This window comes from Thunnus albacares, chromosome 14 (genome assembly GCF_914725855.1).
Source record: "Thunnus albacares chromosome 14, fThuAlb1.1, whole genome shotgun sequence".
In the NCBI taxonomy this organism is placed as follows: Eukaryota; Metazoa; Chordata; class Actinopteri; order Scombriformes; family Scombridae; genus Thunnus; species Thunnus albacares.
Genome location: NC_058119.1, coordinates 1,166,236 through 1,280,396, shown reverse-complemented (window position 1 = coordinate 1,280,396; position 114,161 = coordinate 1,166,236). Strand labels below are relative to the sequence as shown.

General features: G+C 40.1%; 2 protein-coding genes and 1 long non-coding RNA gene across 3 annotated transcripts; 2 read left to right on the top strand and 1 right to left on the bottom strand.

Moving 5' to 3' along the window:
• Window positions 1–8,749: 8,749 nt before the first annotated feature.
• LOC122997129 lies at window positions 8,750–33,268 on the bottom strand. The gene is made up of 4 exons (XR_006407149.1): window positions 33,257–33,268; window positions 26,634–26,636; window positions 20,328–20,335; window positions 8,750–8,877 (listed from the first exon to the last, which is right to left on the bottom strand). It is a non-coding gene; the product is annotated as an uncharacterized LOC122997129 (long non-coding RNA).
• Window positions 19,500–27,000, top strand: fgf8a (fibroblast growth factor 8a). Its single transcript, XM_044373129.1, has 5 exons — window positions 19,500–20,176; window positions 20,282–20,318; window positions 21,209–21,389; window positions 23,602–23,708; window positions 25,905–27,000. Exons 1-5 carry the CDS (start codon window positions 20,145–20,147, stop codon window positions 26,187–26,189), a joined length of 642 nt encoding a protein of 213 aa, XP_044229064.1. The 5' UTR covers window positions 19,500–20,144; the 3' UTR covers window positions 26,190–27,000.
• Window positions 33,269–40,553: 7,285 nt separating the features above from the next.
• fbxw4 (F-box and WD repeat domain containing 4) lies at window positions 40,554–111,003 on the top strand. Its single transcript, XM_044373386.1, has 9 exons — window positions 40,554–40,928; window positions 46,886–46,981; window positions 47,362–47,547; window positions 55,352–55,484; window positions 55,649–55,734; window positions 89,705–89,770; window positions 105,157–105,297; window positions 110,455–110,596; window positions 110,764–111,003. Exons 1-9 carry the CDS (start codon window positions 40,744–40,746, stop codon window positions 110,896–110,898), a joined length of 1,170 nt encoding a protein of 389 aa, XP_044229321.1. The 5' UTR covers window positions 40,554–40,743; the 3' UTR covers window positions 110,899–111,003.
• Window positions 111,004–114,161: the final 3,158 nt, after the last annotated feature.

Sequence of the window (114,161 nt, the reverse complement as noted above, 5' to 3'; positions counted from 1 at the left end):
ATTGACCCAGTCCATGCCAATCAGCTCATCCATGGGTGTTTACTTCCATATAGCGTTGTACACCAACCTTTGATTTTCTAAGAAATCTGAGTTGACTTGGGTTCTGTCTAATCACAAACAAGAACGGTTGTGAAATGTCATGTTTTTAGTTTTGTAAATGGGTTTTCAGACATGTTGTGTTTTATGTAATGTTATGTTTTGTGAGACGGTGTTGTGTTTTCCATTTTGTTAATGTGTTGATGTGTTTGGCACCTCAGGGCCACTGTACATATCACAAAACTCCACTAATAAGCAGACTGAGACTCACCTTTTCAGGCAGTCTTTGTCCACTTGTTTGGTCCACAACAGAGTTCAGTTGACATCTTTCACATCTGCCCAAACACACCACACCAAACAGGCAAATGTACCAGAGTTCGTTTGAACAAACACCCAGATCATTTATGCTTATGTAGTGCCTCATAAGTAAGGAGGCACTGTTGCTTCTAGCTGTTAAGCATTATGAATTTTGGTTTTATGGTTTCCATGATTTCATTCCTCCTTTTATAATGATTAAGAATTTATATCTTTTACCCCTCTGGGCATGTGCAATATTTTATATATCTTTTCTATTTTGTTGTATGTAAATTATGTTATGACATGCTACTAGAGTATTTGTTGGTTATATATTGTACTTAGGTTGATTGCAGCTGTATGCAACACTATTGCCCGAGCCAAATTTCACCTCAGGGACAATAAAGTATATCTTATCTTATCTTAACAGGTAAGTTGTACCCTGTATCCCTTACTGGGCTACTCATCATTTTCACTCACCTTCCAAATCTCTTCTTTGGATCACTATTTAATTATGATGATTTCATCTTTGTGTTTCCTGTATACAAATAGGACAATGGTGCGTTTAGTACAAAGACTGGAAGAAGAGGGAAGCTGCTAACTGTCTGATGCTGTCAAAACTGAAAAAATACTAATTGCAAAGTTGTCAAGTTTACCCACTGCATCATTTAAGTTGGAGATCTTGGACCTTAGTTTCCAGAGTCTACTAGATAAATCTAAAAATAATGTGTGTTTCAAAGGGATAGAGACAAAGATGCGCTCCAACACCAACAGTCCCTAAAATGACAATGTCTTGTTTTAAAATTTCTATTTATACACATGGTAAAGACACAAAATGTAACATGTAAATCAGACCAATTTGTAGTTGTTGGAGTTCTTTCCACTTCTCTCTATTCTGGACACATAGATGAAGCTCATATCCATCTTTTCATCTGACTCTGAAAAAGACACCAAAAAAGAATATCCATCTGTGAAATGATAGCATCCTTTCCATCCAGTTAGGCTGTGTTCAGACCAACATTAGCACTGCATCAACATACGTAGCCTCCCTCATTCATTTCACAGAGACCATTGTGTTGGCACAGGCTCCAGCTACAAGCAAAATCCTTGAATGTGGCTCAACCTGTGCCAAAACGCAATCTGATGTCATCACACAATACCTTCAAACAGTTCAGTGCCAATTCAGGAAGGAGTGCGTCCTTTATGTGGTGAGGGGATAAATAAATGTGTGGAGGTCAGACATAGGCATGTAGCACATTCAACTTCCATGTAGGAGAATGGAATTCATGTCCAGTTAACATTTGCTGATTTTTAGTTCTCTAAACACAATCGCTCCCAAACCTAAACCATATGATATTTGTCATGCTCAGATATTGTACAAAGAAATAAGTTTGTTTTTTTTTTGGTAATTAATTGGTATTAAAAATGTCATTGAGCAGAATGAGTGTTTTGTATAAATGTCCAATAAAAATGTTTTTGTCTAGCGATAGGGCTGAAATACATGTACACCACCCTAATGCAACTCTGGTAAAAACACCTTGGAGTTTTGGATCAGCATGAAAGTGGTCACATCTTTAAAATATCAAATACCTGCACAAAATATAAATCCTTATCAACTGTCTAACACCAATAGTTTGAACCATAAGTCAGACTTCCATTCAGTCTGAGTGTTCCTGCATCCAAAATAAGAGAAAGATGAGAAGGTGTGTGTGGAGGAGTGAATGTGCTGTCAGTCCTTCTAGCTGGACAGCGAGAGTCTCTGCTCTGTGGGTCTTCAGGGTTATCAACCTTTCTCAGATATGAGCAACCACCTCTGTCGCCACCCAGGGGTGATAGGCTCACCGACAGGGTGGAGCAGAGATAATGCATCCGATTGACAGCCTTGTCTTCCCCCTCTAAACTGTAGCCCCCCCACCCTGAAAAAGCTCCCACACCCTCCAGGAATCTCTGTCCTGCTACAGAGCATTCCTCTGTGGCTCTAGTGTCTGCTAAATATGGGCTGGTGACCCAACAGAGGATTAGAAGGCAACAGTGGTAGAAAATATGTAAGTGATAAGTGATTGAAAATATGACTCATTTGTATGAAGGATGCGAGAGAGGTCATTCTAATGGAATTAGCACCGAAATTACACCTCAGCAGCATGTGGACCACACCACCATGCAGGGGTCGAAGGTCAAGGTTGTTCATGCCAGGTGTCATGGATATATAATACCAGTGACATATCATGATGTTTCTTTTATTATATATAATTTTATTTAGTTAGTTCATGTCAAAACAAAGCATTTAACAAATAATGTAATAAACTTTTCAGATCAAATTCAAAGCAAAAGCAAACAATGTTTGCAGAAAAATAGATTAAAAAATTCAAGGCAAGAAACACCATAGTACCACAGTAAATCAAATGACGATTAATTATTAAGGTTAACTGAAACATCTGAATTACATTTAAGACCAACTGCAAAAAAAAATTATACTAATAAATCAGCGTTTCAGTTTTGATGTTTGTTTTGACTTGTGCATAGTTTCGGTCAAAATTATGATTACCAAAAAGAATATATTAAAATTTTGGTAACGCTTCATTTTACAGGTCCTTTAATTTATTATTATTTTCCTGGTAATTAGTATAAAAATTTTAATTTGCAGGTTTTTTAGGAAATCTTACCATGAGACCATGGTGCAATTTGGTACAAATTTTAAGAAACTTTCTGTTAAGTTGGTTTAGTTGGTAATTTTTCTTTAACTCTGTCTTCAGTGTGTAATTTTGTGTGTCAAACTACATATCAGCATATTATCTTGTTTCTTAAAAACTCTGTAACGAGCACATTTCCTATACCAAATTGTATAACCCTTTCAAAGAACTGTCCCTAGAATTATCAGTTACTCAGCAGCTACTTTAAAAAAAATGATTGAAAAAACTTAAAATGCTAATGTTAGCACACAAAACTACAAACTAAAACTAAGTATTTTCTGACAGTTAAAGAATTGTCAAGAACCTTATTTATCAAGAAATTTTGAAAATAAATCTAAATCTACATATGAACCCAAATAGCTTATAATGCGTGAGTACTTAACACTTTTTTCAATTAATTCTTATAATTTGTACCAAATGTCCCAACAAATTATCCATTAAATACCTGCAAATTACTCAAAAAAATCCAAGAAATCACTATAAAATTAGGGAACCTGTAAAATGAAGCGTTACCAAAATTGCAGCGACAATGCTCCTTACGTGATTTTTTGTCACAGACTGACAATGTAGGTACTATAATTTTAATTGGTCTAGTACCTGTGTAGGTACAAAAAAGTAGTTCATTATATCAGTTTATTTCCAACAGCCACAGTCAGTCTTGAATATATATTGCACAGGTTTGAACTACTTGGGGCTCTGACATTGTTATCTATTGCATTGCCACATGTAACATACCGAGTGCTGAGGTTACAGTACTACCTGTTGCTGTGAGCTCTGGACCCATGACAGAAAGATGGCTGATGTTGGCTGGCCTCCTCTGGTCTGTAATGCAGGATCAACACTGCAGCTGATGACTCAGCAGACATTCAAATAACATGAACAAAAAGTAAAGTCTAGCGGGAATCAGTGCTAACGTTAGCAAGCTACACTAACTAGCTTCCACTTTCTGTGTGGAATACAACCTCAACAGCACGATGGTCTTCCAAATATTTAATCTTGTAAAGGGGCAGATGGCTTAAATCGCAAATGATTGATAGCTAACACTGTGCAAATTTGTTGGTACTGTACAATATTCTCCAGTCAGCACAACACCATGGATGTTTGCAGCGCACCTGCATGTACAGCTGCTGTGGGAGACAATCAGTCAGAGGCTTAAAGCTGAGACAGTTTCCACAAATATGTCCAAAAATGATTTTCTCCTCTTTTGAAAAATGAAAACATCTGCCCAATAGCTGCAGCATCATTATAGTCAATATTTCCTTGCAGAAAGAGGAGAATTCATATTTGAGTTTGACTTCATAGAAAGAGTATAAATGAATTTGAAATTATTTCAAAGACAATGCAGATTTGGCTGCCTGTGCATATATTACATCATATGATGGATGTCATAAGAAAGATAACCTCCAATATTACAAAAATGATTCAAAGGAAATACATAATTAAAGTTATTTAGTACAGTGTGCAAACTGTGCTGAGGAGGGTTTATGCTTCATTAAACCTCTGCTTGCATCCAGTCCCTCCAGGGACAGTTAACCCTGTCTGAGCTGTAGATGTCAAGTCTTCACAAAGTCATATGGCTGCAGTCTGTCTGTCACTGAATCACTGACTGACTGACTAAGTGATGAAGTTACACCATTGGTTGGCTGAAGGTGGCCGAAGCTTGGGACAGCCAAGTATCGCAGAATGCATTTCGCACCAAATGGCCGTGATGGTGTAGATTTTGAGTCAGCCAGAAGCTGTTGTAAATTTTGCTGTAGGACTGTTAATACATCACTTTATTAAGTTTTATTAAGTTTTAGTACTTTTTCAGGCATTAAGATTCCAAATATGTTGTCAGTTTATCCAAATAATGCCTATTTGGAAATTTGCTCCAACGTTTTCAGAGATGTGAGGAGCCGCTGCCCAGGTGCCAGCTGCTCATCTCAGCTGCTAGCAGCCAGCAGCCTGACCAGCCAGTCAACATCCATCATCATCCCGGGGCAGTTGGACTGGCCATTGGGAGCACGAGAGAACTTTCAGTGGGCCGGTCACTATGTGAGCCACCCATTATACAAAAACAAGAGCCTCTTATGTCTTTTCCTCCCCTGATGTCACTAAACATAAAACTTCTTGTGTAGACCTGCACCTTTAACTTTATTTGGAACATAAGCCACACAAGGTAAAAATGGTTATGTGGTTAAGGTAAAGGTTATGTATATGTCTCTAACAGAGAGAGGGCTTAATGTTTTGGACTTTTCCTCATTCAACCATATTGTCAAATTTAACTGGATCAAAAGATTTCTAAAAGATCCAGATAGCATGTGGAATATTATCCCAAATTTTCTGTTTCAAAAAGTAGGTGGTCTTAATTTTTTATTAATGTGTCCTCATGCTGTCAGTAAATTAACTTTCATAGGCAAGCTCTTATGTGTTGGTCCTTTCATATAAGCACAACTATTCTCCTCACATATGCTTTTTATGGAATGATGTCAATGTCACGTACAGAAACAAGTCATTATTTTTTGAAAATTGGTTTGACAACATTTTGCTTGTAAAACAGCCATTTAACTGTGAAGGGCTTCTGTATTCATATGAAGATTTTATAGAGAAATACAGTGTTCCTGTCTCCCAAAGTGAGCATAGTAGTGTAATTAATGCACTGTCAACTGGCATTATGTGCTTATCATGTTGCTTATCACATATATTCCTCATACAGAAAATGAATGCTCTTTTTGTAATTATTGTATATGGTGGAAACTCTAGAACATGTTTATTCAGTGTGTACATGTGACAATGTTTTGGGCTCCCTGTAAGGAAATTTCACTTAAAGAACATGACATTGTTATTAATATTCAACAATCCTAATTTTGCCAGCCATGAACAATATATCATTAATTTTCTCATTATTTTAGCCAAATTTTGCATTCGTAGAATTAAGTTCTTGAAGATCTTATGTTACATTTAAACAATTCTAAGCATATGTCTTCAAACATTTCATACACGGTCCAGCCATATATTGGGTTTTGACCTAGTCTTGTTTAAACACACACTCAGTCCAGTGGAGCTGCAGTCCTCAGTCTCTCTGTCATCAGCAAGCAGTCTGTCAGCATACTGTACGTTTGCAGGTTCACCTGGAGTGCCACAGTGAAGCTGCCTACTGAGCCCTGTCCAGGCCGTCATGAGCCCCGCTCCCTGTAGCTCCAGTCCTGCAGGTACTGTGCAGTGCCGTGCTCCAGCTCTAACCCCCAGAGCAGCATATGGTAAAGCCATCAGGGCTAGCGTCCCTTTGAAGAGGGGGACCGAGAGAAACACAACAGCTCTGAACACGATGCCGCGTCTCCCTTTTCAACCAGCCGTTTTTTTTTTTCTTTTCCTCTTCGAAAAAATTCCTGCAAGACCCCGTACTACTCTCTGCTTTTTCAATTTATTTCCCCTCTCGCTCGCTGCCTGATCTCTCAGACTCTCACTCATTCCACTTAACCCTAAACACTCTCTTGATTTTGCCCTCACTTTCTTTCTACATTCACTCTGAAACTCAAAGTATCCCAACTCTGATTTTCCCCTCAAAGGACACAGATTATCTGCTTTCTGAACAGCAATCCCTGCATGGAGTCACACTTTTTCACTTCCCATTTGGGCCACAAGGATATGTTCTACAAAATCACATAGCATCACTGTGGAACAGTTTACATTTGAACAGTTTCTCTTGTTCGTACAAATTTGCTGGAATGGAGACTGGAACTGGACTGTTTACTGCCACATTTCAGCTACTCTCATTCCCAAGTACAAACAAATTTCAAGAGATTGTCACCTCAGAAGCATTTAGACAAATAGTTGCCAACATTTACCACTTGTGACAGGTTTGGAAATGAGTTGTGAGTAGTTCAACCAAAGATTGTATTTTCTCCTTCTCAGATTGTTTCATTTCAAGGATTTTTTGCGTCCAAAAGAAGTAAAAATAGAGTATTTCACAAGAAAAAAGCAAATATTAGAGAAACAATAAAACATAATTCTGTGTAACAGAAATTCTTTCATTCGTGGTCCCAGTATCCCCAAATTGGTCCCAAGACCAGTCCAAACCCCAATGTTTGCAACCACAGATTAGACCGTCACAGAACACTAAAACTCCAATTATTTTTTGAGCCAAACCAAATGAGAGAAAGAAGTAAGAGGTTAGTGTATGTGCATGTGCATCGTATATTTGTGTGTGTGTGCGTGTGTGTGTGTGTGTATATGTGTGTGCACGTCTGTCAGAGATGTCACACATGCTGCTCCACTCAGCATCAGACCCATTTGGTGGTCGTACTCTCAGGAATGTGAAGACTGCAGTCACCTGATGTCCTGTGTATTCACTCTAATGTCACTGTCATGGCGCGCTGCCGTATTAGGTTACACATATATATGTCAATAAATGGGAAATAATGAGAGGTCAGCATCACTGCTGAAGATCAAGCTGATTCCTTCTCTGGTTCCTTCTCAAGACAAATAAAAAAGACATGTGGCATGGCTATGTTGTAAAAAAGAATTTGAATTATGCTGTCAAATTTACAATCCAAGCCATTATAGCTTTCATGGGAGCAAGATAGGAAAGTGATTAAAAATGTGTAGTTATAATGTTTCTAAAGCAAAAAATCTGTTTGTTTTCCATATGTATATGTTTAATCTACTTGTCAGGATTTTGTCATTGATATGCACTAAATTTGACCTATTGACTAATTACAACACCTGTAAGGCCTCAGTATGCTTCAAACAAACTATGTCATTAGTTAATTGTACAAATGGGGATAACTGAGTGCACTTTCAGACAGATGGTTTCAGTAAAGAAGTTGTTTGAAGAGTAAAAGAAAGAAAACTTGAATGAAAAGTTCAAACTTCACCCACTTTTACACCTCCACACACCTGACCAATCACTGCATGAAGTGGACATGATTGTTGGATTGTCTGTTTCAGAAAGGCACTGGCCAACACAGTCTGTTCAAATTCAGATATTGAAAAAAGGGTTTCTGATGCTTCAGATGCTGTTAAGACAATCAAACAAGCCCTTTGTTGGAAGCATACTGAAGCCTTTAATCAATCAGTGCGTGCATACTTTTAAATAACTGGGTTAAGGCCCAATTTCCACTCCCACAGTTAGCCAAAAATGGATGTAGACTCCTAATCATCCATTTGCATACCAGTGCATCTGCCTGCCTGAGTATTTTTTTTAGCAGTTTTGCTTTTATTTAATAGTTGAAAGTGCTGAGAGACAGTGAAATTGTCAAACAACCTAAACAAAACATATTTTACTACAAGATTATTTCTCTCACCTTACTCTCTTCTTTTATACATACCAGTTTATGTGTGAACTGGTATATGCAGGATTTTTGTGCATTACAGACGGACACAGCGAGGTATGATGTCACCTGTTGGTTTGCACTGGAGCCGGTTTGAAGCCCAGAGTTGCAGCTTCTGGTTGGCGCCATCTTCTAAATAGTGTGGAGTGTTGCCTTTCACACTCTGGAAACACGCTGCGCTACCTTGGATCCAAGCTAACACTAGCTTACTGGGAACAGCGAGTGCTGTGCACTTGGGCTAATGTTAGCTACTTTAACTAAATTGTATTAACAGGGCAGGTATCATAATCAAGTAACATTAAAGTTACTGAAGTATTGCAACAACAGTCCAAGTCAGTGCAAGTCACGGAACCGAGGAGAGCAGCAGGTCAATCAACACCCACACAGCAAAAATCAAAGCAACTGTGTCTTCAAATCTTATTAACGGAGCAATAATTTCCAAAATGATCACCAGCACACTTACTAGAGGGCCTGATTTTAGCAATTGACACCATAATGACTTGCTAAAAAAAATAACTGGCTTAGTTTTTCCAGAGAGAAGTTGACTGGGATTTTTTGGAGACAGCATCTAACTGTCATCAGTGGAATTGCACTTTAAGGTTATTCCACATTGGCTTCAGCCTCAAGCCGTGGTAGTTGCTGCTTGATCTGGCACCTTCTTTTGTGCATGTAAACATGTTGAAAGTCCTCTTTCATGGACTTATGGACAAACTAAATATGTTTTTTTTTAATTAAATGCAACGTATTTCAGGATATTAAAGTATTTTAACTTTGAATTTTTAAACTTTAAACTCTAACTTGTTAATTTAACATATATCTTAATAATTGTTAATCTACGGATTTATATTCACTTTACTTACCTGAACGACTATCAATGACAAAGGTGTTGCTCAACTGCATTGTAGTACACAGTAGACATGCAGTTATCAGGGGGAGTTTGTCCTTATTTATTGATTGTGTTGATTGATTAATTGACCTGAGCTGCACTGTTGCTGTGGTAGATGGTCAAGCAGGTAATCCATTCATCATACAGTTGAGGGTTCAATCCTCAGCCCCTCCTGTCCACATGCTGAAGCAACATACTAAACACTAAAATTCAGTGGTCTGTTTAAATGAATTCAAATGTATATACCGGTATACACTGTGGTCTTCATTTGAACACAGGTGTCTAGGAACCCACCATGTGTCAAGCTCATAATACTGTACATCAGTCAGTGTCCAACACACACAGGTGTTATGATGACTGATAACCTCAGATGAACCCTGGTCTCCAGGACACACTCTTCACTTCAGAGATCAGGTAGTGAAGTTTTGAGCTGCAGTTGACAAAAGTCATTTGACACTCAATTATCAATGTCCTGCTATATGTCCAAAGACTCACAGAGCTGTGTGTTGATCCAAAACAACTAATCTCCATCTTTTCCTCTCTCGACACACATGTGTGGAGCTATGCCAGGGAAATTAAGGACCAGTTGGTATTCAAATCAATTGGGGAGACGCCATCTCTCTCTCTCTCTCTCTCTCTCTCTCTCTCTCTCTCTCTCTCACACACACACACACACACACACACACACTCACACTCCTCACACCTTGTCCACCAATGTGAACAGAGCAGCTTCCGCCTTTAACCCACGCTGCTCTACTCGCCAACTGTGGGAACAGTTTCCCACGCTGGTTTACACTCGTCTACCTCACCGCCTCGCCCACAGCTGCACGTGTGTGTAGGTGTGCTTAGTACTATGTGTGTGTACATGTATGTTTTGTAGTTCTATATTTAATGTTTAATGTCTGTGTGTTTTAACTGAATGTCTGTGCACATATACATGTGTTAGATGACTGTGGTGTTTGTCTGTACATGTATGCCTGTGTGTGTGTGTGTGTTTTTGTATATTTGCTATCATGTGCCTTTTAGTCTGTGTGCGTCTGACTGTGGATGTATGTGTGTACTTGTACATGTGATGTTCATGTATGTAAGTGTGTGAGTGTGAATGTGCCACAGTCTGGTTGCTGCAGCGCTCTCAGACATTCACTCAGTTCAGCTAATTCTCAGCAGCGGCAGGTTGCCAGGCATTTTTACTGCTTCACCTCTGTGTGTGTGTGTGTGTGTGTGTGTGTGTGTCATGGATGGTGTTAGCAGAGCATGGATGTGAAAAGCAGGACTGTAGTGAAGGCAGAAAACATGGCAATGCCTGGAGCTGATCCAGAGGCAGCACTCCCACCACTGTCTGCATTGGCTGGGAAACACTCATACCCACAATTTAAAATGAAAACAAAAATTAAAAAGTAAAGGTCAACCAGCATCACAGGTAAAAAAAAAAGTCCACTAACATGTTGGATAAAGTTTACTTTTACACCACAGTTTGATACTTTGTGAAAGCTTGCTAATAAATAATTCAACATTTTGGCAAATACATTTGTGCAGTTTTTTTTTCTGAGAGTGAAATGAGACGATTGATTTCATTCCCATATCTGTGTCAATAGTTTATCCATCTACCCAGTGCCTCCGTGCAACATCTCCAGCTACAGCATGGGTTGCCAGATACAGAATACATCCACATTAAGAGACAGAGGCTACCACTGCCTTCTACCAAATATTACAACAACAAAAAAAAAGAAATATGGTGAGAAATATGAGTGTTCTTTCTAACTAATCTGTCATTCTGCAGAATAATTATTTGCGGAGGGTGTTTCTAGTCCACTATGAAATGTTTTGGTTTTGTGGTTCTTTATGTTGCACTCATAAAAAACATACATGGTGACCTTGCTTTGACTGTTTCACCCAGTGTAAGTATCAGATAGCTTCCATGAAGTTTGGGAATAGGCAGATACACAATATACTGTATATATTACAGTATATTGTCATGAAGTGTGTGTGCTCTTTTTCCTAAAACTGAAAAAAATATGTTTAAAGGGATATATTGAAAGCTTTGAAATGAATGATTATCGTGTGTGTGTGTGTGAAATCAATCTGTTTATTTGTCAGCATGTTCTTGTCTATGTCAGGGAAGCAGAAACGTGGACTGCAGATGCTGAGGTCATCTCCAAGTAAAAGCTCAAGTCATGAAACACATGTGAGACTCTGTGTAAAGACTGTTAGCTGACCTCTGCATCAACATGACCCTGTGCCACCAGGTCAGAAAGCCCAGTCCAACTCTAGCTCTGCTAAAACTCTGTGTGTGTGTGTGTGTGTGTGTGTGTGTGTGTGTGTGTGTGTGTGTGTGTGTGTGTGTGTGTGTGTGTGTGTGTGTGTGTGTGTTTGTGTGCGCATTTGAGGCCAGTGTGCAGGTCTGGGTGTGTAATTAGATGACTGTGTGTGTCAGAGTCACTGTGGTGGTCCTGTCATCTAGCCCACAGACTGGAACAGCATCAACCCTGTTCCATTATTAACATTAACTGACAAGTCAGTTATTAACTTATTTAGTTTGTTTTTAGCAGCACAGAGGGAAAATTAAGCAGCAGCTTAACTGAGAGCAGCTGAACCTCTTCAGGTAAAGTTGTGTGCCAAGCATACTGTAAGTCAATGACAGTTGATGCTTTCAGCTGCAAATGTTTGGATGAATGGTTACATGTCACCAACATCTTAAGGTTCATTTAATCCTATCATGCTATCATGCAGTAGACATAAACATATACATAGACTGGTCTCCGAAACGTTACAAACATTTCTCAGAGACACAGGAAATAGAATAATGTTGTTGAGTGAGAGATAAAGGTTTGTCAGCTAGCATTTTTATGCTAGAAATTATGGTTGTTTGGTTCTGCCTATACAGTCTTAATTTAGCCAATGAGACTGACATAAAGTGACCAATTGGATCTTATTTTCAACAAGTGATCAGTCACCGTGCACTTAATGTGGAAATAACTGAAGATGCAACCTGAGCTCATACAAGTGCCAAAATGAACAGCTCAAGTCATTATCTTGAACTTATTACACTTAATATATATATGTTTGTACATACTTAATGTAATATTGTCTCTTCCTTCATGATATAATTCTACTACTGCAACCTATTGCATTTGGAGTTTTCTCTCATCAGCATGAAGGTTTTAAGGACAGAGGGCATAGTGCTGATTGTAAAGCTGTATAAATAACACTGACTTCATGTGACTTAAAAGGAAAATAAGCTCATTGTCAGCATGACAACCAGCCTGATTGTGGCAAACAAACAGCACAGATTATGGGGAGGGAGCATGATCTATATTTGATTTAGACATCCAGAGAGGATTTACTGCATGAAGAGTTGCAGAAATGGCCTTTTTCTGGTGTTTGTTCAAATGTAATGGTAGCCAGTGGAACAATGTCACTAAGAAGGCTTGTTTCATCTTAACATGTTAACCACAGATCAGCACTTCACAGGAACAGCTCCAGGCAGCTGAGCACTCAGCATGATGGAGATGCTCTGCAGTTTACTCTCCTGCAAACATGGCTCCATTGTCAGACTGCAGTTTAACAGATCCAAGCGTCAGAGCTGGGCTTACCTTTGTAGAGGAAGCAAACCAGGCCAGTGGCTGCTGCTGAAGCTGAAGCTGAAGCTGCTGCACTGGGTTTAAGTGGTCATATGGAATGGGTATTACTAGCATGTGTTCCTTGAAGGAGGGTATATTTGGTCAAACCCAGCGGGGCAATCAAAGACGCCCTGGATTTGAGACTGGAAATGTCTGTAAGTTCATAGATGCCAGTCTCTCTCTCTCTCTCTCTCTCTCTCTCTCTCTCTCTCCCTCTCTCTCTCTCTCTCTCTCCCCCAATCCAGATGGATAAATAGTTTAAGGCACACACACACCTAATGACTGGGGTCTAAGAAAGTGAGTGGAGGAGCACATTGTAACTTGAGACTTCTGGCTTGTCTTATTTTGCTGGTTTGTTTTTGAGACAGAGCAGTCAGCCATGACTTCTGTTGAGCAGAACACCAGAATCTTCATGAACACAGTTCACTGTGTAAGGTGAAAAGTACACAGAGATACTTTGTTGCTGGTTAGACTCAGGATCTGAGATACTGCAGGAGTAACTTTGCATCGGATGGTTGTTTAACTTTGTACATGCGTCACCAATCTGCCCTCACTCTCAAATGACACTGATACTGGAGTATTAACTGTGCACAACAACAATGTCAAACTCTATGAGAATGTGACCATAAGAGAGTCAAATGAAAATAGAGGGGATGTGGGTGAAGATAGAGCGAAGCAGCACAGACCGCACCAACTGCAGAGAGACAAGACAGGTGAAGTGATATAAATATTCTTCAACTGAGATGAACATTGGATGACAGGTAAACCCACAGAATGATGATGGTCTTCCTGCTTCAACTTGCCCTAAGCGTCATTAGTGCATCCATCCATTTCTGCTGTGTAACATAGTCTAGGTTAGAGTGGCGGAGGACACACAAAGCAAAGTGGCCAGACTTCCATCTCCCAGAGCCGTCTCCCTCTGGAGGACACTGTAGCCTACAGTATGTTGTTCCCACGGCATGTTCTGGACATTCCCCCAGGTCACCTCACTGCTGGACATTCCTTCAATACAGAGACATCCAGGAGATCCTAAGTTTATCATACTTGACACACAAACACTAGTCTTGTTTCTGTTTCTTCTTCTTTGTGAGATGGTGGAGAAAGACAGTTATATTACAGACAATAGCCTCATGCAAGAAGCACTCGTAAAAACAGATTCGTTCTCAAGATGCATGTACAAGTGATTTAAGAAAATTAGTCTCTGCCTTTCTTCACATGGGAGAAACTTGACCTACAATTATAATGCCCTAATCTGAATTAGTTTGGAGTTTAAATGCAACCGAAATGAACAAAAGCTAAATATGTAACAAAACCAACTTAATGCTAAATTTATATTCTGTTTATTGTCATCATTATGCCAATTTACTGAAAGGTTAAGATTTTATGATTTTTGTTGGCATATTTTGGTGCAGCAACTTCTACGTTTCAGTAGTTGTTGGAAACTTACACACACACACTCACACAGCTGCCTGTGTGTCTCTGCAGCTCTCTGTCCAGCATCATGTTGTGTTGCAGCTGACGATGTAACATCACCTACTGCAGACTGTAACGGTCTCTGTGACTGTCACATGACTTCCTCTCATCATAGAGAACTTTGCTTTGGAAAGAGTTTTTTAGCATCTAACTTCATGTCAAATCACCCCCCCCTTTATTTCTGTCACAGTGCAGAGCTGCTCTGATGACATTGATCTAGTTGTTTCGGGTTTCCCACTGTCACTCCTAAATTTGTTATGTGTTTGTCTTCTGATTTCTGAAAGCAGGACTCGAAGCCATGTTTTGTGAATGAAACTCGCTCATAAACGGAGCAGAACATGGAGCCTTATATGGCAATTTTAGGGGCGTGGATTATGCTAATGATCACATCTCTCTCAGGCTGAAATGCAGTTAAGAGAGTTTGTTGAATCCCATGTAGGACTTTCTTATTTTCCTCTTATTCATTTGTGCAAAAACATATATAAGAGAAAAATAAGAATAAGAAAACCTTTTGCAGCGATAAAAAAATATCTGCAGGTTTTTGCAGATATTAACTGAGAACTACAGCTTTGTAGCAACATTTCATACTCTCTTATTTAGAAATTTATTATATACAGAACTGGAAAAAATGACATATATTGAATGCTTCCCCAGAAATACATCACAGTGGTAAAGCTTCTCACACAATTCTACACAACATTTCACACATGTGGAATCTGCTCTAGATGTTGCCTTCAGGTTGTCCAGTTGAACCAGTTCAGATGGTCAGTGTATACTCACTCCATCATCACATCAAATAACAGATTTGTTGACATTTGATTTGTAATGAAATGAAAGATTGTTACAAACTGAACATATCAGTCCAACCAGCAGCTGGAAATAGTGTGCTTCTCACTGGATTATTTCTGGCCCTGCAGTTCCTGTAAAGATAATGTCCACCTCAGCTTAAAGACCGGCAGCTGTGAAACAGGCTGCAATGTAATCCTTGGGAACAATTGCGCCTTGTCACTGTACGTTCACTAAAAGTGCTTGTTTTTTGCCACTGACATGCTCAGATTGTTATTTTAAGTGTTTGACAATGAAAAGTAAACACAGGAACTAGCCGCCTGTAGCAACATTATGGCTAACTTTCCTTACAGTCCATCCACAGTGAAAGTCAGCCTCATACATGTAAACAAACTGGTATGTGCAGATGAATATGTGGGGAACCTACAGACTGTAATTCCTCACAGTTATGTCTTGAAATCACATTTTTCGCACCGTGCTGAGCTGGCCTCGCTCTTTTCATCCAGTTTATTCTATGGAGGTGAAACAATGTCCATTACTCTCATCCATGGACACCTCTATAGTCTGGAGGCAACAGGTCCCTCTGCAGAACAGGTTTTCCTCTTCACTCATCAGGAGAAGAGAACAGTGACTGCAGGAACACCAACAGTTACTGTACGTTGTCTTTCCTGACGGTCCTTTTGCCCTTCTGCCTCCATTCTTCATTTTTCCTCTTTCGTTTGTTTTATCTCCTCTCTGTGTTCTCTGGCTCAAATGCAAATGTTTGGCCATTCAAAGTGAAATGACCCACGATCGTCCTCATAATATTCCATGATCCATCATTACAGTTAGCTTTTTTAGTGTCCTTACAGTCTAACCATGGTGAAAGTCAGCCTCATACGTGTAAACAAACCACACAGATGAATATCTGCATGGTTCAGTTAGCTGGCAAGCTGCCCCAGATATACATCCCAACGCAGTTAGCCATAATGCTGCTACAGGCGGCTAGTTCCTGTGTTTACTTTAATTTTTACTTATTTTACTTATTTTGTTTTACTTATAATAATAATCAGTCAGTCAGTGGCTAAACAAGCACTTTTAGTGGACATACTTTGACGGGTGCAATTGCCCCCAAGGATTACATTGCAGCCTGCTTCATGACTGCCAGCTGAAGCACTCCCGCTCAATACTGGACTCATTTCAAATACTTTTGTCCCCATTAGTCACTTAGACCCAAAACGGTGGGAAAATAGGGTCCAGGTTGAAAAATACCTAAGTTCCCTTTAAAGAGATGGAGGGAGAACAGAGAGAGGGAGAGAGAGAGGAGGAAGAGAAGAGGGAGGAGGGGAAGTGGCAGATGGCTGAATATTGGTGTGGAGGGAGAGAGAGGTGTAACCAAGGTAGTGAATTAAAGAGAGGGAAGGAAAAACCCTTTCAGACATGCAACTCCTTACTTTAAATATGATGGCAATATAATCAACAAGTCCTCCAAATTCAACAAGAAAATACATCATTTGTAATTGCCCTTTAGTACGACACATAGAGGATGACATCCCTATCAGCAGGACCACATCATTTGTCAGTGATTTGTGACTGTTTTAGAAAGCACAGACAAATGATGTCATCCAGTCAATAGGGCCTTCAGATCAAAAAGCATTTGTATGTGATGGACTGGAGTGCATGTTTTGTTTAATTTGGAGGACTTCTTAGTTTCATTTCATTTCCCTACAGTGTAAAATCAGTTTTCAGAGATCTAAATGTTTTATTATAACTTGGGTCTTGTCTTTGGTCTTACAACAAAGAAACCGGAGCAGTCAGACAGGTTGGAAACACAGTAAGTACAGTATGAGCAGGAAGTGGGTCTGTAAACTATGATGGATGTTTACAACAGACAGTTTGGGCTTTAATTTTATTGTTCACCTTCATTTTCTCTCTTAGATAAGTTTGACTAACCTAGATGTTTGTTTATAACCTGTCTGATTGCCTTACTACTCCTCTTTCTTAACCTATCTGACTTCTTTTAGTGATGGCTCTTGGTGAGCGCTCATAAGACCCATGCTGTAATAAACCAGAATGATCCCGTTCTGTAAATTCATCACAGACATCATGTCTGCTTTTGTTGTTGTCAGTTACATTACTGTTGCAGAGTAATGCAGTGCAAACTATTAAAATCAGTCACTAATGCATTACCACACAACAACATATAACTTCAAAGCAGTAAAAGCAGTGATGCATTACATAACTAAAGTATCTGTAAATATACAGTATGTTCATACCATACTGAAATGGATAGAAACCGATTGCTGGCAGTGATCTAAAACTAAAAGTAAAAAAATATTTGCTAATGTACAAATGGTTGTTGATAGTTGTGGGGGAAACAAATATATTCAGCTTCTCTTAAAATGTGCTGTTTCAGTGTCCCATGATGGTCCAAATACTGATTTTAGAAAAATACTTCATATATAGCCTACGCTCTTTTTTGATGAAGATTGTCAATTATTAATTAATTATGTATTTATTTACAGTTTAAAATATGTTTTTCATAACTCCACACTGAAGACCTGATCATGAGTGGATAAAAGAGAGAGGAGAGGGAGAGTAGGAGCAGAGGGGGAAGGGTGTTTGCCCCCTGCAGGGCTGCTGATGGATGCAGGGCTCCTGGGGTTAAGGGGAGGGCAGCCAGGCCTTGAGCCAGGGTACAGAGTGGCAGCTACCTGCCGCTCATCACACACACACACACACAAGCACACACACACACACACACACACACACACACACACACACAGCCCAGTAGCTTTCATTACAGTTTTTAGTCTAGCACCACCACTTTTACTCACATCATCTAACACACCCTGACCCACTTTATGTCTCACATTGGGGTGACAAGTTTAACTTGTACCCCTCACACTCTGTCTATCTCTCTCTCTCTCACACACACACACACACACACACACACATACAGTCACACACACACACAGTAGAAGATGCTAATGGGAGGGAGGGAAGGAAACAGAAAAACAAACCATCCGACAACATGAAGCCTGTCAGTAAAGAAGATAACAGATGAAGAGACTGCAGCATGTCACACATACAGAGAAGAGCTCCACTCACTAGCCTGCACTGTCCTTCATACTGTCTGTCCTATTACACCATCAAGGACACTGGGGGCCAACTGACTCAGCCCACACCTAACCATCTCCTCTGGAGCGCCCACTGGTGGCATAATCCTATATGACAGGCTTACAATGAAATCATGCTTTTCTCCTAGTTGTGGGATGCTTGAGACTTCAGTTGGGATGTAATGTTGGGATGTATAACACAGCCTTTTAGGTCACCCTCATGAACTCTTCTAGTAAAATGCTTAACGGACCAGCCTTTATGCGCGTTTTGGCTCCTGATCTGCTGCCTTGCACCGTCGTCCAGATGCTTGAGAAAGTGAACTCTGCAGAGCGACCTTGCTTTACACTACAAACAGAGCAGAGTGATGTTCTCAATGGGCCACTTGAGGCCTTTTCCAGCTAATTGAATGACTCCTTAAATGGTGTTTATTTATCAGACTGTGAGTTTCTGTGCTCTTGTTGTGGCCGATACTGGGAAAAGCACGTTATCTAATTAATTGTCAAATCAATCAATAAAGTCTAAGTGATAGTTGTCGCGTTCAATGGCTGTTCGTTAATAAAAAGGGCGCGGTTTGCAGATAATTAATGTGGTTTGTGTCAAAAACAAAATGGGCCTGTTTAATGTCATTGACCAAGCTGCGAGGTGTGAACGTGTCATCCTTTGGCCAGTCCTAGTTCTGCTGTCTGCTGTCGTCTTAATGAATTGATTTTTCACTCTGTCATCTTCAAGCAGTTCAGCTTTCTAGAGTTTCATTTATTGCTTCGGATTAAGTCATGAATAAGTCTGTTTGTTTTCTGCAGTTCAGTTAAACCTTTAAGGCGAGAAGAGGCAGCTTTCTTTATCAAATGAAGGGAGAGGGTGTTTTAAAAACGCTAATCGCCTGTAATCCTTTTAATATGTCTCACACTTTGCTCTGTCAATACACAAAGCTGAGCAGCTCCAGCTTCACTGAGCACATCCCAAGACTGGAAACGCACGAGTCTAGCTGGACGGAGAGAAGAGAGGAGAGGGTCCGCGAGGTCATCAGGTTACAGCTGATGATTTATCACAACACAGTTGATGCACTCACATACTGTTTATGATCATGATGGGAGGCGGTAATATTGTATTTTAGTGTGTTGGCCATGGCAGCCAGGCTCCTCCTCGCCTCTTTTCTCCCCCTGCCAAGTGTGGACCGCTCCTCAGGTAAAGAGATGTTTTGAATCAAAGGGGGAGGGAAGGGAGAGTGGGGGGGTGTCTGCTTTTGTTCTGCAGAAAAAGGGGGCTTGTTCTTAACAGATCAGCCTGCCATTTTAACCGGGGGTGTGTGAGCGCCGAGCGAGAGGCTTGACAGCGGTGTGGGATGGGAGCAGAGAGTGGAGAGAAGGAGCGTCCTGCCTGCAGTCCTGCCACAGCCGAGCATCGAGCCACTCCGAGAGCACACTGAGGAGCCACAGCCAGCCCGAGTCTCCTCTGCAGCGGATCACACACACCTGAAGGCCGAGGATTACAAACCAGACGGAATAAGTCTGACAGTCCGGATGATTTTTCTCTTTGCATCAGGGTTTTATCTTCTTAGTAAAAAAAAAATAAAGAATTCAATCCTGCAGCGCTTTTCCCAAAACTTCAGCGTACAGCTCCGCTTCTGCAAGTGCACTTAAACTTTGTGTAGCCATCTGGCAGTAGCCAGACGCTCTTTATTTTAATTACCGGTGATCATTCATCACTGTTATTCAGCCTTTTCAGCGGAGCAGGAGCTTGCCTGTGATGGACGTTGATTTGATAAAGAATGAGTCCGCTGTGCGTTCATGAGCCTCTCTGCCAGCACCTCTGACCTTTTTGTGGATTTCAGTGAAATCTTTTGGACTTGATCGTTTTTATTTCCAACGAGATCAGCGGGACTTCGCAGCTCTGAAAGGATCCTGGTCAGAATTTTAGCTACTGGAAGAGCTTTTCACCTCCATCCATCATGCGACCCATCCCATCCAGACTCAGCTATCTGTGAGTGCTTTTCTTCCTTCACTTCCACTCTTTACGCACTGTTAATGCTCCTAAACGCAGCTATGAATTAAGTGACTTAATACATTTTATTCTTCTTCTTTGCAGGTTTCTACACTTATTCGCATTTTGCTACTATGCTCAGGTACGTCACTGCTTTTACTCCTTTTTTATATAAATATACAGATATAAATGTTTTAGAATCATCTTTTTTTTTATTTTGCATGCTAAAATATGATTAGTTTCACAAATTTCTAAAAACCAACGGTAACCAAAGCTGGTCATGCACAGCGCAGTAAGAGCGAGTGGAGGAAAGGTGAGGGATCATCATAACATTATGTGATACAACAATATCGGATGGCTCCCACGGCGCGGCGGGCAGCGGGGCGCGCGGCCTGCTGGCAGGTTGCTGATGAACAGACCGGCACCTGGCACAGGGACGCGCGAGCACAGACGTGGGCATCAGGGCACGGGGAAATGCTTGCGAGTCTTGTGAAAAATGTCGTGGGGTTTTAAAGTAAACGAGGGCCAATGTTTCCGTCAGCAGCAGTCATTCCATCACAGCGGAGCGCGGCGGAGAGAGAGAGAGAAATAAAGATTTAGGGTTAGTGTGAGGTTAACGTCAGTGACCTGTTAGTTCACATACTAAAGAATGAGAAGTTTATAAAGTGTTTTTTTTTTTGCTGTGCGCTGTGGAGCGCATTCTCCTGTACGCACAACCTGTAATCACACCGTGCGTCTGTTTTGGAAGCTGTTAATTTCATTTGGCAGCAGCTCTCCTGGAACTTGTTACACTTGTCACTCGGGAAAAAAACAACAACAAGCTGTTATTGCGTTAGGATATGTTTTCCCTCTGTGATTAAGATTTCCTACAGTAACCCGAAGGCAAGCGACTGGCTTCAATCTCAGTATTTTAGTCCTGATTTGATTTTTTTTCTTTCTCTCTTCTGCGCAAATTAATGTCAGTTAAAAAAAATAAGAATAAAAGAGATAAATGTACACATACTGATTGTGATGACATCTAATTTCTGACAGGTAACCAATCAGTCCCCGCCTAATTTCACGCAGCATGTAAGCGAGCAGAGCAAAGTGACGGACCGCGTGAGCCGCAGGTTGATCCGGATCTACCAGCTGTACAGCAGGACCAGCGGCAAGCATGTGCAGGTCCTGCCCAACAAGAAGATCAACGCCATGGCCGACGATGGAGATGTGCACGGTAAGGCCCAGCAATTCAGTAAAGACACATCATATCTTTTAATATTAAGACAAAGTTTCAAATTGATATATTTTTTGTATCGGTTTTTTTTTAAGATTCAAACATTTTTGTTGGATTTTGGCTCCAATAAACGAATAATCTCGATTTATTTAGTTTTATGTACATTTTCGATTTACGCTCAGTGAGCGGAAGGAAATCTTTCACTGCGCACTTCAAGGTCTCTTCAGAGCATGTACATTTCAGATTTTCGAATTTAATTTCTTTCATTTTTCTGTGCAGTTCTTTTAAAATGTGCCTGCATTTACAACATTTCAATATTTCAATTTTTGTTTTTTAGCGTATTATTTTTTCACTCTTAGTTTCTAGAATTAATTTCTACTCCTCCTTTCTACTGTGAACGAACATTTTCACTGCACTTTTTTTTTTTTTAACGTGGTTCAAGGCCAATATTATAATGTCATTCACATAGTGAAATAAGAGCTGTATATTCATGACCTGAAGCGTTTTAAGAGTAGAAATATGACATAAGTATGCAAATCTGTCACAGCAAAACCACCTACCTTCGAAAAAACACATATATTTAGTTTTTATGTTTATTTCTTATTTTTTATGAAGAGATGAAAATATGTAAGTAAAACAATAGAGGATAGATCATTTCTAATGCAGAATCTCTTTAATAATCTTTAGTCATTCAGAGATCTGATCTAATTCTGCCTTGTTTCAAGATGCTGAAATTCCCCAAATAAGGAAAGACTTGGTGACTCATAGAGAAGGTCATTCTTTGCACCATTTGTGATCCCAGTTACTACTGGTGGATGGGAAGAGGCTTGCAGCTCAGAGAAACTGCCCACTGGATTGTAGATGGTGCTGGAGATGATCCTCCAGAGATCCTGCAGGTCTGGAAGAGCCATTAGAAGTCATCTTACTTCTACCTCCTGAACATTTCCTGCATAGCTGCTTCCCCCCCCCCCCCCCCCCCCCCCCCCCCCCCCCCCCCCCACCCCCACTCCATCCAGCTTTAGAACGTAAACTGGCCTCGTCAAGCTTTGCAGTCGCTCTGGCCTACAGTTTCTGTTGTATTTAGAGTAGATTCAATTTCATAAGGAGCATGAACTCATGAAATAAAATGTGTATTGATTATAGTTTGATGCTGCTGTCTGTACAGGCAGGGAGCTCAAATGTAGCTGTTACAGGATGTAATCTTGTGCACGTGTGTGGCCACAAGCTGAAGTCATTTTGTATGAAATGAGAGAGCGAAAGTGTGAGAGTGGGGATGTGTGTGTGTGTGTGTGTGTGTGTGTGTGTGTGTGTGTGTGTGTGTCCCACGTCTTTCTTTCACTCAGACTCTGCCCGTTATTCAGCTCAGCTATAACCGCTGGTTGCGACCACAACTATAACTCTCAGACATGTAGTGGTTAGTCAGTGGGTGGGTGGAAAAGGCCCTGACCATTCCCAGTGACCCCAGTAACCCTGTGGCCGACGCCATGGAACCATTTTTATGAGACAATGTGGATTAAAATGGAATTTATATACGCTCATCTGCTATTTGCTTTCAATGTTCTGGATCAATATCTGTGAGACTGTTCAATTTCTGCAATGCTGATTCAAACACATTGTGTGTATCAGACTGGAAATAACCTGTACACACACACATTATCTGTCATTCTGCAAATTCACTCACATTTATAAATCCAGACTAGTTTTTTTATCTTGTTGAAAAGCAACACAAAAATGCAACTGTCCATATTTCCTGTGTCTTTCAGTACTTCTCGGGATATAGAGATAAATGTGGAGCTTTATGTGTGAGGGCAATGCAGATTTATTTGAAAAGGAATTCTTGATGGGCCTGCCAGGGTCGCCTCTTTAGCTTTCAAAGAATCGAGAGACACGTGGTTTTATCATTTTGCAAGAATTTCAGCTTGCATAAATCCCCAGGAATGGTCCCACAGGTTTTAGTATGTGTGTGTGTGTGTGTCTGAGGATAGAGACTATGCATGCTTGGAAACACACTCAAGCATTTCTGCGTGTGTTGTCGATGCTTTTATGTCCATGCACACATGCGTGCACACTGTTAAGTCATTCATTCAGGTTTTAATGTTTTAAAAATATTTAAACAAAAAAAAGCCACTTTGTGCTAAAACCTTTTTACCACCCTCACATTCCCTCTATCAGCTGTAGTTGTTGATGAAACTTTTTTGTTTCGTTTCTTTAGCTAAACTCATCGTGGAAACAGACACATTTGGGAGCCGCGTGCGCATCAAGGGAGCTGAGACCGGCTTCTACATCTGCATGAACAAGAGGGGGAAGCTCATCGGCAAGGTGAGGGGAAACATTGATCTCAACCAGCAGAAGTAGAAGCAAAAGGTTGGCTAGCTTATTGAAGCTGAGGTCAAAATGTCAACAGTTGTAGCAGCACAGTTAGAAGAGGATTTAAGGTTTGTCTCGTGGTTTTGTGTGGTGTAATGGAAAACCCTGTGGCAAATTGTTGAGAGCAGAAGTTTAATTGTTGAGACCAAAATGATCTATTTGTCCATTTTCTTTGGTGCTCCATGCCAATTCTCACACTACATTTTGTGAAAATTTAAAAAATAAGTAGTTGTTGATGCTCTAAAGCTAAATCATCAGTGGTCTTAAATAATAACCCTAGCAAGTTTTGTTGAAGACCGTTAAGATTTACAGTAAATATATTAAATTACCATATTATTTTGAACTAGCTGGGACTACTTTCCCTTGTGTCCATAGGACTAAAATGTGTTGGACAATAAAAGACTGTGTGCAGCCTGATATCACTGCACAGCGAATGAATGACCCAAACAACTGCTCACCTAAAATAGTTCCAAATATAACACAAGATACATACATTGTTTATGATGATTTTTACACAATAAGGCACATTCATTATTTTTCTTATTGTCAATAAATCCCAGTAAAAGACTAAAACCAACCAACAAATTGATCTTACTGACAAGTGTTATCTGTATATATGAAGCCTATTATATCTCTTTCCGCTGCAGAAAATAGACCCTAAGAAATGCACTATTTCTTCCTGTTTGAGTAATATTTGAAAAAAACGACAGTGACCAGCTATTTTGGGAAATTATATTTTTTTTGTCTTTTCATGGGATTTGTTGACAATAGGAGACACTTAGAATCATTTCAGCCTCTAGGCCATATCTTTAAAACCTTGCTTTAGGTGACAGTAGTAGCCTAGTATTCTAAATGTTTAGCGTGTTGCACTGGTTTAACCTTTCGTGTGTGATTTTGGTGTTGTCATGACTTCAGGACGATGACCAGCTACATCATTTCAGGAGAGTTGTTTGATGCTTCTATGATCAGAGTGTTTAGAGGGTAATAGAGGCTGATGATGGATAAATGATAGCTAGCCTTGCATGATGTTTGTATTATAGCCTTTAAATTGGACTTCTACAATATAAATCTGCAGGTCAGGGCTCAGCTGTACAGTGTATATGTTGCTGTTATTAGAGTATGTAGGTGTGTGTTTCAGGCTGAGGTTATCTCAGTGCCCCTCTCTTACTGTGATGGCTAATAAACAGAGCTGCCAGCCTCCCTGCACCCCCCCGCACACACTCCCCCCGCCCACCCAGCACCCTGCCTCGTACACCATCTGCCCTGAGCTACCGGCCCAGTCACAGCCTGCCCCAACCACAGTGTGTGTGTGTGTGTGTGTGTATGTGTGTGCGAAGAGAGAAGGAATGAACAGAGTGTGTCTTTTGGATATGTGTGTGCACATGGTTGCATCATGACTATTTTTAACACACTATTTTGTCCAAAAAGGTGGGAGCTTGTTACAGTAGACTAGCACTGTGTGTCCATGTCCAGTAGATGCTGTTTCAGTTGACCTCACTGTACATTTTATTACTAATGAATTACTGATCAGTTGTGTAATGTTAATGTTACTTGATGATATCACCAACTGGAGGTAACAGTTTACTCATCTTTTTATTTATCACCTCCTCCCTGTCCTGCATTGTTGTTTGAAGTCAACAAGCTGATCTAAAGGGGCCTTAATTGAACACAGCAGAGAGCTGCTGAGATGTATTTAAGGATTTATCGATTGATACTCAATTTGAGAAGCCCCGTTCAGTTAAATTTAACCACAAATGCAACAGGAGATCAAACCAGGAGTGAAAGTGACACTCGGGGGCTGATTAAGGCTTTATGGCTGGAAGCTCCGTCCTGCAGCTACTGACCCACGAGGGCTGCTGGATGTTTGTTGAAGGGGGAGAAGAGTCATCGCTTACTGTCATCCCCCTCTCTCTGATCTGTAATGACTGTAGCATATGCTGCATGTACAGTATTAGGGGAGGGCTCTGTGTGTTTGTGTGTGTGTGTGTGTGTGTGTGTGTGTGTGCACGTGTGTGAGTGTGTACATGTAAGGGACAGGCTGCACAGGGAAGCCTTTATACATCTGATATTTCCCATCTGTAAATCTTCAATGAGCTGTCCTCTGTGAACATTCCGACTGACTGTTTTTCTGTGTGTGTGTTTCTGCAGAAAAATGGACAAGGCCGAGACTGTATCTTCACTGAGATTGTGCTGGAGAACAACTACACAGCACTGAGGAACGCCCGCTACGAGGGCTGGTACATGGCCTTCACTCGCCGTGGGCGGCCAAGGAAAGGCTCGCAGACACGCCAGCACCAACGCGAGGTCCATTTCATGAAGAGGCTGCCAAAGGGCCAGCAGCCCGCCCACCCAAGCCACCACCGGCCTTTCGACTTCATCCACTACCCCTTCAGTCAAAGGACTAAACGTACACGATACTCGTCAGAGCACTGAGGAGTGGGGGCAAGATAGAAAAGGCAGAGAGAGAAAGAGGAGAAACTGACAGACTGAACTACCAGGAGCCGACACAATCCTCTGCTCTCCAAAAAAACCTCTAGAGACATTTTTATACCGTGCATTACTATATCTTAATGTGTAGTTTGTTTTCTATTTTTCTCAAAGTTAAAAAAAAGCTGTAAATAGACAAAAACATGTGAAATCTATTTTTGTACTCCAGACTTTTAGTACTGACCTGTGTAAAAAAGCAAAAGAAAGTTTGTTTTTAGATGCACATAACTCATTGACTTATCGGGGACATCTTAGTAGAGTGCGTTGTATTGTTTTTTTTTATGTCATTTTGACCAGTGGAGTCGTTTTTTGGACTCTTGCCTGCTGCTCAAGGAGACTTGAAGGGCCCTGATTGACCGCACTGCCAGGGAACGCTGCGTTCAGAGACACAAACTGTCACACACTGTGTTGGAGAGCGCCAGGGTTCAGTAAACGTTGCATAACCACGTGGTGGTAACACTGCAGGGTTTAGCCTCTTGCTAGATGCTGCATCATGACCCAGATCATTCTGTATCACACAGTTAAAGCAAACAGAGCTTTAGGAGCATCTGATAGAACAACGGGGCAGCTACATTTGATAATCACAGGTTTCCTGTTCTGACTGTAAAGTTGATGTGTAGAAAATGCATTGAAGTGTAAGGAACCCCTTGACACACCCACTAACCCTCACCCTCTTGTGTTCTTGTTGCCCCTTGTATGTCTTTTTTATACATATAAAAATATATTTTTATTTGAGGATGTGTAAAATAATTTTAAGGATGGAATATTTATTTAAAATGTTTAATAAATGTACATTAGAATACTGATATTAAACTCTTGTTTGGTACATGCTTGCTTTGGACCGCTTTGTGAAACATGATAAACACATAACTTTACTGACCACCATTATCATCAACACTTTCATACTTAGTTGTATCTAACTAAGCCTAGTGTTAGTATGAAACCATCTGTGCACCTGCTGCTCTAGTTGTTTTGTGACTTCCAGGTGGAATATGACGCTCACTGGTAATGTTTTGAATAGTCGGCCATTTGTTCATTATAGATATTACAATCCAATGTTTCAAATTAACAGGTCAACATTCTGGGAAATACACTTACTATAAAAATAATATCCATCTCATGTCTGTGTATTAAGTAAGGAGTCAGGATGTGGTTAGCCTAGCATAGCATAAAGACTGGAAGCAGATGGAAACAGCTAGCCTGGCTCTGTTCAAAAATATACATACAAACCCCACTAAAGCTCGCTGATTAACATGTTGGATCTCATTTTGTGGTTTTAGAGGGAGATATTTGCCAAAAGTTTTGGCATCCTCCCAGGACATTTCAGCAAGTGCCCCAAAACAACATGTAATTACGTTCAAGTGACAGCGCCCTCTAGCGGCTGCAGTGACAGGAGCAAAGGAGGAAATCAGGTGACGTTATTATAGAGCAGCAGCTTCAAATACAAATCTTGGAGGTTCATTTAATGAATTTCAACAGCATCAAAGTTCCAGTAAGGCTGCATAACCTGATGTTAGTACAAAAACTCCAGAACTCTGTGCATGAACAGCATTTCTGTATTAATGGGAGATGAGAAACCTTTGATACATAACCGAGTCATTAAACTTGAGCATAAAAAGGAGTGATGACCAGGCAGAGACACTAATGTGTTCATTAGTGAGTTCTTCGCTGTATTCAATGTTTAAAATGTTTGATTTTACAATTATTCTGCTGGAGTCTTGATATCGTGACTCCAGCTGGTTCAATTTCATGATTTATTTATTTTGTTTCTGGTCCAGATTAAATTGTTATTAGGTCTGGATCAGGACTGAAGTCCGCCTATTGAGTATGTATATCAACAGTTCGGGCAGTAACTCATTACAGTAATATGATTACTTTTTTCAGTAACAAGTAGTGCAAAGGGTTACAATATGAAGTAATTATATTACAGTTAGTAATCCCAGTAACACTCTGTTACTTTTACACTTGGGGGTCCACGTGCTCACTGTTTTACCAGGATTAATGGAGGGTTGATATCAGTGTGGTCTCTGCAATTAGCTGACAGAAATATGACTTACTGTAATTCCAAAGTCATCTTATTTACAGGTTGTGTGTTGTGGCTTGCTAATGTTAGTCACAGGCACGCCTACATTCAGGAGTCACCTGACACTGATGCTGGTTGAGTTGGAGGGTTTGTGAATCGTGCAGTTGAGGTTGAGACTTCTGGGGTGCTGTGTGTAGTCACTGAGGCTACGCTAACGCTAGCTGCTGGTTGGTCTGTAAATCCTTCCAAACTGTATCCTGCCTGCTTGTTAAACCACAAATGTCTCATTTTCTATTCCTACATGTGTTAAATACAAAAGATGCAACATGTGGCTGTGGAAGATTCTGAGTTGTTTGAAGGAAACTTTGACTGGGCCAGCGGCTGAGTAATGAAAGTAAAGTTAAGAGTAATGTAACATGTTATTTTTGCTGCTAAGTAATGAGTAAAGTCATGTAATTACTTTTACAATGAGTAATATGTAGCCCGTTATTGATTACAAATTTCAAGTAACCCTACACTGTAGAGCAACAAAGTCTGTGTGGGATTAACAACACATCAGACCTTAACATGGGAGAATACTGTTCATTTCCCCTTTCTAACTGCAAACTAACACAAGATTATTTTAAAGCATCACCACAATTGTCCCCTAACCTTAACAATGTGGTTGCAACCATGATGACAAAGGTCCCCTACCGAAGTAACAAAGTAGTACTTTAAACCCAAACCAAGATGTTTCCTAAACCTAACCAAACGTTGTTAACGTTTGGTTAGGTTTAGGAAATGGGATGGTTTTGAAGGCAGAGGCAGTTGACGTGGTTCTGCTGATTGGTCTGTCAGAGCAGAAAACACTTCTGTGTGTCGTTCTGGAGTACATGCTAACAAGTTTTTGGTTTCTATACTGGTACAGTGGTACCAAATCTGGAAACCTCACTGTGATGAGAAGACTTCAGGAAGTTATGCTCAATCATTTCACCCGACTGTTGTTTGCCAAAATAGTTCCAGCAAGTAACTACCTCCAAAACGTCAAGTTGTTAGTTTTACATGTCTGTTTGTGTTCAGATTAAACAAACAAGATACAACATGTTAATCAGTGAGCTTTAGAGGTGTTGGTGGGTGTATTTTTGAACTTTGCACAGTGCCAGGCTAGCGGTTTCCCCCTGCCTCCAGTCTTTTTGCTAAGTTAGGCTAACCACATCATGACCCCTTCTGTGCACCATATATTTTAAAACTTGGATACTGCGACCTATTAGTCAATTTTTAGAGCATACTATACATTTGTTTCAATATGTACTATCTTAAAGCAACATTTTTGCCTACTATATGTGAGAACCAGTGGCAGCTGAGCTATCTGTAATGCTATATACTAATGCTAGAACATACACATGCTATGAAGGCAGAGAGCTGCCACACAGTCAACAGTGCTCCAGTGGACTTATTTGTTGGGTTTGACATTTCGTCACATATACTTTACAGATCATTAATTTGGCGTTTACATAGTGTCAGCTTGTTAGTCAGTTAGCTGTATGTGGCCAGCTATCCATCACTGTCTTCCATGTTGTTTCCATAGAACAGTTGCTACAGTAGAAGACTACAGTATATGTTTGGAATTGGAGTCTTCACAGGTCTGAAATTTGTACCTGTGACTATTGCAACTAAATTAAAAGAAAAAATGCAAATCCCAAATTGCCAACAGACCCAAAGTGATCCAAGACCAGAAATTTTGGTTAACACTCAAAGTTTGATCTTCAAATTAGATTCAAGCCCAAGTTGAGCATTTGCTCATCTGCTTCTTCACTTGGAAAATCTTCTGGAATCTTCTGAAATGGGTTTAAACATATTTTCTCACTTTACTCGTGGCATCCATCCATGCAGATAGTTTTAGTTTCATTTGTCCAGGTTCTGAGATAGGCTGAATTCCATTCGCCAATACAGTGGAGGTGAATGGAATTTAGTTTGTGATGCTAACAGCACTGAAAACTTACATTTAAAAATGATAATAGCAAAGGTGTCCCAGTTTCTCTAGATCATCGTACAAAATACAAAATACATTGAGTCTTTGACTCTAATTAACATACTGAACTCTCTGAAAACCTCAAAATAAAAAAATGTGAGTCTAAAAACTGGAGCATTTATCCCCATGGCTGTTAACCTGGTGCCTCTATTTTGCCTACTACAGGCCTACTGTCTATCCCAGCAGAGAGTAGGCCTGTTATTAATGGTATATTCCACATATCTAATCCCACTTCACATCAGTTGAACAGCTGAAATAATGTCACTGTATTGCAACAGTTGTATATGTATTGACTTATATCTGTGGCACAAGAGCACACAATTGTGCTATAGTGAATTTGTCCAGGGCTGGGTGATTCAGGGTAAAGCTCAGCAGTCAGCATAGATTTTGAAATTTTCCACACTAAATTGTAGATTTTGAGGTTTTCTACACCAAATCAATCTGTAGCTGTTTAAGTCTGAACCTGAACCACCTTATTTAAGGCAAAATCCAATGTATGCATCTGTCTATCTACCTTTACTTAGAAGATTTTTGATTGGATCTTTTTGAGTATCATTTTATTTTTCCAGGAGGGTTGTTGAGAAACATGTACTCTTAAGCACTGGTATTAACTGTCTTGCACCAGCACCTCTTAACTGAGCAGAAAGGAAACACTGTGGCCTTTGGTTTCTCCCCACATGAAACCTGACCAGGGAAAGCTAACAGGGAGGGTATTCTTAGTCTGATCTCAACAGGGATAACAAGGTCATTTGAAGTCATGAAGATCACCCCCCTCCTTCCTTTTTAGCAGATAGCAGCATGTCACTGTCAGGGTGCTTTGCTGTTGTGGAGATGATACCACTGTGTTTGTTCTTAGGCTTTAGCTTCCTCCAGGTTCTGTAACTCTCAGTATCTCTACTGTTATTCTTTAATCTTCCACCTTTTAACACCCCAGGGTTTAATCTGATTGGACAATCCCAACATGCACTAGAGTGTATGTCTATGCAGGTATGTTTGTGTGAAAGAGAGTTAGATTGCTATCTTGATTTGTTTGTGTGATTCTGATATTGGCTTCTTATTGGTCGTCTTATTGTCATCCACCTATGATATGATGATATGATGCACTTTGGTTGACTAAAACGTTTGTGTGATTGATCTACACACTACTACACTTTAACCTGAACTGATTAACAGTCAGTCCAAGAAAGTAGTTGTGTTCTGGAAAACCTCTGCTGAGTTCCTGTGTGTTGATGTCTGACTTGTGTATGGGTGCGTCAGTGTCTCATGTATGTGTTTGTTTACCAGCAGGAGAGCAAATAGTTCCAGAACTGCTGATTGAAAGTTGGCCATAAATTTCCCCCATGAGGACATTTGTTGTTGACCATTCATTCTTCTTTCAAACAATGTCACACTAGAGTTCTAAGAAGCCAGGGTCTGGCTGGAGTTTGGTCATTCAGAAATTGTGTAATGTGATCCCAGCATTAGATGAAACTAACAATACAATGAGCTTTTTTAAATATTTTTGAGGCATGGACACACACAGTGAGACATACAGTACATGAAACAGGCATCCAGTTTGCTTTTGTAGTGCAAGCACAGTCAGTTGCAAATTCTGGGCTTGGACCCCTATGCAGATGTCCATCTACATGGACAGAAGATTTTACATCACATAGACCTTCACAACCACGCAGACCATGAGTTGACCTTTAGTCATACAGTTCAGGGTAAGCACCAACATTTGTGCAAGTGCCATCACCTCAATTCATGCTACCTGGAGTCTTTGTATGCTCTCACATCAGCTCTAATTTTCACCTTACTTTCAGTCTGATCACACCTGCCTTAGCAGCCTTGAGCCGTATTTCCTGAGGGTGGTACCAGTGAAATCCATGAAATCATTAAAATCAAAGAAATGACCATCTTCTTGGGCACATGAATGTACTGTCCAATAACTCAGACAGATGGAACATCATATAGCGCAGACTAAATGTTTTAAACAGTTCAAGAATTATTGGAGTTAGAATGTTTCTGATGTTTAGCTGACCTTAGAATGGACAGCTGATAATCCATATGGATTTCTTCCATCCTTCATGCTGTGCTCTTGCATTGTAGCGGTAGCACATTTATTATCTAAAAAGAAAGAAAGAAAGAAAGAAAATTTCCTGGAAAATCTTTCTTCCACACATAATATGGTAATATTTTTTAAGTAATATAACAGTTAATGGAAAGGGCTAGGGTTAGACTAACCAAGTGTGTCAACCATTTAAAAAAAGATGACATGTATTTCCACTGCAGCCTCACAAAAGACAATAGCTGTGGCGAACTCTGCAAGCTCCGTTAGCGGTGCTATTCTTCACACAAGTCTAAACAACCAGATATGGAGATATTTAGCACTGGTCAGTGGATCAGTTTTAAATATTGCAGGGAGAAATAGTGCAAGCAGAAACAGCCACAGTGAGATGTTAGATGTAGATGACAGGCTCTTATAGAAAACCAGCACAGCTTGCGGCTGTTCACAGTATGGCTCGGCATGACTACCCCACCACAATGAAAAAATTTTATAAGATTGAAATTAGAAGTTTAGCCTGATTGGCTCATCGGTGTAGAAATACTGTAATCTTTCCCCAACATGTACACTGCATGCCCATCTTCATAGCTCATCTGTTGTCATGGGAATCCCACATCATCCCATCTCCATAAAGTCCACAATGACCTAGTTGCCACGATGAAAACATTTTGTGCACTTCTTTATGCTGAGAAGATACAGGTGAAAAATGGAAGTAAATGGTGAGGTTCCTTCACTAGTTAAGCCTGACCTATGAAAACCTGTCTAACTGAAATCACTGAATTAAATGGTCTTGACAATACTTGACATTAATCTGCTTAAGACCTTCCACATTGGATTAACAGAGGGATTTGTCCCTGAGGATTTCCCATAGAAACTCCTAGACACCAGATCAATCAATTATAGCCAGTGCCTCATGATAACTCAATGATGTAAACTGAGAATGTATTTTTGTTGGTGAATTATGCATTTATGTTGCTGCTTCTCAAATCCAGGATTTATGAACCCTCTGGAGGGCCAGTAGACTATAGCAGTTTTCACATATGAAAGTTGCCCTTTCACATATGTAGCATACAGAAGGAGACTGTCAGACGCATTCTCACCTACTGGAAATACTTTTGGTTTAGGCTAGCAGTGGCACCTGGGTAGAGCATGCAGGAGGCAGGACATTACTTTGTAATTTGGTGTTTTTAAACTTTGCACCAGAAATAAAACTGCTGTTATTTTCTGAGAAATCACAGGAAGTCCTCTAATGCTAGCTTCACAGTGGAGCGTTCAGGCCCAGTCAAAACAATGCATCTTCATGATAGAAACGTCATCAACACGCCCACTCACTCGACGTGAATTCTCCCGAAAATGAGCTGCTGCATTCACACATGGGCTCAATTGGACATCACTCAGACTTTGTACTAGGGAGCTGGCAGGGTAAAGTCTATTTAATGTCCGGTCCAACTGATTCGGACATTTGCGTTCACACATACAGCTCCTCCAATGTCTGGATAATTTCAGGGTTGCAGTGCATGTGTGAAAGGGACTTATGTGTAAATTGACTGACTAAGGGCCCTAGTCTGGCCTCTCCATTACAGCCCCCAACCACCACTTCCAGTCACAGTGAACCTCGGGGAAGAGCCGGCTTGTGGGAAAAATCACACCTTCTGTGTCGCCAGTGCTGCCATGCAAATGTGGAGCAATTCCGGTGCAGAAAAACGGGGGTAAGATCGCTTTCATCCATTTTATTGAGCCGCAACCATCATCCTTAACCCCGGATAAACAAACAGAGCTACCTTCTTCATTTGCTTAGGGAGCAATTTAACCCCTGCCTCGACCCCCCCTGTGGAGGCCGTAGAATAGCAGGGGTGACCAGGGAACGTGACCCTGCCTCCCTAAGCAGCCTCGAATGCCACAAGACGACACAGAAGCTGCTCCCATCAAAAAGCACTTACAACCTCCAACCACTTGTATACGCTCTGAAAGTGAGATGAGGATTTTCCCAGGGAGCAAACAACCCTTGTTGACCCTCTGGGCTGACTTTCATGTGCTGCAGATTGGGAGTCAAAGAAAAGCATTGAGGTGTCTGAGGAATATCTGCACATGGTGAATATATATTACAAAGTCCTATAGTATCAGGAACGTTGTCAAGAATATTATTCGTCAGTTTATGAAGTATGGAGGTACCTCGAAATTTGCAATATTTTAGCACATACATTGGTGGTGAAGGTTTCCCCCTCCGCAGGCCTTTATTATCTAGATATTATTTTCTTTAGGTAAACATGTCTATCAAATCAGCTGCTTTGAAGTCACTCAGTCAAAGTAATTTCGACTCAAACTGCAAGAAAAAACAAAACAATACTCAACAAGCCATGATGAGGGCTATGGAAACAAAAGAAAAGGCCATATTAATTTGAATTTTACAAGCAACTGAACACCTATTGTAAAATGTAAACAGTACTGAATATTAAGTGTTGAAATTTAAATATTAATATTCAAAAACAACTTAGTTTCAAGCACTGACATATTCTACTTCATGTGACTGTGAAGGAAAATTTTTGTGTGTGAATTTGACCTCTTCACTTTGAGCAACTAGATTTTTTAAATGTTTTTTTTTTTTAATTTGACTGGATTTTTCTTATGTCCTTATTATTGATTTCATTTGATCCCTATTATTTCTCCCTTTTTGTTTCATTGTTTGATTGGTATTTATGTTTGTGATCCACTTGTATTCTGATGTTGACTATTGTGCTACTATTATTGTATGAGTCCTTCTGGTTATACACTGACACAGTGGGTGTAAAATGTAAAAACTTAATATACCTGTATATACATGCATTTTTAGGAATGCTGACTTTGCTAATAAATTCTGTCAGTGGTTAGTTATGTAGTCTTTTCATCACTAGGTCAACCCTTTGCAATACTGTGTATGAAAAGTTTGGATGTGGTACCAATACAATTTCAGTACATATTAATTTTTTGGCAATATCAACATTTTGAACCACTCTTTTATTTAACAAAATACACCTTTGCTCTATACAAAAATGTTAAATAAGGAACATTGCCTGAATGTAACAGAGCTAAGAATCTGGCTAGACATTTGATGCCAATTCTTGATGTTTCCATTACCATTCAGGACACTGAAGTCATATCCTTGGTATTGCTGCTTGAAATTTGGTGCTTTTAAAAACCTAAGGAAGAGCTTACATTGTACAACAGACACTTTTCAGTCTGCATTCACTAAGTAGTGAGGTGTTTTCAAGTGAACTTTGTGGGGAATCAACATTCTTCATAAAGGTTAGACTCATGGTGCTTTTAGGTTTATGTCAGTGACCCACAGCACACATTAAAATGAGAAAATTTAAAAATCAATCCAATGTACAAATAATTTCATGTCATGTGTTTTCAAAATGTCTCTCTGTAACTTGTCAGAGAGACACCTGGGGTAAAATACCCTGTATGTGACATCAGTGATTTCATGCTGTACTGTACTGAGCTGCTAACCAACAATTCTCCGGAGATGTTAGTAAGGTGGATGGATTCTCTATCAAAAATGACAGGCAGCCCATTAAATCCAAGCTCCCATTCAGCAGTGTTAACAAAAGCCACCAGTCCGACCAGGCTGGATAATTGAAATGCAAACAACTGATCAAAGTGAAGCTCCAGCTCAACAGTTTCATTGTTTATGTACGGGCCTTATGCGAGACCTGTTGACTTTTCCAATTGGAGCTGTAAACTTTTGTTTGTCCATGCATTTCCAAGACTGATTGTCAGTCTGATCTGAACAATTACTGGCTAAATGTGTTTGCCAGCTCAGGGAGAGCCCCCCTCCCTCTTTGCTGCCCTAAAAAGATCAAAAGGGAAGACACCACCACCCCATAGCCCCCTTAAAACACCCCCACCCCAAGCCCCCAAACATCCCCCTCCACTCTCTGTATCCCCCCTCCCAACCTCTTCATTTCCTTTTAGCCATGACAGTTCAGCTGGAAAGCCAACCATAAATGATTTTTTTCGACGGCCCGGTGTTTGGGACATGGCCTTTTAGAATGCACAGCTTTCAACAAGGGGACATGTCTTTAAGAAAAAGAAAGAAAGAAAAACGATCTGCATATTTCAATTATGTGCGGTTGTGCTCAGCTGATCAAAGAGCTGCAGGGATGCCACTGGTAACTGAAGGCTTGAGGACCCTCATGATGTGAATGAGCGCAAATTGATGCTACTGATGCTAAACGGTTAAGTGCCTCACAAAATGTCATAAGGTCAATCAACTTTTGGTAGTCATTTGACCGTGACACAACCTTGGCAGTTTTAGTGGCTCAACAGGCCTCAGGGCTGTGCTGGGCTGGTTTCCACTTTCATTCAGCTTCACAATGTCTGTAAAAATTACAATATGAGGTGAGGAGGTGAAGTTGGTGCATATGTGTGGCAGTAAAGACATTTTGATCACACAGTATCTAGTGTTTCTCAGAAACTTAATGTAGCTAGAGTGGCTTTGTTCATTTCAATGTCTACCTACTATCTTTTTTTGGAGCTTTCAACTGTATCTCATGGTCCTCTTCAGAGAATGAAGTTTACTGTTGATAAGTCTTATTGTTGATCAGTTACTATTATGGAGCAAGACAAAGACTGTGACTGCTTAAAAGCTCTGGAAAAAGCTAGTAGGTGGACCTCGAGTTAAGATTCTTCTGTTTTTTTACACTCAGGAAAAAATAATTTGGGTGAACTGACCCTTTAAACCTTCTAGAGAAATATGATGAGTTGAATGAATGTCCTGCTGAGTGCTCACTGAACTCATCAAATTATTTGTATGTAGGTTAAAACTCTCCTGGAAGCCTTCTCTTTTCTAGTTTGAAGAAAAGTAACATGATGGGAACTTGCATGTCTTTATACACATGATTGATCAAGTCCCCCTTGTCTGTGTATTAGCTCTGGTACAAAGACAGCCACAGCTATGAGGAAGTAAAGAACTGGCTTAAAGCCTTACGCCAGATTATGCTGTGCTCTTCATTCAGTTTATCGAGGCAAGGATGGTAATTTAGAAATAATATCATTGTTTATGTTTATGTTTTCAACATACACAATTTCCCTAGGCTGTTACAGGTTAAACACCAACAGCTCCACAGAATGAAGTGAATCCATGGAAGAGTCAAGTGGTCGTAACTCCAGACATGGACGTAACAGCAGCACAACAGAGGACTGAACCATGTAGATGTTTTCAGTAAGCACAGATTACAGCTAAAAGTTGGATATTATGAATATGCAAGAAACCAAGTAATAATGAGAAAAGTGTACGTGCGCTGCTGCTCTGGTGAGATTTCTTTATCTTTCTTTTTTTTTTATTATTGCAATCAGACATAACATTACTGTACAGAACATAAGATACATTTGACACAACAGAACCTATAAAAATTAAAAATTACAGTAAACCAGAGTGGACAACAGAGCAGTGTATGACAATGTCTGGATATGTAGTTACATGTATATGGTTGAGTGTGAGCATGTATGGACATATAGGGGATGCAGCAAAAATAAAAATACATAAACTGAAACAAAAATGATATATTAGACTTTGATACACACACATACCTGTTAGTAGTTCAGTATTGGTTTGAGTCAGGATATAATTATATAATTATACATACATATATATATATATATATATATATATAGATAGATAGATAGATAGATAGATAGATAGATAGATATATAGATATATAGATAGATAGATAGATAGATAGATAGATAGATAGATAGATAGACAGATAGATAGCTAAATAGATAGATATAGGAGGTATAGATATAGGTATAGATATAGATATAGATATAGATATGGAGAGAGAGAGATACACACAAACATACACACGTATATATACATATATATATATATATATATATGTATATATACAGAGAGAGAGAGAGAGAGAGAGAGAGAGAGAGAGAGATAGCTGACCCTAAAGCTGCAAAAAGGACTGTGTTGGCTCTTTAGACTGCTTGTATTTGGTTCCAACCAGGTCCATGGGAGGCTCTGCTCTCACATTCGGCTCTCTTTTCTCTCAGCGTAGTGGTCACTGTGTTGGATGGGGCTCACACTTTACATAAACAAAAACCTGCATATAGGATATGGACATGAGTCAAGTCATTGCACAAGAAAAAACAAGAAAAACACACATCAACAAACACGGCAGAGAGTTCAGGTCAATCAGTGCAAAGAGAAAGGACTCATTAAGAGTCAGTGAGAATATCTGCTTGGATTATTGCACTGTGAGGAACCCTGCAATGTCAGCATCACAGTCACAAACAACTGTTAACATTATCTTTGCACTTTGTTAGCTAATTCCCCAGGCAAAGCTTACAAAAAATACCTAACAAAACAATAAATGAACAAATACAGTATACACAGTATATTGGTCACATGATTTATAGCCATATTACTCTGTCTTGCTGAACCACAGCTGGTTTAATTGAGACCTTGCCATCTATCAGTAGACAGTATTGAAATCCAAGCCAGTGGGGTTAAAGGTGCAGTGTTAACAAATGTGTTCCTGGAATCTATTGATGTTGTAAAATATGAAAGATTTGACAATGTACAATGTTTACAGCATTTTACTATGGAAACAAGAAGAAAGTTTCAATCTCCACCCCACAACCACCTCTTATCACATGTGTAAAGTTGTATTCTTATACCACATCATCACACCTGAGCCATCTCCATCCACTGAAGACAAACGTGATATGCAGTTAACCTTAAAGGTTAACATGTACCTTAAAGACATGTTTTAAGATGCTCTGCTTTGAATAATAATTTGTGTCAATTGTTTTTTTCCACAAAAAAAATCAGTTACATCATTTAAATCCTCCACATGAATGAAAAATCCAGAATCTATGAATATGCAAATATTTTGAATTTCAGAACTTTTCCTGCTGGACACAAGATGTCTCCTACTTCACTGTAAAGTCCATTCTAAGTGTTTGTGCACTGGAGGCTTCAAGTTTCCACATCTCACTTATGTTAGTTGCATACTGGACCATGACTGGCTCAGAACTAATTGCAATATCACAAAATCATGTTCGCAGGTACATTTCTTCAACTGAGATTTAAAGTGAGCTCAGAGAAACTTTTCCTTTTCAGCAGATGAATGTGGAAACATCACATGAAATCAATCATTCATTCATACATCATTCTACACACTGAAGCTCAAACATCACAATAAAGTCACAATAAGCAACACATTTTGGAGTTTAGCTATGAGTGTGCAGTAGTACAACCTTCTCAATACTTTGTAACATGGTTTAGAAAAAGTGCCCATGAATAAATAAAGTTATCATTATCATATTGTTATCATAGTTGTTACTATGTGACAGATGCAGGGACACTCTGACAAAGCATTACTTGTGAAAGCAACTCAATGTATTGCTGTGTATGTTGTAATGCATTGATTTTTATAATGATATTTAAGTAGGAGTAAGACAACTTCTATCTTATGTTTTTGGAAACTGTATTGCAACACTAATCTCAGTTAGAAATGTCATCACACCCATGTCCTGGAATTAGTCGACCTACCATTTAATCAAATAGTTTTTAATTCAATCAAAATTAATTATTTTTTTAGTCTAGGCCTTTTATTCCCTTTATACCTTATTTCTCATTTCCTAACATTTCCTTTTTTGACATTAAAGGTACAATGGTAATAGCATTGTAACAAAGCAATATGAAAATAACGTAAGGTGCATAAATAATGAGAAAATATGAATCAAATAAATACATTCACATTCAGAAGACACCCTGAGGAAGGTAAGTGTGCCGATATGCGTTGGTGTATTTTTAATGTAGTAGCCCATATTCATTAAAGGCCTTTTATTTTTTAACCATCCACTTTGAATGCCTGGAATTGGATTTTTTTTTTTTTGCCACACCGCACCCATGGATGAAGGAATATTTTTCCTCTTTAAAATGTATAAATTCACATATTTTAAATGATAAACTCATATTCATATAACAACACAACACGCACGTTGTTCAGGGGTATTTGGACAGCAAGTAATTTGACGTAGCCTACAAACAAAAATGTCAGCCCAGAGACACGGTCAACTTCGTTTTAAAAACACTTATCACGTCTTTCTTTCTTTTGTTTCCTTTGATAGCTACTCAAAATGAATTACTGAGCGTCATTTCAAAGCGCGCTCACTGAACACCCCTCACAGCAAAACCCAACATACACGTCATCACGTCCGATTACGTACGTTGTCGTCATCAGGTGTCAGTTCATTGCTGGAATGGCTTCCTGTTTCCTCTGTCGTGCTGCTCTCTAAAACATGGAATATTGTTTACTTTGCTTATCGCCCATTTTTACACCCATCAGGTGCGGGGCCACACACCGCCCAGAGCCGAACACAGAGTGTGTGAGGCGGGAAGAGCAGTGCTGTCACAGCGCTCAGCATGCTGTTACCTCAGCTGCCAGAGGATGTCCTCTATCACATCTTGTCTTATTTGGACTACAAATCTCTCAGTCGCCTCTCTCAAGTTTGTAAAAGCATTTATCACTTTGTAAGCCGGGACGCTGTGTGGAGGAGGATTGCTAAAGAGTTTCTGAACACTGGAATTACTCGGAATGGGACGGATATGTAAGATAACAGTCGCACACTGATGCAAACCTGCTGTGTACATTGTTTTTAGCTTAGCTTTAGCCTAAACCATGTTATTGTGCAGTGACAGTCTTTACTGACCGTTGCTGAAACATTGTTTCTCCACGACCACATATATGTAGGCTATTAGAGGCTTGTCATTTTACATTCCTGTGTACAGTCTGAGGGTAATGGAAGAGGCACACACCTACAGCAGCACTGGCTCAACACCTGTAGCTTGGACTAAATAACTCCCTGAATATATTGAGATGGTGGCAGGGAAAGTAAGAAGCTTCCATGGCACACCAGTCTATGTCAGTGGTACCTCATTTTACAAAAAAACAGTAAATATTACTCATTTTACATTGATCAGTAATTACTTCCTAAACCAGATTTCAACAGCATGAGAACAGTGACCATGGCAAGCAAGAGTAGGTAGTCTGTTAATATAGAAGAGTGCGGTATGGGCATCCAATTCATTTGGTACTGTTAATGATATAACAGTTTAAGAATTTATTAACGTTCTGGCTGAAAAGTATAGTGTCCTTGATGCACCATCAAATTTTAGGCCACATCCATGGCTGGACAAGCTGCTTGGGGGCTCTGGGGTAAATAATTTGCCCCATTCTCCCCTCTCAGTTTAACATGTACAGATTTTCCATGTTGCCACACCAACTGGCAACAGCTTTGTGTTCAATTGATTTAACACATTCGTGTAGGAATATGCAAAACATGAGCACAAAACGGAGATAATGAAGATCTTATACCAAGATTTGGACTTTAAGGCCAGGGTATGCTTGAAATAAACAATTACTAGCTGCCCTGAATGTATCATTGGAAGGCGTGGGAGAAATCCCTGCTGTCATAGAGAAGGGCAAGACACAATTATCATACAAATGGGGATAATGGCACATACATTCATTTTTAACTTTGTATGGCTCAAGTTTTCCTCAACTTTGGCATCTGTATGCCTTTGCTGAAGCGTACTATGGCCCCTATCATTTCCTTTCGTATTGTGCTTTATTGGTGCATATTCACAAAGAAATAATAAATTAAATTAGCATAAATCAGTTGACTCACAGTAAGCCTGGAGCTTTTAGGGTCCCTGGAGTTTCCGGGCCCTGGGGCGGTCAAAGATTAGTTTTGGCTATAAATTCTATTGGTGATAACATTGTTCTCACCAAGTCTACTACTGAGATCTGAGAACGCAGCAATATTGCTGAAAAAAAAGGGCCAGAAAGACGAGTAGTGAGACGATCAGACAGATTGAAAACAAGTGATGTCTCTTCGCTGTGTTCCTAGATGTGAGCAATTACTTTTCCGAGTACAGTTTTATTATAACTGATTATTATTATCGTGTCCCTCACTCTCTATGACAGCCCGCTTTTAACTCCACCTTCAAGCTATAGAAACTTTTGTTTTCCAACGTGGTCGGAAAACTCATTGTATAAAGTAGTTCTTTTTGATCATAACCAGGCTCTTATTTTGCCAGGTACTCACCAGTTTGTCAGGGGCAAAGCAATCATCCTTCCAATGTGATGTGGATCTGACTCACACTGATTGGCCAAGAGCCACACTGGTATACCAGTATCCTCCCTCAGGCCTTTACCTCTAGAGGCTGAATCAGTAGCTCTATCACTCTAGTAGCCTCACTGCTGCAGGTGAAGGCCAGTAAGTAAGGCCAGCAGTTGTGGACCCTGCTGAGAGCGTGAGCGTGACACTTCCTGTAGATCCTCACAGTGAGACAGCATCAAGCTGCTTCCTCCTGCTCTCTGCCCTCCCCCTCTGGCATGGGCTCGCTCAACACATGTGAATGCATATGCTACTGTTCTGGATGAGTGTGGGCCACTCCTACACACAGGCCTGACACCTCAGACATGCACTAGAGTGATGACTGGCTATGTAGGTTCTTATAGAACTGGAATTACATCCAACCTTGTCTCACTTCAGAGCATACAATTTGTCTGCAGCTTACTGTAGAGAATTATGCATCTATGATTGTATTGCAAGGCACAGAAAAATAGTGTTTTTAACATATTATGTGGCTTTTTTGAAGACATGTTCAACAGTTTTCTATTACTGACTTATTTTACACCACACACCATCATCTAATATCAAGTAAATCTCCAGGCTATTCTATAATGATACAAGAACAGCCCACCAGATGTGAAAAAATACTGACTGTTAGAATATTCTATGTCTGGTATTTTCCCTAGTTGTCTTTTATTTGCTGTTTCATGGTCTAGACCCCGCCATAAACCATACTAAGAATGTGTGTGTATCAATTTAATAGAGGACCCGACCATAGTTAAAGGACCACACCATTGATTTTGCATGTTTGAGCCAAATAACTACTATCTTCTAACACCTTCTGTTAGTGCCAGTCATTTCCTAAAACATGTGGCCATATTTTAGCCTTTGTATGATTCACAGAATTCTCTAAAATTTCAAATTGACATGTTCAGATGCTACACCCACCTTAAAATTCAGTGCTGCACCCACTAGAAAACACCCGCGTTCAGACCTCACAGTATTATAATTTCACTTGTAAAAATCTTTTATCTGGGGACTAATTTTAAATGGCAGAGATATACTGTCATTTCTTACTTCCCCCAAGAGTGTCCTTTCAAGGTTTACAGGAGAATGGACTTGTCTCTGAGGCCTCTGGATACTGGACAAGGATCAAATCCCACTCGAGTCACAAGCCCAACCCTAGACATGAGGGAACCTAAAATTCTGCAGTGTCCTGTGGAAGATATCCTCTCAGTCTCAACTACCAGAGAAGGCCTAATAGTTTTGACTTATGTGTCAGTTATACTCCCTATGATCCCTTTTTAACCCCTATTAGAGATTTTTTAGAGACTCATTTTTATAGACTCATGCAATTATACAAAATGCTTCTATGATCCTATGATGAAATGATCCTATATAGTTTAAAGCATTCACAGATATCGCACAACTCTACAACTGACTACAGTGGGTAGACAGTTCTAATGAAATGGCAATTCTACGCAATTTTAGAGACACACATACAGATTATGTGTTTAGGTGCTTACTGTGCAATCTAAAGAAGAAGCTGCTCTTGACAAAAAGTCAAACTATACTAAATAAACAAGCACATATATGAGGAAAGAGATGAGGGAAACAAGGAAAGGTTTAGATTACCCTGAATTATTGCTTTTGTAGTTTTTAACATTGATCAGCAGAGGTTACAACAAAATGCAAGTCTCTACAAAACTCAAGTATAGTGGTTAGTCAAAATGATTTGCTTGAAATGTATGTAGATATATCTACTAGTATAGAGTGGGTCTAATAAAAATACCACTTTTTAAACTGCCAATCATATAAAATATAATAATAATAACAACAACAACAATAAGAAGAAAAAGAATATAAAATATAAAAGTATCTTTGATGTAGCAAACTACTTTTTCCATGTTGCTGTATAGCTTCAATGTAGTGGAGCTTCATTTTATGTAGAGTAACTGGTAGCTTAGCTCACCACACTTTCCAAGTAGCTTGCCCAACACTGTTGTTAACTAACCTGAAAAATGGTCTCTTACTTGTCACTGGCCTTAACACCAAAAAGAAGAATGATACATCTGCCTTTTCTGAAAACCAGTTCATTGGCCTCTCTTGTGTTCATAAAGATAAAAAGCTAAGCAGTTAAGCAATTAAGCAAAAATTATCCCATACTACCATATTGACGACCATCAGCCCTTCAGTGTACTGCACAGTTCCTATCTGCTGGTTGAGGGGTTGGGATTTCTGAGTCACAGATTGCAAAATAAGTATTTGTTGCTCCTGGGTTACTTCTGCTATGGAGGGCACACAAGGAACTGTTCTGAGCACAGATTTGGCACCTGAGCTTGCCTTTTGTTGTAACAAAGGAGGAGAAGCCTGTTGTTGAGTCCATGAGCAAGCATCGCACAGCTTCTTTGGTGCTATGTTCCTCTTGGGAATATTGGAACTTGGCTTCTCTGCCATCTTTCCTCTTCTCCCTCAAATTTTTGAAGGAGAACAAACAAACAAAGAGAAATGTCCTCCCCTCGTCCTAAATCAATCCTAGTACTTCCTTGTTTTATGAATGAAGCAGTACATAAAATGAAGCAGCTGTGGTGTGTGTGTTTGACCAATCAGTGATGGTCATCTCTGCAAACCCCACCCTCAAAGTTCCTGTACTTTTGGAAAGTACCGAGTTTCCTGTCACTTTCATTAGCAGTACAAAGTTATTTCGAAATTTTCATTAATGACAACCACCAAAAAATATTTGTTCCTTCTCCTGCTACATGAGCCGAGGGATCCCACAATATCCATGCTAAAAAAGACCTTTCCTATCCTGGAGCTCTTTTTCTACTTGGAGTGAATCTGTTTTTTTAAAGCCTCCTACCCTAACGCAATCAGAACAGGTTTTTCTGACTCTACTCATGATTTCATTTGCCTTGCCTAAGTGACCATTGCTCGCTGTCAGCCAGACACATAGGGGTCTCAGCCCCACATACCCCAATCACTCATGGAGTAGCTGAATCACCCGTTCCTATTGACATGGGGAAATCCTGGTCCCCTCCAGGCTCTTTCATTCTTTGGGGAACATGGTCATTTTGCCTCAGATCTAGATTGAGCTAGAAGGTCAGCCTCTTCATTTCCTCCTTCTTCATAGGAGGTCCCACCTCAACCTTTTCCACCCTATTTTTGTTCCCATCTGGAGTTCTTTGATAAGTCTCCAGAGGTCTCTGTACTAATGCCTTCCCTTTGGCGTTCTCATACCCCTCAAGGTAATCAGCTTGGTGTTCTTCTGGTTGCTGGGTCCTCTCCTAGAGGAAGCATCAATTACCAGGGCAGATGTCCTGCTTATGAATAGTTCTGATTGGACAAACTCTGTTCTGTGAAACAAACCACATTTCTCTCCAAAACGTTGTCCAACTCCTCAAAGGAGCCAAGTGTCCTGGTTGATCCAATGATGTGTCCCCTCTCCTTGTCCTTTCCCTGTCTTGCTCTGCTCGCCTCAGCACCATTTCTTCCTTGGTGTACTCTGGGTCAAACTGATACAGAACACTTGTTCCATAGGAAGTCGTCTTCTTACCAGAGTTCCTCATCATCATATATGCTGCCTGACATTTTCTTGTGAAAGCGTTACTACTTTGCAGTAGTTTGAGTTACTTCTTTACTAATTAGCCTACTTTTTCTTTACCAACTGGTAAGTGGGCTTTCCAGCCCTGATCATCCAAGGAGAGCACACATCTGAGTTTGTAAGGGATGATGTGTTTATGTGCTATCGCGTAGTGAAAACAATCTTCTACTCTGAGGATATCAAAATAACTTATTATGAATGCGATGCTGTGTGGCAGCTAAATGGATAAGCTCTATCGTCAGACCTTCACTTCAGCATGTGAATGCACCACCAGAAAGGATTCACACTATTACAATTCTAAAGTTAAGCAATTTTAACAAAATCCAGTATAGACCTGTGTTTCATTACAATGCATGAGCTATGATGAACAATTTTTAAGTCCTCTGAAAGTTGATTTTGATAGCGTACTAAAATGAACTGAAATCAATAGGACCCTGGAAGGTAGGTAGTCAGTTATGTGAGTTGTAGGCACATGGGTGGAGTGATTGTTTAAAACCACTGGGGTGGTCCTTTAAGATCAAATCTGTGTGTACAAACATTTCATGAACAGGGCCCAGTGTCCTCAGGATAATCCGCAGACCTCACTGTCAACAGTTTTCATTGAGACTATTTCCTTGATAAAAAGTAGTTCTGGAGATTATGTTCCTGATGTTACTGTCGAATTTTTAAATGTCACTTGTCCTCTAGCATGAACAGATGGAAACTAAAGGTTCAAATTTTTTTGTATGAGCATCTTCAACATAACCAGTGATAAAACATTCAGCCTTCAAAATCCATTGCGACCAAACCAAAGTCATGTTCAACTGCCACTCCACTATCATTGCAGATATCCTCACATCCCACTGAAGGAGAGAGTAAAGATAGCTCAAAACTGGTATGATGGTGTCTGTAAAAGGGCGATTCCTCTCAAATGGAAAACAAAGTAAGTGCTTACACTGTTTAAAGGCTAAAACTTTGACCTGTTTTTAAACTCCATATCACATAGAAAATATGCAGTGTAACACGAGAAATGGAATATGCGTAAAATGAGAATTCAGAGCTTATGTATTGTACATGATATGCAAAATGTGTGTTGTGTTTTACAGTAGGACAAGTCCTGTGGGGCTATTCCACTTGCTTCCAATCTTAATGCTAAGCTAGGCTAACTGAGCCATGACTCTCATTCCATATTTAACACACAGACATGATATTGATATCTTATCTTTTCATCTAACTCTCAGAAAGAAAGTGTATATCACAAATTGTTGAACTATTCTGCATTCATTCTTAAATCACTTACAATTCTTTACATCTCGTCTTCAGATTGTTGCCATGGTTGCAGCTGGATGGAGATGTACTCTTTCTGTCTCAGGCTGCGGACATTGGAGTGTACCATCTGCGCCAAGACTACGGGAGGCTCCAGCGCAACCCACTGAAAATCTATTCAGGCCACAATGGGGATGTCTGTAGATTTGTTCTGACGGACTCTCACCTGATCAGTGGTGGAAGGTAGCTCATACTCTACTTGTTTTTGTTTTGACTGTATTGAGTATAGATGAGGAACTAAAGTATATCATCAGGGGTACTAAAATAATAATTTGTATCTTTATATTAAGAAATGTTTTGCGACTCTGTCTTAGGATTTTATAGAGAAAAATAGTATGAGCAGAATATTCTTGTGAACATGTCTGAAAATGAAAATGCTTATAGTTTTTCAAAATGTGTGTCACGGATGGACCCTCTGGGAGCAATGAGCAGATACTGTAGGACACACCTCATGACAGCTCTCACTGATTTTGATTTAAAACTTCATTTATAACAAAGTAAGGACAATTTTTTGTAGTTTATATAAAAGTTTAACATCCAATGTGATTGAGAAAGCAAGTGAGTGATCTAACCAAAGAAAGCCCATATGTAGGCCTTACCTGGCAGAGAGGCCGTTGAGGCGAGCATGTGCGACCTGAATGTCGTGTGAGCTGCAATAGCATCCCTACGCTCCAAGTTGAAAAAAAAACTGATATTTGTGACAAGATAGATGAAAGGATCGTGGATGATGCGGTCACTTTGAGGGCTGAAATTAATGCTTTTAAAACAGAAACCGATGCAAGCATCATGACACTGAAAGCCCAAGCCGAGTCACAAAGTAAGACACTGAATGGACTGCAGCAGTCATCACGTATAACAGGCATTGTCGTGGATTTGGAGGTGCAGGTGAAACGTCTGACTAGACAAGTTGACTGACTTAACGACAAATGCCTGGACCGAGAAGGACATTCAAAGTGACAGAATCTGAGGATTACAGGTTTGACAGAGGAGACAAAGGATGGACTGACCCTCAGAGAATTTTTGGCAGGCTTATTAAAAGAAATTCTGGAGTTGGAGGAAAAACCAATTATCAATCATGCCCATAGATTGCTTCGCAGCTGTCTGGGAGATGATGAACCCCCATGGCACCTGATCCTAAAGATTCACCATGGTCACGTCTTTGATGACATCTTCCGCAAGATTACCAGCAAGAGCGACCTAAGTTTCCAAGGGCAGTGGGTCCAGATTTTCAGAGACCTCCCCCATGAAGTTGCCAAAGTCCAAGCGGCTTTCACCCAGGCCAGGAGACTGCTTCAGGACAAGCCCAGAGTCAGGTTCGGGATCACCTATCCAGCCAAGCTGCAGGTGACACACAGTGTCACGGAGCTACTGTTTACCAACCTGAAGGAGGCCCTTGCTTATACTGAACACCATTTCAGACTTGGGTAGACTAAATGGGTCAGTAATGTAGTACTACTTTATGCCTGGCTTATAGCCTAGATTTAGGCTACAGATATCACAACTTCAGTTGGACTGCTGTACTTCTCAGTGTTGTTACTGATTTGTTTATTTTATGCAATAACCATATAAGCCATTCAAGTGGGCTACTTCCAATACCATTGTCAACATTATTATTTCTAGTCAGGGATTAGATAAGGAGGTTACTTTAGTTATGCAGTCTTTGCTGCATTTTGATTTATTATAGTTTTTCTATAAATTCCTCCTGCAGTAGGTTCACATTGTGCTCTAGGAGTGACAGCTAGAAGATGTGGTTTTATTATTTTATTATTTTATTATTTTTGCTTTTAGGGTTGGGAGGATAGGAGGTGGGAGGGAGGAGTGCAACAGATAGTGGCATATGAATGTGGGCTATGGGAGATGGATAATTCAGTTGAAGCCAAGGAGAGGAAGGGTGAAATATTTTTTTTTTCCTCTTGGAATGTCAAAGGAATCAATGAACCAGTTAAAAGGGGTAAGGTGCTGGCACATTTAAAATCTCTTAAGTTGGAGGTTATATTCTTGCAGGAAACAAAGAAGGATTCACACCTCAATCTCAGATGTAGATTGATAATCCAAGTTTACCACTCTTCCTGCCCATTTAAGAGCAGAGGGGTAGCCGTTATGATTCACAAAGGAGTTCCTTTTAAGCATCAATCAACCATTGCTGATAAGGAGGGGAGGTATGTTTTAGTGGTGGGAGAATTGCATTCCAGGCCTTTGATATTGTTAAATATTTATGGGCCAAATCAGGATGATTCTGAATTTTTCAGGAAGGTTGATACCAGATATTTCTAACACTAACTTGATTATTGGGGGCGATTTTAATTGTTTGTTAGATCAATATCTTGATAGATCAAGACCTCTCCAATACAAGTAAGCTTCTCAATACATGCATCAAGAATATGAATTTTTTTGATCAATGGAGGATCTCAAATGCAACAGGCAGGGAGTACTCTTTTCATTCCTATGTCCATAATGTCTACACTATAATAGACTATTTTCTGGTTGATGGGAAACTATTGCCATACTCTGGTAATGCTAAGTACCACAATGTTATTATCTCTGATCACTGCCCAGTCTCATTTTCTTTGAGACTATGTGCCACACATTGGCAACAGAGAAGTTGGAAGTTTAAACCACAGCTCCTCACTGACTCTGTGTTTTGTGAATACATTAAAACGCATATTACCATATTTCTTGACACAAACGATAAGCCTTAAACCGCACCCACGTTACTGTTGGAGACACTATATAATAGGCCTATTCAAGAGGATGCATTATTTCATTTCAAGCCCCCAAGTGGAAACATAACAAAGTGGAACAGTTAAAATTGGACGATCAAATACACAAGCTTGATGCAGAAAATGCACAGTGCCTTTCTATAGAGAAATTTAATCAGATTGTAACATTTAAATACAAACTTAATTAAATACTCTCAGCATGAATTAGTAAAGGCTTTATGTTCACAAAGCAGAAGTATTTTGAGTTTGGCGATAAACCGCATAAGCTCCTCGCAAGACAACTGCGCAAAATGGACATAAATGAAAGATTCCAGCATCTTTATGAGAGGTTATATACATCCTAAATGAGGGCAACACCAGGGGATATGCAAGCATTCCTGGATGAGTGCAAACTCCCAACTTTAAACTGAAATTGACTGTGACTACTTGGGAGCTGAGATTACATGTGGGGAAGTTACAATGAATTTTATACTTTCATTCATTCAGCTATTTACTGGTTCCCTACTTAAATAAAATGTTTGGGCAGAGCTTCCACACACACTGAATGAGGCAATTATTTCTCTGATTCTGAAAAAAGGGAAAGATCTGGAAGAGTTGGGATCCTATAGACCCATATCTTTGCTAAACACAGATCTAAAAGTCCTTACAAAGACTTCAGCCAAAAGGCTTTGCATTTTGATAGGATAACTGGTACACCTGGACCAGACTGGTCCAAAACCAAAAGACATTTGTTCTTTAATTTGCGGCACCTGTTCAATGGTATGCATTCCCCACAGCAGCCAAAAGAGGATTTTATGGTACTGTCTTTGGATGCTGAAAATGCATTCAACCAGGTGAAGTGGCCCTGTGTTTTTGCAGTCCTTAAAAAAAAATGAAACTGGTGATAGGTTTATTTCTTGGATACAATTATTATATAACAACCCCTATGCCAAAATACAGACTAACCAGACACACTTCATGGATATAACACAATGTATAACTGGTACTAAGCAGTGGTGTGCACAACTCCAAATCTTGAGATTGTATCAGGTGCACAGTTGTGATAAAGACTAAACAAACAAAACAAAACAACGGTACTCACTAATCCATCTTCTTGTGTTTTTTATTGTGGACAGATAACAAACGCGTTTCAGCGTAAAGCCATCATCAGCGTCAAACACAATGTATACCATTAATAAAATATACCTTTACGCAGATGATATCCTTCTTTTCATATCTCAACCTCAAACATCGAATCCGTTCTGATTGACCTGTTTGGAACCTTTGCCACAGGTCAGTTGGCCAGAGCTCTTATCCCACTTGCCAGAGTCAACTGGGATAAGAGTGAGCTTATGCCAATTTGTATTATGGATCATGGATGACTTCATCAGCTCCCCTTTATGATAACAAAAGAGAGGTTTACATATTTAGGAACAGTTATTACCAAAAAATGTGATTCATTATTTAAGGCTAACTTTGATCTCCTGATAGATAAACTCCAGATTAACATTAGTTTTGGAGGATGCTCCCCATCTCATTATTAAGTAGAACAAATGCTATTAGGATGATATTTCTCCCCTAGCTGTTATATCTCCTCCAGAACATACCTGTGTTTATTACTAAAGCATTCTTCAAACATTTAAATTCTGTTATTCCTCCATTTGTGTGGGATTATAATTTGCATAGAATAGGGAAAGCTCATCTTTGTAAATCTCAGATGAATGAAGGGCTGCCTCTGACAGATTTAACACATTATTACTGGGCCGCCAACATCCACTGCATCGCATACTGGCTGGATGATATGGCAGTGCTACCTGATGGGTAGGAGATGGAGCAAGAGGACTGTTTACATGTCACCACTGGCGCAGTCATTTTTTCACCTGTGCCGCAAACAAAGTAAACTGTAATAACAACCCAGTCATCTATAACACCATACGCATTTGGAAGCAAATTACAAAACATTTTAAGATCAGTTTAATGTCTTTCTTACTACCCGTAGTAGCAAATCTCTCAATCACTCCTTTAAATTCAGATAATGCTTTTCTTATATGAAAGGAAATGGGAACATTTAGTGTTGGCGACCTATACCTGGAAAGGGCATTTGCATCCTTCCAACAGCTCCAAGAAAAGTATGTTCTCCTACAACAGGACTTCTTTAAATTTCTTCAGGTTAGGAGTTATGTGAGAACATATCTTCCTGACTTTGAGAGTACAGGGCCGGACAAATTGGATGGCTGTGTAAAACATTCTGCGGGGTCTGAAAATATAATTTCTTGTCTGTATGATACATTGCAGAGTATAGCCCCACATGACTAACTTCATTAAGACAGAATGGGAAGCAGAATTGGGTGAACAGTTATCAGAGGATATCTGGGACAAGAGCCTGAATTATATACTTACATGTTCAATTAATTAATGCACAACACTGTTAAATACAATTTAAGGTATTGTATAGATTGCGTTATTCAAACACAAAATTACACAGAACAAATCTCACCCCAGTGTGATAAATGTGACTCAACAGAAGCAACCTCATCACACAGTTATGCCTCATGTCCCAATTTGCAGAACTACTGGATTTGGATATTTATGTTATTTTTGAAGATACTGGGAGTGGAGATGAAACCTGATCCAGTATTAATCAACCTAGGAGTATCAGAAGGGCTGAGGAGACTGCAGGTAGCTCAGCAATGCCTCTTATCTTATGGACTTCTCACTGCTAAGAAGCTCATTCTTCTATTTTGGAAGAGGAAAGAAGTGCCCACTGTTAAACTCTGGCTAACTGAGTTGACAGAAACTCTGCATTTATAGAGAATTAAATATATTCTTAAAAACAAACTCGGGCAATTTGAGTAGATTTGGCACCCCTTAATCTCCTACCTGAAAGCGTAAAAATAATTCAATATATATAACCTATACTAAATGCAACATTATATAGCACTCCTGAGGAAGGTTGAGGGCTGGGGGATGTATGTTTATTTACTTTAAAAAAGAAAAAGGAAGCATGTTATCTGGATGCCATGTACAGTGATGATACAGTTCTTCACAATAAAAATATTTGAAGCAACATGTGTGTCGCTGTGCATGCAGTTGTTCACACAAATGTGACAGAAATAGTTGTGTGAAGGATAAAAAGGGGCCATTAGAGGGAGGTCAAAACACTGCCCACTTTCACATCTGCACACACCCGAACAATCGCTGCGTAAAGTGGGCAGAATTGTCTGTTTTGGAAAGTTACAGAAATTGTCAGACTTAGTACCCACAACTGTGACAACAAGTGTGTGTGGAGCGGATTTCAGATGCTTCGACTGTTCAATGGTTCACAAAGCACTTTACGCTGGATGTCAGGGGGAGTCCTGCTGCAGATATGGCCTGGGTTTTGATTTGTAGTTTAGCGTCAGACTTGTTTATGACACGTCCACCACACTAAACAGATGTAATTAAAGCAGGTTGTGTCCTGCTTTACTTATACAGTAACTGTTTCACTTCACGTTTTTGATATTGAGGTTTCACCATGTCTCATTACTGAATAGGAGACCACTGCTGTGTAATCACTGTGTTTCTGCTCTTCCATTCACTGTGTTATACAGCAGAAAAAGTTTAACCTGGCTCAACTTTTGTCGCAACGCAAAACCTCCAGTAACGTTATGCAGTGGCAAATCAAATACATGTATGTGCACATTACTGGTCAGGCACGTCGCAGCCAAGGGTGTTATGGGTGTTGTGATATCCGCACTTTCACAGAAACATGATTCCACCCATTCTATCCATGTTGGTTTGGATGGCATAGTTTAACTCCTTATGTTAGGGAGTGATGTGTGTTTTGCATTTAATATAAGTTACAGTGAACTATAATTTGTTTTGTGTATTAAAGCTAGAGCACATTAAGTAACATTACTATTTATTATTGAGCTTAAAAAGGGCTGAGATGGTTGAAGCTGTGGCCTTTGAGCCAGTTGCTCTCACTCTCTGCACTCACTAGCCTCAAATCACCTGCTTATGTGATATTCTCCTGTTAGCTTTGAGATGGACTTCTGATGGAGAGTGACAGTTTGTTCCCTGTGGCTATTGGAGAGAAACTGACGGCTGCTGCTACACACCCTCCTGGAAAACTTCCAGCATGTCAATTCCCAATTAAAGACAATTAAAGGACCTTTGGATCTTTGGATTCCTACTAAAAGAGACAACACTTTTTTAAAAAAAATGCAGACCATTTCAGTTCTACTAGTTCTTGGACTCAGAAAGGACTCTTAAAGTTTTAAGGGAAGCATAATACATTTCCAGGTTGAACCTGTAATTGTTAATGTCATTAAGCCAATTATTTGAAGATACTGATTTGTTACAAAACCAGGGTTCAGTTTGTTTTGCATCCATACCTATCCATTTCATTTTAATGGAAGTCTAAGTTTCCTTTAATTTCATGTCTATAAGGTATGTAAGGAAGTAGGATAAGCATACTCCCGTACTGAGGTACGGGGGCGGAAGGTGCAGGGTTGCGGTGCTCATGTGCCAGCCCTAGAACTCCCACACTCCACCCATGTTCCTGGTACATTACTTTGTATCATGAACAGGTTAATTCATAAATAAATGGGATTAAATGATTATTACTGTGATAATTCCACAGTTGTAAAATGCTGTTTCATAATATTAAAAAGTGCTTTGCAATGTTTCGGCGTATGATAAACCTCATGGATCTACTATTCAGACTGGACTTTCATCATTGTATTTTATTTTCTCAGTGGTACCTCTTGGAGCACATCAACTCCTTCAAACACCCATGTGTTTCTAACGCAGGGTTATTTTCCATCTGAATGTGGCCTGACAAATAAAAGTAAATATACTCAGATGAACTCAAACTCTATCTATGGAAAGTTCAAGTTAAAATAAAAAGATGAAAGGTAAAGCACCAAAAAAATCATAGTTGGACGATGTTCAATTTAGCCTTTCCCTAAACAACAGAGATGGACAGGATCATGTTTTGGACAGTTTAAGCATTCTTCATTGAAACCAATAGGAAGAGTTTGCTCCTAGCTCATTAACACACACGTTCTGTCACCATAACTAATAAATTGAAACCACAATGCATGAATATCTGAAAGCTACATTACATGACTCTGTGGTGGATTTTATAAAAAAAGAATCTTACTGTATTCTTCCCTACCTGAAAAGACCTACCTGTCACTGGTTTCCAGCTTTTCAATAATGGCTTATATCCTCCTTATATTTTGACCAACTCACATACTATCCTTTTTACTAATAATTACTCTTTTATAATTTGTCTTTTATAGTGATGGCAAGATCCTGGTCCACAGTAGGAGGAGTGACATGTCGGTGGAGTTATCAGGTCATAACCAGGAAGTAAACTGCCTGGACTCCAAAGATGGACTCATCATTAGTGGATCCAGAGACCAAACAGCCCGGGTCAGTACACCTCTTCAGTTTATTATTGTGATGCAAAGTGCCATGGTGTTTACTATCCACCTTTTTTTTGCAACAAAACTCAGCATAGAGCGCAGACCTCATTGCTGTGATACATTTGCAACATTTGCTATGTAATGGAGACTTTTCTGTAATTCTTCCTGTAGATTTGGACTTTTGCTTCCAGCTGCCGCAGAGATACAATCCCCATGTATGACAGAGTGTGGTCTGTTGGTATTAGTCCCGCACTGAGGTAAGCATTGGCTCAGAATCACTCACAACAGGGTTTGCTTAACACTTGTCATAAAAGGAGATGTTGACAGATGTGGCGGTGTTAGTCAAACACAGAGAGAGAGAGGCAAAGCTTTTGACAGTGTGACTGGATTTGATGTAGGTTACTTGTTCATTTGTGGGATGAATGTGTGGATTACCCCGACCTGAGATCCTTCAGTTCCTCGCTCTTTTCACTAGTGATTCTTTTTTTTTGAGAACTGTATTTTGTAGCTTGCTTCTTCAGCCTTACCTTTATTGCATTGCACACACTTCCCATATTGGTTTTATTCTTATTTTTGTATATTCTTTTAGATTTATTTTTCATTCTGTTTGTATCAGAGCATCTCTGGCAAAACCAACCAGAACATACACTTTTACAGATAATAGTAAAACCTCCCACCTTACTGTTAATATCTTACCAATGTAAGATGTTGTGATATCAATGAAGGTACTGAGTGAAACTGGCTTGAGAGAACAGAACCAAAGTCTTTATATTGGTTGTGTTAAAGTGCCTTTGATTTCTCAGCCATGTTTACACCCAGACAGTTAATAACACCCACTCACTCACATCATTGATGACATGCAAGTGGACAGATGCAGAGGACTGTAACAGTATCCTGACTTCATCAGCTAGTCCAGCAGGTGATTCTCCATCTGGCTACAGAGTGGAAACATCACAGGTCTAGGGGGTTTCCAACATCGATAAATAACTGGCCTGTGCTTTACAGCTTCACGATAATTAAAACTGTGAAGGTAATGTTAACTCACATTTTCCAATAACAACTGTCTTGTTCCCTTCATAAGGTATATTACAGTAAATTACATCTTTAGGTGATCTACCCATGTTTTATAGTGCTACAGTATATACTTTGAAAACAATAATTTTTCAAAATAACAGTCAAAAGACAAGACAGTTGTATTCTAATTGAGGTAAAAATTGATCTAAATAATTCATGTCAGGGACCTGTTTTTGCAGCAGTACTTATGTTGTCTCCTGGGTCCTAGAGCTTTGTTCATACTTTAATACTGACACAGGGACAGCTGGCCACCTGCACAGACAGCGCAACCATACGTGCTTCTATACATACTACAATCGGGGGACACGTCTCACACATGCACACTAGAAAACGAGATGGCAACCTCCCAACACCAAGAGGAGGAGCTCCGCGTTAAACAAGAAAATTTTGAAAAAGAAAATGGTGTGTGTGACCACTTAAGGGGGACATAACATGCTTTTTGTGATTTTCTGTCATTTCTAATGTTGGCTTTTGGATGTTAAACATGGTTAAAGTTCCAAAACTTGAGGTGAACATATGTAAAAATGCCGCCTTCAAGTCAGAAGCCAGGCCATGTTTACATATGCCCACAAACGGCCATCCGTTCTGTAGCCTTAGTTGCTAAGATTGTTCCATGGATTGTTTACATCGTCCCCTCATATATTTTGGATTGGATTTCAGCTTGAACATGTATGGATGTATTTGATATTTCAAAGTTTATATTTCAAGTAAAGAACAAGAAAAATAACTGGACTACTACTACTACTGTTGTTTGTTTATGTAGCCTCCCTGTAAAAGTCCTCTGAGGAGCAGCTTCTGGGAGCTAACCAATCAGAACAGGGTGGGCTCTCTTTAAGGCCCCCGCCTTAAAGAGACAAGTGCTAAAACGGCCTCTTTCAGTCAGAGGCTGAACTGAGGGGCTGCATAAAGGGTCAGTATAAGATAAATAAGGAACTTCTTTTTTGAACATGTAAATCATGCAAAGATTTCCCAATAGAACCCCGGACTAAAAAATGTAGAGCAGGAAATGTGCATGTTGTGTCCTCTTTATCAATAATAGGACCAAGGCTGGTGAATAAAGTACATACATACAATACACAAAACAAGCATCCAGTTTGCTTTTCCAGTGTATGTGCAGTTGGTGCACTTGTAGTGTGTACTGTCCACACCGTCACAAACTCTGGGCTTCACTCAGACCCCTGTCTAGATGTCCATTGACATGGACAGATGACAAAATTTACATCACACAAACCCTCACAGCCACACAGATGCAGCAACGATGATTTGGCCTAAACAAAACTCTCCTTTGGCATATCTGTACATCTTACAGTGAGTTTGACTTTCTGTGTTACTGCTTCTCTGAAAGATTGACGAGGGTCTGCTCCAGTAGACATGTATTGTGTTTTACAAAAAGCACTATCACAGGTTGTCAGGCACTTTGCTTAAGTATCTGAACATGTTTACACGTCTACATTAGTATACATGCATCCTTGTACAAGAGTTCAATTATTCCTAAACCCCTAATATTGAAATTAACTGGTGATAAGTGAGGAGAAGGAAAATAATTTTCAGTCTAAAACTGGAACTGTTTTGCACAAGGAAATAAGAAATCCAGTATATCCACAACCACGCATGGTGGCCTTGTCTGTCTGGTCCAGACTTCGGAGCAGCTCTCAGAGATCTGAGAGGAACAGGCAGATTATCCACATCATTAATTCTCCAATTTGCTGGCTGAAATAGCAGACCATGCCTCAGCCTGCCACCCCCTCATAATGGAAACCTGCTCCCTACCTCTCACTGACCAACGGCCTGTTTAATTAAAACTCTTCTGGAAACCAGGTGTCAACTCACTGATAAACCTATTAAACCCACTGCTACAAAGAGTCAGCAAACAAGTCACCTCTCCAGCTGCTGGAAAGTGCCAGCATACTGAAAGGAGACTTTTTCCACCTCAGTTGTTTAAGCATAAACCTTGCTAAAAGTTGCAAAGGATATGAAAGTACAAACCATTCTAATTCAAACAGCACAGAAAGTGCTGTATAGCCAGGGGGAAAGCCCCATCCCCATGGGCTGCAACAGAGAGTTAAGATTGAACAAAAACAGTACGGGACATTTCTGGCCGGACCAAAATTTCGTAAACTAACTATTCCAGCAGTAAGCGAGGCAGTGTGTGGCATTTTTATTCAAATTGTTTAGTTCTCTAATATACACACATGGCTACTACAGTATGGTTACTGTATGGTTATGGTTGTGTATACAGTCCGTCAGGGAAAGAACACTGGATTGACCTCCATACCCTTTAACTTTCCACCTGCAGTGGCATTGAGCCATGGGTGTAAACCATGTGCTGCATTATGTACATTGTCTAAGCTAATTAAAACTTGGTGATATTAAAGTCAATATAAAGAAGAACTCTAAATCCTGTGTGAAAGCTGTCATGTTGGCATGTTTTAGTATGACAGCATTAAAGAAAGGATGTAACATTACATCTTAAACAAATGAGATGTTCTGATGATACAGGGAATCAACTGCATGAAAATCACTGTCCTTAATACAATTTGTGTAATCCAGCTTGGATGCAACATTCTTTTCTATGGGAAATCCAAACTCACATGTTCTGTACACATAGTTTTGAATTAGTTGCAACTAGAAATATATATTTTTAATAATCATCATCTGAAGATAGCTATAGTGTTTATTCTTACATTGCTTTGAACATCTTTCATTAGTTGGTCTCGTACATGGTTTCTAGCCTGGAGGCTGATTATCTTTCCAGATGCATGACTCATGACAGAGGTTGTATTTCACTCACTGTAGCATTTGTTTGTGCCATGTGCCACTTTGACAGGTTTTGTGAGATGTTTAAAGGTTAGTTCAGAGTGAATGGTGGCTGCCTCCACAGTCCACCTTCTACCACAGAACAGGAGGAAAAAGAAGGGGAGCAACTTTTGTTAGAAATGTAACCGTCCCTTCTTCACACTTGGCAATTCCCTGTTATCACTTGTGGACTTGCACACAGTGCCACACAAACTGCAGTCGGGGGTCTGCGGACTACATGTGTGCACTAGTAAACAGTGCAGTGTGTTAACTTTCTAGAGTTGTGAAATCCAGTCTGTGAATATTACAAGCCGTTGTAAAGTGTTTTTCTGATCAGCCTTTAACACAATAATCAGTTACTCCAACTGGACTTTCTGGATCGTATTTCATTGTCTCACCGGCATCAACACAGCCCCTTGTATTGTTTTACATAAAGCTCTTTTGAGTCTGAATGCAGATGAAGAGTTCCTGTATGTTGCTGGACAACAAGAAAAAGTAAAAAAAAGAAAAGTAACAGCTTAATGAGAATAGGAATATATTACATACATACAGTAGGCGATACAGGCATTCTTGTTTGCTTTTCTAGCATGAGCAGTTGGCACACCTGCAATGTGTACAGTCCATGTGGCATCAAATTTTGGGCTGTGCGTGGATTTCCTCAGAGGGGTTCACGTGGACCCTCAAAGACATGGCAGATAATGAAATATCATGCAGACCAATGTAGACCCTCAGAGAAAGCATGAATTGGACTTTGCAGAGTCTACAAAAACTGCTTTTTTCAGTTATGTAGGATTGTATGAATGCAGTCAAAACCCAATTGGTTCAGCTTTAACCAAGCAATTTATAGCACTTCTTGGTCAATAAAGTTCTATACAGCGAACAAAGTCCAGACCATTCCCTAATTAAATGAAAACAATAATTCAAAGTTGCAAAAAAGCAACAATCAGTCAATTAATCAAGTAAAAGCTGAGACAAAAATACGTATACCACCAAAGCTAAGCTGAAAGGAGTACTTCACTCCTCATGAACTGGTGATATTCATCAAGTTGAAATGAGCAATTTGTGACAAACCTTACAGAAAGAAGCAAGAGACATTTAGAATAACAATATGAAAATGTTCTTACATGATGCCTGTTGTCTTTTATGTATGTATGTTTATGTTTATGTGTGTCTTGGTTTGCCATCATTGTGGATTGATGTCAGTATACAACATTGTCCTATTGTCCAGCATTGAGATGCGTCAGATTTTCAGAAGCATCACATCACGTCTACTCTACCCTGACTACTTCTTTTCAGTGCGTGCTGCGGGCATCAAGCGATGTGTGTCAAATGACACTGACTACATATAGTGTATGAGGAAAATCATTTTGTTCAGACCTGATAATCTATAGTTACTCCATCCACACACACACCTCATCCCACCTCTCTTTCCATCCCTATTTTTCTGTTGTTCCACTGGATATCATCTCAAGGTCTGTTAGTGAGGATTATTGTGGCTGCAGCGAAATGCCAAGGCTGGTGTAGGACAGTTGCCCCCGTCCACACTCCCTGCCGCCTCGGAAAAGAGCTTGATCCTGTCAGTTGCTATCGACCTTGGCTTTTTTATCATTCAGATTGCTTTTCTCACTTGTATTTTTTTCCAGGCCATATAGTCTCTGTGCCCACTGATGGAGTTCATATCAGACAGGGTCAGTGAAATATGACGAGGCACTACAGGAGGTAGCAGGGGTGAAATAGGGTCAGTGAAGATTTTCTCACACTGTTATCTTTGTTTCTTCTGTCTGTTTTTGTCCCTCTGTGGGTAAATCTGTACTGTTTCATTAGTTCATCATTTTTTAAATGTGAACTTCAGTATGTGAACAGTAGGGTCACTTTAGTTAACGCTCTTTTTGTTTTTAGTTATTTTTAATTTATTTAATTACATTTATTTTGATAGATTCCTTTCACTTGTTATAATTTGGGTCCAAGGTAAAGACTAAACCAGTAAATGTGTTGATTTCTTTTTATTTTAAGTATAACTCATAAGAGTCCTTTCCCACCTTTACTATTGGTGCATAACTTTTTCATTTTCAGCCAAATATACAAAAATAAAAAATAAAACAAGATTAGATTTTGCAGCTTTTCAAAATTGGACCTAACGTACTTTAAGTAGAAAAATACACAAAACACGGGTGTAGCTTTCATTTAAACAGTTGGCCACATCTTGATTGGACATGTAGTGTATTGGTCTGTGGTGCCTAAAAGTCAAAAATATCAATTATGCAACTATAAGAGTAGCAACATATTGAGATTATAGCAATGTAAATTGTCTAAGAGCACAGTTTCTGTTGAGTGGATCAGTTGTTTGATTTACTTTACTATGTTTTTTGGGTAAAAGGCATCTATATTTTGATTTAAAAATAATATTATCTTAAGGATACATTAGAACTGAATATCAATCAAAGTTTAGGCTGTAAAGCACATCATCTACCATAAAGTATATTCATTTCTATCAGTGAAACTACTGTAAATGTGATTGGAAGTCACTTTGCCATTTCTTGTATCAATGTTAAACTACTGTAAATGAAACTGCACCTGTTTAAGCAGCTCATCTGCTGCACCTATCCGTTCCTGGCAGGCTTTTATTGTGAAAAATCTGCAGGAATCATTTCATTGACCGTAAAACAAAAACTAGCAAAATTAGAATTGCCTGGAAATAGAGGATCAATGTGATGTGAGTATGACATGATTCTGTTGCGGTGCAAAATGTACATTACACTGAATTAACCATGTGAGCTAGTGAGCTAATATAAGTAATTCCAGTCTCCTCAGTGTTTTTATTATTATGTTTTCAGGTTGTCGGTCTGTCCCATTCTCTCTGAAACGCGATGTCTCAGGAACGCCTTGAGGGAATTTCTTCAAATTTGGCATATATGTCCATTTGGACTCAAACATGAACTGATTAGATTTTGGTGGTCAAAGGTCAAGGTCACTGTGATCTCACAAAGCATGTTTTTGACCATAACTCAAGAATTCATACGCTAATTATGACAAAGTTTCACACAAATATCTAATAGGATAAAATGATGAAGTGATGACATTTTATATCCAAAAGGCCAAAGGTCAACTTCACTGTGACATCATAATATTCTGCAAAAAGACTTTTCTGGCCATTATTCAACACCATAACTCAGGAACAGATGAGGAGACTGTGAGCATATTTCACAGTTGATGGGATACCGAATTGGTGACACTGAATCTTGAGTGCCCACCATGAAACTGTGGTGATCTTTTGTGCTGCCGGGTTGAAGATGTGTGAAGCATCCACATTTTAGAATTTGTAGCTTATTTGCAGCACCATCCATCTGAAGCTTTGTCTGCTGTCATGGCTACAACTCTGTGTTCTATCAGAATCAGCCTTATTGGCCAAACATGTGAACACATACAAGGAAAATACACTTAATACCTTTTATTCAATTCCTTCAAAGTCTTCACTACAAATATTATATGAGTCTGGACAGACATGGATGTAAACTGCAACCTGACTGGTTGGTGGAGGCATACAACAGTGAGGCGGTATTTCTAGTTCGTACCCAGCCCTCATTTGTCTGTGCTGTCCCCCAGCTATTATTTGAATAACAGCTTTTGAAGAATTTCCAGTAGATTCTGTTAGTGGTGAGTGCTTGTTTATGCTTCTGTATTTCTCTTTCCTGCTCACTGCTTTCTCTCTCCTACTGCATTTCTGGTGTGTGCGGGGCCAGGAAATAGGAAGTGGGGCAGGTGGTTAGCTAATAGTTGACTGAGGTGTTTCCCTGCTCTCATTCAAACAAGACCCAACAGGTTGAAGTTTGGGCTGGGCAGCTGCAGAGCTGCAGTGGCAGGTCACGGCTGATAGGGTTTCCTGGACGAGGCTGACAGCAGAAGGCTGGTTGCTTGTCCAGCTAATAGTTATCCTTGTGGATATTATGCTTTTTTTTTTAAGAATAGTCAGTCTGGATCCATGGTGCTGCTAACCACTACTAGGTATAACTGTAGTGGAAATAATTTTTTCATGATTATGGTCTTGTGAAATAACAAACATTGGAACCCCTCTTACCACAATAAAGTAAGATTTGTATGTTAATTTAGCTTTGGTGGTCACTAATGCCAAGTACAAAACAGGAAATAACGCACATGCTTACATGAACATTAGTATTCCAGTTTTGAGACTTATCCTAGATTTGATTATAATCTGGATACAGCGATTACTAAACATACAGAAACCTGGTTGTTCATATCTTTATATATATGATCATAATAGTGTCCATATTTGTTGTCCATGATTGTGATTGTCTGTGTACAGCTTCATGTCGGTATTGACTGAGTTTCATACACCAGGTAAAAAAGGGTGAATGCTGTGATTTTTCATTACATTGTACAGTTTCATTGCCAACGTCAGACTTTCACTCTCAAAAATTCTAAATTAGCGCTTAAGTCACTTTTAAGTCACAATGGTAGTCTGAAGAGGGCAGAGTTGTAACATTACTGTAACACTTCAAACTGGTTGATCAAAAACTCAGACACTCAGCAGCAAGACATTTCTCTGTTCTCTGTTGAAGAACAGCTAAGATTGACACTAAAATCAGAATAAGTCTTCCACCTTAAAGGTCAGTCCACCTTAAGTGAGCCTGGTCAGGTTAGGCTACCGCATTGTCGCTAACTTCAGGGCTAACCCCCCTCAAAAGACAAGTCTTTTCTTGGTCTTGAGAAGCTGTAGCATTTATTAACTGACCTTATTAACTGACCTTTTGCTCTGCTCCGCTCGCATTCATCATCACTTTTCTGCCTCCCGCTCAACTACACATTCACTACGCACACAAATTACGTACTTCCCTATTCCTTAACAGAGCTACACTACTCTTATAACAGTAACTTTCATGTAGATGTCCTTTGAAGAATGAGGAGAGGGAGGATGACTGAAAACAATTCCACAGTAACATAGGGTGTTAACGTGCTCACACAGTGTGCGAGTGAAAATCATTAGTAGCCTATTGATATTAATGATCGTGTGAAATTTCAGCAATTTTGTTGTGGTGGTGCACCGCTGCTGAATGAATATAGGGGACACACTGTTTACTGGTAATTAACTATAATGAATAATGTAGTGTAAATGTAGTGGAATAAAAAGCACAATATTTCCTTTGGAAATGTAATGAAGTAAGAGTATAAAGTAGCATAAAATGGAAATGCCCAAGTTAAGTAATTTAAAGTGCCTTGAGTACTTGAGTTAAGTTCTTCATCACTGTTCAGTTCACCGCTGTTCTCTGCTGTGAATGCCTTAGCATGCTCCACACAAAGTGCGTGTCAAATTGTCAAACAGCACCTGAAACCTGCTTCTCCCACACATTTAAGAGGTCAGAATGGTGGGTGCTGTATGCGACAGAAATAGACAAATCCAACAATCACACCGTCTTTACACAGTGATTGGTGAGCTGTGTGGAGGTGAGAATAAAACTTCTCACTCAGTCTCTTTTTTTTTGTGTCTCGCCAGCGCTGGCCATTCAGAACAAGTATAAACTCTTCTGCCTTTTTAGACGTGTTCGAACAACATGTCATATGAACCAATTCATTTGAAGCATACTGAACCCTTCACACTACTGCCTCTCGCACACCAGGTGTCAAATATTGTGCAAAGATTGTGGCTGTTTCTGTAACAGTCCTGTCATGTCTGAATGAAGCCATTAAAGAGTGTTTACATAGCTTACATTTATGTCTGAATGTCAAAAAGGCATCAGCCTACTTTAACAGATTGATCAATGTAGGCAAATAGATCAAACCTGCAATTTTACAGATTCTCTGTCTGACAGGAGCATGAAGGTGGCCGTATAGACGTGCTTGTTGGACAGTTGAAATGCCCATTAAACCCCCTCCCCCTGCACCTTTCCAATGCTGGATAAGGGGTGCCTGCGTGCGGCCATTTTTGTAACTTTCTGAAATGGACAAGCCGACATTCACACCCACTTCATGCTGTGGTTCGTCAGCTGTGCGGAGGAGAAAAAAGGAGCCGAGGTTTAAAATTCTGTCTCAGCTCTCCTTTTTCATTCTTCACACAACTATTTGACACTAATGTGAACAGCCAAGTGCAAAACTATGATTGCATTTCATGAACGACTGTCTTAAAATATACGCCTTTTATCCCCAAATTTAAATGATATTGCATGGTTTATGATACTCACAGACAGGATTTTACAACTCTGGAAAGTTATCACGGCACAACTATTTTATCTGTCATTGTGATGATGAATGAGAGGGCTGCGTTTGTTCGTGCAGAGCTTATGTTGGTCTGAATGCAGGATATAGTGGTGGAAAATTTTTTACAAGTGCAATCCCAGGCGATAAGAAACACTTCTCACTAAGAGAAAGCAGCGATTTGTTCATTTGGGTTTGATGGTTGCTTCTGTGCCAGTTTCTTGCCAAACTAGATAGGTATCCTGACTTGGAGCTGGGGTGGGGTTTGGTGTGGGGGGTACGCTACACTGACCACTAGTGTAAAAAAAGGGGGGCTGGGCAGAAGCCAGTGAAGGGAGAAGCTACCCTGAAGAGAGGTGAGAACAGGGAGGGGACCAGAATTGTTTTGTCTAGAATTCCTCAAGCACAACTACAAAGATGTTGCAGGGGCCAAAAGCGCTTTTGAAAGTTTCCAAAAGGAGAAAATGATTGTTGGATAAACCGTCCCCAATTCGCCACTTTCTCACCACCACCGGGGGAGGATGACCTTTGACCTCCAGTATCAAAGTACAGGGTGACGCCACAGCAGCCACCCAGCCAGCCAGAGCTGGCTCTCTCTGACTGCACCCCCCCCCCCCCCCCCCCCCCCACCGCCACCACCACCACCACCACCCAGCCTCACACACTCCAATTTCACCCCCACTGCTCTGCCCCACTCAACCGCAAGAAAAAGCCCGAAATTCATGTCTTTCTCTTTGGTCTCTCCCGAGCCGTCCCTGTGGCTCAGGAGTCAAGAATTCAATTAGTTAAAAAAAGAGAAGAAAAGAGCGAGGCTGCAACAATGCAGCGATAAGGGGGCAGAATGTGCGTTCCCACACGCTAAATACAGGGCGCTTTCCCTGGGGCCCACAGAGCCAGAGGACCCGCACCACAGGAGGCGAGAATAATCACAGCTCCCTCTGAACCCCCTCATTACACACACACACACACACACACACACACACACACCTTACATTCCTTACACACAGATAGCTTCATGCAGACACACATTACAGGCAGACATTCCCTTGAAGAGACACACCTTGCAGACGCCCCACACACAAAAACACACACTGATAGAAACTTCCAGCACACACACACACACACACACACACACATGCAGATTCTCACCACAAACACACACACCACATAAAGACCTCTCATTACACACTAGCCTCATACAGGTGTTCTCAGGTCTCAGGTTTACCAGGGAAGAGTGTTTTCATGTATTCACGAGTGTGCAAGTGTGCAAGACACACTCTTATGTGTACATGTGCAGGATGATACAAACATGAATTTAGTAAAACAACAGTTCAGGACTGTTTCCAAATGTTTTAAACAACTAATACTTGCAGAATAATATGATAGAAATATATTTCTATCTATGTATTCATTAAATCACCTGATGACACCATACTGCTACATAATAACCACACACACCTCACCACACACCAGACTGGTCGATTATAACTCGATACTCTACCTGTTTATGAAGGAGGCTTTGGATTACCAAGGCTTATCACAGCCTCTTTTGCAACTGTCTTTTTAGCAAAAGTAGAGCTTTATTCTTGAAATACACTGCGTTGCAAATGCTGTTGTGTAACATTAATCACTAAACTATGCAACCATTTTTATTAGAATTATGGCTGAAAGAGCATCCGGCCATATAAATGGCTTCACCAAATATATATATATATATATATGCGCATACAGACAGGTGACAAATTAAAGGAAAAACTGGTCCAGGTCTGAATGCTTGACCCCTACAGTGATCTGGTGGTTCTGTTATGCTGTGGGGGGCTTTTTTCTGGGATGGTTTGGGTCCACTTGTCCCCTTAGAGGGAAGGGTCACTGCAAATCAATACAAAGTTGTTCTGAGTCATCACTTTTATCCTATGATGAAACATTTCTATCCTGATGAGAGTGGTCTCCTCCAGGATGACAACGCCCCAATTCACAGGACATTAGGGGTCACTGAATGGTTTGATGAGTATTAAAATGATGGGAATCATATTCTATGACCTTTGCAGTCACCAGATCTCAACCTAATTAAACACCTATGGGATATTTTGGATTGATGTGTTAGACAGCGCTCTCCACCAACATTATCAAAACACCAAATGAGGAAATATCTTTTTGAAGAATGGTGTTCCTCAGCCTTGGCATTGATTCTACAAGTCACTGGAACTCTTCTGGAGGGATGAACACCGTTCTTGAAAAAGATATTCTACTCATTTGGTATTTTGATGATAGTGATGGAGAGCGCTGTCTATGTATACTTATATAATGTAGACTTTCAGTGACCAAAAAAGTCATGTCGTGTGTAAGCTATGACATCTGTGCTGTAATTGTGTTTATATTCACCTTCACTCAGCCCTTTTGCACATTGCGCTGCTGCACATACATAAACCAAAATAGCAGGTGTGCATGGAGACACCCACTCAGTCCATGCGCCCAAGACCTGCCAGGCTGCGCCTGTCATTGTGCTTGCTCGGGTAAAATAGGGCCCATGATGTGTTTTATTTGTGTGAGATATCAGCTTGGTAAATTTAAGCCCTCTATAATGACAAAGTTAAGCCTACTGTATAGAGTGGAAACCCTAAAGAGAGGATAAATATTGTCTGTTTCTACTCATTAAAGTTAGATTAGTTACAATTTTTCTATTATATCATTCTGTAGTCTTGCTTATTTACCTCCAAACATAAATTGTATATAATTTTGGTAGAGCTGTATCTTCATTATCAAGTAATCTGTTCTTTTTTTTTTCAGATTATTTTTTTTTGTCTATAAAATAGGGCTGGATGATGTGGTTGAGGGGGGAAAAAACAATTAATTGATTTTTGTCAATAATTTTGATAATCAGTTAATGAATTAGTCTTTTATCAAGTAAAAACTCTAATTAATTAATTTATTAATCATAAAACTAACAGATTAATGGCTTAGCTGCAGCCATAATCGCAACTTTATCAAGAATATTTTTCCAATATCAATTTATCAATATCAATAATATACAAATGCAAAATATATCATACACAAAATAATCAAACTGATATTCAATGCAACAAACTGTTCCACTGTATTACATGAGCCTCTTCAAATATGTAACATAAAACCATTAACTCATTTTGTTAAAATGTTATTACGATTCGCTTGGAATCATTTATTTGGACAACAGGATTTTGTAAAATAATTACAAGATTATTTATATCATCACAGTTTTTCAGAGCCCAAAGGTATGTCTTCAAATTACTTCTTTCATTTTATATAAAACAGAGAAAAGCAGCAAATCCTCTCATTGAAGAGGCTACAACCAGAGAATGATTTGAGTTTTCACTGAAAAATGACTTAAAGAGTTAATGAATGATCACATTTGTTGTAGATTAATTTTCTCACAATTGTGTCAATCCCAGATTTTTGTAAGAAGTTGTTCTTTAGTGAACGTAGGTTTAAAAGTTTTAGGATGTTGAGCTTTGTGTTCATTAAATCAGCAGATCAAACTGGATACCTTTTCTATGTAATTTATTGACAGTTTTTTTCCCATGTGTTGAATTTGTACATCATGTTGACACATGTTTAAAGAAACAACAAAATACTAAAGAAAACTCACTGTTAGCGAGACTTTTGCTAATAGTGTCAAAGTATACATGAGTGGATTGATCCAAGCACCAATGAGCCCTAACAGCGTGGGAGTGTGTGATGTGTACTGGCGGCAGTGTTATTCATACAGCACATTATCCTAATGAGCGTCACTCCTACCCCATTTTGAGAAGGAGAAAGCTCTGTGATCACTGAAGCCCTGCTTTGAGTGGATCCCAATTTAAAACTTGTCAGTCGCGCTCCGCACTGACCCCGACCATACAAACACTTGTCACAGAGACCTCCTTTTACTGATTCAAACCAAATGTCACCAAATAATTGGTCATTGTGCCTGCTGCTCATGTTGGATTATAAAAGGATGTTTTGTCATTTGTTTAAAATGGTTTTTGGTTTTTCAAGAAAAATCTTTCTAAGGCCTACATTTGAAAATGACAATTGAAATGGTTGTTGAAAAGAAGTAAGTGCAAATAATTTTGCAGTGCTCTGGTCTTCATCTGGAAATAGCTCAGTGCAGTCAAGTGTGTTAGCTCCTGAGCATGGCCAGACACAAGTATCCATTAATTAGTATCCATTCATCTATAAATCAAAGAAATAATCAATTATGTTGTACTTGTTTTTCTGTCTAATATGGCATCATGAGATCAACACTGGGGCTGCTGATGAGAATACATAAAAACTTGGTAAATTAAATAATTTCTACAGTGAGTAGTGTAATGATATATTTGTAGAAATGTAATAATTGCCGCCTTCCTATGGCACAGCATTTAACATATAACTGGTTTCATTATATTTTTGATTCCCACAAATGATAATGCCTGGCTCATTACATTGTGACCAGTCAGAATGATAATTCAAATCATGCAATTAAAATATCATATCTCCAATGTCATCAAGCCATTTTATTATATATTAGACTGACGATATTCACCTTACAGATATGTAATTCAATTTCTGTTCAATTCAATTAAATCAATTCAACTCAAAGGGCTTTATTGGCATAAAAGTTTCAAGAGTAATGTTTCCAAAACATCAAAATACAATTTGTCCAAATATGTGGACAGTACAAAATAATTTGATAGTGTTTTTCTGTGTACATGTAAAATGTGTCTGCAGAATTCTGTTGGATAAAGATTCTGTTGGATGTTTGTCCCAACAGGTAGAGCTATGATGACTAAGTGATATCCCGTACTTAACTACCATACAGCGCAATGGGCTGTATGACACTATCAAACATTTTAAGCCAGATTGTAATTGGAATTTGGAAATTATAACATTTTCTCTTAATTGCATTTAGAGCTCTTCAAGCTTTTTCTTTAAGTGCATTCACTGCCACTGTTCCCTGATGCTGTTATGGTTATATTAAGGTAGATATAACTCATACTATGTTCAATGATATGATTATTTATAGTAAACTGGTATTTGTTATCCTGACATCTGGGGCATTTCTGAAAAATCATTACATTAGTTTTCTTCATATTTACTGCCAGGGCCCAGTTTTGACAGTACTTTTCTACTATATCCAGCTGTTGCTATAGTCCTTGTACAGTAGTAGACAGTAGAACAAGGTCATCAGTATAAAATAGAGAATTCAACTCTCTATCTAGGAGGGAGAGGCCAGGAACAGCACATCAATGCTGCAATTTCATTTATATACACATTAAATAAAGTTGGACTTAAATAGTAACTAGGGTCTGATATGTCCCCATTCTTATGAATGGGGGAAATGAGCCCTTTGCACTAGATGTTAGGAAAACATCCTGACTGTAATACGATATTAAACAACTTCAGCACTGCACCTTGCATCTCTGGGGTGCTGCATTTGAGCATTTCATTTTTATTGCCATCTGGACCACAAGCTTTTCTTGGCCGGAGAGATTTTATCTGTGTGGTCAGTTCTTCCCAAGTTATTGGAAAATCAAGGTTTTTTTGGTTGTCTTCAATTGTTTCTTCTAATGTTATGAGTTTTTCTTTTATAATACATTGATCTATATTAATTAGATGTATTGGTATGTCTTTGTACAGATTTTCAAAATGTGCTCTCCAAATGTCATCATTTTGGATGGGTAGTGCTTGTGGTTGCTTTGTGTTGAAGTTGTTCCACATATCCCAGAATTGATTTTGGTGTTCTCAATATCTGCACATTTCATGTGGATATAACTTTCTTTTTTGTTCCCAATTGAACATTTATATTTGCTTAAAATTTCATTGTGCCTAATGCATAAGGCTGGGTTGTTATCTTAGGTCTTTTCTGATGGTTTTGCGTTGATCAAACCATTTGTCAGCGTTTTGCCTTTTAACAGGCTTCCAAATTTGTTTTATAAGGTCAGCTTTAATAGCTGCCTTATGAAATATCATTGATATCATCAATGACCTTGTTTACACTATCTCTGGTAGGGATATATTGATTTTGGTCATATATTGATATGTGATTGTTATTCATCAGATCAGGTGAGTTTAAGGCCATGATGAATTTGTCTCCACTGTGTGGGGCCCATCTGTAAGTAGGATTCAATCTATACAGCTTACTGGGTTTCCTTTTTGAGTTTCTCATTTGACCTGAGAGTTTAAAGAACTCATTTATTTGGTTGTGGTCTGAAAGGGGGCATTGCTGTTTGACAGTGAATGCACTGATAGTGGAGGGGTCCATGTCCGTGACTGCATAGTCTACTACACTGAACCCAAGAACTGAGTAGTATGTGAATCTCCCTAAAGAGTTCCTCCTGAAACTACCGTTAACTATGGATGGGCCTAGGGCCTAACAGAGATGCACTACCTCCCTGCCACTTTGATTTATTTCAGAGTCAAGGTTGTTCTAATGGGTAATGGTTGGTGTGGTAAACAGGGGAGACTAACCAAACACATGGTTATTGCCCTGTGGGACAATGACATCAGGTTCATTTCCTGTTCGTACAGTCAGATCTCCATTTAGAAGCATCTTTCCCTGGGCTTGGAAATAGGTGAAGGGAGAGTTTCAAAATTGTCTTCTTCAGAATAAGGAGAATCTACTGGGGGTGATTTACCCTGTTTTACTAGTGAGATCTGATGGCAAAGATCTCCTTTATACAACACCAAGATCCCCACCTGATGTTCTGCTCTTGCATATGTTTTTTTAAATTTTATAGATGGCACCATCACTTCATTATATCCTGTAGGACAGTGAGTGAGCAGATCATTTAGACACCATGTTTCTGTCTACACAGTTACATCAATGTTTTTGATAGATTTCATGAATGCAGGGTTTCTACTCTTCAGCTCAAAGTTTGAGGAGTGGAGACCCTAACTATTCCAGCAGCTTTTATGAAATGAACACATTAAAAACAATCAAAATGAACCCATATAGTGACTCAAACATGAAAACACCTACAACTACCTACATTTACAATACTAAATAATAATATGACATCATTTCCATGGAGGCATGTACTATTTTCACTAATACTACTGCTGTACTGACTTCTATTGCTATTTTTTAATACTACCAACTAGCAATACATTTCCATGTTGCTCTGTTACTCAAGTGGGAAGGTATTCTGTCTATGTGAAAAGGGTGTGCAGCATCTCCCTGATGTCTTCCAGCTCAGAGGACCGGGGCAGCTACTGCAGCATAGCTCCACTGCTGTGGGTGGGAAGAGGGACAAGGGGCAGCTACTGCTGCATAGCTCTGCTGCTGTGGGTGGGGAGGGGGACCAGGGGCAGCTACCGCAGCATGGCTCCACTGCTGTGGGTGGGTTGGGGAACCATGGGTAGCTACCGCTGCATAGCTCTGCTGCTGTGGTTGAAGAGGGGGACAAGGGGCAGGTGCTGCTGCATAGCTCTGCTGCTGATGCTGTAATTGGGGGTGTTGGGCAGGGGCTGAGGAGGGGGAAGGTAGCCTCCTCTGGTTGTGCTTCACAGTGGTCAGGTGGTGGACTCGTGGGGAGTGGGAGGTAAAGACTCACAGCAAACGGGATGATCCCGGGGTGGTGATAGGGAGGAGGAAGTCTGGGATGGCCTCTTAGTAGAGGAGGGGATGGAAGCACTGCATCCCAGGGCTGTGTCTTTGAGGGTCTTTGCAAATATCGTCATCCTCTCTCTTTGTAGATGGAGTCCATCATAGAGGTCCTGTGTGGATAACCAGGCATTGAGGGCTCCTGAGGGTTTTCTTTTTTCTGTGGTGCTGCAGCATTTAGACAGCAATTTCTTACCAGGAAAAAGCTTGTTTGTGTCAAGGAATTTCCCATTAGAGTCAGTCAGCAGTACAACTTGTGGGGCTTGCTCTTCAGGCTGAGTGGAGGGAAACTGGGATCAGCAGAGTTGGCTTTGTGGATGTATCAGGAGGTGCCAGTGTGTTGTTGGGCTGGGTGCAGAGCAGAGAGTGTGGGACAGAGACAAGACAGGGGTTTGGGACACTGGCAGGGAGAGTCTGTCTATGTACTTGTCATCGTGGGCACTGATGAAAGTTGGTCTGTCAGGCTTCACCATTTACTTATGTATTTCTTGGGACCCTGTACAGTGTTAAACACAAGTGTTATCATTTGATGTACTGTACCAGAGTTAGCTTATTGCTAATTTTCATCTACAGTCCCACAGGCAGGTCACAATTAAAACATATAACAGCACAATAACAAACAGTACAAAGCAAAAAACACAGAAGACACATAATACAAAATACAAAGCTACACACAATAACACATCACATACACCCACAATGTCAACTAGAAATTAATAATGTAAGCTTGTCAAGTTAAAAGCAAGATTATTTGCGTTCATGAGAAGACCATGAGATGAAATTTAGAGTCAGTGGTTACAGAGCTGCATAGTTTTTAGCAGATTTTTTAATTTGGTTTTGAACATACTGATGGAACTGCAGCTCTTCATATCATCAGGTAGGGCATTCCACTGAGTTTTGGCTTTCACAAAGAAAGCTGATTGCCCAAATGCAGTGCAATGAAATGGTATGGTACAATCTTGTATGGAGGTTATTCTGGAGAATCTAATAGAAGTTACTGAGCGAGTATACACAAAGTCACATAGTGGAGGACGGGCCATTTTAAATTTTATAAACTAGGCACAAATTTGAGAATAATCTAAAATTCTCAAAGCTCAATAAATTCTATTTCTCCAGTACCGTAGACTGATGGAAATGCATTGGCTTTTTGTCCAGAGTTTTTAGAGTTTGTTTGTGTAAGGACCAAGAGGTCTTATGACTGTTTCTCCAGCCTGCCCCCAACATGTGATGTGATAAGACATATAGGAAAGAATCACAGCATGCATAAATATCTTGGCTGTGTCCAAAGAGAGACAGTTTCTAATATGTCTAAAATTTGCTAAGTTGTGCATTATGGTTTTAACTGTTTTTTTAACATGTTTCTTAAAGTTCAGTGTCCAGTGTCAAACCAAGATATTTAAAATCAGTGACTATGTCAGTCCTTTCACCTTTGATGAGAATATCAGGGTTAGGAGGTTGTACCATGGTTTTAGAGAAAAATGTACCCTTTGTCTTGTTTACATTTAGACTCAGACGTGATTGTTCAAGCCAATGTATGATCCTTTCCAATGCAATTGTTAGCTTAGCAGCAGCTAACTCAGCTGTTTTTGCATGTGTGAACACAACAGTGTCATCTGCATACATTCTACATCATGCAGTTCTACATCATGACAGTGTTGAGGGAGATGATTAATATATAGGCTAAATAATAGGGGACCTAAAATTGACCCTTGTGGAACACCCATTGTGCACTTGTTACTGTGTTACATGTTACTGGACAGTGTGTCACAAACTTTAACATATTGTATCCTATTAGATAAATACATCCATGCCAGTGCTCTAGATTAGAAGTTAAATTTAGAGAGTTTCGATATTAAAACATCATGATTGACTGTATCGAATGCTTTACGCGGATCTAAAAAAACAGCACCAACTACTCCTCCTTTATCAAGTCTTGATTTCATTTGCTCTATTAAGTGCAAGGTAGCAGTTTTGGTGGAATGATTTGCTCTAAAGCCAAATTGCATACAGTGTAGACCAAAATTGCTTGTATTAAGAAATGGTGTCAGTTGTTTAAGGACAACTTTCTCAGCAACTTTTGAGAGTACTGGCAGTATACTTATTGGTCTCTAGTTACTGGCTTCAAGGCGGTTTAGATTTAAAGTAAATTGAATGAGCAATGGGGGGAGTTAACAAACATGGTGTCAAATTGGAAAGCATCTCTACTTTTGGAGCTTTTTAAGGAGCTGATGATTTTGTTTACTTGTAACTCATTAGTCTCTATCAGCTCGAAAACCTGGCCTGTAGTATTTTTAGGAACAATATCCTGTTTCCTTTACGTAAATTTTCTTCCTAACTCATATACAAACTTGAGAAAAAAATATTGAAGAAAGAAGCAACAATTAGATGATCTTCAATTAACTTTCCCTGTACTTTGAGTTTAAAATCTCCTAAAAAATTCGTCCCTCCTTGTGAGATTATCAATGTTTTTCCAGATCAATTTACTGTTGCCTTTTGCCTCATTCAAAATATTGAGATAAAAACAAGATTTAGCTTCTCTTAGCTCTTGGATAACTTTGTTCCTTAAACCTTTATAAATCAGCATGTCAGTGTCTCTTCTAGTTTTAATTGCCTTCCTTAGTGCAGCATCTCTAGATTTCATTAGTTTCCACAAATTTTCATTAAATCACGGTGAATTGTTTTTATTTTTAGATTTTATCTGTATCCTCACATTAAATCTTTCCCTCACAGAGTTGATTCTGTGAGTAAAAGTATCACAGCCATGGTCCAGATCATCAGAGGACAGTACATCATCCCAGTTCAAGCTGTTAATTTCATTGATGAATTCTTCTTGCTTAGCTCTGGGTATGAATTGAAGGATCATTGGCTTAGTTGTTGTGGTCCTAAATCTATTTTTAGTCACTTTTCTCACACATAGGGTTAGGTTATGATCTGATAAGCCAGTGATGAAATTATAACTTTTAGTTATTCTGTCTGCTTTGTTAGTACATATCAGATCAGTTTGTGTACTAGAGCATTTTGCAATCCTAGTTGGGCCTTTCACTAGTTGTTCTAGTTGGAATTTCTCTGTGATCATTTTTTAGTTTTTTCCTCTTAGATTTATCCTCCCAGTTCACGTTAAAATCACCCATAATTAATAATTCTTTGTTGAGATTGCACTCTTTCAAGACTTCTGTGAGTGAAAGTGTCATCTGCAGAAGGGGGCCTATAGATACCTATGATGTTAAAAGACATTTGTTGGGATAACATTATTTTTATCCCAACATATTCTAACGTGTTACCCACATTGTAAACCACACGTTCACATTTGATGTTGTCTCTCACATAAAAAAAGCACCTCTATCTCCTCTTCCATCAGGTCTATCTCTTCTAAAACATTGGTATCCGGGCACCATGAACACACTCACAGGAGTTGTTGTTGTTGTTTCAACCATGTTTCAGTCAGACAGAGAAAGTCCAGATTAGAGTCAGACACAAGATGAGTTGGCTGATTGCTCTTTGTAGTAATGCTTCTGATGTTAAAATGTCCACTGAATAGCCCCCTCGGTTTCAGCTTTGGGTCTTATAGGACTTTTGCATGACAGTTTGGAAAGTTTTGATTAACCTCTGCCTCCTCACTGCAGGGTTTCGACACACAGTGGTGTCAGCAGCAGGTTTTGTGAGAGAGACACTGGACCTATCAAGGTTTCCACAGCCTGGTAGTGAAAAGTTATTCCTTGAGACATCATGCCGGGTGTTAACAAACTTTAGTCTGTTAAGGGAGAAGCCCGGCTTAGAAAGTTGATGCTCACTCATCACCAGAACATCCCAGACACACTCGGGCACAGATCAGCACCGAAGTTCTGCGGCACTCCAGGGGTCATTGGTCCAGGATTTAGCTGAACATCTCCGGAGAGCAGGATCAGCATGAAGAGGAGATCTGCTATTCTCCAAAACGGGGTGGCAGATGACTGGTCCACTGGATCGGTGATTCACTCTAGTACCTGGGCTCATCCATGCCGCAGGACAGAGGTAGATTGCAAAATATCTACCTAATATAGGAGCGTCAACTGGCCATGATCCAGTATTTGTCCCAAGCTTAATCATTTGGTGTCCCAGTTGTTTTCCATCAATGTTGATTGCTCTGCACCCAGAACCTCCTCTTGACCTCAGCGGGATGTACAGATGGTCTTGCTTATCCATGTGGTCGGGATCGCAGCTGGTGTTATTCTCTCCACCTTTTCCTCAATGTTTAATCTGATGTTTACATTTGAAAACCTGGACTGGCCTGGTAGCAGAGTCGGCAGGGGGGTAAGCTGACCACTTCCCCATCCCGATGAGTTGACCCGCGGTCATCACTGACCAATAACATCCAATATTATTCACAAAAAGTTTACAGAAGTGTACAAATTTAGCGAAGCTGACAGAGAGGCGACTGGATAGGTCCACGCCAAGTCCAAATTTGCCTAATGAAGTTCCTTTCTCTCTTCTCAGCATCCTCCTTGAGATGTATTCAGGAGCTAATTTTTGATGCAGCTACTCTTCTGGAATTCATGGCCAGTCAAACAATTGAGTGAAAGGATGGGTTTGCAATTTCTGTCTTAAAAAGTCTGAAAGTCGGTCTTAAAACAACAGTCAGAAGCCCAAATGAACATTACATTAGTGTAATCATTCCTCCTCTTCATACTGACCATTAGAAGATCCCTTCATAATGCCCTTACCATTTAAGTGATGGGGGACAAAATCCTAAGTCCTCCTTTTATGCAAAAATGTATTTAAAAGTTTATGTGAGGCTAATATAAAGCTTCAGCATCCAAATGAGTCAAATCAAGTAGATATCTTTCAACATTACAGTCTTTTTAGAGAGTGTTACTATACTTCCACCTCAGCTCATCAGGGAAACACTGTCCGAGGAAACACAAAGAGGGAATTTGATGCTAAAAAGACTGTAAATGTGGATATCCACTTGATATGACTAACTCAGACTGCTGAAGCCTCATGTTTCTGACATTTAATAATGATAATTGACAGTGTTTCCCTAGGATTTTTTTCAGGGGGGGGTGCTAGGCCCTAGTTTTATCGCAGGGTGGGCATGTCACAGATTCGCAATGTCGCAGTGTCGTCATAGATGTGCGCAGTAAGGCAGTTGTCCAAATCGATGTATTTCTCTACACTGAGCTGAAATGAAATGAGTGCACATAAATTAGGTAAATAAATATTAACAACATTTATTTACAACACAAATAAACGTAGGCCTTATGGGTGATAGATGGACCGAGTGGTCTCTTATCTTAAAAACAAATCTCAAAGATTGTCATACTGCCTATATGGTTCTAGATATAGATCTATGTTTGTGATATAACAAAATAACAAAACTGACTTATGGGGAATTCATTTGCTCAGCCTGAAAGCCAAATCAAGACAACAGTTTGACTTATAGATGAATCAGTCAGATGAATGATGAATCAGCATTTTGTGTTTCATAATAACTGAAACTATCTGTCAGTTTTAGTGCTGTATTTACAACTGTTACTGAGGTCAACAACCTTCTAACAGCTGAAGAAAACATCATGTTAATAGAGTTATTGTGTGGTGTTAGTGCCTGTATGAAAGATCTGCAAGTCCTTTAATAGCGAGTTTTAATCTGGATGTCCTTTAGTTTATGTTGGGATAACAGATTGTGCCTTTAAAAATATTTACAGAACAGTAATTCATCTACATACAGGTGGGATTCAGACCTTAACAGTTTTTCTGCCTCCTGCTTTGAATTTGTTCATGTCTTTCCATCACCTGACACCTGGGCTGTTTCACATGTGTTCCCCTTTTCTCCTTAAACTTTTTCTTTAAATCTTGAATCAGTTGCACCTTCTTCCTTTTGAATCAGTTCTTTACTTTCTCCTTTTTTTTTTCTTTCAACACCATTACATCCTGCAACTCTTCCTCACTTCTGTCTCCTCTCTCCTAATTCCTTCACTCACTCTCTGGAAATGTAAAAAGCCTGAGTGAGCATGAAGCAGAACTTTCATTTGTATGGTGTTAATTACAGTAATTGTGGACAAACAGCACACAGTGGGAAAGCATCAGCAGTCAAGTTATCCAAACTGTCAAGCTACATTAACATTACTGTAATGTGAAGCAGCAACATCAGATAAACTGGATGGTTAAAACAACACTAATGTCAATTTTAAAAACTTAAGCTTCACTGAAGAGCTTTTCTAGCTACTTACTTGGTTGTCTTTTGTCTGACATTATGATTTGATGCTGCACATGTCAGTTAATGTCATAAAACTCTTCATCTGTCTCATGAAAGCAGCTCCAGTCTGCCTGCTAGCTTCAGCACAGAGGGTTCGTTTGTTTTAAACACCCGCGTACCGGGAGTTGGTGATGGTTTTTTGGCCATGTTAACAGTAACGGCCATCCCTGTGTCTCGTACAAGGATACAATGTTCGGAACGGAAAACAAACAAGCGTTCCTAGAAGGTACAACAGAAACTGCGGTAGGAAGCCAGTCTGAGCTAACAACACACCATATACAGTCTATGCAACACACATATGAACACATGCGAGCCCATTGTGCTCCCACTATCCTGCTAGTATAGGTTACATTTGTTTTTATTTGTTTCTTTCAAGAGGGTTGGGGGCTCAGGCAATGGTAGGAGAAACACTGCACATAACATGAAGACATGACACATGTTTTTTTGTTTTTTTTTAATGAATTGTAACTTGTCCAGTGGGGCAAATAAACTTCTCTTCCACTTGCCCTACAAAAAAATCCACTTTACCTGGACAAGCAGACAAGCCTTAATGCAAGCACTGTTAAACCCCTTATAAATTCAACAAGTGATTCAACAGGTGGTTTCACAGTGTTATGCTTATACATTATTGAGCAGTGTTTTGCATTAAAATGACACAATGGAACTTTCATGAGGAGAAATAACACCTTACAAATGAAAAGTTGGATGCGTAAGCAATAAAACACATTCTTGTTCAGTTCAGTACTAGGGTCATCAGACATCCGCTTGCAGGGGTTTCTTTCGATTCTCACTCTCACAGAATTGACATTAATGAGCTACAGCTATATAATCTGCCACTAGCAATGTTTATCATTTCTTGCTAAGAACATGAAGCCTGCTACTTTCACTTGAATATTGCTCTTGGCTATTTTAGCCTTTTCTTTTTTAAAAAAAAACAAAACATGGAGAGATAAAGGCCTCAAGCTGAGCTTAGTGAATCCATATTTTGCCAAATAAGAACTCGATCTGAAATTGTATCAGAACCCATATGGTGGCCGTTTTTATATAATGTAAGCAAAGTGTACATATACTGTATATTGCTGTATAACTGACATTACTGAGTCAGGTCACTAACTTTGTGACCTTTTTTTACTTGTTCTACTGTTATACTATGTTTTAACGTTTACTATTATCCTGCAATCGTAACTTGTCACCACAGTGGGCACTATTCAACGTTACATTGGCTGTAATACCTGGAACAAGTTAGAGAGGCTTTCTATTATATTTTGGCTAGTTATTATTGTTGCTGTAAAGCTATCACTGAGGCCAAACATGATTCCAGAATCAGCTAGCTAACATTAGTGTGGTGTTGCTCCTGGTGTGTGTGTCCGGTGTGGACGGTTGTGTTGGGTCCCGGTCTGTTCCAGCCGGCTGAACAGAGCCAAGGGGCCAGCTGAGGAATGTCCTGGTGACCCTACACACAGGAGACACAAACAGAAGCCAAAAGGGCCACAGGGGGGTGGGGATGGGACAACAGGGTCTGGGCATGTGTGTGTGTGTGTGTGTGTGTGTGTGTGTGTGTGTGTGTGTCCATGCATAACAGTGTGAATTTGTGAGAGAGAAAAAGTGCATGTTTGTGTGCATGCATATGTTTGCCCATGCATACCAGTTTGTAAGGAAGGGGTAGAGAGAGGACAGCGAAAGAAAGAGAGAGAGAGACAGAGAGAGAGAGAGTGTGTGTGTGTGTGTGTGTGTGTGTGTGTGTGTGTGTGTGTGTGTGTGTGTGTGTGTGTGTGTGTGTGTGTGTGTGTGTCAGTGGGGGTCAGCACTTGCACCCTGTGGCCATTGTCTCCCTCTCTGACCAATATAAAAGCATCATAACCCTTTGAGCTCAGACATATTTAGAAAGCAGATAAAAGCACTTTTTACAAACTAGATACACGTCAGACACAAAGCTCGGGGTCAAGCGCAACAAATTAACAACCCTCTTTCTGACGGGGGATGATGGGCTCGAGGTGGGGGGGGGGCGGGGGTGTGACTGGGCAAAGCTAAACCGCTCCTGGAGTCCAGAGCCAAATGCCTTAACATTCCCAGAGTGGGGATGGGCTGTTCTCTTGCATTCATGTGTAATTGGTCTTAGGGGCAGAGTCTGAGATAAATACTGACTTACTTTTTGTGTTTGTATTATGTCCTCTTCATAGTCACTTGTTTGGAATTCCCTAATTCGAACAAAAGTCAAAATGGGCATTGATGTATATGGACAATTATGAAAGGCAAGAATTTCAGTCATTTGTCACACAGAGTCCCATCTCAGTGAGTGGACATTTAGCATATTTGTCTAATTGTTCCACTCATTTAAATGTTGTGCTGAGCAGAGCCACTACATTTAAATACAGTGTTTAGCATGTAATGAACTGAGATTGCTAAAGCCATAGCAGAAATCTGAAAAGGATTATTGCTTTGCTTGGTTCTAGCGCTGAAACAAATAACTGACTAATCTAGTAGTCCAAAAAATTTTGACCATCACAAAAATACAAAACATTCTCTAATTCCGGCACCACTGTTATGAGGATTTGCTGTTTTTCTCTGTTTTATATCATTGTAAACTTCATATCTTTAAGTTTGGTTTTGGACTGTTGGTCAGACAAAACAAGTCATTTCCCACATTGCACTCTGAAATTGTTATGGTTTTTGTTTTTTTTTGTTTTTTTACTCTTTTCTAGCATTTCATAGACTAAACAATGAACCAATTAATCAAAACAAATTAAAATTAACTGATAATGAAAATTATGATTAGTGGCAGACCTAGTTCCATCCACATCAGTATTTGTACATTCTTTTCTAAATTGTTCAATATCCTCTCTCAGTTGGCAACAACAAACTTCTGACAGCCATCATCTGCCAAGATGTTCTGTCACCTACTCTCTGATCACTTCTGTTCTGTTTGTTTCAGTAAAGCCAACACACAATTCAAGGTTCTCAAAGACATTTCTCTGGTTCTGTTGCCAGACAACTGTATTGTTATGAAATATCAATCAAGAGTTATAAACTGTATCTTGTAAACAAGGATATGGAGTAAGAAATTTTGCATTTCACATTAGTGCCTCATCATGTGCCTTAAGGCTGACAATCATACTTAACTGTTTCTGAGAACCTTTGTTTTTCCAGTTCGCAATACAACACGAGACCAGTGTTTTCATGTTTATTCACTGTGGATTTTCCAATCTTAAAGCACCTTCTCACTGGTGTCAAAAGCTGGCTCTGTGTAGATAGGATGAGAAAAAGATGTATTTTCAAATGTGTTGCATGAGTGCAGGAAGATGATAGAGATCAGGTCATTATCAAATATGGGGAAGAATTAAAGGGGTGCTTCACCCAAATTACAAAAGACAAGCTTTTTACCTCCACTCTAGTGATATCTAGCCATGCACATAGTTTTGGTTGTATGTGGCCAGGTTTTGAGATATCCCCTTTGCTACTATAGCTGTCATCCAGAGGTGAAAGGAATTTATTAGTGTTGCTCAAAACATAAAAAACGTACATTTGGCAAACTTAACAACACTGTGTCTTTCCAGAAACACATCACTCAGATACTCTGCTACTGTTTCCACAGATTTCCAACTCATTTAAAAATGACTGTATGTGTATTTAGTACTGAATCTAGTACTGATGCATTTTCTCCAGTACACCTCACCTAGAATATTATTGATTGCCTTCATACAGTTACACTGCAGGCCACCCCAGACTCAACGCATATAACATAATATCTCAGGTTTTACCTGTAAGACTCACATCACAGCCCGTCATCTGTGATATGAAAACATCAGATTTACACACAGTCAGACATAAAAATATGTATGCTGATCAGTAATAAAATAAAATGAGTGTGCTACGGTTCAGATAATTACTCTGATAATTATGTGCATTTCATTTTGTAGGGTAATACAGAAATGAACAGTATTTACCTTTCCACAATAAGGTATGAAAATGCTGAACATCTGCGCAGATAAAGGAGGGTATCTAATGAATCATTTGTGACCATTGTTATGCACCTGGGATGTCCACTAATACTGCATCTTTACCAGTCTTGCTGTACAGGGGGCTCAGCTAATTGCCACTTACTAATAGCTAATAGCTAATAGCCGTAACAACTGACAGTATACAGATAGACAACAATACACATTCACATTCACATCTTTGGTCGATTTAGTGTCAACAGTTAACCTGCATGTCTTTTGAACTTTTTCACAGACCCAAAATATTCAAAGCCTCAAACTAGCAAATCACATTCAACAGTTCTGATTCTGGTCCAGCCACAGAAGTATGCATGTCCTCTGCACTGAAACTCCAGAAAACCACCTCACAACTCAGTCCTTTAGTGATAGCAGCTTCTTGTAAACTTGCAATCTACTGGGAGGATATTGACTCCCTTTCATACAGAATGTGTTGTTGGTGTGTAGTGGTGACAGTCTGGACAGCAGCAGTGTGTTAGTGGTGGTCTTGGGAAAGCGTGGTGCTCCCTGTGCAGTCAGCGTGTTGATTTGGAGCTAACAATGTTGGTACTGTTGGACTCAACTCCCAGCAGGGGCTGTCACACTTTGTGTGTGTGTGTGTGTGTGTGTGTGCGCTGTGTGTGTCTGTGTGTGTGTGTGTGTGTGTGTGTGTATGTGTGTGTCTGTGTGCGCGTGGGGCTGGGTTCCCACAAACTGACAGAGTCAGTTTGTGTGACCCTGCCACACAGGCCCTTAGATAATACAGCCAGCTGATGAGGTTACCCAAACGGCGGTGGAGGCCCAGCATGCTGCTAATGATGAGAGGAGTGTGTGTGTGTGTGGGGGGGGGTTACAGATTGAGCAGAGGAGGGTGACTCCGTTTGGTCAGAGATATTACTGTGTATGTGTGTGTTTAGGGGGGACACCTGCCCCACATTAGGCGAGAGAGGCTCTGACCTTAGCTGCTATAATATCAGTGCAAGCTCTGATCCCCAGATCAGGCCTTCTTGGCGCTTCAGAGGGGTGAGGGAGCGAGGGGAGACAAGGGGGGAGTCATTCTTTTCATTGTATGGCCAGTGTCCCTCGCCCTGCCTCCACCAGTGCCACAGCCCACTGAGGGGTGAGTAATGTGAGTAATGGAGAGTAATAGGGTCCAGATAGTGAGTGTGACCATAACCCTATTGTATCCTGTGTCAGCGAGGTCAGAGGTCGCCCATCGCGCATACTGGTCCCGGCCCCACCCGACCCATTTGGGCCATAAATGAGTTTACCCAACACTAATTACCGAGGGCCTGCCAATGGGCTGCGCTGCCTAACGGGCCTGACAGCTGCCTCTATGCCTCACTTAGACGTCCTCACCCCCCCACCACAGCCTTTTCCTATCCTGCCCACCCTTTAACCCCCCCCCCCCACACACACACACACACACACTGACATACATAAACACATCCCACTCCTCACCACTAACCTTGGCAGTACATGTGTGTGCTGATGCCAGCAGCATCCCTCACAGTCTGGGTCAGTGCTGGCCTTTTTATGTATCACTCCTCGTAGACAACTCATCTGGATTTAATCAATGAATTTCATCAGAATTTATTTTCCAGAAATATTTGATCAAAGATCCCCTCCACAATTGTTTTAAGACATATAAAATACTTTTTTATAACAATAATTTGTCCGCTTTTTCCACAAAAAAGTTCAAGTTTGTATTATTACATCTCCTTCTTCTCCCTCATGTAAAAGTTCAGATTCTCTGAATATGTAAATAATGTTCATTTCAAAAGTTGAACAGCTGGACAAAAGGTGTCTCCTACTTTATTGTAAAGTCCATTCTCAGTGTTTATGCACCGGAGGCTTCAAGTTTCCACATCACACTTGTGTAAGTTGCATACTGGACCACAATTGGCTCGAAACTAGTTGTGATGTCACAAATTATGCTTGTAGGTACACATCTTAAACTGAGATCTAAGGTGAGCACAGAGAAACTTCAGCAGATGAATGTGAAAACAAACAATAAAAACTACAGAAGTGAAACTTTTCATAGAAAATGTGCACAAGGCCCTGGTGGTCTAGGGCATTGACCAATAACTGCAGCATCCTTGGTTTGGGTCTGACCAAGGATCTTTGTTGCCTGCTGTCTCCACTGGTTTCCCGTCAGCTCTCCACTCTCCACTATCTAATAATGGCATAAAATGCCACAAAAAACAAAAAAAAAATACTGCCATTTATTAAAACAAAAAGATGAAATTATTTTATGCAGTATTTTCAACAGGCCTGAGTAGTGTCATCAGCTCTTCCTTTCAGGCTCATCAACCTTCAGGGCACCTTGGTGGCCTCAGGGCTTATGGCACCAATCATGAACCACAACATCCAGGTTCACATCCGGCCAGGGATCTTATAATAATCCTAATAATAATGAAAACATTATTTATATGGCTATTAAAAACAAGTTACAAAGTGGTTGACAAAATGATCTCATTACTCTAGCTGCTCGGGAGATAGTAGATAGTATCAGACAATCTTCCTCAGCAGATGGAGGTTGCCCAGTTGTTGTGGAACTGTCTCTGAGAACTTTAGGGCCTCCTCTTCCATGTTGGCTTACAGGTGAGACTGAGATTGAAGTTGAAACTATTTCACAGATGAAGAATGAATGTTCAATCTCATTGATTAATGGTGATTACAATCATTTCTCCTGTCCAATCTGGCCCTTCTTAACATGATTCCATAGTGACGGGGGACAAAATCTGCAGTCCGTAGTCCTGTTTCTGTTCAAAAATGCATTCTAATGTTCAACCAAAGCTTGTGTGAACAGGAGGAACAATAACAGCGACCAACAACTCTTTTTACATACCTACAGGCATGTGCGTATTGTATTAAGATAGACTTGAAAAATGTGAACCTGTCCTTTAATTTTTCAATCAACCTCAGTCACCACTTTTCAGTTTCAGTGTTTGAAATGTTTTCTCTTAAAGGTATCTGTCACTGCTTGTTCCCAATATCACCTCAAGTTTTCCAATGCCACCCTCAGCTAGTTATGACTGAATAAAGGGTTCACTTGTTAACATATGACTGGTGGGCCCGTCCTCCAGCAAATGAAAACACACTGTTAGCTACAGAAGCTACATTTCACATCCTCATAGTGGAAAGCATCTGTGATTCCGAGACTTAAATGTACAATAATATATTTTATCATTATTACTTTTTTAACTTCCCCTTGTCCCGTGTTCAGGGCAAAGCCTCCACACACAGAAGACACTGTCAGGAGACGATCTTAAACAAAATAAAAGGACTCCAGCACTAGCTATCTTGTTAATTGAATGTACAGACTTCTTCAGATTCTGAGAGGGTTCCTAATCTTCAGTGTGCTCTAACACAGCCGGGGGCTAACAGCTTCATTCCCTCCACTGTGGTTTACACTATACATCTACAGTATGCCACCTGGTTTATCTGCAGGCTGCAAATGACTTGTTAGCAATGTTGCCAATCAGTCTTTATTCCCCTGAGAATTACCAAATGATTAAATGATCCAAACTAGTTGTGAGGTCATAAATCATGCCTGTATGTACACACCTTTAACTCAGATTTATCTTGAGCACAGAACAATTATTCTGAACATTGAGCTCAAATATCCAACTGGACCAAAGGAACAAGAAGGAAAAAACATTTTAGACGATACTGAACGTTTGGCAGGTTCTCATGTTTGAGCATGTGTTGCTGTTCTGTGTTTCATATCATTTGAAATTGAATATATTTGGGTTTTCAGCCAGTTGTTTACAAAAACTTTATAACATCTCTTTGGTCACCAGGAACTTATAATTGGCATGTTCTTTATTTATGATGTGTTATACATTAAATAAGTAATTTTACAGAATAATCAGTAGGTTAAGTCATAATAAAATGTGTTGTCATTTAATGTTAATTAATATGTGAATATGTCTCTTATGCTTTCATTCATACTGTCTTTCCTGAAACATGCTTGTATTTTCTGTCCCACAAGCTTTGTACACACATCCTTTTTGTTGTGTTGGTTGGATGAATAAACCTTTAGCATCTGCATGCTATTTCTAGTTTTAAGGTCCCTCCTTTTGGGGGTTGAAGGGGCCTTTTTTTTCTGAATGGAATATCAGCTTGTGAGTGCTGTCGATGCTGGAAGTTATAATGCTTACGTTTCCTGGCTTAAGAGGTTTCCCTGTGTAAAACCTGTCTGTTGCCCTGCCCTCAGAGTCGCCCAGTCACCTGCAAGGATTTAGCTGACATGGCTTTCAGTAGAGATAGTGTTAATTGATGGTTTGAGTGCAGTTTCAAATGTTTTTTCCACACTGTGAAGGTAAACAAATGTAGCCTATCACTGCGTCCTTGTCTTTTGGCAGTTTTTAAGACATCAAATTGTATTTTAGTCTTCTTAAATATGTTTTGTTAGAGTGAAGTGATTATTATTTCTCTATGCGTCTGACCTCCATCTTTAGTATTTTCATCCAGCCAACAGCATTTGTCACTTACTATCTGTGTGTGTGTGTAAAAGACTGGCCCTCCCCCTGTCCGTCAACCCTGTAGGAGGGCACTAAGCCCTGAGACTCAAGCCCAGCCCAAAAGAAGCCCCCCTACCTTCAGCACCCCTGGTCACCACCCCACCCTCTACATAGCTTCTAACACCCAAACATACCCCGTCAGCCCTCTCCCACAGCGCTCCTCCCCTCTCCTTTCACCGCTCCCCCACCTCTCCACATGCATGGCATTCACCATGCATACCTAGGCTGCTAATTCCAACCTGCCACTCCAATCAAAGGATCATGAGTGTTGTAGTTCTCCTCTCTTTTCTTCTGCTGGGAAACAATGCGTGATGGATAGAGGCAAGGATGTGTGTGTGTGTGTGTGTGTGTGTGTGTGTGTGTGTGTGTGTGTGTGTGTGTGTGTGTGTGTGTGTGTGCTACTATGTGACAGCAAGGAGAATCCTTATTTAATAAACTTTTTTAACACTTGTTTGGTTTTATCATGATAAACACATAGTGTTTAAAATTGCCAGACAAGCCTCACGTGCCTGTGTGTGCTCTCACCCCTAGAGCCATCCACAACCGCTGACATAGACATATCTGGTGCACTCTTATTCCTGCACGCTCATGTGAAGACGTGATGATAGCAATTGTCTAACAATGGCAGAGTTGTCCCTCTTATGATGACACTGTCTCAGTGTTAGAAATAAAGTAAATGCAGTGAAAACACAATGTTAGTGAGTCTTTATAGTATCAGTCTTATGGTTTATATATGTTATATATACAAATAATTGGTTAGGGAATGTTCAGAATGTCTGTCAGTGTCGTTTTTTCAGTTTTATTTAGATTGTTATTAATATGTCATGTTAGATCTGCTGTGGGAATACTGTAGTAAGTCCATGACAAATCAAAAATACTTATTGTGACAAACAATTCTGTGCAAACGTCTGCAGTCTGTGCTGCTTGTATCTGGTGGTTTTTCCTTCTCCTGCCGGCATTGCATAGAACACACCAAGAGCCAATCACTGTCCTTGACCCTCACACAGTCTGCGGTCATCCTGTCCTCAGTCTGTGATGTTTAACATTTTGAGAGGTTTCATTGTTCTGGTCCATGATACAGCTGCCGGTTGACTGTGACACTCGGCTAAGAGGCTTCATGTAAAAAAAAAAATTGAGGTGGAAGGAAATGAGGCTGTGTGGCAGTTGAAACTAAATGCGACACTTCTTACTGATTCTCTATGTATATACAGTATATAGCTATTATACTGTTTTGCCTGTATGAAAATGTCCTATGTGGTTAAACTGGCACAGTGTGAGTCTGGGACTGGGATTGGTCCAAACGACATCCTTTTCAGTCAGTATGGTCTACCTCAGATAAGAACAATAAGGTGCAGATGATAAATGGACTGTATTTGTATAGCGCCTTTCTGGTCTTCCAACCACTCAAAGCACTTTTACACCACGAATCACATTCACCCATTCACACGCTCATTCATTCATAAGCTGAATGGGTACAGGGGCTACCACGCAAGGTCCCAACCTGCCCATCAGAGGAAATCTAATCATTCACACACGTTCACACACTGATGGCACAGCCATCAGGAGCAATTTGGGGTTCAGTATCTTGCCCAAGGACACATCGGCATGTGGACTGGAGGAGCTGGGAATCGAACCGCTGATCTTCCGATTAGTGGACGACCTGCTCTACCTCCTAAGCCACAGCCGCCCAATAACATATTCATCGTCATTAACATCCTGGGTTCATCATCATAGGTTTAAATGCTTTTTGTGAGACATTGAATTCTCACTGTCTGTCTCTCCTCTCTCTCTCTCTCTCTCTCTCTCTCTGTGCAGCTCCTTTGTGACGGGCACCGCATGCTGTGAGAACTTCTCGCCTCTTCGCGTCTGGGATGTTGAACGGTAAGTCATGAGACAGCTCTGACATGCTACAGCCTGCACGTCGTTCAACACACTCAAATACTCCCTGTTTTAATTCTTATTAACCTTAATTACAGCAACTCACACTATTATCTACCTGTTCAGCTGCTGCATTTATTGAGGATACTGTCACACCGGATGAAAACGGTGATTGGCCACTCATATGGATGCTCAGAGGGTTATCCTCAACAAGAGAATTTCACATTTGACTGCTAGTCAGGATGTCTTTTACTTATTGATGAATTGAAATGGCTGTCAGTATTACACTTTAGGTACAGGTACTTTATTAGGAACACCTGTGCAATCTAATGTAATCCAATACAACAGCTCTGCCATAAATTCTACAAATTTACGAAGCGTATACATTTTCAGTTTTTGCTGACGTTGTCAGAAAGGTGATAATTCTACTTTATATTTATTATTTAGGTGGTAGTGGGTGGTGGTGTACTGGAGTAAAGCACTATACTCCATACTACACGTCATATACACAAGGATATTGAGGATGTGTCAGACAGCACTGGCTGAAGGAGAATATAAATCAGAGGAGTGTGGTGAACCTCTCATATTATTCATTGCAAAACTTTTGAACAGCTGTACCAATCACAGTGGTGCACACAGGGGAGAGATTATGTACACTCTGGGTGCTTCCCCACTCACATGTCTTACTCACAACTTAACTTGCTGTTAATGCAGACATTACAACAGATAAACAGTTCCTGAAATTAAACAAATTGGTCAGACACATTGACTGTTAATAAATATGGAGTCATGGCAGCTCCCCAAAGGTGAAGCCAAAACATCTGGCCGCCCCCTGGTGGCTGGCTGCACTGTAGGTCATAAATCCCGCCCCCTCCATGTTAGCGGATGGGACATGAGCCAAACTAAAAAATCAAAGTACATGTCAAATACATTTTTCCCAAAGATGGTTTCTGTCATTATAGGTAGTTCTCATCATGCTGATGTTTGTTCAAATGCTCATTTTTCCAGTAAGTTTGTTTTTAATTAGTTATTTGATGACATAAAAACGGTGTGTGACGTCATGATTGACAGCTGTGACAGCCGCTTTCAAACCTCCATCAAACAGTGGGACAGCAGAGGGGGCGCGCCCCCGCGAGCCGTCATCCCACCACCCAACACTATGTACAGACTCTGGCTCCAAATGACGTCACACAAGCAAGATGGCAGCTCCCAGAAAGGAGATATTTTGGCTTCACTTTTGCATAGCGGTAGGAAGTGGAGACGCATCGACCATATTTACATAGGCTACAGTCAATGGTCAGACATGGAGGTGGATGCACTGCTGCACAACATCAGAGTATGGAGCTTACTTCTTAATACTTGTTGAGTATCTACAGTATATTGACACATAAAGTCCAGTATTTGGACAGTTATACATTTTTTGTTCTTCAGGCTCTGTGCTTCAGCACATTCCATTTGAAATAAAATAATGGTTACTACATTAAAGTGCAGAGTCTCTGCTTTACTTTGAGAAGGTACTGTTACATGACTGTTACATCAGTATAGAAAGAACTGTGTGGGAGATATAGCACCCAAAGTTTAGGGTAATTGGACAGATACACATGAAGTCAAACAAAATCACCACATTTAATATTTAGTGTCAAATCCTTTACAGGTAATGACTGGAAAGTCTTTGAAACATAGTCATCAGCAGACGCTTTGTATCTTGGCTCATGAACTGTTCTTTCTTTCTCAACAGTTTCCTCTTTCCATCATTTTGATAGAGGTTGATTTTTGTTTCATCAGTCCATAGAATTTTGTTTCAGAACTCGACAGCTTTCTTTTTGTATGTTTTTGTGAACTGCAGTATGTCTTTCTGTTTTGAGACTTACCAGGGGTTTGCATCTTGTGCTGAATCCTCTGAGGTTCTGGTCAGCAAGTCTTCTCCTGATCATTGACATTGAAATATGTCTTTCTACATGCTGGAGAGAATTATTGAATTGCTGTGCAGTCATGAAAGGCTTTTTCTTCACCATGTAAATGCTTTTCTGATCATCCACAAGACTATGTTAAATTATAACATAATAGATTTGTGTATATTTCTCGCTTTCCCCCGATGGTCTGAATAAGTCACTGCTGCACGGTGCTGCTGTTGCACTGTGCTGCTCTGTCTTGTTTGTCTGTGCGCTGTCAATGTCCTCTTTTCGCGCCGTGACGTTATCAGTTATGAATTTGTTTTTCACTGCGTGAGAAAATAGACATTTTCAATTGCATGAGTCTCATGGTCAGTGCGTGAGAGTTGGCAGCCCTGTAATGTTGAAACTACTGTCTGGACTGTACATATTTCTGTATATAGAGACCACACACTCAATATTAAGCAAAAAATAAACACTTTAACACACCAAACTTCCCTAAATTCCCTTAAAAAAAAAAACTCCACAATGCAGCATAAGAGTTTTGGTGAAATGTGCAGAGTATTAATGGATGCCAATGCACTGTTCTCCAGTTATATAAAGTTTCTATTGGCCTAACTGATAATTCATCTGTTAGTAAATGTGGTTGCTGGGAAAGTGAATCAGGATAATTAGCATGAATTTGATGGAAAGTCTTTCCAGAGCCCTCCCACCTGATAGCTACATCCTTAGATCCTTACTGGCAGTTTAGCAGCGCTCCAGAGCGGACATGAGGGAGCAATATGATCAGCTATAAATGTTCAAAATAAAATCGATAGCCTTTCAGTTTGTGAAAGAGCACAGTAACATAAGTCTGACATCCTTTTTAGGCTCCGACTGATATTACAGGACTAATCATAATAACAGTGATTGTGCGGCTGTACACTTTTGTATTACTGTATATTTGTCTTGAATTAGCCAAGATGCATTTTGAACTGAAAATAAGAAAAAAAGAAATAATTTTGGTTAGTAAAGAGAAAGCAGACAAAGTTGCAGTTGTGTTTTTATGGGGGAGCTGTTCACGGCCATCTCTGTAACTTTCCGTCACCGACATTCACACCCACTTCACGCAGCGATTGGCCAGCTGGGCAGAGGAGAGAAAGGACTCAGGCGGTGAACAACTGAGAACAACAGTATGACTGCCTTCCAGGAGAGACTGTCTGAAAATATGCACCGTAATCCCCGTATTGAAACTATCTCACGTCTCCCCCATCCCCCTTCCCCTCTCTATGACAGTTGGCTTTTCACTCCGCCATTCGGAACAACTATAAACACCTTTGATTTCCGACGTACGAAGTAGGTCTGATCGACCATAAACTGACCCTCACCCATTATCCTCCTTCTCCTCTCTCGTTAAGTCAACCATATTCAGTCTTGATGAAGGTAGAAGCTATCATCATCAGCCTATGCTACAAAATCATTTTGCTCATGTACAGTATGTTCTTTCCTGTGTCTCTCTACATGTGTATGTGCTTTCATACATTCTATGTACCATGTTACTAGTGTTTTCACACCTAGCTGTTTTAAATTTTTGATTCCAGTTCAGCTGCATTATAGTTAAACAAACTATGATTATGGGCTACTGACAAAATGTCATCTCATATACCAAATTTACCAAAATAATGTTCTATTGAAGTGATTTTTTCATGTAAATCATAAAGCATCAGTGCATGAATGTAGCAGTAACACAGTATGTGGCCCCTTGTTGATACAAAAGCAAATGAAGCGCAGGTTTGAAAACACCCTGGAACACACTCGTCACAAGGAGTAGTTGAAGGTGAGGGTCTCTGAAAATTCCTCTCTTTGAAAGGTGAGGCTTAAACCTGATCCATGCCTGACAAGGCTGCTGTAATTCCCAGCTTTACCTGGGCCAATTAAAACAGGCCGACACAACACAACACACAAAAAGCTGCTTCCTGCTGCCAAATGGCCTGGAAATCTGAGGAGGGGGAAGGAAAGCAGATACACAGGGAGAGTGAGGAGAAGGGATGGGTGGGCAGGTTATTCTGGAGGTTGCAGGTGTTGAGGGAAATTGGTTTGGTTGGAACTGAGTTACAAGGTGTAGCAGACCCAGATAATACGTGTGTTTTTTAAGTCCAAGTGATGTTTTTTTTTCTCCCTGGCCAGACATAAAAATGAAATGTATTTATGACGGAACAACATGATCACAAAATCTTCAGAAACCATACTAAAATCTTAAAGATATTTTGTGCTATCAATACTTTATTGGCTAAGAATAGTTAGAATACTAAGATAAGATAAAGAGAGCAGTTAATAGGGTTAAAATCAATGCAATCCAATTTAAATTGAAAGAGAAGCTCTAGTTGTATGCAAGGTTAAACAAATACGTCATCTGTAACAGTCCTTTCATGCATGAATAGAGATATAATCATAAGACAGACACCTACTGCTGGACTGCCCCCATTCAAATGAACAAGAGGGCTACGTTTCTTCACACAGGACTAATTTCATTCTGAACAGATAGATGAAGCCAGCAATATTACGTATTACATGTCTGAAAAGGGCTTCTGTTAGCAATCAAGCAGCAGAGCTTTGAATGAGCTGAAGTCAGTCAATAATTCACTACAGTAGACTAATCAGGGAGAAATGAAAGGATGAATTAGCATCCCAGATTGAAGTATGTCATCTTAGTAGTGGTACTGATGTGGGCTTTGAAACATAAATCAGATTCCAAAATAAACTCCACACTGACAAACTGCATCACAACTGGTCTAGTCTTAGTCTACTTTCAAGAAGCTGTTGCTTATCTAAATATTAATGTCAGGCGGGATTTAAGTGAGGTCAGAGTCTGAGGAAGTGAAGTGGCTTCGCCGTTATTGTCCTGACAAACTGTAACAACATGAATGCAGACACCTTTAGTGTTTCACACAGACATTCACACAATTGTGCGTTGTGATTTTCCATCTGATAAACAGCTGAGCAGCATACCAGGCTGGGTGTGGGTGTACAGTCAGATGGGTGCAGGGTGAGGGTGATCAGGGTGCATTGTTCATATTTACTGTTACAGCTTTGTTTGTCCAGCTGTTTTGTTGCTGCTTCTTGTCTAATCGGTGGTTGATTGTAGATACTGACAGAGACGGAGTGTCACTGAATGCAAGATGCTTCTTATTTAACAGTTGTGCAACAGGTCAAACAGCTGCAGCTCGTTTAAGAAGACTTTGCATTAAAACATTAATAATTCATTTGTCCATTCGTCTGTCTTTCACATTATAATTTAGTTTTTACTCGCTAACAAAAAATAAAATACGTTTTGTTATATTTCTCGTTTCATTTAGTTTTAATGTCGTCAATGAATATTCTTAGGTCATAGTTTTCATTGACGATGTTAACACTCATCTGGAAGTTGTTTTAAAATATTCTTTTATGATGAAGAATTTGTTTATCAAATATCTGAACTGATTTCTTAATATGTTAATGTTCTTTCATTTGAAATGGATACCCTTTATGTTAATGTCTCACTTGTGAGAATCCTAAATTGCACATATTGTACAGTACACACACACAGACACACTGGCTCACCCTCAATCCTCACCTCTTCCTCCCACACACACCCGTCAGCCCCTACACACCCTCCAGCAGCACCTACCAGCATCAGCCTCAACCCTGTGCATTAGCACGACCACATGTCCCTTTGATTCAAGATCCATGTGAGCCAAAACATCATAAACAAGACACTGTTACACCTGCAGCACCAAACAGCACCCAGCAAAACAGCTGCTGCCACAGCCAGATTACAGAAAAGAAAACCGCACACTTCCAGGAAGCATTCCAGCAGTCACTTCCTGTCTTAGTGGAAAATAGTGGTGTCTCTGTGTGAGATGCTTACAAGTTGAAGAACAGACTGAAGAGCTGATGCTGGACTGTTTGGACACGTGTTGCGCATGTCTGGAAAGAAATGGAGTCCCAAAAAAGTCTTTTTTTGCTGCCAAACGTTGAATATTTGTTGGAACTGCAATTGTATTCATTCTGCGTGAGGAATGCTATATGTAAGGAAATGGGTGATTTATTAAATATACTAATGGGGTCAGCCCCAAAAAAGATCAATGATTGAATGAGTTATGAAAAACCAGTGACGAGATTGTTTTTTGCAAATCCAAACCTGAGACTCTGCCTCTAGCAAACCCCATCGGGGATAGGTTGAGAATCTTCCCTTTGGACGACCTTCCATGACAATTAATTCTTGGAAGACAACACTTACAGCTCGATGGAAGGCCAGTAATATCCTGCAATATAAGTTCTCTCCCACTTCATTTACCCCAATCTGACACAAGCCCACGTTCACCATCAACAAAAAGCTTTTTATCTTCTCCCACTGGAAAGAGTGAGGAGTAACCAGCCTGGGACACTTGTTCAGTGACGGTCTGCTAATGCCCTTCAACCTTCTAGAGGATAAATTCAATATATCAGACTGCAGCTATTTTCAGTACATTCAACTTAAAAAAATCATTAACAAGACCAATAATCCTCAGAGTGCACTACCTCCCCTATACCAGAACCTCCTCTTTCTCAAGCCAACCAAAAAGATATCTCAAATATACAAGATCCTTCTTTCTCATGACACCTCTATTTCACTGCCTATAGATACATGGACCTCTGGCCTTCAACTACATCACTCCAACATAGACTGGCAAGCTATTTGCAGCAATACTTTCTCCATGACAGACCACCCCAAGACTCAGATAATACAAATCCTACATAGAACACACGTCAACACTTAAAACTTCACCATATGGGATTCTCCAATAATGACAAATGCTCTCACTGCCCAGACGCCACTAATGACCATATTCATGCATTTTGGCTCTGCTCATACATTCAGTCATTCTGGTCCGAGGTCATGGGCAGACTGTCCACTATTCTCAGCCTCAGTATCCCCCTTTGCCCTTCTGTTTGCTTACTAGGTGATCTGTCCTCCATCCACATTCCAAATAAAAGAATGCCTGCTTCATGCATATCACACTGGACTGGAGCTGCTTTAACTCTTAACATGAAACGTCAGGAATAATATGCAGGAGGGACCTGAGGGAAACAGAAAGGTAGAGTCGTGTAAAAAATATACTTGACTGTTTCATGGTGTTGTGTTGTGTTGCTGAGCATAGAGCTCCGCTAAAGCCACTTTGTTATGCGTCTTTTAAACTGCGTCTTTCTCTCACTGTCTCTCTCTCTCTCATTGTCTCTCTCCCTCTGTGTGTGTCCAGTGAAACAGTGCCGCAGATTTGAAACCTGCTTTTCTCAGATGTTAAATTTCAGACACAGTTTCTGCTGCAGTAGTCAGTCTGTGTTGATAAATCAGGTGCAGTGACTTGTATGAATTTCCCTCCTCTCCTCCTTTTGTGCCTCGAAACAGCCTTAAAATACATTACATTGGCCAAACATGCAATTTTCAGCGGTGCTGCTTTTCTTCCTTTTTACCTGTGCAAAACCTTGCCTAGTTCTCAGTAAATTGTTTACTACAAAGGGGCTGCAAATCCTCAGTAAATAGTCCTCCAATTGTGGACTTCACTGGCTAGTCTACTGCAGGCATTAATGAGCTACTCAGATGTAACTAATTAACATTGATTCTGTGAAAAAGACAAAGGTCAAAATGAAACTTGAATTTGTTGTCCTGTTATATTCTCCCTGCATGCCAGTGTGTATTGTTTACACTCATCCAAAGAGTATGAACCACCACTCTGTATCATGTTGTTACCTGGAAAGATAGAGGGAAGCGGGCTGTGTCTTTTTGCTTTGTTGCAAAAAGATCAGTGTGACTGTTGCTGACTAGCTTTTTTCAGACCTTTCAACTTGGGATGCCCTGATCAAGTGTTTTTGGCCCCAATCCTGATCCAAACCCTTTAATGTTGGATACCATCTGATCTGCTCCTTGTATTTACCTAAATGGCACAGCTGCCTAGTACACACTCAAGTGTAGCCAGACTGATGCGTTTGATAATTGAGTAACTGCATTAATACAAAATTTTATTTAGTTTACGGTTGTCTCTTCTTCAAATGAGCCTGGAGGTCTGCAACAACAAGCAACATATTATTTTTTCATGGGGGGGGGAGTTTCTGTTTTTTGTTTTCAGAAAGTCATTCAAGGGCAAAGAAATTGAGGCAATCAAGACATTGATTGTGCTTGGTACAAACTCATCTTTTTTTAATACTATGTAGACCACCAATACAGGCCCAGAGTTTAATTTACAGAAAAGAATCAAATTCACATCACTATACTGGCCAGAAAAAGGACAACTGTGTATTTTCCTCAAATCAGCCCCAGCTTGGTTAATAACTTCCATGACTACTCTACACTTGTGCCGTCACTTTTTATGTTGGCACCTATGAGTACAAGTTGAAAAACGTATGTGGTAACACACAAAAATGACAGGGGGCCCATAAAGCCCTGGCTACCATTCAGCTTTTGTGGCTTTTATTTTAATTTAATTTAACACAGCGGCACAAAGAGTTCTTATGATCAGCCATATAGAGGGGGATCCCACACAAGTGGTGCCATCGGAGCAGCACCCCAACTTTTCACACTGTCTTCGCTCATGGCTAAACACAGAGGGGGAAAAAAAGCATCAAAGAGAAAGGATTCCTGACCATCACTCCCAACTCCCAAGATGCCCCTCTGTTTCTTCAGAAAGGGAGCTCCCTCCTTTTTTTTTACAATCATAATGGCCAGACCAGGATTCCTGGCATTCCTGACACTGAAAAGAGTGGGGTTAAATGTCTGCGTCGGGGTGGACGCTCTGTTATACAAATTGCAGTGTTATTGTCTTTGTAGCGCACGCGTATGTGTGACATTTTGAAAGTGGGCATTGTTGATGGGTCCCAGCAGCCAGCACTCCTCCTCTCCACTGTCTCTGCCAGGAAAGCTCACATTCCTGCTGCAGTGAGCTCAGAGGTGCAGGGTAAATTGGGTGGACGTGCAGCAGGTTGCATGGCTCCCCTCTGTTTGTTTTAAGGAATCAAAACCTCAGCAGGGCTCCTTTTCTCTACCTGTCTGACGGCTTTTGACGAGAGGGCCTGTTTCCCAGTGCGTCCCCAGGCTCCTGTTTAGAGCTCAGACTTAACTTTACAAGAGCCTCCGACCACTTCTGTCACAAAAAACACACACACTGCTTTTCTTTAGCTGTCCCCACACTAAAGGATAATGCCTTTAGCTTCTTCTATTTTTTTTCAACATTCATTAATGATTCCTTTCACAACTTGTGTGTGTGTGTGGCCCCTAAAGCCAACATGGCTCCTGCAGTGAGACCAGACAGGCTTAAATCAGGACTTAGACCCTGTGTGTCACACAGCCAGTAGCCCCTTCATAACAATCACTAAGTCTGTGCCCCCCAGGGCCACCAGTCTACCCATCTTACAAAGTAGCTGCCATACTGCAGCTCCAACTGCTTCTTTCTCAAGCAGCAATTATTTATCTCAAAAACTGTTGATTCCCAGTTCAATCTTTGTCATTTTAATTGCAATTTTCTGCAACAGGCTTAAAGGTTGAATCACTAGGGTTAGGACTAGGGGTAGGGTTACAACTTGGATCCTGTTTTTGTAGTTTGGGCCATCTAGCATTTCTGTTATTACATTGTAAGTAATTCAATATTCAACAAGTCACACAATTTCTGTCCACAGCGACACAATCAGTCAGACGATCAGGCAGGTTGTTCAAGCCACCAGTTTATCCAGATGATCTGAACCACTTTATTTGGAGGTCAAACTGAAAGTGAGGACACTTTACATGTCACTAATTGCTCAGGAAAACTGTGTGCACACAACTACTGTAGAATAAGTACAGTGGGTCGAAGTTGAAGTTGGTGTGTTCATCCCTTCCCACCTGGACCAATGCAACTAGAGTACCTCCTCACCTGGAGCCCCTGTTTCTGCTACCATACCTCTGCAGCTTGTCCAGAATGTTGCTGCCCGCCTGATTTTTTTGACCTCCCCAAGTTTTCCCACATGTCTCTCTGTTCACTACTCTGGATCCTGCTGCAGCTCGCAACCAATTCAAGACTGCAGAAAAATGAAGGGAACTGCTCAGTCCTACCTACAAGCCATGCTCTCACCTACCCTCCAGTGGTACCCTTATGCTCCCCTGCCTCTGCACAACTGGGCTGCTAGTCACTCCCAGGACCCTGTGGTCACTCATCTTGGTTCAGTCTGTCTCTGCTCTGACCCCACAGTGATAGAAGGAACTCCTCACTGAAGTCACTGAGCATCTTACACCACACACTGAAAACCATCCTCTCAAACTTTTGAGCTAAATGCTTTTATTGCAAAGAACTTTATATCATATCTAATTTCTTAAATCACTAAAAAAAACATTATTACATATTAAATATACATATATTACATGCTAAATATATATAAAAATAATTTTACCTTTATTTACTCTTACCTTTGACTAATCTGGGGGTTTATTTCCAACCTGCTTGATCGTCTGACTGCTTGAGTTTCTTGTCTCATCTGACTACAATGACAACAACATTATTATTACTGATAGAAATGATGGTCAGAACTATGAAAATAAGACTCATGTAATATACCTGAATTATCCTTTAACAGAATGTCAGTGAAGTTACTGGACCTTGAGATGAGATGTCTCCATTGGAATTTAGTTTTCATGTCTCTTTACTCGTAGTGAATCCGATTTCTTGGCATATCCACTGTGGCTGAGCTTTAGTTTGACAGCAGTTTGAGTGGCATTACACGTCATTCATGCTCGTCCCTGTCTTCCTCTCCTCTCCTCTCTCCTCTGTCAGCTCTACCGCCTGTGTGATGTCTTTCACAGGTTGGCCATATCCCTTGCGGCCCTTTCTTGTCTACCAGTGACCTCTGAACCTCCCACTTGTCCGAATGTTAGAACTTCACCCTCAACGGCATGCCGTGACAGTAAACCAACCTCAGATATGCTTTAGCAAGTCTTGCAGTAGACCATGCCCAGTTTCTGTTGCTCTAAAGATCTGTGGGCTGATATCACATTTCAATAAAATGTCTACTCTACACTGATAATACACACTAGAAAAACAGAAATCTTTTTTGTTCCAGGTTCATCATTTTTCATCATGATGTAAATGTATAGAATATCAACAGCTATACCTTTATAACAAGAGGTGCAGTGGTACATTTTAATTCCAAGCCATTCAGTTCCTTATGCTACTTTCTTTGGTTTGGTACAATGTGTGAACCAAATAATCACTGACAAATTAACCTGATCCACTCTAGTTAGGGCTATGTCTTAGTATGTCCAAAACAGAAATTTGGAAGCATTGTGGTTTCACAAAAATTACAAATAAAGTTACAGTTACTGTATCAAATGTGCTGAACCATTTGCAACCTTATTACCAGATCTATTGTAGAGCTTGAGCCTGGCTATAATGTTCCTTCACATGTGCATCGCTCAGTCATCCAGGAATTATCCATTGCTCAGCACCAGTTGACAGACCTCCAGGGCTTCAGAGAGCTTCAAGGATAAGGCAATATTTTATATTTTTCTTCTTGTCAACAACTCAGATCCAAATCAACAATGAATTGGTCCACTAACAAGTATTGTGTGTGTATCAGTGCCTGACATCTTATTCTCTGTGCCATAGAGCTCTATTGTTGTCCAAAAACACAACAGTGAGACACACTGTTGCACTGGATAACATGTTCCTTCATCCCCATGAACCCACACACTGTTTACATACACACACACAAGTTTATTTCAACTTAATCATACTCACACTGTCTTACTGCCAGAAATACTCACTAGAGCACCAAACATGGAGTCTTTTAGCAGTAACATTGGAGCTTGGGGTTGAGAGCCACGGGCAAAGTATTGCATTGTTTCCTGTACATTCATTCTGTCAGGTGTGCCACTGCAGAATTATGAGCCCTGCTGCTAAAATTTCACACAATGATTAATATCAATGGGATACTAATGATTTTCACTAGCACACTGTGCAAGACCCTATGTTATCGTGGAATTGTTTTGAGTCATCGACTAGTGCATCATATCCCAGAATCCTCCCTCTCCTCATTCTTCAGATGACATCTATGTAAAAGGTACGGTTATAATAGTAGCTTGCTCCTTTAAGGAACAGGGCAGCATGTAATGTGTGCATGTATGTGGTTGAGCGAGAGAGCAAGCGGCAGAAAAGTGACATTGAATGCGAGCGGAGCAGATGAAAAGGTTAGTAGTAAATTGTCTGGTAGTAAATGTACAGTACAGACTACAGTGTGTCAGTTAATAAATGCTGCAGCTTCTCAAGACCAAGAAAAGTCTCGTCTGTTTCCCCAACTGTTGGAAAAGTGAAGGGGGTTAGCGCCAAAGTTAGCAGCAGTGGGTTAGCCTAACTTGACCAGGCTCACTCATTTTAGTGTCGATCTGGGCTGACCCCCCCCCCCCCCCCCCCCCCCCAAGCAGTCAACCTAGGGGAAACACTGTATTGACAGATACTTGTACATCTTTGGACAGTAAGAAAATTACAGAATAACATCAGCTTTATATTTTTACAGCAGCAATTATGGAAAATGTTTTCATTTTTCAAAATAAATGACAAAAATATCTTGCGCATTTTCTGTTTCCTCTGCTGTACTGACAAGTTACCAACCCATGACCCTAAAACCAAGGTACGGTACATACTGGTACATAATGTGTATGTGTGTACACCATACTTCTAACATAATCCACAGGCAGTATAGCATCATATAAAGTTACATTTGATTTGGGGCTGATGACTTTAACAGGATCTGACATTAGCCACCCTGTGATCTTTACAGCTTACAGCCTGTGATGGTGTGCTCTCCTGAGTACATCACTAACCCTTTGAGGACAGACTGTGTGTGATGGTTATGACTCAGCCAGTCAGCTATGTTTTAGAGCTTTCCATGTGACACTTTCCAGTCAGGCATGCTTGAGGCCAGACTCAGGTATTTAACATTATGGACCCAGACAAGCAATAGAAAGGATGGTCAGATCAGAACATTGCGCCGCTGCTCACTAACAGATACAGTCATTTTGACAGATTATATGCTTATACCTCCATCCTGTAATCACATGCGGCCCCATAAAAGCCAGTGACCTACCAATTTGAGGATCCCTGCTGTTTTGCACTGTGCACTGGCTCATCGCATGGTGCTATTACTGGCTTTAAGATCCCTGCACAGATGTCAGGTCCATTTTATGGAAACTTGGCTTTTATTTTCTCCTCACATTCAAGTGTTCAAAACAGTTTCTGACAGTTTATCTCACAAAGCGTAAGACTGTAATCATCTTGTTTGAAGGATTTCAGTGAGTAGGGTTATGAATTGAGGATCTCTCTTTAGTTAGAGTGGTAGTGCTGTGGTGGAGACATCATTATTTAGTTATGAATGAACAAGCTCGTATCCCTTTTGGCTTGAATGAGTTTCTTTTTGTGCGGCATGCGCTAAGCTCCTTGGTTTTAGTGGTAAGGGGAAAATGAGGGGTCACTACCCCACACAGACACAAACTCAGCCTCATCATGGACTCCCCATTGGCCCAGGCTTAGTCATGAGACCCTGGCAATGAGAAAGCTCTCACCCAATAAGGCGCCCTGTGGGGAAAGCCCTGGTCCAATAAGAAGGCCCCCTGGGGTAAGGCTGGGAGATTACCAGCCCAAACCTGCGGATTGAGCTCCAGGGCGAGGGAGGGGGGCACGAGTCGAAGCACAGGGCTGCTCGGTCGCCAAGGCCAGCGGCCTCCTTTAAATGGTTGCTACGGGGCAGGTATCAAACGTGCAAGAGTCGCACACAGTCACGGTCATGGAGGGTATTAAATGGCAACAAAGAGACAGTTATTCTGCAATAATCCGCCCTGCTGAGTGCAGGTTATTCTCCAATAATCAAGAGGCGAGGAGCAAGCGGGACAGAGCTGTGATCACAAGAGCATAGTGCTGCATGGAGCTGGACTCTCTCACACACACACACACACACACACACACAGGTCACACCACATCAATCTAGAAACACAAAGTTTATTTATCACTTGCACGTACACACAGATTACCTCTCTGACTCTCTCACTCACACACTCTCACATCTGTCCCCAGCCCCACACTCAGAGCAGTGTTCACTAATCCAGACTGTGGACACTTTGTCAGTCCAAGTAAACCCAATTTTGTTTAAGATGAAAAACACAATCCTAACTTTTGTGATTGAAAAAAACATGACAGTAAATAACCTAATTATGTGTGATATCTGGACATAAAAATGATTAAATGTAACTCAGCGGATAAGAAGATATGAAAGCATTTCTATTTTCCAGTTTTAGATCAAATTGGTCCAGGCTTCACCCAATGTATGCTGGGAATAAAGATTTGTATCCATGTGATAAAGTTTCTTGATATGGATAAAGTATCTGTTGGTGATTTATTATGTATATATACAATAAGTGAATATGTGTTCTGATTGAACTCCACACAAATGAGTCTTTCAGTCAAACAGTCGCTATGTTAGTTGTCTTCTCTGTAAACTGAGATGCAGACATACCACTGTTGATGCCTAGTGCAGGGTTTAGTGCAGGGTTTAGTTTATTAAAGTAGGTGTCTTACACATATAGTACATCTTCTTCTTTTGCTGGTTAAAATGACAGGTTCATATAGTATAGTACATTATGACATGTAAAATCATCACAGACAGACTAAGTGTTGTTTGACACCACTTACTGCCATTATGGTAGAGGTAAAACTGCTCATGGAAACATTGCCTCTCTGATTCTTCCATACAACAACTGCTGCACTGCTTGGGGAGGCTGGTCTGCTTTCAGAACAGATTCACAAGATGCTTGTGTGTTGGACAGTTTTGGTAACATGGCATGGCTCTAGATTAGATGTTTAAGTCACTCACCACCTCTAAAAACACACATTTTAGATACATTGCATATGAATAAACAGTGAAGTAAATAAATAAATGAAACAAATGACTGTTTCCTCAATATGTCAAATACGTTATTGATAAGACAGTCAAACTCACAGAGAGGCACACCAGGTGAATAGTTAGTTCTGTGTAAAAAATATTCACGTTTGGGGCAAATATACATCATCATCAATCATTATCAACCCCGCCCTCCAAAATTGATTGACAAGCAAGTGTTTTCTTACACTTAGATATATAATGAAATAAAAGACATTCAGTGTCACATTGGGGTAAAAGACTAGAACAAAGAATACATTGTAAATAAAGCCAAACTGCAGATTGATGTAGTAGTATAATAATTTTGTAATAGAGTTTTAAGATATTAAATACATATTGATATATTTCACTAAATATTTGATTTCTATAAAAAATATAATTCATCATATCTGTTTATTTTAATGTCCATTCATGAATATAATTTTGTCATGTTTTATTCTTTGATTCTCCACATTTCACGTGATGAATTCACATATAGGCACAGGTAGTTTTCAGACATGTGAAACACATTTTACATTTTTCTTATCTTCCTCCATCCTTCTCCACCAGGCTGGAGTGTGTGTGCAGTCTTGGCTCAGAGTTCCGTCGAGGGGCCGGTGTGTTGGACATGGTGTTTGAGTCGCCTTTCCAACTCTTCACCTGCGGCTATGACACCTACATTCGTCTGTGGGACCTCCGCCTCAGCCCACGGTATGCCCACATCTGTCTTTTTTAGGGTTCAATTCCAGTCACTTCTCTTGTGACCATAAACACACAAGACATTTTGTAAGTATGCAGCAATAAAAATTGAACCAGTAACCCTAGCACAGGGACAGTGGATCAAGGATCTGATAGTTAAATAGCGACACCTACAGTGCATCTACTATACTGTCCATCACTCCATACAAATTATACCTCAGACCATTGAGGACACTGAGGTCATGTCCTTAATATTTCTTCTAGGTATTTGAAGGTTTTAGCAACCCTTGGGGAATTACATCCTACAGTTAAAACTTACAAATGCTTATAGGCTGATTCCAGTATTCATAGACAGAATATGTTAGATATGAATACTTTTAGATCATTAAAATAAATAAAATAAACAAGACAAGTTAACATTTATGTGCCAGTTTATTTTTAAAATTGCTGGTGCAAACACTGTAAACAAGCTACAATGTCTGTTTGTATGTGAGATGTTGTATGAGACTGCCTGTTGAAGTGAAAGCATTAAAGGGAAATTCAAGTGAAAGATTTGAAATTAGTTGAGATGTAATCACTGATAGCATTTGAAATGTTAGTTTTAAGTTGAAGCCCAGTTGAACTGTCAGATTAAGGCGTTTGAAATTTCAGTTGAAGTTGAAGCACTGGAGATAGCTAACAGATAGTTGACAGTCTGTGAACTGTAAATAGTTGAAGCGTATTTTGGTCAATTGACATGTAATGGGTAAAGGCAGATGAAGTGTCTGTTAGCGCTTGAAATTTCAGTTGAAGTGTAAGCTTTGATGAATACATTTCACTGAAAGCAGTCTAAATGTCAGTTGACACATCACAATATTCATATTGCCCTTGAACCATTAACATTGTGGCACTGATCTTTTGTCACTTTGATCTTGACTAAATGGAGGAATTTCCTTAAATTTCAGCCCTGATACTATTACATATTATATATACTAATATCAAGGGTCAGATCATTGTGAAAATTTTCAAACCAGTTTGATATTAAGCCAAATACTGGACCTGACCAGTAATATCGAATTTTGCCACTAGGTATCATGCAAGACTCAGCCGCTCCCGAGTGGAACATAACGAGAGCCCATGAATGAGAATGTAGCAGCACCATAGTCAGCACATCTGAGTGACACATTGTGTTTTTATTTCTCACAACAATCATTCAACTTCACTTTTCTTCTTGTGTTAGGGTGCTGTGTGTAGACGCGGTGTTTCCAGACAGCTGGAAACATCGCGGCTACACACAGCACGGCTATGCTCAGCTAAAAACGCTAGCCATGCTAACTAGCTGCTAGCCGCCGTGCAGGCTGGTAAAATGATCTGTCGCTTCCCTTTGTATCCACGGGTTGTTTTCAAAACACAAGCTGCTCTCAGACTGTTGGAAGCTGGAGGCAGCCCAGTCAGGTTTATCTGGGTTTCGCCCGGGTCAGCCTAACTCTTCCAGCTGGTCTTTGGCATCCAGCAGCAGCCGGCGCTGTCAGTGTTGGAGCCACTGTGTGAGATGTTTAGACATCTCATTATGACAAATGCTAGTTCAGTCGATTTGCATAAAGTCAAACCGGTTTAAGCTTGTACACTGGATCGGACTGGCAAAACCGGAAACCAACGCAACCCTTCTAAAATCCTTTACTAATGTTTTATCCTGAATCCACAATGTTAGGTGAGAAATTTATTCTGACCTCAAGTCCATCCACCAGGTTATCCTAGGCTAGCCTGGTTCCAGACATCTGAATTTATGCCAACATCTCTGAACATTTATTCAGTGATACAAATAGTCTGCCCATCGACAGCTATTTCTGGTGGTAGGAGAAATGTTCTAATCTTCCTTCATAGCAGAGCTGGCAAGTCTCATGCTTTGATTGTGAAACTCACACAATTGACACAGATCTCACAATCTTATGCCACACATGCCTTTTCCCATGCTAACTTTTAGTCTTTGCTTCCTCCAATTTTAAGCAAAGGAACAGCCGTTTTTTTTTTTCAAGTTCAAACGGGCTGAGGCACAGAGCTAACAAGGTTAAGGCAGCACTTTTCACGGACTGTCTGTGAATGCACCAATCATCGTCTGTTTGAACCAAAAGCGTGCAACAACAAATCGTTACAATGCACGTTCTGGTGGAGCTGGTTTATGCATTACCTCTATTTCAATAGACCTGAGAGACTAAAGTGGGGAGTGTTGGATGATAGGAGTGACTTGGTGAGGAGCATAAATCTGGAGTGTAGTTGGTCACTTTACCCCGAATATTGCTCATTTTATTATGAAAAATAAGTACTACTGAAAAAAAAAAAAAAAATCTACTATCTTTAAATGTGATCATTTTTATTGAAACCTCCACAGTTCCTTCTCGTCAGGATGTACAAGCTTCAGAAATGACATTTAGACTCAGGTGTAAAATCATTCTAAGCCTGCAGCACACCCTGTTTTCTTCCAGCATGTGAGCACAGGCTGTGTGTCCATATTAATGCAGCAGCTCTCACTTCAGTGTAAGGCGGCAGGGTCTGTAACATGATTGGGAGGGCAGCATTTATTTTGGACAGCAGGGGTTAGAGGGCTTTCTGGCTGTATTTTGGGAGGGATCAGTCAAGTAAGACAAATCAGATCTGATTGCCAGATTGCTCTGGGGACTTTGAAAGGGGCTGGGTTGGGGTGAAGGTTGGCAGAGGGGGGTCCCTCTTTAGATATCAATTATTCATACGGTCAAACCTAACCGGCCTCAGGAGGCTCCCAGGGTCAGCCAGGAGGTTCAGGTTGTCTGGAAGTTGGGGCTCAGCACCAAAGAGAAATTCATCGTGATGGACCAAAAACAAATACGGATATTGTGCGCTCCCATGGTGGCTAATTAATCATCAGTTGGATCTCTATCTGAACAATTCAATAACAGTTGGAGTGGGCGATATGAATCACGATATATGTAATTCTATATTGTGGCATCAACATATTCTACTATATTGTCATATTTCTGATTCAATTCAGAAACCATTTATAGATAAAATATCCAGACAGGAATGTCTGTTTTTGACAACATCTCATCACATTAATGGTCAAATGTAATAATGCCATAAATCAGATCTGATTCTCAACACTACTCACACTGATCTGATGACTGACTCAACTTTCAGCTGAATTATATCGTGACAATTAAATGTTATCATTTTTCCTTCCACAAATTACTGATGTCCAAAGCAAACTGTAATTGAGAACTAACAAGCTGAGTTCTTAGTTTTTGTTTTACACGTACAATAAAGGGATTTGACTCATGTAATGCATTATAATGGAACTCTTGTCAGTGCTCTCTGGTGGACAAACTCTGTGATGGAGACCCTGTTTCTAAATGACCTCAAACATATGTTTGACATTACTCTACTGACAATTCTTGTTATTTATCAGCCGACATATACACCAATAACAATACATCTGCAGTAAACTAATAGTGGATGATATATTGGCTCAATTTTGGGTTTTTTTGGCCTAAGTCTAATTTCAACTATACAGTATATTCCAGCTCCACTTCTTAGATTGCTATCTTTCCATTGAGTTAAAGTTTGATGCACAATGCTGATACTATGGTTTCTCACCTTAGTGAAATGTAAAACCAGAATATACTTGCATTGGGGTGGCCTTAGGAATTGAAATGTGTCACTTTCAGCTTGCATTGACAAGGGGTGACCTCCCCCATTGAGGTTTGCTAAAATTAGAGTGTGCATTTATATGTGTGTGTGTGTGTGTGTGTGTGTGTGTGAGAGAGAGAGAGAGAGAGAGAGAGAGAGAGAGAGAGCGCCTCCAGACATCTCTGCTGCCCCATTGTCTGCCCCTGGTGTCTCTCCATCACTTATTGATGAGGCTGCACTAATGGAGGATCAGTGTCTATTGGCAGAAAATACTTATCCCCAAAATACTTCCCCTCTCTTAACCACAGTCACCACCACCCTGCCCTGCCTACCCCAGCCTCACACACACACACACACACACACACGCTTACTTAAGTCACTTTTGGGGACCCTACATAGACTTACATTCATTTCCTGGAGACATACCCTAACCATAACCATAATCACTACTTAATTTACCCTAACCTTAACCTAATCCTAACTTTAACCACTGATCCCAAATTCAGCTATTCAGCTTTTTCCCAATTGGGGACACAGCTTTTGTCTCCAATTGGACGATCCATCCCCAATTAACTGGTCTTTAGTCTGAAATGTGTCCCTGAAAGTAGGATAAGTCAGACACACACACACACGTTGTACTAGGTCACTTTTGGGGAATAACATAGACTTACATTCATTTCTTGGAGACCTACCCTAACCCTAACCACTACTTGCCTAACCCTAACCCTTAACCACTGACCCAAAAATCACCTTTTTCCTAACTGGGGACACAGCTTTTGTCCGCAATAAGACAAGCTGTCCCCAGTCAACTGGTCCTTAGTCTGAAATTTGTCCCCAAAAGTAGCGTATGCCGAACCCCCCCCACACACACACACACACACACACTTGCCTCCCTACCTACAGTATACTTTTCCTGTAAACAACGGATTGAGTTTCTGTGTTGTCACCAAACCTGCACAACATACACACAGGGATGTAATCTCACCTGTACTGTTGCAGTTCTGTGGCTTACATAGTTTCAGGTATGGCAGATACTGTTACTCTTCCAAACTATGTGCCTTACTTGGTCAGGAAAAAAGATTTTTGATATAAAATTCTGGGCCAATTAAACAATTTTCCCCCATGACCCAGATTCAGACAAACTAATGGAAGCCTTTGTTATAATGATATTTTGAAAGTCTGTAAGGAAGTTGGATTAACTGTTATCAGTTTATTTCACAGATCCGATCATTTCCTAGAAAGGAACTGTTATTTAGTTACACTGTGAAGAAATGTATTCTAATACTTTTGAGAAGAGCTGCTACATGTACATCATAGACATCCATTCAGTGAGCTCACAAGCCCATTACATACATTTATCAACATCTTATAATCTTATCCATTACTGTGGATAATGTGTGTGTGTGTGTGTGTGTGTGTGTGTGTGTGTGTGTGTGTGTGTGTGTGTGTGTGTGTGTGTGTGTGTGTGTGTGTCTGTATGTGTGTGTGTGTGTGCACGTGTGTGATAAACCTTGCCATCCTTCCCAACAGGAAGTGTGTGATGGAGTGGGAGGAGCCTCATGATAGTGCTCTGTACTGCATCCAAACAGACGGAAATCACATGATAGCCAGCGGCTCTTCATACTATGGCGTTGTTCGACTCTGGGACAAACGGCAGACTGAATGCCTCCAGGTGTGTACAGTATGTCTTGAGGATGAATTATACAAAGTGAAGTGCAGATCGTACCTTACATGCTATGAACAAAGGTTTAAAATACCATTTTATGAGCTGAATTCCAGATGTTAAACAATAACACATAAGCTGTTGTAATGTGACTACATGTTTTGTTTGTTGCCCAGTTCTTCCAGTTGAGCTCAGACCCAGTGAGCAGCCCGGTGTACTGCCTTAGGTTCAGCAGCTCTCATCTGTATGCAGCCCTGGCCACCGCCCTCCACTCACTGGACTTCAGACACAACCCTATCCCCATCAGATGACACACTGACACACACACACACACACACACACACACACACACACACACACACACACACACACACAATTTATCAATTCAATAAAGCTGTTTATTTTCACAATAAGTATTTCACTTTTTGAATGGAATTCTTCATTCTAATCCAGCAACATATTTATTTGGTTTGCTGCTTTGGGTTTTTGGAAGAACTGATGGCAAACTATATACTTATTTAAAAAATGATATAAAAAAAGAATGATCAAAATTGAAGCAGGAGAGGCAGAGATATTCTGGTTTTCAATCCATAGTGTGGTCGCCTACAATTCCCATAATGCAACTTGAATCCTGCCTGGTAAACTCCCAGGTCTTTAAAACTCCACAACCCCCTAAGTTGTTGAGCTGAGGTGATGGTACTACCGTGGGATGGTTAGGGTGGTGCTTTTTTACTCGGCCACATTGATTCAAAGATTTGATGGGTAAAAGTAAAGATACACAATCTTTTCATACAAATCAATGTCTGTCTTGCTACTGTGTATGATAGATTAATATAATGCAATAGTGACTCAACTCACAATCAGTTCATCAAACCTTTTATATATGTAGTTGAAAACACTTGATGTGTGGTTGGTACTACTACTGCTGCTTAAAGGAATAATTCAACAATTTATGAAATAAGCTTATTTGCTTTCTTTCTAAGTGAGAAAGACATCGATCTCATGTCTGTGTGTTCAGTACAGAGCTGGAATCTTGATGTGGTTAGCCTAGCTTAGCATAAAGACTGGAAGCAGGCTTGAAGTAGTAGATACACATTTAGCAGCTGTTGAGCCTGTGTGAAAATGTCTCTATCAACTTTGCTGGAGTTTAAGTTTGAGATCTGGGGCCAGATACAGAAAACTCTGATTCATGACTAAAACTGTGTACACATAAAGTCAGAAACATTCTTCTTGTTGGATTTATAAAGCTTTGTGTATGTGTGGTTCTGTTTTCTAAATGGCTCTCATTGTGTCTCACATGCACTAAGCTTATTTCCACTCCCACAATGAGCCATGAATGGATAAAGACAAACACACAGCAAAGAAGACGTACACTTTCACAGACGGTGTTGTGTCAACGAGGTTCTCCAACAGCTCAGCCAGTGCAGCGTGACTATTACACACAGCTGTGACCATTTATTGCCCATATCATTCATTCATCACATGTACTCTACCTAAACCATCATCAGTGGTGATATCATTTTTAAAAGTCAAAACTGTGATCAATGGTTAGTTTGTAGCACTCATATTGAAAACAAGGTTACAGCTCAAATAAAAAGAATGTTAACAGGGAAATAAAATCCTATGTAAATTTAAAAAATGATGAAATTGATCACATAAAAGTAATTCATCAGTAGTAAATTTATAAATGCTCCTTTGATTGGCATGTAGACACATAAAAATCACAGTCAACAATATTTTTTTTAGATTTCATCTCATGTTTCTTTCTCCACCACATCAAGTCACCTGCAGCTGGCTCTGGAAAATCATGTGTACGCTGGTCTTAAGTATGTGGGAGGTGCACACATTGTCCCTGCACATTCTGTTTTCAGTGTATGTGTGGGAAATGCTGTATGCATGTTTTTTGTGTGTACACATTTTTTATACATCTGGCACCTAAACTGTGACTTGGTCACTCCAGAACATTAACATTGTTGTTTTGGTTTGGTTTTGCTTTATTCTGTCAGATAGAAGATAAATGAGTAGCCTATCTACTACAGCACTTACTGTTCACCAGTTTAATAAACTTTTAAATTTGCTCTGTGCCGAAAACACGTTAGCGTTTTTCTAATGTGATGTGAGCCAAATAAATAAGTGAAATGTTAGTACTTTGTCCTCCTTGACTAGGAAATTTGAGATGTGCTACTTTTTTTTCACATTTTTATAACAATTCATTTGTTTACATTTGGAAACTATAGCTCCTGTTTGCATTATTACAAATATCTGTGTGATTTTGAATGAGGTTCTGTTAATCTGGGATGATGATGACTTTGGGCAGAAAGTAACTGTAATAACCGGTAAATATACACTTAAAGCGAGCCGGACAGAGCAATCCACAACTCATCTGTTGGACATGAGAAGCATGCTGGAGCCTGCCAGTAAAGGGCTAATCCATTAGCCTCAAGGAAGTCTGACAACACAAATGCTCAACACATGAAAATCACATGTCTGTGAATAGTCCTAGTGAAGAAAACACAGCTCAGCCTCTCCTCCCCTACACTGTGGAGTGACTGCCTGGATCCAGCAGAAACCTTTGAGGGGATTAAGGCACATTAGCCTCTTGACAAACCCATCTCATCACTGTGGAAACACACTGTTTGGGTTTACATACATTTGACCCTTGCACCTGAGATCACACACCAGAGGGGATTGGAGTGTTTGACCCCCCAAATCCTTTCCGTACAATGTGAGGATCCATTTGATGGACTTCACATCAGCATGGCCACACATCTGGATTATCAAACCACACATACAGTACAGCAGGGGCCAGATGCATAAACAATGCATACGCACAAAAACCGTCCTGCACATTTTTCCTGCACATAAACTGGTATTTATAAACATAGAATGTTTGGTGAGAATGTGCACAGCTCAAGCATTCTTCAGACCAGTGTGCACATATTTTTCTAAAGTGATCTGAGGGTGATGTGATGAGGTGGAGATGAAATATAAAGTGAGAGATAGAATCAAACCTAACACAAACATTGTTTGTGTCGGTTGATAACCAGCAGCACTGATTGTGTGATTTTTTTTGTTTTTTTTTGCGTTTACACAGAGATTTGTAAAACGCCAACCAAAGGTGCATTTATTAACATTAATTACTTTTGTGTGATTAATTTGATCATACTTTTAATTTACATAGGAGTCAACATTTTATTTTGCTGTTAATATTCTCTTTATTTTATCCTTAGTTGTGTCACAACTTGTAAAGTCAGTTTAGATATGAGCTACAAACTAATCATTGATTACATTTCTGAGCTATCACTGCTGACATTGATTTATGTGATTAATTCATATGATGAATTAATGATATGGACACTATAAAGAGCTGCACAACCGTGTGTAATGGTCACACATGATGACAGCTGTTCTGTTGAAGAATCTCGCCAGTGCAACAAAATCAGTGAAATTGCACTTCTTTCTGTTTGTTTCATTGACAGCTGTTCAGACTGGTGGAGCAGGCAGCGAATTGATATGAAAACGGCTGGTTCAGGGCATCTTCATCAATTTATGACTAATTGTGGGAGTGGAAATG

Excerpts from the sequence above, each read along its gene's own strand:
- fbxw4 (XM_044373386.1), top strand. The coding sequence starts at position 40,744 with ATGCTGTTACCTCAGCTGCCAGAGGATGTCCTCTATCACATCTTGTCT. Across the intron at positions 40,929-46,885 it reads ACTCGGAATGGGACGGATAT|ATATCCTCACATCCCACTGA; the intron begins GTAAGATAACAG and ends CTATCATTGCAG. Across the intron at positions 55,485-55,648 it reads CCAGAGACCAAACAGCCCGG|ATTTGGACTTTTGCTTCCAG; the intron begins GTCAGTACACCT and ends TTCTTCCTGTAG.
- fgf8a (XM_044373129.1), top strand. The coding sequence starts at position 20,145 with ATGCGACCCATCCCATCCAGACTCAGCTATCT. Across the intron at positions 20,319-21,208 it reads CATTTTGCTACTATGCTCAG|GTAACCAATCAGTCCCCGCC; the intron begins GTACGTCACTGC and ends AATTTCTGACAG. Across the intron at positions 21,390-23,601 it reads CGACGATGGAGATGTGCACG|CTAAACTCATCGTGGAAACA; the intron begins GTAAGGCCCAGC and ends TCGTTTCTTTAG.